The sequence below is a fragment of the Bombina bombina genome, chromosome 5, assembly GCF_027579735.1.
Source record: "Bombina bombina isolate aBomBom1 chromosome 5, aBomBom1.pri, whole genome shotgun sequence".
In the NCBI taxonomy this organism is placed as follows: Eukaryota; Metazoa; Chordata; class Amphibia; order Anura; family Bombinatoridae; genus Bombina; species Bombina bombina.
Genome location: NC_069503.1, coordinates 1,136,592,269 through 1,136,736,447, shown reverse-complemented (window position 1 = coordinate 1,136,736,447; position 144,179 = coordinate 1,136,592,269). Strand labels below are relative to the sequence as shown.

Here is a 144,179-nt window from a genome sequence, read left to right as displayed (position 1 = left end):
TATATGTATTGTACTTATATTTGCCATGAGTCAGGTTCATTTATTTCCTTTTGCAGATTGTCAGTTTCATATTTGGGGAAAGCTAATATTAAGAAATATTTTTCTTACCTGGGGTTTAGTCTTTTTTTCAATTGACTACTTTGTTTCAAATTGCGGGCTGATTTAGGCTCTCGGGTGCGCCAAATGCTACACTTTATTGCGTCATTCTTGGCGTGAGAATTATTTGGCGCGAAAGGCACGTCCGTTGACGCAAGTTAGTCATTTCCGGCGTCGTAATTAACGCAGAGGTTTCACACAGGGTTGCGTTGTTAGTGACGCGAGTGTGTCATTTCTGGACATGGTTGGCGCCAAAAAAAATTCAGTTACATTGTGCAGCATACTTGCCGCCAATTTTCTTTCAATATTTATTACCCCATTGCTTTTGCCTCTTGCCTTTTTTTTTTTTTATAATATTTTTTATTGAGGTTAAGACAAGTGTTACAGAAAATATTCATCCAGTGACCATGAAAATATGACAGTGAAACATATATTGTAGGCCCGAATATATATCTAAAAAGTGGAGGCAAAACCATTCTGGGCCAAGATCTTATGTGTCTCTGGAAGAACATCAAAACAATAACTATATAATATAGAACAACTTCTGGTGTCAGTATTGCCAGTATTGCAGATCATGAAATTTACAAACAGTGTCTGGCAAACAAACGTGCATTTGTAATACATGTGTAACCAGTATAGCAATACAGGAGAATGTAACCTCATTTTTACATTATATATATAGTAAGTATGGTCTCCACAATGCCATTGATGCAGTTATTTAATCTAAAAGAGAGAAAACATTGGGGGCAAGTGAAGATTAGAGTTTGTCTGGCCACTCTTGGACCAGGTTAGCGAGAGGGGTAAAGGGAGTGCAGCGGGCAAGAGCCGCTCGAAGTGGAGTGGGGGAGGAGATGGGGAGCGGAGCCTTATAAGATACTGAATTAGTAGAGTGCTAGAGTAAAGTAACAGTCTGATTATGTCATCATAGGTGTAGCCTACAACCTGAGGTATACGTGATTAATTAAATGATAAGGAGTACTATAGTCCACTCAGGCTATAACAATGGACGAATTCAAGGTGAGCCCTATGTATAGCGGTGTTTTATGGGCTATATAAGAGTAGAATGTGTTGCTCCTTTCAATGGGAAGTAGTTGATGTATTCTCTTGTTAAAACTATTTAGTATATGGGCATACATGTTAGGTCTATAAGTTATATAGGAGTTAGCTACAGCAGATCTCCCGACTACCATATGTACAATAATGGAGCAAGCAGAATGAAATAAGGAACTACCTAAGATTATGGAGGTTACAAAGGTGAATGGGTCCTCTAGGCTTAATGAATGAGGTTGGGAGAAGATTAGTGTAAGAAAAAGAAATAACAGTAGTGTACAATTAAAAAACGCTAAACTTAACCCTGATATAAGAGCCCCTTTATGTATATAAGCTACCAGTAATGAGAGAAGGGTGAGATCTAGGTATATGCTAGAAGCACTGTTTACAAATAACTGTACAGCAAGCATCTAAGTCACAACAAAAGTTAAGACAGTTCAAGTATTATGAACAAAACATATTTGTAAGATTATAATAGTATAGGAGACCAACTATAGTGTCTATATTGAACTCAGCTAATGATGAACTACTAATAATATACATTGTGTAAAAAGCTGACCTTCAGTATATTTAGCTATGGCTCAGTGTTGGTTCAGCTGTAGTATTAAGCAGATCATAGAGCCCTTTTCTCTCTAGATGGGTGTGTTGTGTTGCTTAGACATTAACCTTAGCAAATTTAGATTTTTACTGTACACATATATAATGGCACTACCCTATTTTATCTAGTATCAAGCAAAGGATAAGAAGAAAGAAGGAAGAATGAAACTCATATTCACATTACAGAATAATCCTCACTAAAGTAAATGTAAATAGGAAGGCAAGATAAACCTTAGTGGTATAAATGTGAAAAACCTTAGTGAGCTTGTAAATACCCCCTTATATACAGGCAGTTAATAATTAAACAGCTAAACAATATAGCGGTATACATTAATCTGTAAACACCAAACTAAAGTCCAAACAACATATGCAAATAGAGCTCAATTTTAAGCTTGTCTGGAGATAGGATCAGGTAAAACAACTTCACAACAAGCGGATGTGAACAGTCAGGGCTTGTGGTTTGTACGATAACTGAGCCCTTCAAAGTGTATAGACAAGTCCTAGTCTCTAGCCTACCCCAACGGGCAATAATGACCTCCATAGTAAGAGCCACTGTAATAAGCCTCTGCATTTAATTTTCGGGGCAGGATCAGAGCCGACTCCCAGCATACTTGTAGCGCTCCCAGGGTACAGACACAAGCTGGCGTCTCCAAGAATAATTCTGCAGTCCGGGAGGTCTGAGCGTGAGATACAAGGAGCGGAGGCTGTGTGCAATAGTGCGGAACTTAGAGGCTGCAATCCAAATTGGGCTTGACGCTTCTCAGCGACCGGCCGCATCGCTAGGAAGTAGAAAGTAAGTTCCTCCGTGACCCATGAGACAGGAGAAGAGACTCCGGGTGTATCTCCAGAAGCCGCAGTGCCGGGACCCAGCTGTCGCCTGGGGAGAGCAGTCGTAGTGACCGGAATGCAGGGTAAGCTATAGCACTTGACTCGGGGTAATGAAACTAGGGAGCCCCATCTAACAGGTGTCTGGCGTGAGTTCGCAGGAGATCTTTGCTGTCGGCGATGTATCCTGACTTTCAAGTTCTGAGCAGGAGACCATTCTGGCATATGTAGCGGTGGGGGTATTTTAGCTGTAAGGGTGGATTCAGAGCGACTTTCATGGAGCCTCAGTTGCATCAGATTAGTCTGTTCCATGATGGGGTCCGCTGTGGATTCAGACTGCGTGGGGTCCTGATGGTTCATGATAGTATTCCCAGTATGCTCTTCAGTCTCCCATTTCTCATAGCTGGCGCCAGAGCTTGTGAGCTCCTGATGTAAAGAATGTGACAGGTCATGAAAACACCAATCCATTTTCTGTTCAAATGCAGTTAACAGATCAATGGCCACTGAGTGTGAAAGGAGCCGGTCCATGTTAAAAAAAAAAGTTACACAGACCGCTACAGGACCATAATAAAGGAGCTATTCAAAGTATAAGAGTGCCAGCGTGGTTAGGAAAATGGCGCCTTCTTCGGTTTTGTTTTGCTGCAGCGGTCTCAGTGGTCCTAAATTACAGGATATGGCACTACCCCAAGCTCTTGTGCTGTCCAGACAGACATAGGTATTTTACCTCTTAATTAAATGTTTTTAAATGAAAGGTTGCCTGCCCTGAGCGGTCTTAAATGCAAAAATCTGATAATAACAGCTGGAGCTGAGGTGAAGTGCGACCGCTCAGATGCAGATCCAACTCCCGCCTCTTGCCTTTTTATATGTCAGAGGGCTACGCTATTTGCATTTTTCCCATTCCTGAAACTGTCATATAAGGAAATTGATAATTTTGCTTTATATGTTGTTTTTTCTTTTACATTTTGCAAGATGTCTCAATCTGATCCTGCCTCAGAAGTATCTGTTGGAACTTTGCTGCCTGACATTGGTTCTACCAAAGCTAAGTGCATTTGTTGTAAAATTGTGGAGATGATATCTCCTATTGATAAACTTTTACATGCAGATAGTGTGTCCATCAGTAATAGTACATTGCCGGTTGCAGTTCCATCAACTTCTAATGTACATGATATACCTATGAATTTTAAAGAATTTGTTACTAATTCTTTTCAGAAGGCTTTGTCTGCATTTCCACCATCTAATAAGCGTAAGAGGTCTTTTAAAACTTCTCATAAAGTTGATGAAATTTCAAATGACCGACAATATAATGAATTATCCACCTCTGATGAGGATCTATCTGATTCAGAAGATCCTACCTCAGATATTGACACTGACAAATCTACTTATTTATTTAAAATGGAGTATATGCGTTCTTTGTTAAAAGAAGTGTTAATTACTTTGGATATTGAAGAAGCTAGTCCTCTTGATATTAAAACCAGTAAACGTTTAAATTCTGTTTTTAAACCTCCTGTGGTTACTCCAGAGGTTTTTCCTATTCCTGATGCTATTTCTGATATTATTTCTAAGGAATGGAATAAGCCGGGTACTCCTTTTAATCCTTTTGCAAGGTTTAAAAAATTGTATCCTTTACCAGCAATTTCAATAGAGTTTTGGGAAAAGATGCCCAAAGTTGATGGGGCTATCTCTACTCTTGCTAAACGAACCACTATTCATATGGAAGATAGTACTTCCTTTAAAGATCCTTTAGATAGGAAGCTTGACTCTTATCTAAAGAAAGCCTATTTATATTCAGGTCATCTTCTTAGGCCTGCAATTTCTTTGGCTGATGTTGCAGCTGCTTCAACTTTTTGGTTGGAGAATTTAGCGCAACAAGAATTGGATTCTGACTTATATAGCATTGTTCGTTTACTGCAACATGCTAATCATTTTATTTGTGATTCTATTTTTGATATTATCAAAATTGATGTTAGATCCATGTCTTTAGCTATTTTAGCTAGAAGAACTTTGTGGCTTAAATCTTGGAATGCTGAAATGACATCTAAGTCTATATTACTATCTCTTTCTTTCCAAGGTAATAATTTATTTGTTTTTCAGTTGGATTCTATTATTTCAACTGTTACTGGGGGAAGGGAGTTTTTTTGCCTCAGGATAAAAAACCTAAGGGTAAATCTAAGGCTTCTAATAGTTTTCGTTCCTTTCGTCAAAATAAGGAACAAAAACCTAATCTTTCCCCCAAGGAATCTGTTTCCAATTGGAAGCCTTCCTCAAATTGGAATACATTCAAGCCTTTTAAAAAACCAAAGTCAGCCCCTAAGTCTGCATGAAGGTGCGGTAGGGGGCAGATTAAGGTTTTTCAAAGATGTTTGGGCAAATTCTGTCCAAAATCAATGAATTCAGAGCATTGTCTCTCAGGGGTACCGAATAGGATTCAGAGTAAGACCTCCTGTGAGAAGATTTTTTTCTCTCACGCATTCCAGTAAATTCAGTAAAAGCCCAGGCTTTCCTGAAGTGTGTTTCAGACCTGGAGGTTTCAGGGGTAATCATGCCGGTTCCTTTTCAGGAACAAGGTCTGGGGTTTTATTCAAATCTATTCATAGTCCCAAAGAAAGAATGTTCTGGATCTGAAAATTTTGAATCATTATGTAAGAGTACCAACTTTCAAGATGGTGACTATAAGGGCTATTCTGCCTTTTGTTCAGCAAGAACATTATATGTCTACAATAGACTTGCAGGATGCATACCTTCATATTCCGATTCATCCAGAACATTATCAGTTCCTGAGATTCTCTTTTCTAGACGAGCATTACCAATGTGTTGCTCTTCCATTTGGCCTAGCAACAGCTCGAAGAATCTTTTCAAAGGTTCTAGGTGCCCTACTCTCTGTAATCAGAGAACAGGGTATTGCAGTGTTTCCTTATTTGGATGATATCTTGGTACTAGCTCAGTCTTTACATTCTGCAGAATCTCACACAAATCAACTAGTGTTGTTTCTTCGAAAACATGGTTGGAGGATCAATTTACCAAAAAGTTTTTTGATTCCTCAGACAAGGGTCACCATTTTAGGTTTCCAGATAGATTCAGTGTCCATGACTCTGTCTCTAACAGACAAGAGACGTTTGAAATTGGTTGCAGCATGTCAGCACCTTCAGTCCCAGTCATTCCCTTCAGTGGCTATGTGCATGGAAGTTTTAGGCCTCATGACTGCAGCATTGGACGCAATTCCTTTTGCTCGTTTTCAGAGACATGAGACCTCTCCAGCTTTGCATGCTGAATCAACGGTGCCGGGATTATACAAAGATATCACAATTAATATCTTTAAATCCCAATGTTCGACACTCTCTGACGTGGTGGTTAAATCACCAGCGTTTAGTTCAAGGGGCCTCTTTTGTTCGGCCAACCTGGACTGTGATCACAACAGATGTGAGTCTTTCAGGTTGGGGAGCTGTCTGGGGATCTCTAACAGCACAAGGGGTGTGGAAATCTCAAGAGGAGAGATTACCAATCAATATTTTAGAACTCTGTGCAATTCTCAGAGCTCTTCAGTTTTGGCCTCTATTGAAGAGAGAACCGTTCATATGTTTTCAGACAGACAATATCACAACTTTGGCATATGTCAATCATCAGGGTGGGACTCACAGTCCCCAAGCTATGAAAGAAGTATCTTGGATACTTGTTTGGGCGGAATCCAGCTCCTGTCTAATTTCTGCGGTTCATATCCCAGGTGTAGACAATTGGGAGACGGATTATCTCAGCCGTCAGACTTTACATCCAGGGGAGTGGTCTCTCCATCCGGATGTGTTTTCTCAGATTGTTCAGATGTGGGGTCTTCCAGAAATAGATCTGATGGCTTCCCATATAAACAAGAAACTTCCCAGATACCTGTCCAGGGATTCTCAGGCGGAAGCAGTAGATGCACTGACACTTCCTTGGCGTTATCAACCTGCTTATATCTTCCCGCCTCTAGTTCTTCTTCCAAGAGTGATCTCCAAGATCATCTTTTGTGTTGCTGGTGGCTCCAGCATGGCCCCACAGGTTTTGGTATGTGGATCTTGTTCGAATGTCCAGTTGCCAACGTTGGCCACTTCCGTTAAGGATCTCAAATCATTAAATTTGAAGGTATGGAAATTGAACGCTTAGTACTAAGTCATAGAGGTTTCTCTGACTCAGTAATCAATACTATGTTAAAAGCTCATAAATCTGTCTCTAGGAAGATTTATTATCGAGTCTGGAAGACTTACATTTCATGGTGCTCTTCTCATAAATTCTCTTGGCATTCTTTTAGAATTCCTAGAATTTTACAGTTTCTCCAGGATGGTTTGGATAGAAGTTTGTCTGCAAGTTCCTTGAAGGGACAAATCTCTGCTCTTTCTGTTTTATTTCACAGAAAGATTGCTAATCTTCCTGATATTCACTGTTTTGTACAGGCTTTGGTTCGTATTAAGCCTGTCATTAAAACAATTTCTCCTCCTTGGAGTCTTAATTTGGTTTTGAAGGCGTTACAGGCTCCTCCTTTTGAGCCTATGCATTTTTTTTATATTAAACTACTTTCTTGGAAAGTATTGTTCCTTTTGGCGATCTCTTCTGCTAGAATAGTTTCTGAGCTATCTGCTCTTTCTTGTGAATCTCCTATTTTGATTTTTCATCAGGATAAGGCGGTTTTGCGGACTTCATTTGAATTTTTACCTAAGGTTGTGAATTCTAACAACATTAGTAGAGAAATTGTAGTTCCTTCCTTGTGTCCTAATCCTAAAAATTCTTTGGAAAGATCCTTACATTCTTTAAATGTGGTGAGAGCTTTGAAATATTATGTTGAAGCTACTAATTATTTCAGGAAGACTTCAAGTCTATTTGTTATATTTTCTGGTCCTAGGAAAGGTCAGAAGGCCTCTGCTATTTCCTTGGCCTCTTGGTTAAAGCTTTTGATTCATCAAGCTTATTTGGAGTTGAGTCAAGCCCAGATTCAGAGAATTACAGCTCATTCTACTAGATCAGTCTCCACTTCGTGGGCTTTTAAGAATGAAGCTTCAGTTGATCAGATTTGCAAAGCAGCGACTTGGTCCTTTTTGCATACATTTACAAAATTCTACCGTTTTTATGTATTTGCTTCTTCTGAAGCAGATTTTGGTAGAAAAGTGGGGTGATAAGAAAGGAGCGAAAGCATCAACAAGGAATTTGAATAATTGTGCTTTAGACAAAAAAAATCATAACCACCATAAAAAGGGTGGGTCTCATTGACTCTTGCCAATATGAAAGAAATTAATTTATCAGGTAAATTCTTACATAAATTATGTTTTCTTTCATGTAATTGGCAAGAGTCCATGAGCTAGTGAAGTATGGGATATCAATACCCAAGATGTGGCACTTCACGCAAGAGTCACTAGAGAGGGAGGGATAAAAATAAAGACAGCCAATTCCGCTGAAAAATTAATCCACAACCCAAATCAAAAGTTTTAATCTTATAATGAAAAAAACTGAAATTATAAGCAGAAGAATCAAATTGAAACAGCTGCCTGAAGAACTTTTCTACCAAAAACTGCTTCTGAAGAAGAAAAAACATCAAAATGGTAGAATTTAGTAAAAGTATGCAAAGAAGACCAAGTTGCTGCTTTGCAAATCTGATCAACAGAAGCTTCATTCTTAAAAGCCCAGGAAGTGGAAACTGACCTAGTAGAATGAGCCGTAATCCTCTGAGGCTGTGATTTACCCGACTCCAAATAAGCATGATGAATCAAAAGCTTTAACCAAGATGCCAAAGAAATGGTAGACGCCTTCTGACCTTTCCTAGAACCAGAAAAGATAACAAATAGACTAGAAGTCTTTCTGAAATCTTTAGTAGCTTCAAAATAATATTTCAAAGCTCTTACCACATCCAAAGAATGTAAAGATCTTTCCAGATAATTCTTAGGATTAGGACACAATGAAGGGACAACAATTTCTCTACTAATGTTGCTGGAATTCACAACCTTAGGTAAAAATTTAAATGAAGTCCGCAAGACCGTCTTATCCTGATGAAAAATCAGAAAAGGAGACACAAGAAAGAGCAGATAATTCAGAAATTCTTCTAGCAGAAGAGATGGCCAAAAGGAACAATACTTTCCAAGAAAGTAATTTAATATCCAGAGAAAGCATAGGCTCAAACGGAGGAGCCTGTAAAGCTTTCAAAACCAAATTAAGACTCCAAGGAGGAGAGATAGATTTAATGACAGGCTTGATACGAACCAAAGCCTGTACAAAACAATGAATATCAGGAAGATTAGCAACTTTTCTGTGAAACAGAACAGAAAGAGCAGAGATTTGTCCTCTCAAGGAACTTGCAGACAAACCCTTATTTAAACCATCCTGAAGAAACTGTAAAATTCTAAAAGAATGCCAAGAGAATTTATGAGAAGAACACCATGAAATGTAAGTCTTCCAAACTCTGTAATAAATCTTTCTAGACACAGATTTACGAGCCTGCAACATAGTATTAATCACTGAGTCAGAGAAGCCTCTATGACTAAGCACTAGGCGTTCAATCTCCATACCTTCAAATTTAACGATTTGAGATCCTGATGGAAAAATGGACCTTGAGACAGGCCAGGCCTTAACGGAAGTGGCCAAGGTTGGCAACTGGACATCCGAACAAGATCCGCATACCAAAACCTGTGTGGCCATGCTGGAGTACAAACGAACGCTCCATTATGATTTTGGAAATCACTCTTGGAAGAACTAGAGGCGGAAAGATATAAGCAAGTTGATAACTCCAAGGAAGTGTCAATGCATCCACTGCTTCCGCCTGAGGATCCCTGGACCTGGACAGATACCTGGGAAGTTTTCTGTTTAGATGAGAGGCCATCAGATCTATTTCTGGAAACCCCCACATCTGAACAATCTGAAAAAACACATCTGGGTGAAGAGACCACTATCTCGGATGTAAAGTCTGACGACTGAGATAATCCGCTTCCCAATTGTCTATACCTGGGATATGGACCACAGAAATTAGACAGGAGCTGGATTCCGCCCAAGCAAGTATACGAGATACTTCTTTCATAGCTTGAGGACTGTGAGTCCCACCTTGATGATTGACATACGCCACGGTTGTGACATTGTCCGTCTGAAAACAAATAAACGGTTCTCTCTTCAGATACGAAGCCTCAACTTGGAGTTCATGTCCGCAGACCAAGATTTTAGCCACATAGCCTTGCGCGCTAAAACAGAAAAACCTGACACCTTAGCATTCAGGCGAATAATTTGCATATTGGCATCACAGATGAAAGAATTAGCGACCTTCAGCGTCTTAATCTTCTCCTGTATATCGTCTATGGATGTCTCCCCTTCGACCATTTCACACATGGATTCACACCAATATGTCACTGCAAAGGCCGCTGCTGGCTGAAAAACAAACCCTGTGTGCTGAAACATCTTTCGCAACATATTTTCCAGCTTTTTATCCATGGGATCTTTAAACAACGAACTATGCTCTAAGGGAATAGTCGTCCGCTTCGCGAGCGTAGAGATAGCCCCATCCACCTTAGGAATGGTCCCCCACAGCTCAAACTGAGAGTCCGGAACGGGGAACAGTTTCTTAAAGGAAGGGAAAAAGGAAGAACCTAATCGCTCCCATTCGTTCTTAATAATATTAGCCATCTTAACGGGAACCAGGAAAGACTGAGGTACTACCCTGTCCTCGTATACCTTGTCAAGCTTAGGAATCGCAAGTTCCTCCGGTATCTTAGGTTCCGGAAACTCCAGAGTAGCAAGCACCTGCCGTATCAGAAAGTGCAAATTCTCCATCCTAAACCTATAAGTCTCCTCTGCCGCCAGACGTTTAGATGACACGGACTACGACCCAGAAGGGGCCTCCTCCGAAGAGTCAGAGTGGGTCTCGTCATCATATAGAGCCTCAATCTACCATCGGCAATGACAAACCCTGGGCAGGGCCGCTATGATAAACCCTACGCTTGCGCTTAGCAGAACATGGTAATGCATGGATCACTTTTTAAACCACTGATTTCAGTTGGTCCGCAAAGTCTGACGCCAACGAATCTCTCCCGAAGGAGTAACGGTTGAACCCCGGGGCGTTGCATGTGCAATCGGAGTTTAATGGAGGAAAGGCACCTCCTGGGACGAAGAATCCTCAAAGGTGGACAGCTCAGTAGTACCAGACATCCATTTACATTTAGATGTTGAAACTTTATCAAGGCATGTGGAACATAGCTGAGCAGGCTGATCTACCAGAACCCCCTCACAAACAAAGGAATGAGACTTCGTTAAGGAGGGAGAGTCCTCTAACGCGTCAGAGTCCTCCATCACTTGCGCTTATGGGTAGACTAACTTTATTTACAAAAAAGCACCTGTATACCACCAATGGCCGCGGGTACTCACCACCTCCTAGGACCTGGACTACAGAAACCGTTATGTCTCCTGCACCACAAATCAACAGAGAAGGAGACACACACACACAGACATGTGGAATGCCCGACAGGAATGCCCCTGCAATAGGGGAAAAAACACACGCCAAAAATGGAGCTATTAAACAGCTTAAAAGCAATAAGGCTCCAGGGCCGGATGGCTTTACTCCGGTTTTCTTCAAAGTCTTCCGCGACTTAATCTCCCCTCTCCTACTTAATGTATTCTCAGAGGCCAGACGACTAGGACAATTCCGTAAAGAACTTCTAGAGGCATCAATTTTAACTATTCCAAAACCAGATAAGAACCCGACCCAATGCAGCAGCTATCGCCGATTTCCCTTATTAATACAGATGTGAAGCTCTATGCCAAGCTATGGGCCAATAGACTTTGTTCTATACTGCCGTCAGTACTTCATACGGATCAGGTGGGATTCACCTACGCTAGAGAGGGACCAGACAACACACGGAGGGTGTTGAACATACTTACGGAGGCAGATAGACTTCAATGCCCCATGTTGGCCCTGTCACTAGATGCTGAGAAGGCGTTTGACAGGGTCAACTGGGCATATCTATGGGAAATCCTTAAAAAACAACCATGATATCGTAATAAATTCTGATAAGGGCGGCAGCATTGTAATCATGGACAAATGTGATTACTTACAAGAAGCCCATAGACAGTTATAGGACAACAGCACATATCAGAAGCTATCAGCCAATCCCACTAGTTCTTTTAAAAAAGAACTAACTTTGTTAGTACAAGAAGGCATTACTTTGGGCATTCTCACACCAAATGACCTGTACACACTGGTACCACAGAACCCTATCACACCAATTTTTTATCATGTACCGAAAGTACATAAAAATATTGAACATCCTCCAGGTAGACCCATGGTCTCCGGCATCGGCTCCTTGTTTGAACCTATGGGAGCTTGGATTGATTCCATCCTTCAACCTATTGCAAGGGGACAGTTGAGCTACCTGGAGGATAGTTCACATTTATTGACCAAATTGGAGCAGATTAAGTGGCAACAAAATTACACGTGGATAGCAGTGGATATTTCATCTTTATACACTTGTATACCCCAAGATTTAGGAGTATGTGTAGTGGAAACCTTTCTGGCTAAAGACCTGAGGTTAGATGATGTCACTAAACATTATGTGGGTGACGTTTTAAGATACTTACTGTCACATAATTTCTTCACGTTTAATCATGAATTCTTCAGGCAAACATGTGGCACAGTGATGGGGGCAAAATTTGCCCCCTCGCTGGCCAACCTCTATGTGGCTAGATGGGAACTTATGTATGTTTTTGATTCTTTGAACCCATGGTGTGAGGACACCGTTTTTTACTCACGGTACATAGACGATCTTATCTTTATAATTCAAAGACCGTGGACTGATTCCTCACATAGTGAGTTCTTGAATTACCTTAACAACCACATGGGACTAAAATTCACTGGCACTTTTAGCGATACTCAGATTTTTTGGACTTAACTTTACAAATAATCAATAACCAAATTTGTACTAAAACATATAGAAAACCGACCGCGGGAAACACCATTTTACACGCCAAATCCCAACACCCCAGGCATCTCATCCGTGCTATTCCAAAAGGGCAGTTTACCCGCCTTAGGAGGAATACTAAATCGGATGACATTTATGACTAATAAGCAAAAGATTTGGAAAATAGGCTAGTTAATAGAGGTTACAGCAGAAATTCCCTATCCAAGTGCCGTGAACAAATTAAGAATTCTGATGTAAACTTAACAAAGAGAATGCCAAAAGCACATAATGAGAATAGTTCCAATGAGGCAATAGTATTCACCACTGAGTTCACTTCACAATATGACCAAATTGTCAAAATACTGAAAAAAACACCTACATCTTTTATCCGGTGATGAGATACTCAAACCATTGATTAAAAATTGTAGGTTTGTGCCAAAGAAGCCAAGAACACTGGCCCAGACGCTGTCGCCTAGCATGATTAACCAGCACTCTTGTTCCAAAGCTCCTTCTTGGCTTAGACACACAGGAAATTACAGATGTGGCAGTAGAAATTGTAATACCTGTGTGTTGATACTTAGAGGTAACACATTCACGTCCAGCACCACTAATCAAACTTTTGACATACAATTTTATGCCAACTGTGGAACTCAGTGGGTGGTTTATTTGCTTACTTGCAATATTTGCAAAAGCCAATACATTGGACAAACCTCTAGGGAGCTCAGAAAGCGAATAGGGGAGCATTTTAGAGACACTAAGAATTATGTCAAAGAGTCAGCTGTAGCCAACCACTTCAACAGCATACATTTTTCTAACAAAGCTGATATCTCAGTTCAAGTAATTGATCTAGCCAGAATTCCTATAAGAGGTGGAAACCAAAATAAGGTTCTAGATAAAAAGGAATTATTCTGGATTTTAAAAGTAAGTACCAGAGTACCACTTGGCATGAACAAAGATTTCGATATCAGTTACTTTATTGATAATTAATGGATTTTCACACATATACATCTATGTTTACTTGCCACCATGTTTGTATTATGTTTACCTTATTTACTTATTTTTGTTTAACAATTTGGCCAGGGGCTAAACTGCTGTCATTTATAACTCAATGTGTTCAGTATGATGTCTTGCTCAGGTCATCAATGAGTTTTATTATCTATACTAAGCAGTTATAGTTAACAATCATACTAACTACAGAAGGTAAAACCAGTTGTATAGTGAAAAGTGCCTAACTAATTCCTCTTTCTGTGCATTATCATTACTAAATGTCTCCAGCGGGCTCTCTCTTTATATTTTCAGGAACAGCCATAGTGTAATTACTTTTTGCTGACAATTTTATTAAGGGTAGTTGTGGCAAACCTCACCACTTATGAACTATGCAGGAATTGTTATTTAGGCAAATGGTTAAAATGTATGTTAAACTGTATGTTGCTGTTTCAGTTGGGAAACCCCTTGTAGGGGAGACTGTTTTGTAATAAGTGTTTGTTATTTTTGTTCTGTTGAAGAAATAGTTGTTGTTGACTCCCAAGCTATGTGTCATCTAGTTCTTGGTGGAAAGGGGTTATTATTACAATTACCAAGAGTAGTTATTTGCTTGTCTCTGCTTACCAAAAAGATATTACAGATCCTACTGCCTCTCTGCTACAATTACCAAGAGTAGTTATTTGCTTGTCTCTGCTTACCAAAAATATATTACAGATCCTACTACCTCTCTGCTACAATTACCAAGAGTAGTTACTTGCTTGTCTCTGCCTACCCAAAATATATTACAGATCCTACTGCCTCTCTGCTACAATTGGTGGCAAGCGACGGGATTCAAACCGCACAGCAAGTCGTAGGACATGTGATGTATATGAACAGACGGTGAATGGGGACAGATTATACCAGACTAAAGAGAACTGCGTTGAAGGAATTACTGGGGGTGAGAGGAATTATTGCCAGCAATAAAACCAAAGCAAGGCTGATTGCTAAGCACATGGAGGGAGACCGGGTAACAGGTACGGCCGTACCCATGGGGAACAACGAAACTGAATTCCAAAAAGAGATGCGGACCCGGTTGGCTTTTTTTTCCGCTACCCCATTCGGAGGAGCTCCTGACACGGACATCAGCAGACGTACAGGAGTACTTGATGGTGACCCGACAAACCACCCCGAGACCCGGAGAGGGGCTACCAGTACACTCCAGTGCTGGTACAGGGAAAGCTAAGATTCCCTACCACGCATTCAAGGATCATACCGACACAGAGGATATCGATGGGTACCTACAGGACTTTGAGCGATTATGCCAACTGCATAATATTAGTACCGCTGACCAAGTTCCCCTACTGGCTGGCAAGTTATCCGGGCGGGCTGCTGAAGCCTACCGCACCATACCAGATGAGGACAGCAGGGACTACCAGAAGGTAAAACAGGCCATCCTGACTAGGTATGCTATTACCCCGGAGGCATACCGACAGCGGTTCTGAGACCTGAAGAAGCTGGAGAAAGATACCCACACTGAGTGGGCGCATCGTCTAACCAGGGCCGCTAAAGGCTGGTTGCAGGCAGCCCAAGTCACCCAGTTGGAAGACCTTTTACAACTCCTGTTGATGGAGCAATTCTTCCAAGGGGTGTCCACTGAATTGCAAAACTGGCTGAGAGATCGAAAACCGTGCACGGTACATACCGCAGCGACCTTGGCCGACGAATACCAAGACGCTCGGAGAGCTCAACAAACACAGCAACGCTCCAGTATTGGGGTCACCCCAACCCCCACTGCAGCTTCCACACCTCTGCTACCCCATCCTGGAGGGGGAATCTACCCACCCCCTCCCCGATACCAGACTCGATCAGCTATCTGTTGCCATCTTTGTAACCAACAAGGGCACATTCAGAGAGACTGTCCCAGGAACAAGAACCGATCCACCTGGAACAACCAGAACAACTTGTCAAACAACCGGGCAGCTGTACACTGCTACCAGAACGAGCCCCGACTACAGACCCAACCTGCAGTCTTCCACAAGGAACCCTTGGGCATCTTGCACGAGGTAAACCCAGTACAGGCCGCTTCGGACAACCTACAAAGCCACCGCCAGGTGGTCTATATAGAGGGCCGACGTGTCCAAGGGCTGTGTGACTCTGGGGCCACCATAACCTTGCTCTGGCAACATTTAGTTTCTACCAATCAACTCACCGGAGACTGTGTAGCTGTCCGGGTGGCCGGGGAGCCATTTACAAGATTCCCACGGCCAAAGTACACTTGGATTGGGGAGCAGGGTCGGGGAACGTAGAAGTGGGCCTTATGCAAAATTTGCCCGCAGAAGTTATTTTGGGCAACGACTTAGGGGAGCTGACTTCAGCGTTTGCACCCCGAACCTCCCCACAAGCAGCACTGCCCGTGGTTACCCGACAACAGGCCCGCACCAACGCACTGGCTGATCACTCTGAGGCTCAGGTAAGCAATCACCCCCCTAATGTCTCTTGGGCCCCTCCACTAGAGTTTGGTAGCAAAGTGGCCACTGACCCCTCGTTGCAAGTATATAGGGATAAGGTAGACCAGAATCAGGCGGGGTTGGAAGGAGAGAGGTATGGTTGGGAAATGGGGTTACTGTACAGGTATGCAGAGAAGATAGTGGCTGGATCTATTCCCCTGTCCGTTCAGCAGTTAATAGTACCTCAGAGGTATAGACGAGAACTGCTACGGGTTGCCCACGATATTCCGCTGTCAGGCCACCTAGGAGTTAGTCGGACGAAGCACCGCCTAACTCAGAATTTCTTTTGGCCAGGGATCACCAAAGATATTAGGCAGTATTGCCAGACATGCGACACCTGCCAACGAGTAGGGAAAAGACGAGACCGATATAAGGCGAAGCTACACTCCATCCCCATAATAGAGTAGCCTTTTAGTCGAATGGCGCTGGACCTAATTGGCCCCCTAGCCAAGCCTAGCCCCTCGGGGAAGAGGTATATACTCACGGTCGTGGATTATGCCACCTGATATCCTGAGGCAGTGGCTCTGGCTAATATTCATGCCGAGACCGTGGCGGATGCCCTCATCAGAATCTTCTCCCGCATGGGATTTCCCCGGGAGATTATTTCGGACCGGGGCACCCAGTTTACGGCTGAGTTGTGGAGAGCATGTGGGGTGAAACCCATTGTAAATTCCGCTTATCACCCCCAGTCTAATGGGCTCTGTGAACGGTTTAACCCCTTAATGACCACAGCACTTTTCCATTTTCTGTCCGTTTGGGACCAAGGCTATTTTTACATTTCTGCAGTGTTTGTGTTTAGCTGTAATTTTCCTCTTACTCATTTACTGTACCCACACATATTATATACCGTTTTTCTCGCCATTAAATGGACTTTCTAAAGATACCATTATTTTCATCATATCTTATAATTTACTATAAAAAAAATTATAAAATATGAGGAAAAATTAAAAAAAATAAACACTTTTTCTAACTTTGACCCCCAAAATCTGTTACATATCTACAACCACCAAAAAACACCTATGCTAAATAGTTTCTAAATTTTGTCCTGAGTTTTGAAATACCCAATGTTTACATGTTCTTTGCTTTTTTTGCAAGTTATAGGGCCATAAATACAAGTAGCACTTTGCTATTTCCAAACCATTTTTTTTTTCAAAATTAGCGCTAGTTACATTAGAACACTGATATTTTTTAGGAATCTCTGAATATTCATTGACATGTATATATATTTTTTTTAGTAGACAACCCAAAGTATTGATCTAGGCCCATTTTGGTATATTTCATGCCACCATTTCACCGCCAAATGCGATCAAATAAAAAAAAAAAGTTACATTTTTCACAATTTTAGGTTTCTCACTGAAATCATTTACAAACAGCTTGTGCAGTTATGGCACAAATGGTTGTAAATGCTTCTCTGGGATCCCCTTTGTTCAGAAATAGCAGACATATATGGCTTTGGCATTGCTTTTTGGTATTTAGAAGGCCGCTAAATGCCGCTGCGCATCACACGTGTATTATGGCTAGCAGTGAAGGGGTTAATTAGGTAGCTTGTAGGGAGCTTGCAGGGTTAATATTAGATTTACTGTAGAGCTCAGCCTCCCACCTGAAACATCAGACCCCCTGATCCCTCCCAAACAGCTCTCTTCCCTCCCCCACCCCACAATTGTCCCCGCCATCTTAAGTACTGGCAGAAACTCTGCCAGTACTAAAATAAAAGGTATTTGGCCCCTTTTTTTTTTAAAAAAAGAAGCATATTTACATATGCTGATGTGTACGATCCCCCCTTAGACCCCAACCTCACTGATCCCCCCTAAACAGCTCTATAACCCTCCCACTCTAACTTAATGGGCGCCATCTTGGGTACTGGCAGCTGTCTGCCAGTACCCAGTTTAGAAGAAAAAATTGTTTTTTTTTTACATTTATTAAAACGTTTCTGTAGTGTAGCTTCCCCCCACACAAAACCAACCCCCCACCCCTCCATGATCACTTTTTGTGCTTTTGCACAAACATGATTAGGCCACATTTATTACAACATTTTCCGTAGTGTAGCGGTTCCCACCCGCTCCCGCGCGCCATCCTCCGTGCACGTGCGCGCCCCCGACGATCCCGCCCCCGATCCCGCCCCCCTTGACGTCATGCGGCACACTGATGGCCGCCCACCCGCCTCCCAAGTCGGCTCCCACCCACCAACGAAACCGGCCATCGATGTCCGGTGCAGAGAGGGCCACAGAGTGGCTCTCTCTGCATCGGATGGCCATGTGAGGTTATTGCAGGATGCCTCCATATCGAGGCATCACTGCAATAACCGGAAAGCAGCTGGAAGCGAGCAGGATCGCTTCCAGCTGCTTTCCACACCGAGGACGTGCAGGGTACGTCCTCAGGCGTTAACTGCCTTTTTTTTGAGGACGTACCCTGCACGTCCTCGGTCATTAAGGGGTTAATGGAACACTAAAACAGATGCTCCGCACGTTCATGGATACCCAGAAGAACTGGGAGCGGTTTCTACCCCATTTGCTTTTCGCCTACCGGGAGGTACCTCAGGATTCCACGGGGTTCTCTCCCTTTGAATTATTATTCGGAAGGAGGGTACGGGGTCCCCTAGACTTAATCCGAGAGCATTGGGAGGGGGAAGTAACTAGTGACGGTACTCCTATCGTACCATACGTGCTGGAGTTTAGGGAGCGCCTGGAGGCCCTGACTCGGACCGTCCGATCCAACCTTCAGGCGGCTCAAACCCGTCAGCACCGTTGGTATGATAGGGGCGCCAGGGACCGCAGTTTTAAGACTGGGCAGAAGGTGCTAATCTTAAAACCGGTCAAAAATGATAAACTGCAGGCCTCCTGGCAGGGCCCATACAAGGTAGTGGAACAAATCTGTGACACCACCTATGTGATCGGCCCATGTACTGGAGTAGGCGGTAGACGCATGCTCCATGTAAATATGTTGAAGCCGTACCATGAACGCGCAGAGGAGGTGAATGCTATTTGCGCCCCTGCCGCGGACGACGCAGACAGTTTACCTCTTCCCGACCTCCTAGGAATGAAGAACCGGAACGAAGGTCTGGGAGAGGTACAATTGGGTGAGCGGTTAAGACCTCGGGAACGAGCTCAAATAGCAGAGCTACTGCAGGAAAAGAGACACGTTCTCCAACGTGCCTGGATATACCAGACTGGCCACCCATAGAGTAGAAAGCCCAGGTCACCTCCCCATGCGTATACCTCCTTACCGCATACCGGAATCGGTGAGAGAACATATGCGGAAGGAGATTGACGAGATGCTACAGTTAGGAGTGATTGAGCACTCGGACAGCCCCTGGGACTCGCCGGTAGTTCTAGTGCCGAAGCGGGACGGCATGACCCGCTTCTGCGTAGACTACCGGAAACTAAATGATAAAACCGTCTCTGACGCCTACCCTATGCCCCAGATAGATGAGCTCCTAGATAACATGGCTCAAGGCCAGTACCTCACCACCATAGATCTGTGTAAGGGGTACTGGCAGATCCCACTAGCCGAGGATGCCATCCCCAAATCAGCGTTCGCCACCCCGTTTGGCCTGTACCAATTCAAGGTCAAGCCATTCTGGATGAAGAACGCTCCGGCTACTTTCCAGCGAATGGTAGATCGGCTACTGGATGGGTCCCACGAGTAGGCATGCGCCCATTTAGACGACATAGCTATCTGGGACGAGCATTTGAACCATATAGGGACGATCCTAGATCGCATTAGGGAGGCAGGATTAACCCTTAAGCCTAGCAAATATCATATAGGGATGGCGGAGGTCCAGTACCTAGGGCACCGAGTAGGTAGCGGGCAGCAGAAGCCCGAACCGGCCAAGGTAGAGGCCATAGCCAAGTGGCCCACTCCCCGTACCAAGTGCTAGCCTTTCAAGGTACCGCAGGCTATTATAGGAAGTTTGTACCTAATTATAGTACCCTAGCCAAACCCCTCACCGACCTCACCCGTAAAAACCTTCCTAAGATTGTTACCTGGAGCCCAGAGTGTGAACAAGCATTCCAAGAACTGAAAAACGCTCTCATAAATGCCCCTATCCTTGCTGCCCCGGATCTAACTAAACGCTTTCTTGTCCATACAGACGCTTCTATGTTTGGATTGGGAGCCGTGCTGAGCCAAGTTGGGGCTGATGGCAGCGAGCATCCTGTGGCCTACCTAAGCAGGAAACTGTTACCCCGAGAAGTTAGCTACGCCGCCATCGAAAAGGAATGCCTGGCCGTGGTGTGGGCCCTCAAGAAACTTCAGCCATATCTATATGGACAACAATTTTCCCTGCTCACAGATCACAACCAGTTGGTGTGGCTGAACAGGGTATCCGGAGACAATGCCCGGCTGTTGCGCTGGAGTTTGGCGCTGCAGCCGTTTGACTTAACAATCCATTACCGACCTGGGAAGCAAAACGGCAACGCCGACGGGTTGTCCAGACAAACTGAACTTGAACCTTAATCTGTGAACACTCCTCCGGACCTCCCCAAGCCAGCCAATCCGTTGGGATAAGACTGGGTATGCCGGCTTGGTTCTGGGGGAGCATTGTGGCAAAACTCGCCACTTATGAACTATGCAGGAATTGTTATTTAGGCTAATGGTTAAAATGTATGTTAAACTGTATGTTACTGTTTAAACTCTTTGCTGTTTCAGTTGGGAAACCTCTTGTAGGGGAGACTGTTTTTTAATAAGTGTTTGTTATTTTTGTTCTGTTGAAGAAATAGTTGTTGTTGACTCCCAAGCTATGTGTCGTCTAGTTCTTGGTGGAAAGGGGTTATTATTACAATTACCAAGAGTAGTTATTTGCTTGCCTCTGCTTACCAAAAAGATATTACAGATCCTACTGCCTCTCTGCTACAATTACCAAGAGTAGTTACTTGCTTGTCTCTGCCTACCCAAAATATATTACAGATCCTACTGCCTCTCTGCTACAGTAGTCTGTTAATTAATCATTTATTTATTTTTAAACACCCACTTTTGACCACACATGCTAGTTTATTCCTTCCACTTTTTTCTTTGCTTTTAAATCTATTGTTTTTATCTATGGAATTTTCCTCCTGCTGCTGCTCTGTTTGGGGCTGTTAGGGTTAATTCCTTTACCATCAAGGGTATAAATGTCCTGTGTGCATCCTTATACTCTAGTCTATGAATAAGCGCCACTAGGGGGCGTGAGACGCATTAGACTTCATATACTATGCCTGCCTTTTGTTTGGGAACCTTTCACGTTTTAATTGTCTAATAAAAGTTATGTTTTATTTTAACTTTACCCGAGTGCCTGCATCCATATCTATGGGAAACCCTATCCTATTTAGGTTTTCCGAAAGATATTACAGCCATTAGGTCACTGTATTCGGGGCCGCATGCTAGAGTGATTGGACTAGGTTTCTGTTCAGAGGTGTTTCAGATCAGAAATGGCACGCGCCAGGGTTGCCCTCTCTCGCCCTTAATTTTTACACTTGCAATTGAGCCTTTAGCTGAGGCTATCAGAGCAATGGATGACATTAAAGGTCAGAGGATTGGCCATCAGACGCACAAGATTGCCTTGTTCGCAGATGATGTAACGCTGTTTCTTTCAGACCCAGTTAGTTCCCTTCCAGCTCTGTTTGACCTTATAAAACTTTTTGGCAGCATCAGCTTCTACAAGATCAACTTTAAAAAAAAAACTGAGGCCCTACCCATTCATATTCCCGATCAGGACCTAGCTTATTTGCAAGCTATATATCAATTCAATTGGTCAAAAGATACCTTAAAACACTTAGGAATCTACATAGGCCCTGACCTCCAGATAGTCAGAACCAAGAACGCCTGCTCGGGGAAATCCATCAACTTTTGAACTGATGCAACTTTCCTGAGGTCTCATGGTTTGGACGCATAGCTGCGGTTAAAATGACAATTTTACCCAAGATTATTTATTTCAGTGTCTTCCTTTGAACCTCCCTAGGGATCTGCTTGATAGATATAACGCACTGATCATGCAATACATCTGGCGTGACGAGAAACCTAGGATAGCCAAGAAGACGCTTCAAAATCCTTTTGAGGCTGGTGGTGTTCTTCTGCCAAATATATCCACATATTATGAAGCAACTCTGCTTTCACATTTCTACCTGGAGCTCAGCAGCTGACGAAACTGGCTGGCGGAGGGTTGAACAAGCTTCCCTACCAGCAGGGGTCCTCTTGATTGACCTCCCGTGGATACCGGATCATCAACTCAAAGCGCTGGGTATTTATAATAGAATAATTTTGTCAGACACTATACAGAGGTGGCCCCTCACCCTTCTCCAGCACATTCTAATCCAGGCTTGTTGAGGGGCCTCCTGGAGACACGTTTCAATATGGAGATCCTGGAAGTTGAATACAATACTGGATCTTTACAAGAATGGATTCCTACAGATATCCGACACGCTGCCTCCTCAGATTCTTACGCCACCAAACTGGTGGAGCTTTGAATGTCTCCGTTTTCATAGCTTTTTGACTTCTTGGGGCTTCCCGAAAGATGGGTTGAGGGCTTTAACCCGTTGGGAACAAAGATGGATTTCTGGCTTAAAGGTAGACAAACCACTCTCCATCCACTACCGCGTGATCTTTAAGGAGACCATGAAAGACAGAACCTGGCAGTTCAGGGCGAGGGAGGGAGGGGGATTTGAGAGAGGAGATATCAGACAATGAGTGGGTCAGCGCTATTTCATTAACAAAATCCACATTACACTGCGCTAATTCTCTAGAGCTCTATATGAAAGTGATACTGAGATGGCATTACACTCCCCTACGGCTTTCCCAGATGGTAAGCACCCATTCTCCGAGATGCTGGCAGGATTGTGGAGACAGGTTCTGACTTACACATCTGGTGGAGTTGCTAGAAGCTTTACTCACTCTGGGATGACGTTGGTATATTATTGACATCCTTACAGATAGGCCTAAGACCGAGTCCCAAACAAGCCCTATTTAATATGTATCCCTCAACGCTCCCCAGGCACCAAGAGAGGCTAACTATTTTTCTTTTGCTGCAACTAAACTTGTAATAGCTAGAGCCTGGACACAGAAAAAAAAACCCCACAGATACAACAGGTGATCAAAATTATGGACACATTTGCCAATATGGAAAGAAACTTTTACCTCCAGACAGAAAAGCCTTGATGCTTATTGGACTATTTGGACACCCTGGTTGAATCGTTAATTTAGCTTTCAGAAGTTCCGCTATTCTTTGCCACATATGCCCCATATACTCATGGCTCTTCTCCCTCCCCCCCCTTCACTCACCTCCTCTTATCTGGGAACAGATGTATATAAACGTCTGGATTGGATTTTAAATGGTGGCTATCTGAGATCTGTAAAGTAAATCTGGACCTTTCTAAAGTTCCAGTCTTAGGGCTCCATGTACTAAGCCGTCAATTCATCCATCATTGTAGACGCGGAAAAACTCGCCGTTACACGCCGCGGGCGAAATGGTGTCCGCTGTTGCTATGTACTAATAATCCCACAATAGACACGTCTAGCCCGCCGCGAGCAGTGGCGGAATATTGATAAATTTGATGCCTCGCTCGCCGCGACTAAGCTGATGTTCTTAACTTTCAGTTGAATTGACTTGCCAATTGTTAACACGTGACATGCAAGGTGTCACGAACGTCATAGTAGTCGCGGGAATAGAATTTTGCTCTTATAAAAGTACAACTTTGGCGTGAAAAAGCTGATTGACTCATGCCAATAATGACGCTAGAAACTGCCTGAAAGGAGCCTGTTGCCATAAAATGAAATGCAGCTAATAGTTTCAGAAGTCCCGGAATAGCTTGTGAACGAGCCGTCATCGGTTCCAAATGATCTTCAATCTCTAGATACAGGTGTAATATGGATTCACGATCAAGCCGGAATCTTTGTATGATCTCTAGGTCAGAAAGGCCATGCAAACCAACCCGTGGAAGGGGGACACGAACTCTAACCATTCGATTAGCGACATTTCCAGTATTCTGTCTTCTAGACCAGATTTGCATCACACTGAGAATAAACAAATACAGAAGTGTCTCCATAGCTTCCGAAATGAACAATGTAAGTACAATGCTGATATTACTGCCTTTTATATATGTCTAGACTGGCGTCGAGTGACTTTCTATTGTGTTGTACCTTGCCCGCCACCTAAAAGGTGGCGAGGCGGAAATTGTAGCGAGCGGACAAATAGATTTTTTTTTAGTACATTTGTTTTGGCAAGTTGGTGGTCAAATGTGTGTAATTAGAGTGAAAAATGGAGAGGTAGCGAGGTTTGGCGGATAAGAACGCTCGCAATTTTAAAGATGCGAGTTTGAACATAGTTGACGACTTTGTACATATCAGTTTGCGAGTTTTGACGCGAGATTTGTTGCGGGTAGCTCGCTGACTGCTTAGTACATGGAGCCCTTAAAGTATTCTTCGTTGTAAATTTGAATAATAGATATCCTACAGATGTGAGATTTGAGTACCCAGGAAGACTGATATTTTGAATTGATATATTTTCGATTTTTGTGTCTTCCTCTCTTCTTTCAGGTTCTTATTCCATATCTTTAACCCTTTAAATGCCATAGTAATTATAATCTGAATAAAGTTTATTGAAAGAGAAAAACTGGAGCACCGAAGTTTAACTTTATTAGACATAAGTACTTTAAGACTTGTTATAACTTTAGCTTGAAGAACTGGCAAGATTTACATATTTGCACACCAGATGTAAGGGATATGATTCCCTTTCAGAGATGTATCTTTCTTGATGTTTTGTTGTACACTTTAATTTATTCTTTCAATAAAGCTCTCTCTTATATTTGTCTAGAAAACCAAAGCTCAATACTTAGAGAGAACAATGGAAAGTTATCATTTTATTACTTAACTATCATGCCCTCCACTGAGAGTGTAATCTCTTCTGCTGGCTGTGTTTACTTAGGCTGTTCAATAGACTGAACAAAAGCGGAGACAGAACAAAAGCAAGAAAAACTTCTGTGTCTGTTCATTTTCAGTGCCACTCAAGGTGCATACTCTTAGCACACTATTCCCCTTCACAGAGAAAAAATATCCTGTAGCATATAAGTCTGACCCTACCCAATGACAGCCCAGCACTAAAATACCAGGCAATTCTTCTCTGAACAAGAGAAACAACCCCAGACGATCGTTTCGGCCTTCTGTGGGCCTCGTCAGTGAGGTGCAGTCGCATCTCTCTAAGGGCATGTGTGCAAGGAGTCCATGTCTGTTTTCCCACTTTTACTCTTAGGGATATTTTTTTCTGTGAAAAAGGCATAGTGTACAAAAAGAGACTGCACCCTGAGTGGCACTGGCCTTGTGAACAAGCACAGAAGTTCTTCTAGCTATTGTTCTGTCTCGGTGAGTGTGTCTCTATTTTCTTGATTTTATGTAAATTGCTCTTAGGCCTCCCTAAGAGTAAAAGGGTAAACCAGACGTGGACTCCTTGCACACATGAGAGATATGCAACTGCACCTCATTGACGAGGCCCAAAAGTACGTCTGGGGATTGTTTATCTTGTTCAGAGAAGAATTGCCTGGTATTTCGGTGCTGGACTGTCATTGGGCAGGATCAGACGGATATGCTACAGGATATTTTTTTCTCTGTGAAAAGGCATAGTGTGCAAAAAGACTGCACCCTGAGTGGCACTGGTCTTGTGGACAAGCACAGAAGTTCTTCTAGCTATTGTTCTGTCTCAGTGAGTGCACGTCTCTATTTTCTTGATTTTATGGACTTGAGTGTAGAGAGCAGGCAGCGAAACTCGTAACGCTAATTGCTTATGGAGCTGTTAATATGAGTCGGGATGGTTTCGCAGAAAGACTCTCCCTGCATCTCCAGACTAACTTTCGCCCAGGCTCTCACTGAGACTGACAGGACTACTTAAAACTCCAGTCCCCCTGGAAGAGTACTACCCCCCATAAAAGATTACTCCGAAACTCCGGTACTCCTCTGCCATCCCCCTGTGACGAAAGGCAAAGAATGACTGGGGGATGAGGGTAAGTGGGGGCCTTTAGCTGGGGTGTCTTTACCTTCTCCTGGTGGCCAGGTTCTTAATTCCCAATAGTAATGAATGAAGCCGTGGTCTCTCTCTCTCGCTCTGATATAGACAGACAGATATAATATATATATATATATATATATATATATATATATATATATATATAAACGTCCAGCACTTTTTAACTTTACCTCTCTTGGAATGAGAGTTTAAAGTAAATTTTCTCAGCTTTTCCACATTTGTGCAAGCACGCGGAGGAGCCCTGCCACCCTCCTATATACAACTCCACAGGAACAAACGATAGCGTCATCACAATACTTAAAATACTTTTATTATAACATCAGGATAAAATACATCAACGTTTCAAGTCGCTTGGACCCTTAGTCATACTACAGATTTAGGTAAGACACCTCCCTTATATACCACCTGCAATCAAAATGGCTTAATTGGTTTCACCTGAAACCTCAACCGACTTACAGCATGTCCTGCTGCTATAAAGTGTGATGAAACTGGTAGTGTCATATCTTTACATCTTATGGATGATTTATGTGCGCTTATCCTGTCCTTTATAGGGTTAATTGTCTTGCCTACATAGCCACGCCCACATCCGCATTTCAAAATATAAACTACATAACCTGTATCACAGGTGTAGAGGCCATTAATTTCTCTATCATTAATTTGGGCAACATATTTCCCCTTTATCATTGAATTGCACTGTGCACAATGCAGACAGGGGTATGACCACTTATTAGCAGTTAAATAGTTAATTGTTTCCTTTCTATTGCTACCTACATCTGCCTTTTCTACAAGATCTCTAATATTTTTCACTCTTATATGAATTAATGGGCAGTTTGCTAAATTCCATAATATGCGGATTATATTTACCCAATAGGTACCAATGTTTCCTAATTATTTTTGAAATATTCTCACTGTATTGATTATATTCTGATGAAAAGATAAGCTGTTTTTTAGTTGTTTTTTTTAAATTGCCATTTCATTAATCACTGTTTGTTCACAATTTTCAATTAAATTAAAAAAACATTAGAGATCTTGTAGTAAAGGCTGATGTAGGTAGCAATAGAAAGGAAACAATTAACTATTTAACAACTGCTAATAAGGGGTCATACCCCTGTCTGCATTGTGCGCAGTGCAATTCAATGATAAAGGGGAAATATGTTGCCCAAATTAATAAAAAAAAAAAAAGAGAAATTAATGGCCTCTACACCTGTTATACAGGTTATGTAGTTTATATTTTGAAATGCCCATGTGGGCGTGGCTATGAAGGCAAGACAATTAACCCTATAAAAGGATAGGATAAGTGCACATAAATCATCCATAAGATGTAAAGATATGACACTACCAGTTTCATCACACTTATAGCAGCAGGACATGCTGTAAGTCAATTGAGGTTTCAGGTGATTGACCACATCCCCAGACAGAGGAGAGGTGGCAATAGAGAGCTGTTGCTTAAAAAGAGGGAAGTATGGTGGATACAACACCTGAAAACTTTATATCCAAATGGGTTGAATAAGGATTATGATCTCCATTTGTTTTTATGAGCTTTATATTTATTATATTTATACATTATTATTGTATGCTGAATCTATGTTCCACACTGTATGACATTAAGTTCAAAATAGAATGTCAAGAAGGATTGTGTTATGTTAAAATAAATATTGCACAAAGAATTGCTGTGAAAGAAATGACATTACCTTAAACCTGACCGGTAGGGGGTATTAATTGGCTTTCTATGTTAGCCTACAGAAGTTATGTTAAGCCATTTTGATTGCAGGTGGTATATAAGGGAGGTCTTACCTTAATCTGTAGCATGACTAAGGGTCCAAGCGACTCAAAACATTGCTGTATTTTATCCTGATGTTGTTATAATAAAATAAGTATTCTTTTAAGTATTGTGCTGACGCTATTGTTTGTTCCTGTGGGGAGATATATATATATCTATATATCTCCAATACGAACCAATATTCTTAGACATATATAACATACTCTGGCTATAACTACCTATTACTGTGACAATTCAGTGGTTTTTAGATTAAGGACTATGGATTATTATCCACAACCTAGGTTACTTAATACTAGGATCACTGTGATATATAAGTTATGATGTTAGTTTAAGCCAGGAGCTTTACATAGACTGTACCTTTCCCAGCGTATCTCCACGTTTTCACGTCCAATCCACTTATGGTCTAGATATTATTTCTAGTGTTAAGTTTCCACCATTTATTTCAAATTTCCTAATAAGTTACATTTTATATTTTTGTTCCCGCTATATATCTGCCACTTGTTGCTCCCATTTTAAAGTACTTGTAGCAGGGAATTTGAGTGCTTTCAGTTGTACATCTGTCTGCAGTCTTGTACTGCTTTATGTAAATTATTTCACACACCCCATCCGCATTATAACTTTGACTTGTGTATCCCTTTAAGTTGAGTCATTGGTTCCCAGAAAGATAATGTTAGAAAATTATAAGAGCCCAGCCAATTACATCTTACTGCTGGTTTTTTCCCTCTTTTTTTAGATGCAAACATAAAGGAGCAATTACCCAAGAAGACAATGCCATTGCTCCACCACTACACACCTGTATATATTTTTGTCAGGGTGACTTGCCAGCTGCATTTTGTTTTCGAAAACATTTAATTCAAAACTGGAAACATTCATTTTAACAACCTCTTGGCTACTAAAGATGGCTGCTACAGTTGTGTAGTTAAACCATTCTGACTTGTGTATAAGGATTAGAGCTTTTACAGAAGAAGGCTACTTTTACTGACCATTTAAATTTAAAATAGTTAATTTATTAGCCTCCCCAAGTAGGGAATTAACGGACAGACATTTTTCTCAAATACTTTCTCCTTCTAGTCCTTTTTCCATCTCCACAAAGTTATTTATTGTGGACAACACAAAAAAAAAAAAAAAAAGACTCAAAATGGAGAAAAAAAAATAACTGGAAGAAAATAATCTACAGATGCCGAGCGTGTGCGAATGATACAGTAAGTGTTCTGTCTGTCTCTGCAGCTTCTTGTCCCAGGGAGGAAGGAAAAGGACTGATCAATATCCATCACTTTCTCTCAGATGAGGCCAGTAATGCACAAAGTAAAGAGGTCTGCGAGTGTGGAGGTGTTCAGTACATTCGTTACTTTGGTGGTCTGTAGGCAATCTTTCTGCTCTTTAGAACACTCCATCTGTGCCTCTTCATGTAGTACACCAGCGGGATTAGAAGAGAAGCAATCATGATTACCTAAACGGGGAAAAACAAATCCAATCATTTTCTGCACCAGGTTAATGGCAACCACGTTTTGTTGTAAACAGATAAAGTATCACACAGCACTAGTATTAAATTAAATCAGCACAAGTTTAGGAAATCTTTTCGTTAGACTTTGGGAGATTAAGATTATGGTATTTTGGAGCTGCAGAGCCAAGGGTCTGAGATTTTAGTTTTTTAAATTATAGAATAAAAAAAAAAGTCAGTCAAGTCCAGGATTAATGGATAATGGAAGTGTCAGGGACAGAAAGTGGGAGACAATGTAGAAGTAAAAAAAGCAGTGAGGGAACAGGATTAATAGGATCGGTATAAGGTGGGAGAATGCCGGTGTAAATGAGAAGAAGATTGTGTTGGTGAAAGTGGCTGATCATGGGGGCTGTTTATTTGGTGAGAGGTTGCTCTGTCTCTAACATATTTTATTGTGTGCTGTTTAAGGAAGGGGCAAGCAGACGGTTTAAAGGGCAGTGGAAGCACTGCATAAACTTGTAGTGGGGACATTTGCTGAGAACTATAATTGGAACCTAAAAGCTTCATTCGGGAATCCCAACACAATGATGTTCTGGTTATTCAGTTATGAGAGATGCACAGAGAAAAAAAAGTGTGAGATGGTAACTGTATAGATTACATATTAAAGGGTTGTGGTGAAAAACAGAATATGGCAAAATGTGAGATGAACCATCACTGACTAATGAACAGACCAAGCAAGTAGCTACACTAAGGAGTGACAGCATCAGATCACTATGATTAGTGATTGGACAAAGTTGGAAAAGCTTAAACAACTGGGCGGGGGGTGAACTGTCGACATTGAACCTAACAGTACCATGGATGAGAGTGTCCTGAGGAGGGCAGAGAAGAAAAACTGCACATTAGCAGTGTCAGAATAAGTTATTTAATGAATACCATGCAGAGCTTTTTACTGGAGGTTTTTAGAGGGGACAAACTGGTGCCTTATAGAAAACCACTACTTACCTGGGTAGATTCATTAGAGGCAACTCACCTTGAGACCCATAAGCTTGCGATGATCGTGTTCTGGCTCAGAAGCCCATCTCAGGAACGTGCAAACATCCTTAGCAACCTGAGACATGGTGGCTGGAGTGCCTGTGGGGAAATGCAAACACACACAATAAGAGGACTATGCTGTTGCAATCAAATAACCTGAAGCCATCTATAGGGAACATTTATTCCTTGTGGAAGACATAAGGGTGACAGACTGTCAAGGGGCAAACACTTTGCTAAGCAATGCGTTACAGACCCCTCTGGTAGACAAGAGGTATCTAAGCATAACTCCCATCTTGCCTTCAGTTTATTATGCATGGATAGTGTTACATGGCTGATAGACCTAATGACAGCTACTGGGAGGCCTATGTAATGCTATTACAATGTATCGGTGGCTCATTAATACGCAGTACACTTCCGACTGCTCCTAATATGGCTTTACAGAATGTGGTCAATTTATAACAAAAGTAACTTTAATATTTAACTAAAATATCAGGCATAAAAAGCAATGTTCATATAACAAATAATTATTCTAAAGGACTGATGGGTAAATAGTTTCTGATAATGCTCCATAATGTAATCATTTTATAAATATCTGGGCAGTCGTAAGGAAAAATAGGAAAAGATTTTAACAGTGAGAAACCAGAAGGCCCACCGAGTCAGAAAACTGCTATCCTATATATGCTAAAGGCCCACCGAGTCAGAAAACTGCTATCCTATATATGCTAAAGGCCCACCGAGTCAGAAAACTGCTATCCTATATATGCTAAAGGCCCACCGAGTCAGAAAACTGCTATCCTATATATGCTAAAGGCCCACCGAGTCAGAAAACTGCTATCCTATATCTGCTAAAGGCCCACCGAGTCAGAAAACTGCTATCCTATATATGCTAAAGGCCCACCGAGTCAGAAAACTGCTATCCTATATATGCTAAAGGCCCACCGAGTCAGAAAACTGCTATCCTATATATGCTAAAGGCCCACCAAGTCAGAAAACTGCTATCCTATATATGCTAAAGGCCCACTGAGTCAGAAAACTGCTATCCTATATATGCTACACATTCAGCTTTAAAAATATACTGATGAGTCGCACACTATATCAAGTCAGGGAAGTGTTTTTATTGACAATTTAAAGTGTTTATTTCACTTTAATGTTTTTGCTGTAAAGATGCTCTCACCATCATCATACTCAAGGATCTCGTTGTAAATGGGGGGTGCCATTCCAATAGCTTGCCCAGGGAAGTATGGGTTATAGTACAGTCCTTCCCTCAAGGTGACGCCAGGAGGGGGGTCGCAGTACCCTGTGAGCAATGAAAAGACATAATCCTCCCCACCATGCCTAGGAGAAATGGGAAAGAAAAAAGGTCAAAACTTAAAGTGACAGTCTAGTCCAAAACACTCATGATATTTCAACATTTTACAATTTACTTTGCTTTCTAATGACACGATGAGTCCACGGATCTAATTACTATTGGGAATATCACTCCTGCCCAGCAGGAGGCGGCAAAGAGCACCACAGCAAAGCTGTTAAATATCACCTCCCTTCCCCTCTAACCCCAGTCATTGTCTGCCTACGTTAGAGCAAGGAAGTGGTAAAGTTAGGTGTTGGAAAACAAGATTCTTAAAAAAAAAAAAAAAAAAAAAAAAAAATCTTTCTTGAAGTGGTGCAAGATTGTGCTGCTTTGTTCTAGGGTGTAGCCGTAGTCCATATCAGTCTCTTCAGTAGAGCAGTGGTGGCTTTAGAGTAATGGTAACTTGTGGGGTATAATCATCACTGTGCCTCCCATATACTAATGCTGCCCTATTTTCTAAAGCCTGCGTAAGTTAATTCAGTCTTTGCATTTTTTCCACAGGTCCATGTGAGGAATCATGCCTCTTAAACCTAGTGAGCTGCCTTGCTGCCGGGCAGATTTACAAAGGTAAGTGCTGATTTTTTTATTTTCTGGGAATCGTCATTCAAAATAAAAGATGGCACTTTCAAATAATTTATATAAATTTGGGACATAATAAAGTGATTCTCTTATGACAGTATTTATTATGGGCAGTAATAGGCACTTGGGACGAGGAGCAGGCTCAGAGGTGGTGTTTTTAGCTTAAGTAACGATAAAACGGCATTACTATGCTTTTGACCTGAGGCATTTCCTCCGTCAGGATTAGAGAAACAAAAAGGGACGTCAGTAATTTTTGTTCCTTTTGAAATTTCAAGGAAGTCTTTCCACTCCCTCCTCCAAGCAGGAACAGTCCTTCCTGGAGGCCCAATCAGTCTTGGAACAAGGGAAAACAATCCAAGAAGCCTGCTATTGAATCAAAAGCAGCATGAAGGGCCTGCCCCTGATCCGGGACCGGATCTTGTGGGGGGAAAACTTTCATTCTTCACTCAGGCTTAGATTCGAGATGTTCAGGATCCCTGGGCGGCAGACAGTGTCCCAGGGATACAAACTAGAGTTCAAGACCTTTCCTCCCAGGGGCAGGTTTCTGCTTTCAAGATTATCTGTAGGGACCAGACAAGAGAGGCGTTCTTACACGGTGTGCGGGAGCTCTCCGACCTGGGAGTGATAGTTTCTGTTCCAATGCATGAACAGGGTATGGGGGTTCTATTCCAATCTGTTCATGGTTCCCAAAAAGGAGGGAACCTTAAGACCAATATTAGATCTCAAGAGTCTAAAATTCCTCAGAGTGCTGTCCTTCAAGATGGAAACTATTAGTTCCATTCTTCCTTTGGTCCAAGAGGGTCAATTTATGACAACGGTGGATTTAAAGGATGCGTACCTGCATGTGCCCATCCACAGGGACCATCACAAGGTTTGCATTTCTAGATCAGGCGGTACTGATAGACGCTCTGTCTGTACCTTGGAATTTCAGTCTCGCATACCTATTTCCTCCGTTCGCTCTACCTCGGGTCATTGCTCGAATAAAGCAGGAGAGGGCGTTGGTGATCCTGATTGCACCGGCGTGGCCTTGCAGGATTTGGTATGCAGACCTGGTGGACATCTCTTCCACCTTGGAGACTTCCGTTGAGGAAGTACCTTCTATTTCAAGGGCCCTTCCCTCATTCAAATCTAGTTTCTGTGAAACAGACTGCTTGGAGATTGAACTCTTAATTTTATCCAAGCGTGGATTTTCGGAATCTGTCATGATTCAGGCTTGTAAACCTGTGACTAGAAAGATTTACCATAAGATATGGCATAAATATCTGTATTGGTGTGAATCAAAGGGCTGCTCTTGGAGTAGAGTTAGGATTTCTAGAATACTGTCCTTTCTCCAAGGTGGTTTGGAGAAGGGTTTATCGGCAAGTTCCCTAAAGGGGCAAATATCTGCCTTGTCTATTTTGTTACATAAACGTCTGGCGGACGTCCCAAACGTGCAATCGTTTTGTCAGGCCTTGGTCAGGATCATGCCTGTGTTCAAGCCAGTTACTCCTCCCTGGAGTCTTAATTTAGTTCTTAAGGTTCTTCAAGGGGCTCCGTTTGAGCCTATGCATTCCTTAGATATTAAGTTATCTTGGAAAGTTTTGTTTCTTGTTGCTATTTCATCTGCTTGTAGAGTGTCAGAGCTCTCGGCATTACAGTATGAGTCTCCTTACCTTATTTTTCATTAGCATAAGGTGGTTTTGCGTACTAAGTTAGGGTTTCTCCCTAAAGTGGTTTCAGACCGGAACATTAATCAGGAGATTGTTGTTCGTTCCTTGTGTCCTAATCCTCCTTCTCAAAAGGAACAGCTTTTGCACAATCTGGACGTGGGGTGTGCATTCAAATTTTATTTACAGGCGACTAAGGATTTTCGTCAGTCTTCTGCTCTGTTTGTGGTAGTCTCTGGGAAACGTAAGGATCAGAAAGCTACGGCTACTTCTCTTTCTTTGTGACTGAAGAGTATCATTCGCTTCGCCTATGAAACTGCTGGACAGCAGCCTCCTGAGTGTGTTACGGCTCATTCTGCAAGGGCTTTTTCCTCTTCCTGGGCATTCAAAAATGAAGCTTCTGCGGAACAGATTTGCAAGGCTGCAACTTGGTCCTCTCCACACTTAAAATTTTGAGGCCGCTTTTGGGAGAAAGGTTCTTCAAGCAGTGGTGCCTTCCGTTTAGATTCCCTGTCTTGTCCCTCCCTTATCTGTGTACTTTAGCTTGGGTATTGATTCCCAATAGTAATTAGATGATCCGTGAACTCATTGTGTCATAAGAAAACAAAATTTATGCTTACCTGATAAATTTATTTCTCTCTTGACACGAGTCCACGGCCCGCCCTGTTCTTTAGACAGGTTGTTGGTTTGTTATAAACCTCAGGCACCTCTGCACCTAGTTGCTTCCTTTCTCTCCTTTGCTTCGGTCGAATGACAGGGGTTGGAGGGAAGGGAGGTGATATTTAACAGCTTTTGCTGTGGTGCTCTTTGCCGCCTCCTGCTGGGCAGGAGTGATATTCCCAATAGTAATTAGATTATCCGTGGACTCATTGCGTCAAGAAAGAAATACAATTTATCAGGTAAGCATAATTTTTTTTTTTATCACCAATTTTCATTGTTCTCTTGGTATTCTTAGTTGAAAGCTAAAAATAGGAGGAGGTTCATATGCTAATTTCTTAGAACTTGAAGGCTGCCTCTTTTCTGAATGCATTTTGACAGTTTTTCACCACCAGAGGGTGTTAGTTCATGTGTGCCATATAGATAACACTGCTCAAGCACATGGAGTTACCTGGGAGCCAACACTGATGGACTAAAAATAAAGGGGCAGTCTGTAGAGGCATAGATACAAGCTAATCACAGAGGTAAAAAGTATATTAATAAAACTGAGATAAGGAGCACTCTGAAGATGCTTACATACAAGGTAATCATAGGGGTAAAAACAGAATTTATGTTTACCTGATAAATTACTTTCTCCAACGGTGTGTCCGGTCCACGGCATCATCCTTACTTGTGGGATATTCTCTTCCCCAACAGGAAATGGCAAAGAGCCCAGCAAAGCTGGTCACATGATCCCTCCTAGGCTCCGCCTACCCCAGTCATTCGACCGACGTTAAGGAGGAATATTTGCATAGGAGAAACCATATGATACCGTGGTGACTGTAGTTAAAGAAAATAAATTCAGACCTGATTAAAAAACCAGGGCGGGCCGTGGACCGGACACACCGTTGGAGAAAGTAATTTATCAGGTAAACATAAATTCTGTTTTCTCCAACATAGGTGTGTCCGGTCCACGGCGTCATCCTTACTTGTGGGAACCAATACCAAAGCTTTAGGACACGGATGAAGGGAGGGAGCAAATCAGGTCACCTAAATGGAAGGCACCACGGCTTGCAAAACCTTTCTCCCAAAAATAGCCTCAGAAGAAGCAAAAGTATCAAACTTGTAAAATTTGGTAAAAGTGTGCAGTGAAGACCAAGTCGCTGCCCTACATATCTGATCAACAGAAGCCTCGTTCTTGAAGGCCCATGTGGAAGCCACAGCCCTAGTGGAATGAGCTGTGATTCTTTCAGGAGGCTGCCGTCCGGCAGTCACATAAGCCAATCTGATGATGCTTTTAATCCAAAAAGAGAGAGAGGTAGAAGTTGCTTTTTGACCTCTCCTTTTACCAGAATAAACAAGGAAGATGTTTGTCTAAAATCCTTTGTAGCATCTAAATAGAATTTTAGAGCGCGAACAACATCCAAATTGTGCAACAAACGTTCCTTCTTCGAAACTGGTTTCGGACACAAAGAAGGCACGACTATCTCCTGGTTAATGTTTTTGTTAGAAACAACTTTTGGAAGAAAACCAGGTTTAGTACGTAAAACCACCTTATCTGCATGGAACACCAGATAAGGAGGAGAACACTGCAGAGCAGATAATTCTGAAACTCTTCTAGCAGAAGAAATTGCAACCAAAAACAAAACTTTCCAAGATAATAACTTAATATCAACGGAATGTAAGGGTTCAAACGGAACCCCCTGAAGAACTGAAAGAACTAAGTTGAGACTCCAAGGAGGAGTCAAAGGTTTGTAAACAGGCTTGATTCTAACCAGAGCCTGAACAAAGGCTTGAACATCTGGCACAGCTGCCAGCTTTTTGTGAAGTAACACAGACAAGGCAGAAATCTGTCCCTTCAAGGAACTTGCAGATAATCCTTTCTCCAATCCTTCTTGAAGAAAGGATAGAATCTTAGGAATCTTTACCTTGTCCCAAGGGAATCCTTTAGATTCACACCAACAGATATATTTTTTCCATATTTTGTGGTAAATTTTTCTAGTTACAGGCTTTCTGGCCTGAACAAGAGTATCAATAACAGAATCTGAGAACCCTCGTTTTGATAAGATCAAGCGTTCAATCTCCAAGCAGTCAGCTGGAGTGAGACCAGATTCGGATGTTCGAACGGACCTTGAACAAGAAGGTCTCGTCTCAAAGGTAGCTTCCATGGTGGAGCCGATGACATTCACCAGATCTGCATACCAAGTCCTGCGTGGCCACGCAGGAGCTATCAAGATCACCGACGCCCTCTCCTGATTGATCCTGGCTACCAGCCTGGGGATGAGAGGAAACGGCGGGAATACATAAGCTAGTTTGAAGGTCCAAGGTGCTACTAGTGCATCTACTAGAGTCGCCTTGGGATCCCTGGATCTGGACCCGTAGCAAGGAACCTTGAAGTTCTGACGAGAGGCCATCAGATCCATGTCTGGAATGCCCCACAGTTGAGTAATTTGGGCAAAGATTTCCGGATGGAGTTCCCACTCCCCCGGATGTAATGTCTGACGACTCAGAAAATCCGCTTCCCAATTTTCCACTCCTGGGATGTGGATTGCAGACAGGTGGCAGGAGTGAGTCTCCGCCCATTGAATGATTTTGGTCACTTCTTCCATCGCCAGGGAACTCCTTGTTCCCCCCTGATGGTTGATGTACGCAACAGTCGTCATGTTGTCTGATTGAAACCGTATGAACTTGGCCTTTGCTAGCTGAGGCCAAGCCTTGAGAGCATTGAATATCGCTCTCAGTTCCAGAATATTTATCGGTAGAAGAGATTCTTCCCGAGACCAAAGACCCTGAGCTTTCAGGGGTCCCCAGACCGCGCCCCAGCCCATCAGACTGGCGTCGGTCGTGACAATGACCCACTCTGGTCTGCGGAAGGTCATCCCTTGTGACAGGTTGTCCAGGGACAGCCACCAACGGAGTGAGTCTCTGGTCCTCTGATTTACTTGTATCTTCGGAGACAAGTCTGTATAGTCCCCATTCCACTGACTGAGCATGCACAGTTGTAATGGTCTTAGATGAATGCGCGCAAAAGGAACTATGTCCATTGCCGCTACCATCAAACCTATTACTTCCATGCACTGCGCTATGGAAGGAAGAGGAACGGAATGAAGTGTTTGACAAGAGTTTAGAAGTTTTGTTTTTCTGGCCTCTGTCAGAAAAATCCTCATTTCTAAGGAGTCTATTATTGTTCCCAAGAAGGGAACCCTTGTCGACGGAGATAGAGAACTCTTTTCCACGTTCACTTTCCATCCGTGAGATCTGAGAAAGGCCAGGACTATGTCCGTGTGAGCCTTTGCTTGAGGAAGGGACGACGCTTGATCAGAATGTCATCCAAGTAAGGAACTACTGCAATGCCCCTTGGTCTTAGTACCGCTAGAAGGGACCCTAGTACCTTTGTGAAAATCCTTGGAGCAGTGGCTAATCCGAAAGGAAGCGCCACGAACTGGTAATGCTTGTCCAGGAATGCGAACCTTAGGAACCGATGATGTTCCTTGTGGATAGGAATATGTAGATACGCATCCTTTAAATCCACCGTGGTCATGAATTGACCTTCCTGGATGGAAGGAAGAATTGTTCGAATGGTTTCCATTTTGAACGATGGAACCTTGAGAAACTTGTTTAAGATCTTGAGATCTAAGATTGGTCTGAACGTTCCCTCTTTTTTGGGAACTATGAACAGATTGGAGTAGAACCCCATCCCTTGTTCTCCTAATGGAACAGGATGAATCACTCCCATTTTTAACAGGTCTTCTACACAATGTAAGAATGCCTGTCTCTTTATGTTGAAGACAATTGAGACCTGTGGAACCTCCCCCTTGGGGGAAGCCCCTTGAATTCCAGAAGATAACCTTGGGAGACTATTCCTAGTGCCCAAGGATCCAGAACATCTCTTGCCCAAGCCTGAGCGAAGAGAGAGAGTCTGCCCCCCACCAGATCCGGTCCCGGATCGGGGGCCAACATTTCATGCTGTCTTGGTAGCAGTGGCAGGTTTCTTGGCCTGCTTTCCCTTGTTCCAGCCTTGCATTGGTCTCCAGGCTGGCTTGGCTTGAGAAGTATTACCCTCTTGCTTAGAGGACGTAGCACTTGGGGCTGGTCCGTTTCTACGAAAGGGACGAAAATTAGGTTTATTTTTGGCCTTGAAAGACCTATCCTGAGGAAGGGCGTGGCCCTTACCCCCAGTGATATCAGAGATAATCTCTTTCAAGTCAGGGCCAAACAGCGTTTTCCCCTTGAAAGGAATGTTAAGCAATTTGTTCTTGGAAGACGCATCCGCTGACCAAGATTTCAACCAAAGCGCTCTGCGCGCCACAATAGCAAACCCAGAATTTTTCGCCGCTAACCTAGCCAATTGCAAAGTGGCGTCTAGGGTGAAAGAATTAGCCAATTTGAGAGCACGGATTCTGTCCATAATCTCCTCATAAGGAGGAGAATCACTATCGATCGCCTTTACTAGCTCATCGAACCAGAAACACGCGGCTGTAGTGACAGGGACAATGCATGAAATTGGTTGTAGAAGGTAACCTTGCTGAACAAACATCTTTTTAAGCAAACCTAATTTTTTATCCATAGGATCTTTGAAAGCACAACTATCTTCTATGGGTATAGTGGTGCGTTTGTTTAAAGTAGAAACCGCTCCCTCGACCTTGGGGACTGTCTGCCATAAGTCCTTTCTGGGGTCGACCATAGGAAACAATTTTTTAAATATGGGGGGAGGGACGAAAGGTATACCGGGCCTTTCCCATTCTTTATTTACAATGTCCGCCACCCGCTTGGGTATAGGAAAAGCTTCTGGGAGCCCCGGGACCTCTAGGAACTTGTCCATTTTACATAGTTTCTCTGGGATGATCAAATTCTCACAATCATCCAGAGTGGATAATACCTCCTTAAGCAGAGCGCGGAGATGTTCCAACTTAAATTTAAATGTAATCACATCGGGTTCAGCTTGTTGAGAAATTTTCCCTGAATCTGAAATTTCTCCCTCAGACAAAACCTCCCTGGCCCCCTCAGACTGGTGTAGGGGCATTTCAGAACCATTATCATCAGCGTCCTCATGCTCTTCAGTATCTAAAACAGAGCAGTCGCGCTTACGCTGATAAGTGGGCATTTTGGCTAAAATGTTTGATAGAATTATCCATTACAGCCGTTAATTGTTGCATAGTAAGGAGTATTGGCGCGCTAGATGTACTAGGGGCCTCCTGAGTGGGCAAGACTGGTGTAGACGAAGGAGGGAATGATGCAGTACCATGCTTACTCCCCTCACTTGAGGAATCATCTTGGGCATCATTTTCAGTGTCACATAAATCACATCTATTTAAATGAGAAGGAACCTTGGCTTCCCCACATTCAGAACACAGTCTATCTGGTAGTTCAGACATGTTAAACAGGCATAAACTTGATAACAAAGTACAAAAAACGTTTTAAAATAAAACCGTTACTGTCACTTTAAATTTTAAACTGAACACACTTTATTACTGCAATTGCGAAAAAGTATGAAGGAATTGTTCAAAATTCACCAAAATTTCACCACAGTGTCTTAAAGCCTTAAAAGTATTGCACACCAAATTTTGAAGCTTTAACCCTTAAAATAACGGAACCGGAGCCGTTTTTATCTTTAACCCCTTTACAGTCCCTGGTATCTGCTTTGCTGAGACCCAACCAAGCCCAAAGGGGAATACGATACCAAATGACGCCTTCAGAAAGTCTTTTCTATGTATCAGAGCTCCTCACACATGCGACTGCATGTTATGCTTCTCAAAAACAAGTGCGCAATACCGGCGCGAAAATGAGGCTCTGCCTAAGATTAGGGAAAGCCCCTAGAGAATAAGGTGTCTAAAACAGTGCCTGCCGATATTATTTTACAAAAATACCCAGATTAAATGATTCCTCAAGGCTAAATATGTGTATATATGAATCGATTTAGCCCAGAAAATGTCTACAGTCTTAATAAGCCCTTGTGAAGCCCTTATTTACTGTCTGAATAAAAATGGCTTACCGGATCCCATAGGGAAAATGACAGCTTCCAGCATTACATCGTCTTGTTAGAATGTGTCATACCTCAAGCAGCAAAAGACTGCTCACTGTTCCCCCAACTGAAGTTAATTCCTCTCAACAGTCCTGTGTGGAACAGCCATGGATTTTAGTAACGGTTGCTAAAATCATTTTCCTCTTACAAACAGAAATCTTCATCTCTTTTCTGTTTCAGAGTAAATAGTACATACCAGCACTATTTTAAAATAACAAACTCTTGATTGAATAATAAAAACTACAGTTAAACACTAAAAAACTCTAAGCCATCTCCGTGGAGATGTTGCCTGTACAACGGCAAAGAGAATGACTGGGGTAGGCGGAGCCTAGGAGGGATCATGTGACCAGCTTTGCTGGGCTCTTTGCCATTTCCTGTTGGGGAAGAGAATATCCCACAAGTAAGGATGACGCCGTGGACCGGACACACCTATGTTGGAGAAATGTATATTAATATAACTGAGAGAAGGGGCAATCTGCAGAGGCTTAGATACAAGGTAATCAGAGGTAAAACGTATATTAATATAAAAGATAAATGGCAGTCTGCAGAGGGTTAGATACAAGCTAAGCACAGAGGTAAAACGTGTAGCCTGCAGAGGCTTAGATACAAGGTAATCAGAGGTAAAAAGTATAATATAATCGCGATAAGGGGCAGTCTGCAGAAGCTTAGATACAAGGTAATCAGAGGTAAAAAGTATAATATAACTGAGATAAGGAGCAGTCTGCAGAGGCTTAGATACAAGGTAATCAGAGGTAAAACATTAATATAACTGAGATAAGGGGCAGTCTGCAGAGGTTTAGATACAAGGTAATCAGAGGTAAACAGCGCTTCGGAATCTGTTGGCGCTCTACAAATACATAATAATGTAATCACAGAGGTAAAACGTATATTAATATAACTGAGGTAAGGGGCTGTCTGCAGAGGCTTAGACACAAGGTAATCACAGAGGTAAAACGTATATTAATATAACTGAGATAAGGGGCAGTCTACAGAGGCTTAGATACAACGTAATCAGAGATAAAACGTATATTAATACAACTGTTGGTTATGCAAAACTGGTGAATGGGTAATAAAGGGATTATCTAAAAAAAAAAAAATTCTGGTGTAGACTGTACCTTTAAGGAAAAAAAAAAATCAAGTTTTAAATTTCTATTTATGGCTCCCATTCACTATACACCAAGTTTGTTTCCAACAGAAGATTAACAGACTTCACATTCTGATGTGGACATCTGTCTAAGGGGATGCAGGGCCAGGTATCTGATCTACATATGCAATGCAGAGAGGAACTAGAGGGCTAGATCTCTGATCTAGATCTGCTATGCACTAGATATGTGCATTCAGATCCTTCGTGAGGATCTGAACATGGAAGTAGGTGGCCACTTGTGCTGTTTGGATCGATTCTAGTGCAAAATGGCATGCTATGCACAAAGAGGCTAAAGGGCTAGGCATCTGATCGAGGCATGCTATGCACAAAGAGGCTAAAGGGCTAGGCATCTGATCGAGGCATGAAGGAGCTAAAGGGCTAGGCATCTGATCGAGGCATGCTAAGGAGCTGAAGGGCTAGGCATCTGATCGAGGCATGCTAAGGAGCTGAAGGGCTAGGCATCTGATCGAGGCATGCTAAGGAGCTGAAGGGCTAGGCATCTGATCGAGGCATGCTAAGGAGCTGAAGGGCTAGGCATCTGATCGAGGCATGCTAAGGAGCTGAAGGGCTAGGCATCTGATCGAGGCATGCTAAGGAGCTGAAGGGCTAGGCATCTGATCGAGGCATGCTAAGGAGCTGAAGGGCTAGGCATCTGATCGAGGCATGCTAAGGAGCTGAAGGGCTAGGCATCTGATTGAGGCATGCTATGCACAAAGGAGCTGAAGGGCTAGGCAGCTGATCGAGGCATGCTATGCACAAAGAGGCTGAAGGGCTAGGCAGCTGATCGAGGCATGCTATGCACAAAGAGGCTGAAGGGCTAGGCATCTGATCGAGGCATGCTAAGAAGCTGAAGGGCTAGGCAGCTGATCGAGGCATGCTATGCACAAATGAGCTGAAGGGCTAGGCAGCTGATCGAGGCATGCTATGCACAAATGAGCTGAAGGGCTAGGCAGCTGATCGAGGCATGCTATGCACAAAGGAGCCGAAGGGCTAGGATCTGACCCAAGTATTATACAGAAGGATTAACAAAGTGGCGTTTCGATTTTGCTGTAAGTATGTCCTTAGTAACCTTAAAAGGTATATGAAACCCAAATTTTCTCTTTCATGATTCAGATAGAGCATGCAATTTTAAAGCAACTTTCTAATTTACTCCTATTAAATTTTTCTTTGTCCTCTTAAAAGGGACAGTCAACATCAGAATTTTTGTTTAAAAAGAAAGATAATCCCTTTATTAGCCATTCCCCAGTTTTGCATAACCAACAGTTATAGAAATACACTTTTTACCTCTGTGATTACCTTGTATCTAAAGCTTCTGCTGACTGTCCCCTTATTTCAGTTCTTGTGACAGACTTGCATTTTAGCCAATCAGTGCTTACTCCTAGGTCACTTCACGTGCATGAGCTCAATGTTATCTATATGAAACACATGAACTAATGCCCTCTAGTGGTCAAAATGCATTCAGATTAGAGGCAGTCTTCAAGGTCTAAGAAATTTGCATATGAACCTCCTAGGATTAGCTTTCAACTAAGAATACCAAGATAATAAAGCAAAATTGGTGATAAAAGTAAATTGGGAAGTTGTTTAAAATTACATGCCCTTTTTAAATCATGAAAGTTTTTTTGGGACTTGACTGTCCCTTTAAGAGCTTAGGAGCCAGCCCATTTTAGGTCCAGCACCCTGATTGGTGGCTCCCCTTCAGCTTTTACCACTTCTCTTGCTCAAGATTTTGCCAGCCACTTCAGCATCCATAAGACAATCAGAAATAATCTCACCCTGAATAGTTTATTTCCCACATTACTAAAAAAATATATATGTTCTCCCTCCCTCAACAACCACTATATTCCCCAACTCCCCCCTACCTCAAAACTTTTGCAAAGGCTAGTAAATAAAGGTCTCACATTTCCTTACATCAAACTCCCTCCTTGACCCATTGCAATCTGGATCATCCAACACTCTACAGAGACTGCAACCATTAAAGGACAACTCAATGCAGTAGAATTACATAGTTAACAAGTGCATAATAAAGAGACAAATTATTTAACACCTACAACTATATTTCAAAAATATTTTTTTCCCTGACAAATTTATTTTGTTCTCCCATTTTCCAGTCTCTTGTATCATGTGACAGACATCAGCCAATCACAGACTAGTATACGTATAGCATGTGAGCTTGTGCACATGCTCAGTAGGATCTTGTTCCACAGAAAACAGAATTTATGCTTACCTGATAAATTACTTTCTCCAACGGTGTGTCCTGTCCACGGCGTCATCCTTACTTGTGGGATATTCTCTTCCCCAACAGGAAATGGCAAAGAGTCCCAGCAAAGCTGGCCATATAGTCCCTCCTAGGCTCCGCCCACCCCAGTCATTCGACCGACGGACAGGAGGAAATATATATAGGAGAAACCATATGGTACCGTGGTGACTGTAGTTAGAGAAAATAATTCATCAGACCTGATTAAAAAACCAGGGCGGGCCGTGGACCGGACACACCGTTGGAGAAAGTAATTTATCAGGTAAGCATAAATTCTGTTTTCTCCAACATTGGTGTGTCCGGTCCACGGCATCATCCTTACTTGTGGGAACCAATACCAAAGCTTTAGGACACGGATGAAGGGAGGGAGCAAATCAGGTTACCTAAACGGAAGGCACCACAGCTTGCAAAACCTCTCTCCCAAAAATAGCCTCCGAAGAAGCAAAAGTATCAAATTTGTAAAATTTGGCAAAAGTGTGCAGTGAAGACCAAGTCGCTGCCTTACATGTCTGGTCAACAGAAGCCTCGTTCTTGAAGGCCCATGTGGAAGCCACAGCCCTAGTGGAGTGAGCTGTAATTTTTTCAGGAGGTTGCCGTCCGGCAGTCTCATAAGCCAATCGGATAATACTTTTAAGCCAAAAGGAAAGAGGTAGAAGTCTCTTTTTGACCTCTCCTTTTACCAGAATAAACAACAAACAAGGAAGATGTTTGTCTGAAATCTTTAGTAGCCTCTAAATAGAACTTTAGAGCACGGACAACGTCCAAATTGTGTAACAAACGTTCCTTCTTTGAAACTGGATTCGGACACAAAGAAGGTACAACTATCTCCTGGTTAATATTTTTGTTAGAAACAACCTTAGGAAGAAAACCAGGCTTAGAACGCAAAACCACCTTATCTGCATGGAACACCAGATAGGGCGGAGAACACTGCAGAGCAGATAACTCTGAAACTCTTCAAGCAGAAGAAATTGCAACTAAAAACAAAAAACTTTCCAAGATAGTAACTTAATATCTATGGAATGTAAAGGTTCAAACGGAACCCCTTGAAGAACTGAAAGAACTAGATTTAGACTCCAGGGAGGAGTCAAAGGTCTGTAAACAGGCTTGATCCTAACCAGAGCCTGAACAAAAGCTTGAACATCTGGCACAGCTGCCAGTCTTTTGTGTAGTAAGACAGATAAAGCAGAGATCTGTCCCTTTAGAGAACTTGCAGATAATCCTTTCTCCAAACCTTCTTGTAGAAAGGAGAGAATCTTAGGAATTTTTATCTTATTCCATGGGAATCCTTTGGATTCACACCAACAGATATATTTTTTCCATATTTTATGGTAAATTTTTCTAGTTACAGGTTTTCTGGCCTGAACCAGAGTATCTATAACAGAATCTGAAAACCCACGCTTTGATAGAATCAAGCGTTCAATCTCCAAGCCGTCAGTTGGAGGGAGACCAGATTTGGATGTTCGAATGGACCCTGAACAAGAAGGTCCTGTCTCAAAGGTAGCTTCAATGGTGGAGCCGATGACATTCACCAGGTCTGCATACCAAGTCCTGCGTGGCCACGCAGGAGCTATCAAGATCACCGAGGCCCTCTCCTGATTGATCCTGGCTACCAGCCTGGGAATTAGAGGAAACGGTGGGAATACATAAGCTAGGTTGAAGGTCCAAGGTGCTACTAGTGCATCTACTAGAGTCGCCTTGGGATCCCTGGACCTGGACCCGTAGCAAGGAACCTTGAAGTTCTGACGAGACGCCATCAGATCCATGTCTGGAATGCCCCATAATTGAGTTATTTGGGCAAAGATTTCCGGATGGAGTTCCTACTCCCCCGGATGGAATGTCTGACGACTCAGAAAATCCGCTTCCCAATTTTCCACTCCTGGGATGTGGATCGCAGACAAGTGGCAGGAGTGATCCTCCGCCCATTGAATTATCTTGGTCACTTCTTTCATCGCCAGGGAACTCTTTGTTCCCCCCTGATGATTGATATATGCAACGGTCGTCATGTTGTCTGATTGGAACCTTATGAATTTGGCCTTTGCTAGTTGAGGCCAAGCTCTGAGAGCATTGAATATCGCTCTCAGTTCCAGAATGTTTATCGGGAGAAGAGACTCTTCCCGAGACCATAGACCCTGAGCTTTCAGGGATTCCCAGACCGCGCCCCAGCCCACTAGACTGGCGTCGGTCGTGACAATGACCCACTCTGGCCTGCGGAAGCTCATTCCCTGGGACAGATTGTCCAGGGTCAGCCACCAACGGAGTGAATCTCTGGTCTTTTGATCTACTTGAATCATTGGAGACAAGTCTGTATAATCCCCATTCCACTGTTTGAGCATGCACAGTTGTAATGGTCTTAGATGAATTCGTGCAAAAGGAACTATGTCCATTGTTGCAACCATCAATCCTACTACTTCCATGCACTGCGCTATGGAAGGACGAGGAACAGAATGAAGCACTTGACAAGAGCTTAGAAGTTTTGATTTTCTGACCTCTGTCAGAAAAATCCTCATTTCTAAGGAATCTATTATTGTTCCCAAGAAGGGAACTCTTGTTGACGGGGACAGAACTTTTTTCTTTGTTCACCTTCCATCCGTGAGATCTGAGAAAGGCTAGAACGATGTCCGTATGAGCCTTTGCTTTTGACAGGGACGACGCTTGTATTAGAATGTCGTCCAAGTAAGGTACTACTGCAATGCCCCTTGGTCTTAGAACCGCTAGAAGGGACCCTAGCACCTTTGTGAAAATCCTTGGAGCAGTGGCTAATCCGAATGGGAGGGCCACAAACTGGTAATGTTTGTCCAGAAAAGCGAACCTTAGGAACTGATGATGTTCTTTGTGGATAGGAATATGTAGGTACGCATCCTTTAGATCCACGGTAGTCATAAATTGACTTTCCTGGATGGTGGGTAGAATCGTTCGAATTGTTTCCATTTTGAACGATGGTACCCTGAGAAATTTGTTTAGGATCTTCAAATCCAAAATTGGTCTGAACGTTCCCTCTTTTTTGGGAACTACGAACAGATTGGAATAAAATCCCATTCCTTGTTCCTTTATTGGAACTGGGTGTATCACTCCCATCTTTAACAGGTCTTCTACACAATGTAAGAATGCCTGTCTCTTTATTTGGTTTGAGGATAAGTGAGACTTGTGGAACCTTCCCCTTGGGGGTAGTTCCTTGAATTCCAGGAGATAACCTTGAGAAACTATTTCTAGCGCCCAAGGATCCTGAACATCTCTTGCCCAAGCCTGAGCAAAGAGAGAGAGAGTCTGCCCCCCACCAGATCCGGTCCCGGATCGGGGGCTACTCCTTCATGCTGTTTTGTTAGCAGTGGCAGGCTTCTTGGCCTGCTTACCCTTGTTCCAGCCTTGCATTGGTTTCCAGGCTGGTTTGGGTTGTGAGGCATTACCCTCTTGCTTAGAGGATGCAGAATTAGAGGCTGGTCCGTTTCTGCGAAAGGGACGAAAATTAGGCTTATTTTTAGCCTTAAAAGACCTATCCTGTGGAAGGGCGTGGCCCTTTCCCCCAGTGATGTCTGAAATAATCTCTTTCAATTCTGGTCCAAATAAAGTTTTACCTTTGAAAGGGATGTTAAGCAATTTTGTCTTGGATGACACATCCGCTGACCAAGACTTTAGCCAAAGCGCTCTACGCGCCACGATAGCAAACCCTGAATTTTTCGCCGCTAATCTGGCTAATTGCAAAGCGGCATCTAAAATAAAAGAGTTAGCCAATTTAAGTGCGTGAACTCTGTCCATAACCTCCTCATATGGAGTTTCTCTACTGAGCGAGTGGTTCCTCGAACCAGAACCACGCTGCCGTAGTGACAGGAACAATGCATGAAATTGGTTGTAGAAGGTAGCCTTGCTGTACAAAAATCTTTTTAAGCAAACCTTCCAATTTTTTATCCATAGGATCTTTGAAAGCACAACTATCTTCGATAGGAATAGTAGTGCGTTTGTTTAGAGTAGAAACTGCCCCCTCGACCTTGGGGACTGTCTGCCATAATTTCTTTCTGGGGTCGACCATAGGAAATAATTTCTTAAATATAGGGGGGAACAAAAGGTATGCCGGGCTTTTCCCACTCCTTATTTACTATGTCCGCCACCCGCTTGGGTATAGGAAAAGCGTCGGGGGGCACCGGAACCTCTAGGAACCTGTCCATCTTGCATAATTTCTCTGGAATGACCAAATTGTCACAATCATCCAGAGTAGATAACACCTCCTTAAGCAGTGCGCGGAGATGTTCTAATTTAAATTTAAATGTCACATCAGGTTCAGCTTGATGAGAAATTTTTCCTGAATCTGAAATTTCTCCATCAGACAAAACCTCCCTCATGGCCCCTTCAGATTGGTGTGAGGGTATGACAGAACAATTATCATCAGCGCCCTCTTGCTCTTCAGTGTTTAGAACAGAGCAATCGCGCTTTCTCTGATAAGTAGGCATTTTGGATAAAAGATTTGCTATGGAGTTATCCATTACAGCCGTTAATTGTTGCATGGTAATAAGTATTGGCGCACTAGATGTACTAGGGGCCTCCTGCATGGGCAAAACTGGTGTAGACACAGTAGGAGATGATGTAGTATCATGTTTACTCCCCTCATTTGAGGAATCATCTTGGGCAATATCATTATCTGTGGCAGTACTGTCCTTACTTTGTTTGGACGCTATGGCACAATTATCACATAAATTTAAATGGGGAGACACATTGGCTTTCATACATATAGAACATAGCTTATCTGAAGGTACAGACATATTAAACAGGCTTAAACTTGTCAACAAAGCACAAAAAACGTTTTAAAATAAAACCGTTACTGTCACTTTAAATTTCAAACTGAAAACACTTTATTACTGAATATGTGAAAAAGTATGAAGGAATCGTTCAAAAATTACCAAAATTTCACCAGTGTCTTAAAGCCTTAAAAGTATTGCACACCAAATTTCAGAGCTTTAACCCTTAAAATAACGGAACCGGAGCCGTTTTTAAATTTAACCCCTATACAGTCCCAGCTATAGTCTTTGCTAAGACCCAACCAAGCCCTGAGGGGAATACGATACCAAATGACACCTTCTAGAAGCTTTTTCAGAGATTTTTAGATCCTCACACATGCATCTGCATGCCCTGCTCTCAAAAAACAACTGCGCATTAATGGCGCGAAAATGAGGCTCAGTCTATAACTAGAAAGGCCCCCTGACTGAAAAAGGTGTCCAACACAGTGCCTGCCGTTTTATAAGCGTTCCCCAAGATTATAAATGCCAATTGTTAGCCTAAATCTGAATAATATGCCCAAATAAAGCAATCGATTTAGCCCATAAAAATGTCTACCAGTTTTTTAGCCCACATTAAGCCCTTTATTCTGTTTGTTTGACTAAGAAAATGGCTTACCGGTCCCCATGAGGGGAAATGACAGCCTTCCAGCATTACACAGTCTTGTTAGAAATATGGCTAGTCATACCTTAAGCAGAAAAGTCTGCTAACTGTTTCCCCCAACTGAAGTTACTTCATCTCAACAGTCCTATGTGGAAACAGCAATCGATTTTAGTTACTGTCTGCTAAAATCATCTTCCTCTTACAAACAGAAATCTTCATCCTTTTCTGTTTCAGAGTAAATAGTACATACCAGCACTATTTTAAAATAACAAACACTTGATAGAAGAATAAAAACTATATTTAAACACCAAAAAACTCTTAACCATCTCCGTGGAGATGTTGCCTGTGCAACGGCAAAGAGAATGACTGGGGTGGGCGGAGCCTAGGAGGGACTATATGGCCAGCTTTGCTGGGACTCTTTGCCATTTCCTGTTGGGGAAGAGAATATCCCACAAGTAAGGATGACGCCGTGGACCGGACACACCAATGTTGGAGAAAGTGAGTATATAAAAAGGCTGAGCAAAATGTAATAATGGAAGTAAATTGGAAAGTGTCTTAAAACTGCTGCTCTATCTGAATCAGTTTATTTTGACTTAGTGTCCCTTTAAGGTTATTTAAACCTACTTAAAGAAAAACTAAAGGCCATTTATTTCTCTGTTAATCCTTTTTGTTCTGTCTGTAGCCTTTGACCACCCTTGTTTGCTCCAAACCATCCAGCATTTGTGACGGCCCTTCTGTTATACTCTAATCAACCTTTAATGTATCTGGCACATTCCTCTGCCCTGTTACCACAAGGCCCTTTAAGTCCAACGGGTTTCAGTAGCAGTTGTATACTTGTTACCCAAAGCTACCTCTACACCATACTTTCCCGCTACTTGCTATTTCATTTTGGGTGTCTTCACTACCTCAAGCTAAAACTGAGCTCTTATTTTGCTTCCTTCAATCAAGGTTCCTATCCACCAACTCTCTAACTTATCACCCAATTCCTAAGCCTGATGCCTTGGAGTCACACTTGATCGCTCATTCACTATCCACATCTAGGCCTTGGCCAATTCCAGTCCTTTCCACCTTAAAAACCATCTCCGAAACTCACCGTTTCCTGACATAAAAAACAATAATAAAAAAAAATTCCTGGTCACCCTAGCTGCCGTCTACCTCAATTACAATCCATAATGAATACATCTGCCAGGCTGATCTTCCTTACACATTGCTCATTTGAAGTACCTCAGCCAGTCCCTTCATTGGTCTCCTCTTACCTTCAGAATAAAACAATCCTGACACTAACAGAGGCTCAATAACTCTGCACCTTCCAACTGCTCTCCAACCTGTCCCCTTCGCTCTACCCATGACCGCCTACAAGACTTCTCCAGATTAACCCCAATCTTGTGGAACTCTGCTTCTCTCCCGAAGACTGTCCCCTAGTTTTCAAAGTTTCAAGTGTTCCTACTGTTCAGGGATGCATACAATGTACACTAACCTTTCTTACCCCAGTCCCTGGCACCCCATTAGCATGTAGTCTAACAAGCCCATCTGTCCCAGTAAATCACATTTTTTAAAGAGCAGGGCCCACTCTACCTATTCTGCAGGTGCTTCACTTGACTCTTAAAAAGGAAAGTCTAGTAAAAATTAAAAAAAAATTCAGATAGGGCGTTCAATAAGCAATTTCCCAAATTACTTTTATCAAATTTGCTTTGTTTTTTTGGTATTTTGTTGAAAGCTAAACCTAGGTAGGCTTATATGCAAATTTGTAAGCCCTTGAAGGCCACCTCTTATCTCTGCATTTTGACAGGTTTTCACAGCTAGACAGTGTTAGTTCACATGTGCCATATAGATAACTGGGTTCACTCCCATGGAGTTACTAGTTGGTCAACACTGATTGGCTAAAATGCAAGTCTGTCAAAAGAACTGAAATAAAGGGGCAGCGTGCAGAGGCTTAGATACAGGGTAATTACAGATGTAAAAAGTGTATTAATATAACGTGTTTGTTATGCAAAACTGGGGAATGGGTAATAAAGTGATTATCTTTTTAAACAAAAAATTCTTGAGTAGACTGTCCCTTTAAATATTATCTTTGTATATTAAAACATAATTTATGCTTACCTGATAAATTCCTTTCTTCTGTTGTGTGATCAGTCCACGGGTCATCATTACTTCTGGGATATAACTCCTCCCCAACAGGAAATGCAAGAGGATTCACCCAGCAGAGCTGCATATAGCTCCTCCCCTCTACGTCAGTCCCAGTCATTCGACCAAGAATCAACGAGAAAGGAGTAACCAAGGGTGAAGTGGTGACTGGAGTATAATTTAAAAGATATTTACCTGCCTTAAAACAGGGCGGGCCGTGGACTGATCACACAACAGAAGAAAGGAATTTATCAGGTAAGCATAAATTATGTTTTCTTCTGTTATGTGTGATCAGTCCACGGGTCATCATTACTTCTGGGATACCAATACCAAAGCAAAAGTACACGGATGACGGGAGGGATAGGCAGGCTCATTATACAGAAGGAACCACTGCCTGAAGAACCTTTCTCCCAAAAATAGCCTCCGAAGAAGCAAAAGTGTCAAATTTGTAAAATTTGGAAAAAGTATGAAGCGAAGCCCAAGTTGCAGCCTTGCAAATCTGTTCAACAGAGGCCTCATTCTTAAAGGCCCAAGTGGAAGCCACAGCTCTAGTGGAGTGAGCTGTAATTCTTTCAGGAGGCTGCTGTCCAGCAGTCTCATAGGCTAAACGTATTATGCTACGAAGCCAAAAGGATAGAGAGGTAGCAGAAGCTTTTTGACCTCTCCTCTGTCCAGAGTAAACGACAAACAAGGAAGAAGTTTGGCGAAAATCTTTAGTTGCCTGCAAGTAGAACTTGAGGGCACGAACTACATCCAGATTGTGTAAAAGACGTTCCTTCTTTGAAGAAGGATTTGGACACAAGGATGGGACAACAATCTCTTGATTGATGTTCCTGTTAGTGACTACCTTAGGTAAGAACCCAGGTTTAGTACGCAGAACTACCTTGTCTGAGTGAAAAATCAGATAAGGGGAATCACAATGTAAGGCTGATAACTCAGACTCTTCGAGCCGAGGAAATAGCCATTAAAAACAGAACTTTCCAAGATAACATCTTTATATCAATGGAATGAAGGGGTTCAAACGGAACACCCTGTAAAACGTTAAGAACTAAGTTTAAACTCCATGGTGGAGCAACAGCTTTAAACACAGGCTTGATCCTAGCTAAAGCCTGACAAAAGGACTGGACGTCTGGATTTTCTGACAGACGTCTGTGTAACAAGATGGACAGAGCTGAAATCTGTCCCTTTAAGGAACTAGCTGATAAACCCTTTTCTAAACCTTCTTGTAGAAAAGACAATATCCTAGCGATCCTAACCTTACTCCAGGAGTAACCTTTGGATTCGCACCAGTATAGGTATTTCCGCCATATTTTATGGTAAATCCTTCTGGTAACAGGCTTCCTAGCCTGAATCAGGGTATCAATAACCGACTCAGAAAAACCACGTTTTGATAAAATCAAGCGTTCAATTTCCAAGCAGTCAGCTTCAGAGAAGTTAGATTTTGATGTTTGAATGGACCCTGTATCAGAAGGTCCTGTCTTAGAGGTAGAGACCAAGGCGGACAGGATGACATGTCCACTAGATCTGCATACCAAGTCCTGCGTGGCCAAGCAGGTGCTATTAGAATTACTGATGCTCTCTCCTGTTTGATTTTGGCAATCAATCGAGGAAGCAGCGGGAAGGGTGGAAACACATAAGCCATCCTGAAGTTCCAAGGTGCTGTCAAAGCATCTATCAGAACTGCTCCCGGATCCCTGGATCTGGACCCGTAGCGAGGAAGTTTGGCGTTCTGGCGAGACGCCATGAGATCTATCTCTGGTTTGCCCCAACGTCGAAGTATTTGGGCAAAGACCTCCGGATGAAGTTCCCACTCCCCCGGATGAAGAGTCTGGCGACTCAAGAAATCCGCCTCCCAGTTCTCCACTCCCGGGATGTGGATTGCTGACAGGTGGCAAGAGTGAGACTCTGCCCAGCGAATTATCTTTGATACTTCCATCATTGCTAGGGAGCTTCTTGTCCCTCCCTGATGGTTGATGTAAGCTACAGTCGTGATGTTGTCCGACTGAAACCTGATGAACCCCCGAGTTATTAACTGGGGCCAAGCCAGAAGGGCATTGAGAACTGCTCTCAATTCCAGAATGTTTATTGGGAGGAGACTCTCCTCCTGATTCCATAGTCCCTGAGCCTTCAGAGAATTCCAGACAGCGCCCCAACCTAGTAGGCTGGCGTCTGTTGTTACAATTGTCCAGTCTGGCCTGCTGAATGGCATCCCCCTGGACAGGTGTGGCCGATGAAGCCACCATAGAAGAGAATTTCTGGTCTCTTGATTCAGATTCAGAGTAGGGGACAAATCTGAGTAGTCCCCATTCCACTGACTTAGCATGCATAATTGCAGCGGTCTGAGGTGTAGGCGTGCAAAAGGTACTATGTCCATTGCCGCTACCATTAAGCCGATCACCTCCATGCATTGAGCTACTGACGGGTGTTGAATGGAATGAAGGACGCGGCATGCATTTTGAAGTTTTGTTAACCTGTCTTCTGTCAGGTAAATCTTCATTTCTACAGAATCTATAAGAGTCCCCAAGAATGGAACTCTTGTGAGAGGAAAGAGAGAACTCTTCTTTTCGTTCACTTTCCATCCATGCGACCTTAGAAATGCCAGAACTAACTCTGTATGAGACTTGGCAGTTTGAAAGCTTGAAGCTTGTATTAGAATGTCGTCTAGGTACGGAGCTACCGAAATCCCTCGCGGTCTTAGTACCGCTAGAAGGGCACCCAGAACCTTTGTGAAGATTCTTGGAGCCGTAGCCAATCCGAATGGAAGAGCTACAAACTGGTAGTGCCTGTCTAAGAAGGCAAACCTTAGATACCGGTGATGATCTTTGTGGATCGGTATGTGAAGGTAAGCATCCTTTAAATCCACTGTGGTCATGTACTGACCCTCTTGGATCATGGGTAAGATTGTCCGAATAGTTTCCATTTTGAACGATGGAACTCTTAGGAATTTGTTTAGAGTCTTTAAATCTAAGATTGGCCTGAACGTTCCCTCTTTTTTGGGAACCACAAACAGGTTTGAGTAGAACCCTTGTCCTTGTTCCGACCACGGAACCGGATGGATCACTCCCATTGTTAACAGATCTTGTACGCAGCGTAGAAACGCTTCTTTCTTTATCTGGTTTGTTGACAACCTTGACAGATGAAATCTCCCTCTTGGGGGAGATAATTTGAAGTCTAGAAGGTATCCCTGAGATATGATCTCTAGTGCCCAGGGATCCTGAACATCTCTTGCCCAGGCCTGGGCGAAGAGAGAGAGTCTGCCCCCTACTAGATCCGGTCCCGGATCGGGGGCTCTCGGTTCATGCTGTCTTTGGGGCAGCAGCAGGTTTCCTGGCCTGCTTGCTTTTGTTCCAGGACTGGTTAGGCTTCCAGCCTTGCCTGTAACGAGCAACAGCTCCTTCCTGTTTTGGTGCAGTGGAGGTTGATGCTGCTCCTGTTTTGAAATTCCGAAAGGGACGAAAATTAGACTGTCTAGCCTTAGCTTTGGCCTTGTCTTGAGGTAGGGCGTGGCCCTTACCTCCCGTAATGTCAGCGATAATTTCTTTCAAACCGGGCCCGAATAAGGACTGCCCCTTGAAAGGTATATTAAGTAATTTGGACTTAGAAGTAACATCAGCTGACCAGGATTTTAGCCACAGTGCCCTGCGTGCCTGTATGGCGAATCCTGAGTTCTTAGCCGTAAGTTTGGTTAAATGTACTACGGCCTCCGAAATGAAAGAATTAGCTAGTTTAAGGACTCTAAGCCTGTCCGTAATGTCGTCTAGCGTAGAGGAACTAAGGTTCTCTTCAAGCGACTCAATCCAAAATGCTGCCGCAGCCGTAATCGGCGCGATACATGCAAGGGGTTGTAATATAAAACCTTGTTGAACAAACATTTTCTTAAGGTAACCCTCTAATTTTTTATCCATTGGATCTGAGAAAGCACAGCTATCCTCCACCGGGATAGTGGTACGCTTAGCTAAAGTAGAAACTGCTCCCTCCACCTTGGGGACCGTTTGCCATAAGTCCCGAGTGGTGGCGTCTATTGGAAACATCTTTCTAAATATTGGAGGGGGTGAGAACGGCACACCGGGTCTATCCCACTCCTTAGTAACAATTTCAGTTAGTCTCTTAGGTATAGGAAAAACGTCAGTACTCGCCGGTACCGCAAAGTATTTATCCAACCTACACAGTTTCTCTGGTATTGCAACAGTGTTACAATCGTTGAGAGCTGCTAAGACCTCCCCTAGTAGTACACGGAGGTTCTCCAATTTAAATTTAAAATTTGAAATATCTGAGTCCAATCTGTTTGGATCAGAACCGTCACCCACAGAATGAAGCTCTCCGTCCTCATGCTCTGCGAGCTGTGACGCAGTATCAGACATGGCCCTAGCATTGTCAGCGCACTCTGTTCTCACCCCAGAGTGATCACGCTTGCCTCTTAGTTCAGGTAATTTAGACAAAACTTCAGTCATAACAGTAGCCATATCTTGTAATGTTATCTGTAATGGCCGCCCAGATGTACTAGGCGCCAAAATATCACGCACCTCCCGGGCGGGAGATGCAGGTACTGTCGCGTGAGGCGAGTTAGTCGGCATAACTCTCCCCTCGCTGTTTGGTGAAATTTGTTCACATTGTACAGATTGACTTTTATTTAAAGTAGCATCAATACAGTTAGTACATAAATTTCTATTGGGCTCCACCTTGGCATTGGAACAAATGACACAGATATCTTCCTCTGAGTCAGACATGTTTAACATACTAGCAAAAAAACTTACAACTTGGTTATAATCTTTTTTAGCAAACAAACGCACTGTGCCTCAAAGAGGTACTAACGATTAAATGACAGTTGAAATAATGAACTGAAAAACAGTTATTGCATCAAACTTTAAAACAACACAACTTTTAGCAAAGGTTTGTTCCCATTAGTAAAAAACAACACTAATTAAATTTGTACATAAGAAAACAAAACAACGTTTTTTATACACAGTCACTATAAGAATTCTCACAGCTCTGCTGAGAGAATTTACCTCCCTTCAAAGAAGTTTGAAGACCCCTGAGATCTGTCAGAGATGAACCGGATCATGCAGGAAATATAAAAGTAGCTGACTGGAATTTTTTGATGCGTAGCAAAGAGCGCCAAAAACGGCCCCTCCCTCTCCCACACCGCAGTGAAGAGAAACGAAACTGTCACAATTAAAGCAAAAAACTGCCAAGTGGAAAATAATGCCCAAATATTTATTCACACAGTACCTCAGCAATGTAAACGATTCTACATTCCAGCAAAAACGTTTAACATGAGAATAGTTATTAAAAGGATTAGTGACCTTTAACACAGTAGTTCCGGTGAAATACCATCCCCAGAATACTGAAGTGTATACATACATGTCATTTTAACGGTATGGCAGGCTTTTCTCATCAATTCCATTCAGAAAATAAAAACTGCCACATACCTCAATGCAGATTCATCTGCCCGCTGTCCCCTGATCTGAAGCCTTTACCTCCCTCAGATGGTCGAGAACAGCAATATGATCTTAACGACTCCGGTTAAAATCATAGTAAAAAATCTCTGTCAGATTCTTCCTCAAACTCTGCCAGAGAAGTAATAACACGCTCCGGTGCCATTTTAAAATAACAAACTTTTGATTGAAGTCATAAAAACTAAGTATAATCACCATAGTCCTCTCACACATCCTATCTAGTCGTTGGGTGCAAGAGAATGACTGGGACTGACGTAGAGGGGAGGAGCTATATGCAGCTCTGCTGGGTGAATCCTCTTGCATTTCCTGTTGGGGAGGAGTTATATCCCAGAAGTAATGATGACCCGTGGACTGATCACACATAACAGAAGAAATCTATGTTTATAGCACAGCAGAATCTGTTGGCACTAATAATCGTAATTCAGATTTATCAACTATCACTGACGAGAACTGGTTAACACAGAATCTCTCTTCCCCCAACATATACATTGAACTGTGGGAATTTTATGTAACGGATATGGTGGTGCTAGTACATTTGTTGTAAGCAATCACTTCTGTTTTTAGGTCAGCACATCCTATGAGTACCTGGCATTGGCAATGTAGCTAAGGTCAGGAGGCAATGCGCCATTATTTGCTGCTCTCCCAGCCTCGCTGTTGGGATACGGCTTGGGGAAATAATCAGACAGCTTCCCAGGACGGGTGAACATTTCTCCATTCTCATCTGGACCATCAAGAATTTCAAACTGAAAAAAAATGAAGAGCACAATAAGAGAACCAGAGTAAAAGCCCAACATCGAATAGTTCTTTGCTTGTTACCAGTAACACTACACTCACTGAGGCAAGATGATGCGTGTAGTCCTGCGCTTGCTACCAGTAACACTACACTCACTGAGGCAAGATGATGCGTGTAGTCCTGCGCTTGCTACCAGTAACACTACACTCACTGAGGCAAGATGATGCGTGTAGTCCTGCGCTTGCTACTTGTTACCAGTAACACTACACTCACTGGGGCAAGATGATGCGTGTAGTCCTGCGCTTGCTACTTGTTACCAGTAACACTACACTCACTGGGGCAAGATGATGCGTGTAGACCTGCGCTTGCTACCAGTAACACTACACTCACTGGGGCAAGATGATGCGTGTAGTCCTGCGCTTGCTACCAGTAACACTACACTCACTGAGGCAAGATGATGCGTGTAGTCCTGCGCTTGCTACCAGTAACACTACACTCACTGAGGCAAGATGATGCGTGTAGTCCTGCGCTTGCTACTTGTTACCAGTAACACTACACTCACTGGGTCAAGATGATGCGTGTAGTCCTGCGCTTGCTACTTGTTACCAGTAACACTACACTCACTGGGGCAAGATGATGCGTGTAGACCTGCGCTTGTTACCAGTAACACTACACTCACTGGGGCAAGATGATGCGTGTAGTCCTGCGCTTGCTACTTGTTACCAGTAACACTACACTCACTGGGGCAAGATGATGCGTGTAGTCCTGCGCTTGCTACTTGTTACCAGTAACACTACACTCACTGGGGCAAGATGATGCGTGTAGTCCTGCGCTTGCTACCAGTAACACTACACTCACTGGGGCAAGATGATGCGTGTAGTCCTGCGCTTGCTACTTGTTACCAGTAACACTACACTCACTGAGCAAGATGCGTGTAGTCCTGCGCTTGCTACTTGTTACCAGTAACACTACACTCACTGGGGCAAGATGATGCGTGTAGTCCTGCGCTTGCTACTTGTTACCAGTAACACTACACTCACTGGGGCAAGATGATGCGTGTAGTCCTGCGCTTGTTACCAGTAACACTACACTCACTGGGGCAAGATGATGCGTGTAGTCCTGCGCTTGCTACCAGTAACACTACACTCACTGGGGCAAGATGATGTGTGTAGTCCTGCGCTTGCTACTTGTTACCAGTAACACTACACTCACTGGGGCAAGATGATGCGTGTAGTCCTGCGCTTGCTACCAGTAACACTACACTCACTGAGGCAAGATGATGCGTGCAGTCCTGCGCTTGTTACCAGTAACACTACACTCACTGAGGCAAGATGATGCGTGTAGTCCTGTGCTTGCTACCAGTAACACTACACTCACTGAGGAAAGATGATGCGTGTAGTCCTGCGCTTGCTACCAGTAACACTACACTCACTGAGGAAAGATGATGCGTGTAGTCCTGCGCTTGTTACCAGTAACACTACACTCAGAGGCAAGATGATGCGTGTAGTCCTGTGCTTGCTACCAGTAACACTACACTCAGGCAAGATGCGTGTAGTCCTGCGCTTGTTACTTGTTACCAATAATACTACACTCACTGAGGCAAGATGATGCGTGTAGTCCTGTGCTTGCTACTTGTTACCAGCAACACTACACTCACTGAGGCAAGATGATGCGTGTAGTCCTGCGCTTGTTACCAGTAACACTACACTCACTGGGGCAAGATGCTGCCGTGTAGTCCTGCGCTTGCTACTTGTTACCAGTAACACTACACTCACTGAGGCAAGATGATGCTTGTAGTCCTGCGCTTGTTACTTGTTACCAGTAACACTACACTCACTGAGGCAAGATGATGCGTGTAGTCCTGCGCTTGCTACTTGTTACCAGTAAAACTACACTCACTGGTGCAAGATGATGCGTGTAGTCCTGCGCTTGCTACCAGTAACACTACACTCACTGGGGCAAGATGATGCGTGTAGTCCTGCGCTTGCTACTTGTTACCAGTAACACTACACTCACTGAGGCAAGATGATGCGTGTAGTCCTGCGCTTGCTACATGTAACACTACACTCACTGAGGCAAGATGATGCGTGTAGTCCTGCAATTGCTACCAGTAACACTACACTCACTGTGGCAAGATGATGCGTGTAGTCCTGTGCTTGCTACTTGTTACCAGTAACACTACACTCACTGAGGCAAGATGATGCGTGTAGTCCTGTGCTTGCTACCAGTAACACTACACTCACTGGGGCAAGATGATGCGTGTAGTCCTGCGCTTGCTACCAGTAACACTACACTCACTGGGGCAAGATGATGCGTGTAGTCCTGCGCTTGCTACCAGTAACACTACACTCACTGGGGCAAGATGATGCGTGTAGTCCTGCGCTTGCTACTTGTTACCAGTAACACTACACTCACTGAGGCAAGATGATGCGTGTAGTCCTGCTTTTGCTACTTGTTACCAGTAACACTACACTCACTGAGGCAAGATGATGCGTGTAGTCCTGCGCTTGCTACCAGTAAAACTACACTCACTGAGGCAAGATGATGCGTGTAGTCCTGCGCTTGCTACTTGTTACCAGTAACACTACACTCACTGGGGCAAGATGATGCGTGTAGTCCTGCGCTTGCTACCAGTAACACTACACTCACTGCGGTAAGATGATGCGTGTAGTCCTGCGCTTGCTACTTGTTACCAGTAACACTACACTCACTGAGGCAAGATGATGCGTGTAGTCCTGCACTTGCTACTTGTTACCAATAATACTACACTCACTGAGCAAAGATGATGCGTGTAGTCCTGCGCTTGCTACTTGTTACCAGTAACACTTCACTCACTGGGGCAAGATGATGCGTGTAGTCCTGCGCTTGCTACCAGTAACACTACACTCACTGCGGTAAGATGATGCGTGTAGTCCTGCGCTTGCTACTTGTTACCAATAATACTACACTCTCACTGAGGCAAGATGATGCGTGTAGTCCTGCGCTTGCTACTTGTTACCAATAATACTACACTCACTGAGGCAAGATGATGCGTGTAGTCCTGCACTTGCTACCAGTAACGCTACACTCAATGAGGCAAGATGATGCGTGTAGTCCTGCACTTGCTACCAGTAACGCTACACTCACTGAGGCAAGATGATGCGTGTAGTCCTGCGCTTGCTACCAGTAACACTACACTCACTGGGGCAAGATGATGCGTGTAGTCCTGCGCTTGCTACTTGTTACCAATAATACTACACTCACTGAGGCAAGATGATGCGTGTAGTCCTGCACTTGCTACCAGTAACGCTACACTCAATGAGGTAAGATGATGCGTGTAGTCCTGCACTTGCTACCAGTAACGCTACATTCACTGAGGCAAGATGATGCTTGAAGTCCTGCACTTGCTACCAGTAACACTACACTCACTGGGGCAAGATGCTGCGTGTAGTCCTGCGCTTGCTACCAGTAACACTACACTCACTGAGGCAAGATGATGCGTGTAGTCCTGCGCTTGCTACTTGTTACCAGTAACACTACACTCACTGGGGCAAGATGATGCGTGTAGTCCTGCGCTTGCTACCAGTAACACTACACTCACTGCGGTAAGATGATGCGTGTAGTCCTGCGCTTGCTACTTGTTACCAATAATACTACACTCTCACTGAGGCAAGATGATGCGTGTAGTCCTGCGCTTGCTACTTGTTACCAATAATACTACACTCACTGAGGCAAGATAATGCGTGTAGTCCTGCACTTGCTACTTGTTACCAGTAACACTTCACTCACTGGGGCAAGATGATGCGTGTAGTCCTGCGCTTGCTACCAGTAACACTACACTCACTGCGGTAAGATGATGCGTGTAGTCCTGCGCTTGCTACTTGTTACCAATAATACTACACTCTCACTGAGGCAAGATGATGCGTGTAGTCCTGCGCTTGCTACTTGTTACCAATAATACTACACTCACTGAGGCAAGATGATGCGTGTAGTCCTGCACTTGCTACCAGTAACGCTACACTCAATGAGGCAAGATGATGCGTGTAGTCCTGCACTTGCTACCAGTAACGCTACACTCACTGAGGCAAGATGATGCGTGTAGTCCTGCGCTTGCTACCAGTAACACTACACTCACTGGGGCAAGATGATGCGTGTAGTCCTGCGCTTGCTACTTGTTACCAATAATACTACACTCACTGAGGCAAGATGATGCGTGTAGTCCTGCACTTGCTACCAGTAACGCTACACTCAATGAGGTAAGATGATGCGTGTAGTCCTGCACTTGCTACCAGTAACGCTACATTCACTGAGGCAAGATGATGCTTGAAGTCCTGCACTTGCTACCAGTAACACTACACTCACTGGGGCAAGATGCTGCGTGTAGTCCTGCGCTTGCTACCAGTAACACTACACTCACTGGGGCAAGATGCTGCGTGTAGTCCTGCGCTTGCTACCAGTAACACTACACTCACTGAGGCAAGATGCGTGTAGTCCTGCGCTTGCTACTTGTTACCAGTAACACTACACTCACTGGGGCAAGATGATGCGTGTAGTCCTGCGCTTGCTACTTGTTACCAATAATACTACACTCACTGAGGCAAGATGATGCGTGTAGTTCTGCACTTGCTACTTGTTACCAGTAACACTACACTCACTGAGGCAAGATGATGCGTGTAGTCCTGCACTTGCTACCAGTAACACTACACTCACTGGGGCAAGATGCTGCGTGTAGTCCTGCGCTTGCTACTTGTTACCAGTAACACTACACTCACTGAGGCAAGATGATGCGTGTAGTCCTGCACTTGCTACCAGTAACGCTACACTCACTGAGGCAAAATGATGCGTGTAGTCCTGCACTTGCTACTTGTTACCAGTAACGCTACACTCACTGAGGCAAGATGATGCGTGTAGTCCTGCACTTGCTACCAGTAACGCTACACTCACTGAGGCAAGATGATGCGTGTAGTCCTGCACTTGCTACCAGTAACGCTACACTCACTGAGGCAAGATGATGCGTGTAGTCCTGCGCTTGCTACCAGTAACACTACACTCACTGGGGCAAGATGATGCGTGTAGTCCTGCGCTTGCTACCAGTAACACTACACTCACTGGGGCAAGATGATGCGTGTAGTCCTGCGCTTGCTACCAGTAACACTACACTCACTGGGGCAAGATGATGCGTGTAGTCCTGCGCTTGCTACTTGTTACCAATAATACTACACTCACTGAGGGAAGATGATGCGTGTAGTCCTGCACTTGCTACCAGTAACACTACACTCACTGAGGCAAGATGATGCGTGTAGTCCTGCGCTTGCTACCAGTAACACTACACTCACTGGGGCAAGATGATGCGTGTAGTCCTGCGCTTGCTACTTGTTACCAATAATACTACACTCACTGAGGGAAGATGATGCGTGTAGTCCTGCACTTGCTACCAGTAACACTACACTCACTGGGGCAAGATGATGCGTGTAGTCCTGCGCTTGCTACTTGTTACCAATAATACTACACTCACTGAGGCAAGATGATGCGTGTAGTCCTGCACTTGCTACTTGTTACCAGTAACGCTACATTCACTGAGGCAAGATGATGCGTGTAGTCCTGCACTTGCTACCAGTAACACTACACTCACTGGGGCAAGATGCTGCGTGTAGTCCTGCGCTTGCTACCAGTAACAGTACACTCACTGAGGCAAGATGATGCGTGTAGTCCTGCGCTTGCTACCAGTAACACTACACTCACTGAGGCAAGATGATGCGTGTAGTCCTGCACTTGCTACCAGTAACACTACACTCACTGAGGCAAGATGATGCGTGTAGTCCTGCGCTTGCTACTTGTTACCAGTAACACTACACTCACTGAGGCAAGATGCGTGTAGTCCTGCACTTGCTACTTGTTACCAGTAACGCTACACTCACTGAGGCAAGATGCTGCGTGTAGTCCTGCGCTTGCTACTTGTTACCAGTAACACTACACTCACTGGGGCAAGATGATGCGTGTAGTCCTGCGCTTGCTACTTGTTACCAATAATACTACACTCACTGAGGCAAGATGATGCGTGTAGTCCTGCACTTGCTACTTGTTACCAGTAACACTACACTCACTGAGGCAAGATGATGCGTGTAGTCCTGCACTTGCTACTTGTTACCAGTAACGCTACACTCACTGAGGCAAGATGCGTGTAGTCCTGCACTTGCTACTTGTTACCAGTAACGCTACACTCACTGAGGCAAGATGATGCGTGTAGTCCTGCGCTTGCTACTTGTTACCAATAATACTACACTCACTGAGACAAGATGCGTGTAGTCCTGCGCTTGCTACCAGTAACACTACACTCACTGGGGCAAGATGATGCATGTAGTCCTGCGCTTGCTACTTGTTACCAATAATACTACACTCACTGAGGGAAGATGATGCGTGTAGTCCTGCACTTGCTACCAGTAACACTACACTCACTGAGGCAAGATGATGCGTGTAGTCCTGCACTTGCTACTTGTTACCAATAATACTACTACACTCACTGAGGCAAGATGATGCGTGTAGTCCTGCACTTGCTACTTGTTACCATTAACGCTACACTCACTGAGGCAAGATGATGCGTGTAGTCCTGCACTTGCTACTTGTTACCAGTAACGCTACACTCACTGAGGCAAGATGATACTGGTAGCAAGTGCAGGACTACACGCAACACTACACTCACTGAGGCAAGATGATGCGTGTAGTCCTGCACTTGCTACTTGTTACCAATAATACTACACTCACTGAGGGAAGATGATGCGTGTAGTCCTGCACTTGCTACCAGTAACACTACACTCACTGGGGCAAGATGATGCGTGTAGTCCTGCGCTTGCTACCAGTAACACTACACTCACTGGGGCAAGATGATGCGTGTAGTCCTGCGCTTGCTACCAGTAGCACTACACTCACTGAGGCAAGATGATGCGTGTAGTCCTGCGCTTGCTACTTGTTACCAATAATACTACACTCACTGAGCAAAGATGATGCGTGTAGTCCTGCGCTTGCTACCAGTAACACTACACTCACTGGGGCAAGATGATGTGTGTAGTCCTGCGCTTGCTACTTGTTACCAGTAACACTACACTCACTGAGGCAAGATGATGCGTGTAGTCCTGCGCTTGCTACTTGTTACCAGTAACACTACACTCACTGAGGCAAGATGATGCGTGTAGTCCTGCACTTGCTACCAATAATACTACACTCACTGCGGCAAGATGATGCGTGTAGTCCTGCGCTTGCTACTTGTTACCAATAATACTACACTCACTGAGGCAAGATGATGCGTGTAGTCCTGCGCTTGCTACTTGTTACCAGTAACACTACACTCACTGGGGCAAGATGATGCGTGTAGTCCTGCGCTTGCTACCAGTAGCACAACACTCACTGAGGCAAGATGATGCGTGTAGTCCTGCGCTTGCTACCAGTAACACTACACTCACTGAGGCAAGATGATGCGTGTAGTCCTGCACTTGCTACTTGTTACCAATAATACTACACTCACTGAGGCAAGATGATGCGTGTAGTCCTGCACTTGCTACTTGTTACCAATAATACTACACTCACTGAGGCAAGATGATGCGTGTAGTCCTGCACTTGCTACTTGTTACCAATAATACTACACTCACTGAGCAAAGATGATGCGTGTAGTCCTGCGCTTGCTACCAGTAACACTACACTCACTGGGGCAAGATGATGCGTGTAGTCCTGCGCTTGCTACCAGTAACACTACACTCACTGGGGCAAGATGATGCGTGTAGTCCTGCACTTGCTACCAGTAACACTACACTCACTGGGGCAAGATGATGCGTGTAGTCCTGCGCTTGCTACCAGTAACACTACACTCACTGGGGCAAGATGATGCGTGTAGTCCTGCGCTTGCTACTTGTTACCAGTAACACTACACTCACTGAGGCAAGATGATGCGTGTAGTCCTGCGCTTGCTACTTGTTACCAGTAACACTACACTCACTGAGGCAAGATGATGCGTGTAGTCCTGCGCTTGCTACCAGTAACACTACACTCACTGAGGCAAGCAGGGCCGGATTTACATCTCAGGTGCCTGTAGGCACAAAAACCTGAAGCGCCCCCCTACCCCCCCCCCAAAAAAAAAGTGGAAAAAAAAGAGGACTTTTTTTATTATTATTTAGGACAACTAAAAATAAATATTAGATGTAAAATTACATTTTCCCTTTTATGGAGATACACAAATACACACACCCATTGCAATATTTGTTGTAATGGAAGCTACACCAAAAATCAATATTCACTTGACTCAAATGGCCATACAATTTCTATTATGTATAACAAAAACAAATCATGTTAAACTTTTAATGCAAAATATTCTAAAGAAAACCCTATTTAAAGGGACATAAAATGTGACAGTTTGCTAGAGCATTTTAATATTGCACTAGTGCTTGCACAGAAGTGTGTTAGCCTCTTGCAAAAGAGTTAAACACATAGTCAATGTCAGTTCTGAGACAGCAATACACATCTGTGCAGACCCAGATGGGCTCATAGGACATGTTTATTGACAAGCCATTAGAGTATTGCTTTTCTGGAGATGACTTTGACTATGTGCTTAACATTTTGTTGGAGTTAAACACAGTTTTGTGTAAACAATAGCAATATTAAAACTAGCAGCATGCAAGCTCATCAACAACCTGTGCAGCTAGTGGAAGAAAACATAAAATGTAGGTATTTTTTCCACTACATGAAAAAAATCTTGTGAACTCTGATATTTTTGGTACAAATACACACAGATGTTACATTTATTTTGTTCTGAAATATAAATATAATGTTGCTCTCAAAGGAAAACATGGAATGTTGTAGATTATATGTAATCCAGGGGTCAACAAATGTGTTTAAAATAAGAAATTAGAAATTCAATTTACCACAATACAAAAATACCACACTTACTTGATAAAAGAACAGATTAACAATTTTTTATGTAATGTGTGTGTATGTGTATATATATATATATATATATGTGTGTGTGTGTGTGTGATGTGTGTGTATGTGTATATGTGTGTGTGATGTGTGTGTATGTGTGTGTGTGTATATATATATATCAGTGACGTCAGAGGCTGGTGAGGCAGTGGCTTGGATACGCCTTCATTCTTTAGATATCCTTTGTTGAAGAAATAGCAATGCACATGGGTGAGCCAATCACATGAGGTATCTATGTGCAGCCACCAATCAGCAGCTACTGAGCATATTTAGATATGATTTTCAACAAAGGATATCAAAAGAATCAAGACAATTAGATATTAGATGTAAATTGGAAAGTTATTTAAATTGCATGTTCTTTCTAAATCATGAAAGAAAACATGGGTTTCATGTCCCTTTAAATGGTGTCTTGGAAAACTGGTCAACTTAGTAAACATCTGATTTTAGTCTAAAGGATTGTAACAGAAACACTTGCCAGATAACAAAATGCTTGCTCTGATTATGAGATCTAGAAATCCATGCCCATTAAAATATGTTTAAAACATACTTTTTACTTTAATGCTGCAAATTATGATTATAGATTCTTTCATTATTCAGTAAATATAAAAATGTCTTGATCCAGTGGCGGCTGGTGAAATTTAAAGATGGTGGGGCGCTTGACCCCACCCCTTTAAATAAAGCCACACCATCAGATGGCACTACCAATTCATTAATTAAATAAATAAAAGGTAGACAGAAACACATACACAGAGGGTTAGAGAGAGAAAGAGAGAGAAAGACACACACAGAGGGTTAGAGAGAGAGAGAGAGAGACACACAGAGGGTTAGAGAGAGAGAGAAAGAGAGAGACACACACAGAGGGTTAGAGAGAGAGAGAAAGAGAGAGACACACACAGAGGGTTAGAGAGAGAGAGAGAGAGAGAGAGAAAGAGAGAGACACACACAGAGGGTTAGAGAGAGAGAGAGAGAGAGAGAGAGAAAGAGAGAGACACACACAGAGGGTTAGAGAGAGAGAGAGAGAGAGAGAGAGAGAGAGAGAGAAAGAGAGAGACACACACAGAGGGTTAGAGAGAGAGAGAGAGAGAGAGAGAGAAAGAGAGAGAGACACACACAGAGGGTTAGAGAGAGAGAGAGAGAGAGAAAGAGAGAGAGACACACAGAGGGTTAGAGAGAGAGAGAAAGAGAGAGACATACACAGAGGGTTAGAGAGAGAGAAAGAGAGACACACACAGAGGGTTAGAGAGAGAGAGAGAGAGAGAGAGAGACAATCAAACACAGAGGGTTAGAGAGACACATAAGGGATGAGAGAGTCAGAGGGGGAGGAAGAGAGACAGAGACCATGGGGAGAACAACACATAAGGAGAGAGATGGATAGATAGATATAGAGAGAGAGAGAGAGAGAAAGAGAGAGAGAGAGACACACACAAGGGGGGAGGGAGAGAGACCACTGCATTTTTATGTAATAAAACAGCAGAGCTACAGAGAGTTAAGAAAGTGAAGGCAAGCTGTTAAGTTAGTGGGTGTAAAGGTTGAGGAAACAAAATACAAAAACGATCATTCAACTGCTGTTAAAGAGTAAAAAAAAACAACAAATACTACACCACATTCATTAAATTATAATTTTCACTAACAGAATCCCTTTCAGTGAAATCTAAGCTTGCAGAACTTACTAAGATGTGGATTAAACACTGCTTATTGACTGAATCTCTTCCTGCTCTGCCTCTGTCTGAATTAAGGAAGTGACAGTGGCACATTCCACTGCACTTAGAGGGGAAGAACAGAACTCTCTTTCACTTTAGCAAAAGCTGGCAGCTTCACAGCACAGCAACAAAATAAATGAAAGTAGTTTTTTTCCGTTTTTGTTTTGTTTTATATGATTTAACATCCAGCCCCAACCCTAAGTTCCACTGACTAATGCCTCTCACTAGATTAGTTCAGCCAAAATAGGACTGCCTCAAATAAGCAATTATGGGACATGCAATAAGCTTAACCACTTTAATCCAGTAGGTGGCGCAGCATGTTGTGTAATGGTGGGCAGACCTGCTTGTGCCTCTCCATTGCACAACATGTACCTGCGGAAAAAAAATGCAATTTTTTTATTTTATTTTTTTAAAGCCCATAAAAAAATATATATTTTTGCCCATATGAGAGGTGAAACACTGCCTCACCTGCCTCTAGTGACTGCACATCACTATATATATATATATATATATATATATATATATATATATATATATATATATATATATATATATATATATATATATATATATATATATATATATATATATATATATATATATATATATATATATATATATATATATATATATATATATATACACATATATATATATACATATATATATATACATATATATATATATATATACATACATATACATACACACACACACATACAAACAAATATGCCATGTGAGTGGTTTACACACATACACATTTTACAGCCTTACAGTCTACAAACTTTGTTGTCAAAGTGCCCTAAAGGCTGTAAAATTTGTAAATCACAATTGGCAGCTTGTAATAAAGAGCAGAGCAGCTAGTCCCACATAACCTCCACACCTCCAAGGCCTTTATAGAACAAAAACATTCATCCTGAAGCAGAATTTAACCCCCTGGCTATAAAAATGCCCTACAGCACATAAGTGAATACACTGCAACCCTCTCTGGTAGCCAAGGGGTTAAAGTGCTCTGCTTGTTATGTTGTCATTCTAGGCAGCATTAGAAGCCTTGTACAGTCCTAACCTGTTTTGAAGCTTTCATTCCTCAACAAAAAGTGTCTGCTACACATCAGCATGGAGCTTGGCTGTGTGAGGCAACAGAAGTACATAAAATAAAAGTGAAACTAAACATGCCTGGCGAAAATGGGAGGGGTTTAGTTTAAATATTTGCCCCTCTCTCCTTCATGGCTCCCTCAACTGCTGTAACATATTCCCAATAAACACTCGACTCTAAGCACCTGGCAGCAAAATTCTTACTAAAATTAATGCCCTCAATGCCCTTTTTTTTTTTATTACTGACAGGCAGGCGCCCCTCACTGCAAGGCGCCTGTAGGCACATGCCTACTGTGCCTAATGGGAAATCCGGCCCTGGAGGCAAGATGATGCGTGTAGTCCTGCGCTTGCTACCAGTAACACTACACTCACTGAGGCAAGATGATGCGTGTAGTCCTGCACTTGCTACCAGTAACACTACACTCACTGAGGCAAGATGATGCGTGTAGTCCTGTGCTTGCTACTTGTTACCAATAATACTACACTCACTGAGGAAAGATGATGCGTGTAGTCCTGCGCTTGCTACTTGTTACCAGTAACACTACACTCACTGGGGCAAGATGATGCGTGTAGTCCTGCGCTTGCTACTTGTTACCAGTAACACTACACTCACTGAGGCAAGATGATGCGTGTAGTCCTGCGCTTGCTACTTGTTACCAGTAACACTACACTCACTGGGGCAAGATGCTTCGTGTAGTCCTGCGCTTGCTACATGTTACCAATAATACTACACTCACTGAGGCAAGATGATGCGTGTAGTCCTGCACTTGCTACCAGTAACACTACACTCACTGAGGCAAGATGATGCGTGTAGTCCTGCGCTTGCTACATGTTACCAATAATACTACACTCACTGAGGCAAGATGATGCGTGTAGTCCTGCACTTGCTACCAGTAACACTACACTCAGTGGGGCAAGATGCTGCGTGTAGTCCTGCGCTTGCTACTTGTTACCAGTAACACTACACTCACTGAGGCAAGATGATGCGTGTAGTCCTGCGCTTGCTACTTGTTACCAATAATACTACACTCACTGAGGCAAGATGATGCGTGTAGTCCTGCACTTGCTACCAGTAACACTACACTCACTGAGGCAAGATGATGCGTGTAGTCCTGCACTTGCTACTTGTTACCAGTAACACTACACTCACTGGGGCAAGATGATGCGTGTAGTCCTGCGCTTGCTACCAGTAAAACTACACTCACTGAGGCAAGATGATGCGTGTAGTCCTGCGCTTGCTACCAGTAACACTACACTCACTGGGGCAAGATGATGCGTGTAGTCCTGCGCTTGCTACCAGTAACACTACACTCACTGCGGCAAGATGATGCGTGTAGTCCTGCACTTGCTACCAGTATCACTTCACTCACTGCGGCAAGATGATGCGTGTAGTTCTGCACTTGCTACCAGTAACACTACACTCACTGAGGCAAGATGATGCGTGTAGTCCTGCACTTGCTACCAGTAACACTACACTCACTGAGGCAAGATGATGCGTGTAGTTCTGCACTTACTACTTGTTACCAGTAACACTACACTCACTGAGGCAAGATGATGCGTGTAGTCCTGCACTTGCTACCCGTATCACTACACTCACTGCGGCAAGATGATGCGTGTAGTCCTGCACTTGCTAACAGTAACACTACACTCACTGAGGCAAGATGATGCGTGTAGTCCTGCACTTGCTACCAGTAACACTACACTCACTGAGGCAAGATGATGCGTGTAGTTCTGCACTTACTACTTGTTACCAGTAACACTACACTCACTGAGGCAAGATGATGCGTGTAGTCCTGCACTTGCTACCCGTATCACTACACTCACTGCGGCAAGATGATGCGTGTAGTCCTGCACTTGCTAACAGTAACACTACACTCACTGAGGCAAGATGATGCGTGTAGTCCTGCACTTGCTACCAGTAACACTAAACTCACTGGGGCAAGAAGGGGGAGAAAAAAAAAAAAAAAAAAAAAAAAAAAAAAAAAAAAAAAGACTCCTGGCCATTTATACTCTGGGACACTTGGTTCAATTAACACCTCCAAAACAATGGCACCTGAACTGGTTCATTTATTTCTATTATTTAATATGGACTACAGTTGCATTCAAACATAAAAAAGAAAAAAAAAAATATATATATATATATATATATATATATATATATATATATATATATATATATATATATATATATATATATATATATATATATATATATATATATATATATATATTAAAGGGATACTAAACCCATTTTTTTTTTCTTTGATTCAGAGAGCAGAAATTTTAAGCAACTTTCTAGTGGACTCCCATTAATCTTTCTTTGTTCTTTTGCTATCTTTATTTGAAAAGCATGAATGTAACTTTTAGAGACCGGCCTATTTTAAGTTAAGCACCCTGGATAGCGCTTGCTTATTGGTGTCTACATTTTTCCACCAATCAGCAAGCGCTACCCAGGTGCTGAACCAAAAATAGGCCCGGCTCAAATGCTTAATATTCCAGCTTTTCAAATAAAGATAGCAAGAAGAAAAATTAATAGGTGTAAATTTGAAATTTTCTGCTCTATCTAAAATCATTAAAGAATTTGGGTTTAGTGCGTTTAAGAATCCCTATTAAGAACTTTAGGGAGCAGAATTGAATTTGCAGATGAATACCGTTCACCCTTAAAGGGACACAACCCAATTTTTTTCTCTTTCGTGATTCAGATAGAGCAACTTTCTAATTTACTTTTATTTTTTCTTCGTTCTCTTACTATCTTTATTTGAAAAAGGTATCTAAGCTTTTTACTTGGTTCAGAACTCTGGACAGAACTTTTTATTGGTGGATGAATTTATCCACCAATCGGCAAGGACAACCGAGGTTGTTCACCAAAAATGGGCCGGCATCTAAACTTACATTCTCTCATTTCAAATAAAGATACCAAGAGAATGAAGAACATTTGATAATAGGAGTAAATAAAGAAGTTGCTTAAAATGTCATGCTCTGAATTGTGAAAGGAAAAATGTGTGTTCAGTGTCCTTTTAAGAAACAGAGGGTCGCGGCACGATGATGCAGCTGTGTGTGCTCAGTGTGTCCTGCCTTTTCCTCTCTGCGCGCTCAGTTGCGTCAGGTCGTGTAGCTGAGCGCTCAGAGCTGAAATATTTGAACTTCAGAAGCGATGTGAAGCCACATCGCTTGCAGTGTCACAGCCTTTATCCCACGGACTGAAAAGGAAAAAAAGCAGTAAGGGGAGATTACTTGCTTTTTTTAAAAAAAAAAAAAGCCCTTATAGGTTCACAAAACACCACATTTTTCTATCATGATTCAGACAGATTTGTTGAAAAACAGGGGAACAAGCTCAGGAGTGTGCAAATGTCTGCAGCACTATATGACAGCATTATGTAAAAATGTTATACACTAACAAGAGCACTAGATGGCAGCATTTTATGTAAAAATGTTATACACTAACAAGAGCACTAGATGGCGGCACTTTATGTAAAAATGTTATACACTAACAAGAACACTAGATGGCGGCACTTTATGTAAAAATGTTATACACTAACAAGAGCACTAGATGGCGGCACTTTATGTAAAAATGTTATACACTAACAAGAGCACTAGATGGCGGCACTTTATGTAAAAATGTTATACACTAACAAGAACACTAGATGGCGGCACTTTATGTAAAAATGTTATACACTAACAAGAGCACTAGATGGCAGCACTTTATGTAAAAATGTAATACACTAACAAGAGCATTAGATGGCAGCACTTTATGTAAAAATGTTATACACTAACAAGAGCATTAGATGGCAGCATTTTATGTAAAAATGTTATACACTAACAAGAGCATTAGATGGCAGCACTATTTCCCATCATGTAGTGCTCTAGACATGTACACATTACCTATCTAGTTGGCTCTTCAAGAAATGTGAGAATAGAAGTAAATTGGAAACAAAAAAAACTCAAAAAGCTTACCTGATAAATTTCTTTCTTTCCGGATATGGTGAGTCCATGACATCATCAATTACGGTTGGGAATATCAATCCTGGCCAGCAGGAGGCAGCAAAGAGCACCACAGCAAAGCTGTTAAGTGTCACTCCCCTACCCATGATCCCCAGTCATTCGACCAAAGGGAAATGAAAAAGGAATAACACAAAGGTGTAGTTGTGCCTGAGGTTTAGTCAAAATCAACCATCTTAGATTTAAGGGTGGGGTCGTGGACTCACCATATCCAGAAAGAAAGAAATTTATCAGGTAAGCATAAATTTTGTTTTCTTTCCTATTATATGGTAAGTCCACGACGTCATCAATTACTGTTGGGAACCAATACCCAAGCTAGAGGACACAGATGACTAGGGAGGGAGAACAAGACTAGCAGACCTAAACAAGGCACCACTGCTTGAAGAAGCTTTCTCCCAAAAGAAGCCTCAGCCAAGGCAAAAGTATCAAATTTGGATAAAGTATGCTTTCCAGAGAAAGAAACCGGGCAGAGGACTGACAAAAATCCACCTGTAGCTAGAATTTTAGAGCACGCACAACATCCAGGTTGTGCAACAAACGTTCCTTATGAGAAGGATTAGGACAAAGGAACAACGATTTACTGGTTAATATTTCTACCAGATACCACTTTACAAAAAAAAAAACAAAAAAACAACTTGGTACGAAGAACCACCTTATCAGCATGAAAGGTAAGGCAAATCACACTGCAAAGCCAAGAGTTCCGAGACTCTCTGAGCAGAAGAAATAGCAACAAGAAACAAAACCTTCCAAGATAACAATGGCTATGGAATGTAAAGGCTCAAACGGAGCCTGTAGCAAAACCTTAAGCAACTTTCTAATTTACTCCTATTAATTTTTCTTCATTCACTTGCTATCTTTATATGAAAATGAAGGCATTTTTTTTTTTATTTATAATTCAACAGTATAACAAGATCAAAACAATAACACAAGTTATTAATATAGAAATGGCTTACAAAGGATCAAGTTTTTTGTTCCATTAACATAATAAAATTGTTTGTAGAAATACATTGATTTTTCTCTTAACATTTCGAGTACTAATCTAAGACCAGACAACCTCCTCTTGTTGTATTCTTATACTGTTGACTTTTTTATTGAATTTTATGACACCACACAGACACACACACAAAAGGTAAAGAAAGGTAAAGGGAGAGAAAAAAAAATATATAAAAATTAATACAAAATAAAATGACCCCTCCCTCAATTTCTAGTGTTATTACCACTTTATCTCGGAAATACATTGTTTGTGATTGCTGTTTCAAGAAAGATGGTCCCCCTAAATGGCGCATTAAAGGGACATTAAACACCAAATACACGCTAGATAGAATGATGCATTCAAAGAAAAGATTAGTCCATGAGTAACATGTAGATGTATTTTTTAAAGTTTCCTTAGTTGTTTAAAAAGTGACAAAATAAGTGTAAAGTTTTAGTGTCTATAAAACGCTGGGAGCTGCCATGTTGTAACTTGTGTTACCTTCTCTGCTGTGGCCAATTAGAGATAGTTATACATAGGTCACTAGAGTGTGCAGCCAATGGTTGTGCTGGATTTAACAGTGTTCCTCACTTCCATTTCTAACAGGAACTGAAAAGCTCACAATTTCAGAATGGAATTACAGGCAAAGAGGACAAAATAAATAATGAAAGTATATTGCAGAGTTGTTTTATATATACAATTTATCATTTTATATTACCATCTCAAAGTGTTTAATGTCCCTTTAAGCTGCCTCTGACTTTCTTCTGGAAGGTCTAAAATTATATTTTTCCATTTTTTTTAAAAACCTATTTATAAGAGCTTCAGAGCTAACCGAGATCTGTTCCAAGATAATTTGATTATATAATTTTTGTTTAAGTTCTCTCAAACTGGGAGCTTTGTTAGACTTTTAATATTAATTTTAATATAAGCAATCTACTTGTAATAATTATACTATTTAACCGACGTACATTCTCAAGCAAGAATCCTTCCTTAGCAAAGAAGAAAATGATTTCTTCTGATAATTATATATTAGTCATATTAATTCTATTAAACCAGGCATTAACCTTGAGCCAGAATCTTTTCTTGGTACAGTCCCAGAAAAGATGGTGCAGGTTTGTTCTTAGCCTCTTACATTTAGGGCAGTATATTCCAGTATATTCCTATTGCTGACCATCTAGCCTTTACGGCCGGGGTGATGTAGGCTTTATTAATAAGTTTTGTACGAGTTTCTCTCCCGGAGGTAGAAATTGTTGCTAGATCTAATGCCTTAAAGCTTTCCTTAATTCTTTCCGGATAAGTTTGCAAGCTATTCGCTAAAAGGTGTAAGTTTCTTATACCCAATAAAGATATCACTAACTTGTAAAATAGGGAAATTGCGTACTTCCCGGTATTAAATAATTTTAGGACCGGCTCTTGAGTATCCACCGTTCCTTCTAACAGGTTATTAGATATTATTTTTCTTCATTCACTTGCTATCTTTATATGAAAATGAAGGCATCAAAACTCAAGGAGCCAGACAATTTTTGGTTCACTACCCTGGACAGCACGTGTTTATTGGTGGGTGAATTTATCCATCAGCAAGAACAACCCAGGTCGTTCACCATCTATGGGATGGCTTATAAACTTACATTCTTGCTTTTTAAATAAAAATACAAAGAATTTAGAAAATTTAATAGGAGTAAATTAGAAAGTTGCATGTGCTATCTGAATCCCGAAAGAAAAAATTTGGGTTCAGTGTCCCTTTAAGTCTCCAAGGAGGAGTAGCAGACTTAAAGGGACAGTAAACCTTAAAAATAATGTTATATAATTCTGCACATAGTGCAGAATTATATAACATTATTTAAGTGCTATAGTTCTAAAAGCCTTTTTTACCTTTTAATATGTAAAAAATATGGCGCTTTTACAGACCCGCTCTCTGCTGAGCGGGTCTGTTATATTTAGTCAGCGCATCGGGCCAGCTGTATAGTCACAGCCCGGCCCGACCGCGCCATAAGACTAAGTGCAGCTCGCTCCTGTCACAGGAGCGAGCTGCACTTAGTGCTATGGCGCGGTCGGGCCGGGCTGTGACTATACAGCTGGCCCGATGCGCTGACTAAATATAACAGACCCGCTCAGCAGAGAGCGGGTCTGTAAAAGCGCCATATTTTTTACATATTAAAAGGTAAAAAAGGCTTTTAGAACTATAGCACTTAAATAATGTTATATAATTCTGCACTATGTGCAGAATTATATAACATTTTTAAGGTTTACTGTCCCTTTAAAGACATGCCTAATTCTGACCAGGGCCTGACAAAATAATTGAACATCTGGCACATCCGCCAGACTTATGTAACAAAACCTATAATGCAGAAATCTGAACCTTCAGAGAACTGGAGAAAAGAAAATCCTAGGAATCCTGACCCTATTTACGCCATATCTTATGGTAAATCTTTCTAGTAACAGGCATGCAAGCCTGAATCATTGTCTCAATGACCGACTCAGAGAAACTAGATTTGGATGAAAGCATGGACCCCAAGTTAGCAGGTCCTACCTCAGAGGCAGCCTCCAAGGTGGAAGAGACATCTTCACTAGGTCTGCATACCAGGTCCTGTGAGGCCATGCAGGAGCTATTAGAATGACTGATGCTTTCTCATGTTTGATACGAGCTTCCGCTCATTGAATAATCCGCCCACTGAATAATCCAAGCCACCTCCTTCATGGCTAAGGAACTCAGAGTTCCTCCATGGTGGTTGATGTAAACCACTGATGTGATTGTCAGATTGGAACCTGATAAACCGGGCTAAGGACAACTGAGGCTACGCTATCGGATCACTGTAAATTGCTCTCAACTCCGAGATTTATGGGAAGAGCAGACTCCTCCCGAATCCATAGACACACTTAATGAATCCCAGACAGCTCCCCAGCCCGGCATCTGGTGTTGAATTATTCTCCATCCCCATCTGTGTGTGTGTATATATGTATGTGTGTGTGTGTGTGCGTGCATGTATATATATGTGTGTGTGCGCATGTATGTATGTATGTGTGTGTGTGTGTGCATGCATGTATGTGTGCGTGCATGCATGCGTGTGTGTATGCATGCATGTGCGTGCGTATATATATATATATATATATATATATATATATATATATATATATATATATATATATATATATATATATATATATATATATATATATATATATATATATATATATATATATACACATACATATACACACACATACATACACACACAGAATTTATGCCTACCTGATAAATTACTTTCTCTTACGGTGTATTCAGTCCACGGATTCATCCTTACTAGTGGGATATTCTCAATCCCTACAGGAAGTGGCAAAGAGCACACAGCAAAGCTGTCCATATAGCTCCGTGGGTTAATTTAAGATAAGCGCCAAGTTATTATCCTTAAGCTCCCTCACAGGTAATCTTCCCTATGATTACCAATTTTTAGTATAAACCAAACAAGTGTCAATTATTGAAGTTTGGGAGCGCTAAAAAAGCTTTAAAGACAATATGGAGATTTAAAATTTGCACAATATTTATTGCTGGTGGACAATCTAAAAACATATATAAATAAATCAAAAAATCATAAAAAACAATATAAACAGTATAATCAGTCTAGGGTAGGATGAAGTGTACATGTGTCTGTATCTTATATCTGTAGGTATAATCAGATCTCATTACTGTATCACATTGTGTACATATACATGTCTATCTTATATCTGTAGGTCTAATCAGATCTCATTACTGTGTACATATATATGCGTCTATCTTATATCTGTAGGTATAATCTGATCTCATTACTGTATCACAATGTGTACATATACATGTCTATCTTATATCTGTAGGTATAATCTGATCTCATTACTGTATCACAATGTGTACATATACATGTCTATCTTATATCTGTAGGTATAATCTGATCTCATTACTGTATCACATTGTGTACATATACATGTCTATCTTATATCTGTAGGTCTAATCAGATCTCATTACTGTGTACATATATATGCGTCTATCTTATATCTGTAGGTATAATCTGATCTCATTACTGTATCACAATGTGTACATATACATGTCTATCTTATATCTGTAGGTATAATCTGATCTCATTACTGTATCACAATGTGTACATATATATGTCTATCTTATATCTGTAGGTATAATCTGATCTCATTACTGTATCACATTGTGTACATATACATGTCTATCTTATATCTGTAGGTCTAATCAGATCTCATTACTGTGTACATATATATGCGTCTATCTTATATCTGTAGGTATAATCTGATCTCATTACTGTATCACAATGTGTACATATACATGTCTATCTTATATCTGTAGGTATAATCTGATCTCATTACTGTATCACATTGTGTACATATACATGTCTATCTTATATCTGTAGGTCTAATCAGATCTCATTACTGTGTACATATATATGTGTCTATCTTATATCTGTAGGTATAATCTGATCTCATTACTGTATCACAATGTGTACATATACATGTCTATCTTATATCTGTAGGTATAATCTGATCTCATTACTGTATCACATTGTGTACATATACATGTGTCAATGTGATACAGTAATGAGATCTGATTATACCTACAGATATAAGATAGACATGTATATGTACACATTGTGATACAGTAATTAGATCTGATTATACCTACAGATATAAGATAGACCGCATATATATGTACACAGTGTGACACAGTAATGAGATCTGATTATACCTACTGATATAAGATACAGACACATGTATATGTACACAATGTGATACAGTAATGAGAACTGATTATACCTACAGATATAAGATAGACACATGTATATGTACACATTGTGATACAGTAATGAGATCAGATTATACCTACAGATATAACAGACACATGTATATGTACACAATGTGATACAGTAATGAGATCAGATTATACCTACAGATATAAGATACAGACACATGTATATGTACACAATGTGATACAGTAATGAGATCTGATTATACCTACAGATATAAGATAGACATATATATGTACACATTGTGATACAGTAATGAGATCTGATTATACCTACAGATATAAGATAAAGACACATGTATATGTACACAATGTGATACAGTAATGAGATCTGATTATACCTACAGATATAAGAGTGTACATATACATGTGTCTGTTATATCTGTAGGTATAATCTGATCTCATTACTGTATCACATTGTGTACATATACATGTGTCTGTATCTTATATCTGTAGGTATAATCAGATCGCATTACTGTATCACATTGTGTACATATACATGTGTCTTTATCTTATATCTGTAGGTATAATCAGATCTCATTACTGTATCACAATGTGTACATATATATGTCTGTATCTTATATCTGTAGGTATAATCAGATCTCATTACTGTATCACAATGTGTACATATGTCTATCTTATATCTGTAGGTATAATCAGATCTCATTACTTTATCACATTGTGTACATATACATGTGTCTATGTTATATCTGTAGGTATAATCAGATCTCATTACTGTATCACAATGTGTACATATACATGTGTCTGTTATATCTGTAGGTATAATCAGATCTCATTACTGTATCACAATGTGTACATATACATGTGTCTTTATCTTATATCTGTAGGTATAATCAGATCTCATTACTTTATCACATTGTGTACATACACGTGTCTTTATCTTATATCTGTAGGTATAATCAGATCTCATTACTGTATCACATTGTGTACATATACATGTGTCTATCTTATATCTGTAGGTATAATCAGATCTCATTACTGTATAACACTGTGTACATATACATGTGTCTGTATCTTATATCTGTAGGTATAATCAGATCTCATTACTGTATCACATTGTGTACATATACATGTGTCTATCTTATATCTGTAGGTCTAATCAGATCTCATTACTGTGTCACACTGTGTACATATATATGCGTCTATCTTATATCTGTAGGTATAATCTGATCTCATTACTGTATCACAATGTGTACATATACATGTCTATCTTATATCTGTAGGTCTAATCAGATCTCATTACTGTGTCACACTGTGTACCTATACATGTGTCTATGTTATATCTGTAGGTATAATCTGATCTCATTACTGTATCACAATGTGTACATATACATGTGTCTGTATCTTATATCTGTAGGTCTAATCAGATCTCATTACTGTGTCACACTGTGTACATATACATGTGTCTATGTTATATCTGTAGGTCTAATCAGATCTCATTACTGTGTCACACTGTGTACATATATATGCGGTCTATCTTATATCTGTAGGTATAATCAGATCTCATTACTGTGTCACACTGTGTACATATATATGCGTCTATCTTATATCTGTAGGTATAATCTGATCTCATTACTGTAGGAAGAGTAAAGAGAAGAGGTGTTAAACTGTTAGTTTTATTTTATCTTCAATCAAGTGTTTGTTATTTTTAAATGGTACCGGTGTTTGACTATTTACTCTCAGGCAGCACATAGATGAAGATTTCTGCCTGGAGGAGGATGATCTTAGCATTTGTAACTAAGGTCTACTGCTGTTCCCACAGAAGCTGAGGGGTTCAGGAAAACTTCAGTGTGAGGAACAGTTTCTTGCTATACAGCAATGAGGTATGTTCAGTCATATTTTCTGCAGAGACTGTGTTAACTCAGAAAGGCTGACAGTGTCCCCATTAGGGGAAGGGTAAGCAGTAATCCTAGTGTTATCAGAGGTTTTTACTAGCTTGCATAAAGGGTTAATTTTTTGTGGGCACTCAGTTTGTTATGTGAATTTGGGACAAACATTTTTGTGTCTGGGAGTAACGTTTTCTGTTTTATGGGACATTTGCGTGAGAGTTCTTTGGGGTTGTTTATAACCCACATGGCTTTCAGGCAGGCTTTGTTAGTTTTGTGTAGGCCCCAGCAACATCGAATGAGGTGGGCGGGGCCTACATTTACAAGCAGCAAGCAACTTCTCCTGGGGTCCTGAGAGTCTTCTGAGGGACTAATTGAAGCTTTAAACCCCATATTATCGTTCCTAACGGCAGGTAGGGGCACAGCAGAGCTGTGGCAAAGTGCTTTAGGGGGTTTTAACCGGTTTTAGACATATTTCAATCCATTTTTTTCATTATTGCTTATTAACTTGTGGTGCAATCCTTCTAAAGCTTAGTGGGTACACTTAAAATTTCAGAAAAATTGAAGCAATTTTAACCTGTTTTGCAGTTTGTGTATGCCTTTTTTTCTCTTAAAGGCACAGTACCGTTTTTGCAAATTGTGTTTTTTTCATTAAAGTGTTTTCCAAGCTTGCTTTGCTTTATTACTAGTCTGTTAAACATGTCTGACACTGAGGAAACTCATTGTCCAATTTGTTTAGAAGCCATTGTGGAACCCCCTCTTAGAATGTGTCCCACTTGTACTAATATGTCTATAAATTGCAAACAGCATATTATGTTTGGCATTAGATGATTCTCAGACAGAAGGAAATCAGGTTTTGCCATCTAGTTCTCCCCAAGTGTCACAACCAGTAACGCCCGCCCAAGCGACGCCAAGTACTTCTAGTGCGTCTAATTTTTTCACCTTGCAAGATATGGCTTCAGTTATAAATACTACCCTCACAGAGGATTTATCTAAGCTGCCTGGGTTGCAAGGGAAGCACAGTAGCTCTGGGTTAAGAACAAATGCTGAGCCTTCTGACACTTTAGTAGCCGTATCCGATATTCCCTCACAATGTTCTGAGGTAGGGATGAGGGATTTGCTGTCTGAGGGAGAGATTTCTGATTCAGGAAAGATGTTCTCTCAGACAGATTCAGATATGACGGCATTTAAATTTAAGCTAGAGCACCTCCTCTTATTACTCAGGGAGGTTTTAGCTACTCTGGATGATTGTGACCCTATTGTAGTTCCATAGAAAAATTGTGTAAAATGGACAAATATTTAGAGGTTCCCGTTTACACTGATGTGTTTCCGGTCCCTAAGAGGATTTCGGACATTGTTACTAAGGAGTGGGATAGACCAGGTATTCCGTTCGCTCCCCCTCCTGTTTTTAAGAAAATGTTTTCCCATTTCTGACACCATAAAGGACTCATGGCAGACGGTCCCTAAGGTGGAGGGAGCTATTTCTACCCTGGCTAAGCGTACAACTATACCTATTGAAGAGAGTTGTGCTTTCATTGATCCTATGGATAAAAAATTAGAGGGTCTCCTAAAGAAAATTTTTGTTCATCAAGGTTTTCTTCTTCAACCTATAGCATGCATTGTTCCTATAACCACTGCAGCTGCCTTTTGGTTTGAGGCTCTTCAGATGGAGACCCCACTAGATGATATTTTGGATAGAATTAAGGCTCTTAAGTTGGCTAATTCTTTTATTACAGATGCCGCTTTTCATCTTGCTAAATTAGCGGCTAAGAATTCAGGTTTTGCCATTGTAGCGCGTAGAGCGTTATGGCTTAAGACCTGGTCAGCTGATGTGTCATCTAAATCTAAGCTGTTGTCCATCCCTTTCAAAGGCAAGACCCTATTCGGGCCTGCATTGAAAGAGATCATTTCAGACATTACTGGAGGGAAGGGTCATAACCTCCCTCAGGATAAGTCAAATAAGACAAGGACCAAACAAAATAATTTTCGTTCCTTTTGAAACTTCAAGAGTGGTCCCTCTACCTCTTCTCCTGCTGCAAAGCAAGAGGGGAACTTTGCTCAATCCAAGCCAACCTGGAGACCTAATCAGGCTTGGAACAAGCGTAAACAGGCCAAAAAGCCTGCTGCTGCCACTAAGTCAGCATGAAGGGGTAGCCCCCGATCCGGGACCGGATCTAGTAGGGGGCAGACTCTCTTTGCTCAGGCCTGGGGAAGAGGCGTTCAGGATTCCTGGGCAGTAGAAATTGTAACCAAGGGATACCTTCTAGATTTCAAGGATTCCCCTCCAAGGGGGAGGTTCCATCTTTCTCAATTGTCTGTAAACCTGACAAAAAGAGAGGCGTTCTTACACTGTGTAGAAGACCTTTTTACCATGGGAGTGATCTGCCCAGTTCCAAAAGCAGAACAGGGGCAGGGGTTCTACTCCAATCTGTTTATAGTTCCCAAAAAGGAGGGAACCTTCAGACCAATTCTGGATCTCAAGATCCTAAACCAATTCCTAAGAGTTCCATCTTTCAAGATGGAGACCATTCGGACTATCTTACCATTGATCCAGGAGGGTCAATATATGACCACCGTGGACTTAAAGGATGCGTATCTGCACATTCCTATCCACAAAGATCATCACCAGTTCCTCAGGTTCGCCTTTCTGGGCAAGCATTATCAGTTTGTGGCTCTTCCTCTCGGGTTGGCCACGGCGCCGCAAATCTTCACGAAGGTGCTAGGGTCCCTTCTGGCGGTTCTAAGGCCACAGGGCATAGCAGTGGCGCCTTATCTAGACGACATTCTAATTCAAGCGTCGTCCTTCCAACTAGCCAAGTCTCACACGGACTTAGTGTTGGCCTTTCTAAGGTCTCACGGTTGGAAAGTGAACGTAAAAAAGAGTTGTCTTGCCCCCCTCACAAGAGTCATTTCTAGGGACTCTGATCGGTGGACATGAAAATATTTCTGACGGAGGTCAGGAAATCAAAGATTTTGTCCACCTGCCGAGCTCTTCATTCCATTCTTCGGCCGTCAGTGGCTCAGTGTATGGAGGTAATCGGACTAATGGTAGCGGCAATGGACATAGCTCCGTTTGTTCGCTTGCATCTCAGACCACTGCAACTATGCATGCTCAATCAGTGGAATGGGGATTATGTGGATTTATCTCCTCAGATAAATCTGGATCAAGAGACCAGAGACTATCTTCTTTGGTGGTTGTCACAGGATCATCTGTCCCAGGGAATGCGTTTACGCAGGCCAGAATGGGTTATAGTGACGACAGACGCCAGCCTTCTTGGCTGGGGTGCAGTCTGGAATTCCCTGAAAGCTCCGGGTTTGTAGACTCGGGAGGAGGCTCTCCTACCGATAAATATTCTGGAATTAAGAGCGATATTCAATGCTCTCCAGGCATGGCCTCAGCTGGCTTCGGCCAGATTCATCAGGTTTCAGTCGGACATCATCACGACTGTGGCTTATATCAATCATCAGGGAGGAACAAAGTTCCTTAGCGATGATAGAGATCTCAAGGATAATCCAATGGGCAGAGGCAGAGAACTGGGAGGCAGATTTTCTAACTCGTCAGACTTTTCATCCGGGGGAGTGGGAACTCCATCCGGAGGTGTTTGCTCAGCTGGTTCAGCTATGGGGCACACCAGAGTTGGATCTGATGGCGTCTCGTCAGAACCCCAAACTTCCTCGTTACGGCTCCAGGTTGGTCAAGGGATCCTCAGGCTGTACTGAGATGCTCTAGCAGTACCCTGGTCGTTCAACCTGGCTTATGTGTTTCCACCTTTCCCTCTCCTTCCATGTCTGATTGCCAGAATCAAACAGGAGAGAGCATCAGTGATTTCGATAGCGCCTGCGTGGCCACGCAGGACTTGGTATGCAGACCTGGTGGACATGTCATCCCTTCCACCATGGTCTCTGCCATTGAGACAGGACCTTCTGATTCAAGGTCCATTCAAGCATCCAAATCTAATTTCTCTGCAACTGACTGCTTGGAGATTGAACGCTTGATTCTATCAAAGCGGGGTTTCTCTGAATCAGTCATAAATACCTTGATTCAGGCTCGAAAGCCTGTTACCAGGAAAATTTATCATAAGATATGGCGTAAATATCTTTTTTGGTGCAAATCTAAAGGCTTCTCCTGGAGTAAAATCAGGATTCCTAGGATTTTGTCTTTTCTCCAAGAGGTATTGGAGAAAGGATTATCAGCTAGTTCCCTAAAGGGACAGATATCTGCTCGGTCTATTTTGTTGCACAAGCGTCTGGCAGATGTTCCAGACGCTCAGGCTTTTTGTCAGGCTTTAGTTAGAATTAAGCCTGTGTTTAAACCTATTGCTCTGCCATGGAGTCTAAATTTAGTTCTTAGAGTTCTTCAGGGGGTTCCGTTTGAACCCATGCATTCCATAGATATTAAGCTTTTATCTTGGAAAGTTTTTTTCCTAGTTGCCATCTCTTCAGCTCAAAGAGTTTCTGAACTATCTGCATTACAATGTGACTCTCCTTATCTTGTGTTCCATGCTGATAAGGTGGTTTTGCGTACCAAGCCTGGGTTCCTACCTAATGTTGTTACTAACAGGAATATCAATCAAGAAATTGTTCCTTCTCTGTGTCCTAATCCTTCTTGTAAGAAGGAACGTCTGTTGCACAACTTGGACGTGGTTCGTGCTTTGAAATTTTATTTGCAGGCAACCAAAGCTTTTCATCAAACATCTTCTTTGTTTGTTGTCTATTCTGGAAAGCGTAGGGGTCAAAAGGCTACGTCGACTTCTCTTTCCTTTTGGCTGAAAAGCATCATCAGCTTGGCTTATGAGACTGCTGGACAGCAGCCTCCTGAAAGGATTACAGCTCATTCTACTAGAGCGGTAGCTTCCACATGGGCTTTTAAAAATGATGCTTCTGTTGAACAGATTTGTAAGGCTGCGACTTGGTCGTCGCTTCATACCTTTTCAAAATTTTATAAATTTTACACTTTTGCTTCTTCGGAGGCTATTTTTGGGAGAAAGGTTTTGCAAGCAGTGGGTGCCTTCCGTTTAGGTTCCTGTCTTGTCCCTCCCTTCATCCGTGTTCTAAAGCTTTGGTATTGGTATCCCACACGTTAGGATGAATCCGTGGACTCTGTACATCATGCAAAAGAAAACAAAATTTATGCTTACCTGATAAATTTCTTTCTTTTGTGATGTACCGAGTCCACGGCCCACCCTGTCTATTCAAGACAGATAGTATTTTTTTAAGTAAACTTCAGTCACCTCTGCACCTTATAGTTTCTCCTTTTCTTCCTTGGCCTTCGGTCGAATGACTGGGGGGTGGAGTTAAGGGGGGCGCTATATATATACAGCTCTGTTGTGGTGCTCTCTTTGCTACTTCCTGTCAGGAAGGAGAATATCCCACAAGGATGAATCCGTGGACTCGGTACATCACAAAAGAAAGAAATGTATCAGGTAAGCATAAATTTTGTTTTTATCTTATATCTGTAGGTATAATCAGATCTCATTACTGTATCACATCGTGTACATATAAATGCTTCTATCTTATATTTGTCCATAAACCAATCACCAATACTTGGAGATAATGGGAAATTAACATTTTATTACCTTATCTCTTCTATAACCCACAGAGTGTAATTTCTTCTACTGGCTGTGTTAATACAGCTTGGCCTCAAGGCCAAAAACTTTCAGGATGTGTGGGGATACCACAGGCTAAATCAACTATTTCAAATGCCAATATAATGGTAATGGAAATACTTGTAAACAATTGTATACACTCCAGCAGGTAAAGTGGATCATTGGGAATAAATTAAAAAGTAGAAACATTGAGTAAACTGCCCCTTTAACTTGAGACAAAAACCAAACGGGAACAAACAGAATGGTTTAATTATTTGATGCATTAAATTGTAGGTCTTAAGATCCCTTATGATTTAGTGCAAAGCATTTAATAGAACCAGTAGATAAATGGCTGATGAAGTCTAATATGTCGACTAGGAGAGCTTGGGAACATTTTACTGCAAAAATAAAAGGCTCAATATCATAACAAAACTTGGTATAAAATAAAAAATATCTATAAACGAATAAACATTGTAATGAAAGTTGCTCTCCCAGAACACCCTAATTCCACTGCAAACGAAGATACAGCAAGTGACTGGAGCACATACATGCAACTATGTTTAAAGAGACAGTAAAGTACAAATCAAACTGAAAATTTGCATAAACAACTTCTCAATTTCTATTAAACTTACTTTGTTCTCTTGATATCCTTTGCTGAAGAGCATACTAAGGTAGACTCAGGAGCACCAATGCACTATTGAGAGCTAGGTGATGACTGGTGGCTGCATATATGCCTCTTGTCATTGGCTCACTACATGTGTTCAGCTAGCTCCCAGTAGTGCATTGCTGCCTCTGAGGCTCTTTACTCTTCAACAAACAATGCCAAGAGAATTAGGCAAATATGGTAATAGAAGTAAATTGTAAAATTCTTTAAAATTCCCTGCTCTATTTTAATCACGACAGTTTGACTTTACTGTCCCATTAAAAACAAATGCTATAAATGTCAGTTTTCTGTTGAAACCAGCTGCAGAACAAACCTATAATACAGCATATTCAGACAGGGGACTTACTTCTTCAGCCAGAGCCTTGGCCTCCGCTTCTGTGTGGGTGACACCAATCAGGTTTCTGAAAGCTAAGTACTCCATGCTATGGCAGGCAGCGCACACTTGCTTGTATACCTGGTACCCTCGCCGTAGGCTGTATAAACAACACAGTGAATCACGCACACAGACTAATACAAATGAAGACAGATTGTAAAATCTTTATAGCACACGTCTATGGTTGTATTAAAAAGGGACATTTCCTTCATGATTCAGATAAAGCATACAATCCTAAAAACTGTCTATTTTACTACTGCATTGACTGATTGGTATAACAGTCACTGATTATTGCAGGATCTTTTCCATTAGAGCTGCTAATTTTTTTGTAATAGCAGTTGGTTTAAATATTCAGTTTGGCTTAACTTGAGTTTCAGTTGGTTAAGGTCAGCATTCGCCAGCAGCAACTGGCTATTTTTGGAGCCGGATTTCTTCTTGTGAAAGTGCAACACATTAAGATCCGGATTTGCACAGATTTTAGCGTGTTTCACTTTCACAAGAAGAATTCCGTGTCTGAAAATAAACTATAGGAAGAGAGCAGGTTAAAGGGACATAAAACAATATGTGTTATTTACATAACTATGGCACATTGAAAGATTACCTTCAGAACAGTTTCCTTGCAAAGTGCCATTAACCCCTTCAATTATTTTTTTTGTTTATTCTGATCCTAACTCCCCCTGAGTTTTGCCATTTATGGAAGGTGCAGTCCAGCCGTTTACTTCAGCCAAACACCCCTGTGACACGCACATATGAACAGTACGCTGTGGTGACGTCATGCATGACAACCAAGCGAAGCAGTGCACGGTATAATGTGCACTGCTTTATAGCTCACAAAGTAGCAATAAAACAGCTCAAGTAAAGTCGACACCTTAGACACATTTTACATATTTCTTTTAGCGTCTGGCTTCTCTCACGCTCCAGTCTTTCTACAGTAAAGTATAAATCTGCACACCGCTTCTACCCGACTGTATTCCACTCTTACCCTCTTTACTTTTGTGGGTCTTACACTGTCTGGAGGGTAGAGAGAGGGTGATTTAAAACCCCTTCGGAAAGGTCCTGTGTCAGTGCAACTATGCTGGGGAGAGACATTAGTGGAACCTCTGATATTCCTATATATTATGCAGCGCTGTTTGTGGATTTGTAAATGTGCCGTTATCCATCAGAAGTGACAAATCGCCCCCATCTCTACCCTCCAGACAGTGTCAGATCAAAGCAAAGAGGGAGGTGTGGGAAAAAAATATATATTTTACTCTAGAGAAGCAGGAGTGTGAGAGAAGCCAGCTGAACTGAAGCTGTCGGCTAAAGTGTCAGTTTCGCTTGAGCCGCTTTACTACTTGAATCTGCAGGAGGAGACATAATATATACATTCTGTTTGTGCACCCGCAACCAGCACAAGAAATGTGCGGCCTGCTCATCTGCTCCATCACATCCAATAGCAGTGGATGACCCAGGATACTGATAAAAGGGACGGGTCATGCAACTACCAATACAAGTAAAAAGCTATATAAGCAATTATTTTAACCATTAAAAATATTTATAAACTCATCTTTACAAACAATTTAAAATGATTAGTAACTCCTATAAAATAGCCATAACTAAATGTTTTATGGTACTTTAGCATCCTTATTCGAAAGGACAGCTAAAATTAGAAACTAGAATAAAATTCTTAAAGCACTGCTGGGTTAACCGGAAGAGCAGTGATGTGGGCAACCCCTTTACTGTAAGGGTAAGCTAAGGTAAGTAGAACTGCCTAATAAACAAGAGCATAATAAGACCTACTCAGAATTTCAAATAAGCAGTAGATTTTTGACATTTTTTCCCTCCCATTTTGCTGACCCCCCCCCCCGTATCATGTGACAGTCAATCACATGCCAGTATACATATATCTGTGAGCTTGTGCACATGCTCAGTAGGAGCTTGTTTCTCAGAAAGTGTGAATACAAACATTTGATAATGTAATAAGTAAATGGGAAAGTGTCTTAAAACTGCTGCTCCTTCTGAATCATAAGTTGTGTGTCCCTTTTACCAAGGCTTATTTGCATTACAAATGGCTTCCTTACCTGGCATGATCCAATGAGGACAGGAAGCCACTGTGACTCCAGGGGTAGCTTGGCGCGTGCAGCTCTAGCTCGCTGGCTTTCACAGATCTGTGGAGTGCAAGTGCTAAGCCAGAACCACCAGCAATAAGGACTCCTAATGTGGACAGAGCCACCTTCCTGCCACGGGACATGGCGGCAAACGACATATTAGCCTAGAAGAGAAAAGTAAAACATTATCCTCAATTATACGGGAGAACAGAGTATGAAGCACTTCCCTTTTTACATAGAGATGCTCAGGTGATATTTTCCTGTCAGCTTTTTACATAGAGATGCTCAGGTGATATTTTCCTGTCAGCTTTTTACATAGAGATGCTCAGGTGATATTTTCCTGTCAGCTTTTTACATAGATGCGCTCAGGTGATATTTTCCTGTCAGCTTTTTACATAGATGCGCTCAGGTGATATTTTCCTGTCAGCTTTTTACATAGATGCGCTCAGGTGATATTTTCCTGTCAGCTTTTTACATAGAGATGCTCAGGTGATATTTTCCTGTCAGCTTTTTACATAGAGATGCTCAGGTGATATTTTCCTGTCAGCTTTTTACATAGAGATGCTCAGGTGATATTTTCCTGTCAGCTTTTTACATAGAGATGCTCAGGTGATATTTTCCTGTCAGCTTTTTACATAGAGATGCTCAGGTGATATTTTCCTGTCAGCTTTTTACATAGAGATGCTCAGGTGATATTTTCCTGTCAGCTTTTTACAGTTATGCTGCATCACTTTCAAGTGATTTAGCATAGGAGTATTATGTCCCTTTAAGTTAAACATCAATTTTCAAACAGGAAGTGCAAAATGCGTCCTTAGGGATAGACCCCAAGGCAGAACATAGTAAGAATTAAGATGTGCAATGTCATCGCAGAAAAAGCAGCCTGTCTGCAGAAAGATTGGGTCCTACAGATACAGAGCTGAAGCGTTCCTCTATAAAATTCCTTTACAACTGCAAGTCAGTTCCTCCTCACCTCTGCGTGCATATCTGATTATAGTGGCTTCACTGCTTGCCTTTAAACCCCCATCCTATGGCTAAAAAAAAAAAAGATTGCTGCAATGTATTTCTGTGCAATACACTGCAGTTATTTTGGAATCCATGGGGTTAACATCGGCATTTGTTTATTTGCTGTGGAGGAGGGCTGCCCCACACACGGGACTACTGAGCCTTTCCAGCCTGGGAGGGAATGTCAGAGTGGCTACTGCAAGCCTGCGGAGGCTGGATTTATAGCAGTTTAGTACAACAGCCCAGTGGAACGGTGAAGCTCTTATCAAATAGTTATACTGAGCTTATAGGAGATGTTGATATTACCCTGTGGAGAGTTTTTTTGTTTGCTTTTATAGCAGTCTGATTTAAGAGAGGCTACAAATGTTTAAAATTAGCATTTTGAAAATGTGATGTTGCTTGTACTTTTTAGTGACTAGTATAGTTAACACAGGTCCTTTTGCTTAGGAACATTTCTAAAATTTAGTGAAATATTTATATATGTCTGATACCCCAATAACTGACATTAACAAAAGATACCAGTGCTCACAAGTGTTTCTGTATCTAACATTTACCACAAACGTTTGTTCATTTAGGAGCTTCTTATAAAGCACACAATTTATTAGAAACATCAGCCCTAATTTACTGTATTACTTTATATTACCCTAGCAAATGAAACTAGGTTATAATTGTTTTCCCTTTATTTGTAAACAAACAAAAAGCCTATTCCTGCAGACACATAACATGGCAATTTTAGTAATACGATTATAAAATCTGCCAAGTCCCTGCATTAATTACCAATAAATATATTTATTTAACCTTGCCTCCTAGCCTTTGCAAAGCTCTTACTCTTTAATTTGAGTGCTAATGACGGCTCAGAGCCGTCATTAGCACTCAACTACCTTTTTTGCAATCTGGGGGCCCCCACCCGCTCCTACCCCGGCGATCGGGCCTGCATAGTGACAGGCATCTCCGGGGCTTCCCGTTACGTGTGGTGACGTCACGCGCAATGACGTCACCACGCATAACCTTTCCAATGGTATAAGTCTTGGGGATCGGGGGGGGGGGGGGGGGGGAGGAGATTAAATTCAGCTTAGCACTCAAAGGGTTAAGGAGTTAAAGGAACATGAAACCCAATTTTTCTCTCTTGTGATTTAGAAACATGCAATTTTAAACAACTTTCTAATTTGCTTCATTCACTTTATATGCTTTGCTGAAAAGCATATCTAGATAGGCTCAGTAGCTGCTGATTAGTGGCTGCACATAAATGCCTTGTATGATTGGCATACCCATATGCATTGCTATTTCTTCAACCAGGGATATCTAAAGTATTAAGCAAATGAGATCATTGAAGTTAATTGGAATGTTTAAAATTGTATTCTCTATCTGAACTATGAAAGAAAACTTTAGGGTTTAGTGTCCCTTTAATGTGAGCAATGCACCTTTTTATACTTTATTTTGTCCCTTTTCCTGTAATTCCATTAGGAAATTGTGGGTTTATCAGTTCCAGTTGGAAACGGAAGTGCAGAACACATATTCCACACAGCCATTGGCTGCACACTAGTGACCTATTTATAACTGTCCCTAATTGGCCACAGCAGAAAAGGTAACCTAAGTTACAACATGGCAGCTCCCAGTGTTTTATAGACACTAAAACTTTACACTTATTTTGTCACTAAACAGCTAATGAAACTTTAAAAAATACATCTACATGTTATTCTCAGACTAATCATTTCTTGAATGCATCATTCTATCTAGCATTTATTTAGTGTTTAATGTCCCTTTAAGGAAAGGTTTTTTTTAAAAAACAAAACAAAACAGGGACCAGCAAATTCCTTTCAGTAGGCACTAGACAGGCAAGAGATATTCCATATAGAGATGCATAACATCTGAGAAGTTAAGTCTTAAAGGGACAGTGTACACTAGATTTTTCTTTGCTTAAATGTTTTGTAGATGATCCATTTAAATAGCCTATACATCACCTATACTATAACTATACCAAAATACTAAGCCATTGCGGATGCATCATTAATATAATTAGCCAGTGCTACACACTAACAAAAATAAAACTTCCTAACTGGGTGATGTGACTTCAAAGTCAGCAACTTCTATTCATACTATCAACGAGTTTCGCCGTTTTACACGGCTTTCTCAAGATCTTGAGAAAGCCGTGTAAAACAGCGAAACGCGTCGATGGTATGAATAGAAGTTGCTGACTTTGAAGTCACATCACCCAGTTGAAGTATTGCAACGGATTTAAAAAGGGACTTGATTTCTCTTATAAAAGATCCTACTAAAACACTGCGCAGAGTAGGGATATCAAAAAACGTCACGGAACTACTTCCCTTAGTAGCGTATGCAGACAGTGATGTCATCAACCCGGAAAACCAACTAAACTGAGCTGCATAGACACCTGTGCCCAGCTGAACGCCCAGAAAGTTTTCAAACTGAATCAAGGTAGCCACACAGAGGTGTAGCAGTCCGTTTAGTGTGGTACTCTTTTGAGGATAATATAACCTGTTATAAAGCCTTTCATAACGCCATTTTATACAACTGGACTCTCTTATCTAAATATTTGGGCTACAATCTGTTAGGATAAATTTGCCTACGAAATGTATCTATATATGACATAGTATCTGTTTGCTACACCTACGATAAGGACACAAATATCAAGGACTTTACATATACCTTTAAAGGACCAGTCAACACATTAGATTTGCATAATCAACAAATGAAAGATAACAAGACAATGCAATAGCACTTAGTCTGAACTTCAAATGAGTAGTAGATTTTTTTATAACAAATTTCAAAGTTATGTATATTTCCACTCCCCTTGTACCATGTGATAGCAATCAGCCAATCACAAATGCATATACGTATAGTCTGAATTCTTGCACATGCTAAGTAGGATCTGGTGATTCAAAAAGTGTAAATATTAAAGACTGTGCACATTTTTTTAATGGAAGTAAATTGGAAAGTTGTTTAAAATTACATGCTATATCTGAATCATGAAAATTTAATTTAACCTGAGTGTCCCTTTAAGTAAAATGACATTTGTATTATCCAAGCGCTATAAAATCGCCAAATTCTCAATGTGCAAGAAATCTACAAATATAAGGTGGATACTGATATCTATGTGCATAACTGGTTATATATATACTACCTATTTATATACGTCTGAATTTTTTATATACTTCTCAATTTGTTTTTATTTTCATTTTTCGATATTACTATCAATTCAGTTGGATTCAATATAGACACTAGTCTGATAATCTTTAATCCCTTAGCTGTCTAGCGCACATACACATCTTGTTGTATTCTTTGTATCTGTTTTTGGGGAACAGATTAGTATATGTGCAGGGGTTTACATTCTTATCTTAACTATAAACAAACCATCCAGGACTCAATGCTGAGACAAGGCATCTCCTATATTCTTTTGCTAGTGTCCAACAGGATTGGTAAGGAGAGGAGTAATGGTACATAGGTCAGCTACATCATATTTTGCAGCACACTCCTGCATGGGAGCATAATAAAAAGGAGCAGCTACTCAAATGGGGGAAGTTAAAAACAAGTAGCATTTTTGACAGGCAATATGAAAGCTTCAGCGAATCTGTGGGACAATGTTTTACAGTCAGACTCTACAGACGCAATGGCAGCAGCATCCTGTACAGGAACTGGGCCTTTTGGTAAAATCGAAGAATAGATTAGGCAAATATACTAAATGCAGCAAGAGAACCTGCTCATGGCCATTAATTCATGAAGCTCAAGAGGAATCTTCTTCCAGCAGAATAATCACAAGCACCAAACATTCAAGTGGCTCAAGAACCAAGAAGGCAAAAATAATTTACAATCCTGAACTCAGACCCATTAATATGAGGCAAACAGCAAAAGAACTGCTGTACCATCCAGATGCTGTATGTTGGGTAGAAGATCTTGTGTGTAGCAACATCTGAATCACAGCAGCAGGAATCTCTAATCGCTGGAACCTTCATCACTCAGCAAATCTGGCCAACAGCTTCAAGGGACATAAAACCCCAAATTTCTTTAATGATTCAGATAAATCTTACAATTTTAAACAACTTTCGAACGTCTATTATCTAATTAGTTTCCTTCTCTTTGTATTCTTTGTTGAAAATCAAACCTATGTAGGCTTAGGAGAAAATGCACTACTGGGAGCTAGCTGCTGAATGGTGGCTTCACATGTATGACTTTTCATTGGCTTACCTGTGTTCAGCTAGCTCCCAGTACAACACTGTTACACCCTCAAAGGATAACAAGACGAAGTCAATGTGAAAGAAGTAAATTAAAAAGTTGTCCAAAATGGTATGTTCTAAATCATGAAAGAAAATCGTGGGTTTCAAGTTTGGGATACAGGACCCTGAAAACACTGGAATCAAAAGGTGGCTCGGCTGCCGGCTGTTTAACCACTTTACATTTTGTATTCAGATTTCCAATCCCGCATCGCAGACCGTAACTAGACCAGGCCTCTGAAATAAAGAATTTTGATACATTTCAAATGAGTCACTTAAAGGGACACGAAACCCAAATTTTTCTTTCTAATTTACTCCTATTATCTAATGTGCGTCATTCTCTAGATATACTTTGCTGAAAAGCATATCTAGATAGCCTCAGTAGCTGCTAATTGGTTGCTGCACATAGATGCCTTGTGTGATTGGTTCACACATGTGCATTGTTATTTCTTTAACAAAGGATATCTAAAGAATGAAGCAAATTAGAGAATAGACGTAAATTGGAATGTTGTCTGTATTCTCTACTTAAATCATGAAAAATAAATTTTGGGTTTAGTGTCCCTTTAAGGTGTTAGAGAAGTGGTTGAATTCTGTCCATTTCCATATTTAGGGAGAGGGATCTCACCTGTGTTAGATAAGACCAAGAAAGCTGAATGTAAGATTTTCAACCGTGCATTCATATTTTAGTACAAAATACCTGCGTCTGCAGCAACTTGTGAATGCAGCTAGTTTCTAGTCTCTGTTGAAGCGCATGCAACACATGCGCGAAACATGTCAGAATGTTGGGAAGGTACCTGTAACCTGCATCCCTACCACAGAATAAATTGTTGATTTGTAAAGAGGACCTGGCTTCTCTTTTCTTCGTGTATGAAGTTTCTGATAAGGCGGTAGGTCATGCAACTGTGGATAGACTGCATTTCAAATCTACTAATATGCTGTTATTTTAGCCTTGCTATGAAATATTTACACCATATAACAACTAGTTACGAGTGGGTTTTATATTTAAAATCTAACATGAATAGCTACATACTTTAATGTATCAGACATCTAATTTGGGGTTCATGAATTAAGAGGTGGTTGTGATGTTACCCATCCCCGATATCCCCTATTAGTCTTTTGACCTGTCTGTCCGCATATTTGTTCAAAAAAGTGTTATAACTTTTTAATACTATTTTGAATTAATTTAGTGTTCAATTCAACACTTGTCTTAAATGCCATAAATCCCCTAATCCTTTACTTATAATTACAGTGATTTAATTCACACCTATGAATTTGGGCTGTTGGTATAGAGCATAGGTAGAAATGGCGGGCTACCTATCCTCTACAATAGACTGATAAATGTAAAAACAGGAAGCTTAAAGGGTATTTACTCTTAAAGGGACAGTCTACACCAGAATTTGTATTTTAAAAGATAGATAATCCCTTTATTACCCATTCCCCAGTTTTGCATAACCAACAGTTATAATAATATACTTTTAACCTCTGTGATTATCTTGTATCTAAGCCTCTGCAAACTGCCCCTTTTTTCAGTTCTTTTGACAGACTTGCAGTCTAGCCAATCAGTGCCTGCTCCCAGATAACTTCTCGTGCACAAGCACAGTGTTATCTATATGAAATACGTCAACTAACACCCTCTAGTGGTGAAAAATTGTTAAAATGCAATCTGAAAGAGGTGGGCTTCAAGGTCTAAGAAATTAGCATATTAACCTCCTAGGTTAAGCTTTCAACTAAGAATACCAAGAGAACAAAGCCAAATTGGTGATAAAAGTAAATTGGAAAATTGTTTAAAATGACATGCTCTATCTTAATCATGAAAGTTTATTTTGGCCTAGACTGTCCCTTTAATATGGGGAATGTCTGTCCACAAGCCACAAACATTGAGGAAGCTTTTAAGAGCATTGCTAAAATAATGAAGAAAGTCAAATCTTTTTGGGATGTTTTTAGCCTAGAAAGCTATGTTAAAAATAAATTCTCACGCAATGCTCCTTATATTAAATGAAACTCACATTAGAATACGAGAGGAAACAGTATGAACAACTAAGTTAATAGATGACTAAAATTCCAACAAATAAATTTACCAATTAATAAAGGATATGAGAAGCGCTCTAACCATAGGCTGAAGACACTAGGATTATTCAACATTAATATGTATAAATTATATTTTGAGAGGGGAGAAATATCTATAAGTGGATCAGAATATAATATAGATAAATTGATAAAGTACTATAAATATTATAGCCAATATATCATATCTCTTAGGTATAAAAGTATTAGTTGCATGCCTTTCCTTTTGTATAACTCATTATTGCACCTACAACTGTAATGTACCCCAATACTGTACTTGTTTGTTTGTGTTTGTAATGCACCCTTGTAATCTTTTACTATTACTTGTATAGCGCTGCGTAATCTGTTGGCGTATTATTATTATTACTATTACTATTTCTAAAACATAAATGGAAAACAACCAGAATAGATTATGCCAACAGTCCACTACTTAATTGTAGCGGATACATGTCACAAAAAACACTAGGAAATACTAATAAAAACTATTTTATTCTAAACTCAATTTCAATCTATAAAAACAATGTGTAAAAAATGTAGGTAATATCCAACAAATTACATATAGTAAAGAGTGCGCGCTCTGCAATATCAGATATAAAAACAAAAACCTTTTAGATCGGTTCTAGTGAATGACCGTCTACGTGTGGGTATATCCCTGATAGTCACGTGTTCTCTACTGGCCAGTAGTATCCTTAGATTCCCGTTGTATACAATTCAAACTTAGCAACGGTTATTATATTAGTTGAATTCTACTTATAGCAAACTTATTTGTATCCAGTATGTGTAACAAATTGTAGCAGATGTAATATATCAGTTTAATGTTCCCAATAGGTCTGAAAACTCTATACTTTGTGTATAATTTGTTAGTCCAAATATAATACTGGTAACAGAAAGTCCTTATTTTCCACAACCAAGTGCTATTGCAGACAATGACTTCTCAAAAAGTGCCTTATTCTTTCATCCACCACTTATTCACGCCCCTATATGGCCAAATAGATCTTTTATTACCTTGCCTTCCGATGGCACGCTTGATGATTCTGGCGTGTCTCCAGGTTGTCAGATCTTTCTTACGGCCAAATGGGTTAACACGGATTCCATAGTGGTTATTTCAGGCTGTGGTCTGCACCTTGTTTCAAGTTATACACTTATACACCTTAGTTGTCAACTGAGATGTTCCTTGCAACAATATTGTTAAACATGTCAAGTTTGCAATCAGTACTTTGTTCTTAACTCATAGTTCAACAAAACAAATCTACGCGTTTCAGCTCTTGTTGAGTCTTTTTCAAGATGCCTTCTATGAGTATAATGGACACATACTCAGATTTGTTTTGGTGAACTATGAGTTAAGAACAAAGTACTGATTGCAAACTTGACATGTTTAACAATATTGTTGCAAGGAACATCTCAGTTGACAACTATCCCTGAAAGGTGTATAAGTGTATAACTTGAAACAAGGTGCAGACCACAGCCTGAAATAACCACTATGGAATCCGTGTTAACCCATTTGGCCGTAAGAAAGATCCGACAACCTGGAGACACGCCAGAATCAAGCGTGCCATCGGAAGGCAAGGTAATAAATGATCTATTTGGCCATATAGGGGCATGAATAAGTGGTGGATGAAAGAATAAGGCACTTTTTTGAGAAGTCATTGTCTGCAATAGCACTTGGTTATGGAAAATAAGGATTTTCTGTTACCAGTATTATATTTGGACTAACAAATTATACACAAAGTATCGAGTTTTCAGACCTATTAGGAACATTAAACTGATATATTACATCTGCTACAATTTGTTACACATACTGGATACAAATAAGTTTGCTATAAGAAGAATTCAACTAATATAATAGATAACCGTTGCTAAGTTTGAATTGTATACAACGGGAATCTAAGGATACTACTGGCCAGTAGAGAACACGTGACTATCAGGGACATACCCACACGTAGACGGTCATTCACTAGAATCGATCTAAAAGGTTTTTGTTTTTATATCCGATATTGCAGAGCGCACACTCTTTACTATATGTAATCTGTTGAACAATATTACCTACATTTTTACTGTTTTTATTGATTGAAATTGAGTTTAGAATAAAATAGTTTTTATTAGTATTTTCTAGTGTTTTTTGTGACATATGTATCCGCTACAATTAAGTAGTGGACTGTTGGCATAATCTATGCTGGTTGTTTTCCATTTATGTTTTAGAACTAATACTTTTATACCTAACAGATATATGATATATTGGCTATAATATTTATAGTACTTTATCAATTTATCTATATATATTCTGATCCACTTAGATATATTTCGAGAGGGGAGAAATAATTTATACATATTAATATTGAATAATCCTAGTGTCTTCAGCCTATGGTTAGAGCGCTTCTCATATCCTTTATTAATTCTTACATACTATTTACTGTAACACAGATACAGTTTTGAGAAGTTTGACACGAATTTCCTATTGTGTGTATATTTTTCTGTATATTAAATAAATTTACCACACACAAAGACTTTGAAACTCTTGATCAAAAACTTAAGTTCCATATTGACAAGTTGAAAGAAGAACTGAGGCAAAAAAATAGAAAATTGCAAAGAGACTGGTCTGACCACCAAAGGCGCAATATATATACAAAGTAGGGTTGCACCGATACCGATACTAGTATCGGTATCGATACCAAGTATTTGCATCAGTACTTGTACTCGTAAATGCACCGATACTTAAACCGATACCTCCACTTCCTACCCATATGCTATTTTGTGACGTTTTTTCAAACTGCATGTTCTCATTTCATTTTAAGCTGGAGTGGAGACTAAACTAAAAATTATTAACTATTGTTCTGCCAATACAAATTGCTGTTATTTGTATTATTGTAGGAGAGATCACTGTACCTTGTTCAGACAAACCCCTGAAGTACTGGGCAGTTGAGAAACAGATTTCCAGCACTGGGTAAAATGGTCCAAAAATATCTTTCTGCCCCATGCAGTAGTGTGGAAAGTGAAAGACTGTTCAACTTAGGAGTCGAACCTCCTTACTGATAGCAAAAACAGACTAATAGCTGAACATGCAGAGATGCTTCGGTTCTGATCCTTAAAAAGAACTTGCCACTAACTTTTGAAAAATTATTCTTATTGCTTGATTGCGTTTTTTACTGCTAGTTCTCATCTTGCACAATTATGTTCAAAACATACTATACTCTGAGGAACATCCATACCCTTAGATTATATAATTGCAGGAAGAGTACTCCGTTGGACAAATTAAGTTAATTCCAATGAACACTCATCCTGCAATTATAGGACTAGATTTAGATTAAATTTGACTGGTAAGCTTTACCAATGCTCTGTTCACATTTCCAATTCCATAGACTTTAATGGAGGAGGACATGTAATGAGATAATTGGTAAAGCTTGCCAGTCAAATGTAATCTAGCCCATAGTGTTGTTCCCCATGATTAAACAGTGCACTGTTCTATTTTTTTACTGTATTGCACTTTTGGTTGGTTGTAATTTTATATTTGTTATTAATATATTTTATTGTAATATTTTTAATTTATAAACATGTTCTGTGAACTTTGTGACAAATAAAACGGTTTTATTATTTCATGTCTCTTGAGTTACAGTCCTTCATAATTATAAAGAAGGAATCTTAAATAGTTAGTCTGTATTGTGCTTGGTAAACTGTCACATGACACTAAAAAAAAGTATTGGTAATTGGTATCGGCGAGTATTTGAAAACAAGTATCGGTACTTGTACTCAGTCTTAAAAAAAAATGGTATCAGTGCAACCCTAATACAAAGTAAATTATAAACGTAGAAACTTTAGATATACACAGGACCCCAAGGGTCTGAACCTTCAGACAAGGAACACGTGCAGCAAACACCATCAGTAAATACAATTACTGCGTCCACAGAAGCCTCAATTCCGAGGATTTTTTTTAGATAGAGTTAAATGTCTAGCTGAATTATTGACGTAGAGAGTTTATATTCCACAATTCTATACAATTCTACCAGAAAAGTGGACAATCTTTGAAGTAGTAGTGTGAAAGAAAGAAAATAGCAAAAAACACACATTCAAACATATTTAAATGTTGTGTAAAATATATATATATATATATATATATATATATATATATACACGTTGATTGCAGTAGCCATGTTAGTCCAGAGATTTAGATATCAAAATAACAAGAAGTATTGCATTGAGCAATACTCATGATTTTTACGACACCTCCTCCTCTCCCTGCACTTTCTGTCTCCTTAGCTATTCTGTGTTTTAAGATATAATCTGTAAATTCCATTGAATTGGTCAGTATTGCTTCAGACTTGATAAAGGAAGGAACTCTTCCGAAAGCTTGTCAACTTATAAATGTATAGTTAGTCCAATAAAAAAGTATCATTGCTCAATGCAATACTCTTGTTATTTTGATAGATATATATATACACACATACATACATACATAATGTAGCCGGTGGCCTAGCACTCCTTCCACACGTGTGTTGCCTGTGCCTGGGTGCAATCCTCAGTTTAGAATGTAGAGTAGCTCTGTAGATGGAGGGCACTCACAGGACTTTATATAATCTAATCTTTATTCATAATATCAGTTTCACATTTTAAAGAATGTCGACGTTTCGGCCTATCCAGAGGCCTTCAAGACAACGCAATCTAAAAAGCATTGGAAGTTCGTTAAACAGTGCTGCACGCACTATTGCAGGTAAGATAGGTTATGGATAGTACTGCGGCTCTTGATTATATGGCATGAACCCTGATTGGCACGTAGTCGCCATTATGGAGGTTGGTTTAAGCTGTGATACTAGTTTGTAGAAATTAAAGGGACACTGAACCCAAATGTCTTCTTTCAGGATTCATATAGAGCATGACATTTTAAGCAACTTTCTAATTTACTCCTATTATCAATTGTTCTTTGTTCTCTTGCTATCTTTATTTTAAAAGCAGGAATGTTAATCTTAGCAGCCAGCCCACTTTAGGTTCAGCACCATGGATAGCGCTTGCTTATTGGAGGATAACATTTACCCACCAATAAGCAAGCATAACCCAGGTTCTCAACCAAAAATGGGCCGGCTCCTATGCATCACATTCCTGCTTTATAGCAAGAGAACAAAGAAAATATGATAATAGGAGTAAATTAGAAAATTGCTTAAAATTGCATGCTGCATCTGAATCACGAAAGAAAAAAAATTGGGTTTAGTGTCCCTTTAACTGTTTGGTGAGTAGAGCATATGGAGTTTTAAATTACCATTATCAGGATTGTCGCATTTTCTTTATATGAAAGGCTATAAATGTGATTAGTGTGTTGCCGGGTTTTAAGTGCCTAATTTGACTATGCGGTTCCCCTCTGATATATACGTATATTAGGTCTCTGACCTCCTTGCTCATCGCTTCTGTTCTTTAATTATGTGCACATGTATAATGTTGAGGTCACTGGTGTCACTTCATCTTGGTTACCTTTAATGATAGGTTATATGAATGGCCGGTACAATTGCATGGTTGCATATATTACCTAGGTTAACTATTATGAGGGTTCTTAGCTGTCCCGATTGGCAGATTGTTGCTGGCTCTCTCTTATGTTTGACATATCTTGGTCTCCTTTGATTATTTTGCTGATGGTAGCATTGATAAAATTACCTGAATATTCAGGCTATGCCCATTTGGTGTCTGGGCCATTGTGTCTCATTTTTTTAACTCTCTTTTTCTTGCTTTTGCTAATTTCTCTATTTGTTTTATTTTTGCCCTGGCTTTTAATTATGTGAGTCCTTATATTGGGCTCTGTCCATAATCAAATTTTTTGGTGGTGGTAGGTAGCAATTTTTCTCTGGTGGAGGGTTGTCACTGGTGTACATTTGTATTTAGTTTTTTGCGATTGTGATTTTATGTTTATGCTTTTTAGATTATGAGTTGTCTTGAAGAAGGCCTCTGGATAGGCCGAAACATCGACATTCTTTAAAATGTGAAACTGATATTATGAATAAAGATTACAGATTATATATATATTTTTGTAATCTCCCTTGGTTCTTGCACCCATTCCGGACTGGGGTTAACTGCCTGTGGCTCTGGTGACATAACAGCTTTTTTGGAGTGCTATTTAGCACCCAGGGCTGGATGTTACTGAGTCACAGGATGTGTACCTGATCCGGTCTTGGAGTGCAGTTCTCTTCCATGTTATATATATATATATATATATATATATATATATATATATATATATATATATATATATATATATATATTTTCACACCTATAACATGTCTGCCTCATGTATGCTGACTACACATCTGGAGACAACATTCACAAACCCCACAAAAACCTCAAGGATACATATGTTCAACCAATACATTCTCTTTAATCACACATGCAAAAGTATCACCAGATACTTGAGATATGGCATACAGCATGGTTACAAGCAGAATAAAATTATAGAACATGCAGGCTACCAAAAGGAGTCAATGACAACTGTATATCCCTCATATACATGAGTATACAACCAGTAAATATGCACATATAATAAAAGAGTGCATACAATATGCATACAATCTAAAAAAATAAACAGGATGCCCAAGTGTCAATGTCAAGCACCTTCTTCTGACATGTTTAATAAGTGAGCATGTTGATAACTAAATTACCCCTACCCAGCATTACCGATGTCTTTGGGGTCACACTTGACTAAGATCTTTCTTTCACTCCTCACATTTAGAGTTTGGCCAATTCCTGCAGCTTCCACCTTAAAACCATCTCTAAAGTTAGACATTTCCTTACTCAAGATACAACTAAGATTTTAAACCACTCATCCTTTCCCTCCTTGACTACTGCAACTCCATAGTCTCCCTAGCTGCCGTCTAGCTCCTTTACAATCCATAAATGAATGCCTCTACCAGGCTCATCTTCCTTACACATCGCTGTTCGTCTGCAGCACCTCTCTGCCAATCCCTTCACTGGCTTCCTCTTGCCTCCAGGATTAAACACAAAATTCTGACTGACATACAAGGCCTTGTCTCCAGATACTCTCCATCCCGTCCCCTTCACTCTGCTCACAACCTCCTTTCGTTACCACCTCATACTCCAGTCTAGAGGACGTCTCCAGACTGGCCCTTATCTTGATGAACTTTTCTGCCTTGCTCCACAAGACTCACCTAGTTTTGAAAGCTTCAACAGCTCCCTAAAGACTCTACTGTTGAGGGATGCATACAACCTACACTAACTTTTCCTAACCTCAGTTCCTCCCCTCCTTTGTTATCCCTTTGAAGTCCCTTAGCATGTAAGCCTATGACCACAGCTGTTTGTAGATCATCTTCATGAGAGCCGACTACAACAGTGTAACTCTTGAAAGGGCCCTCTACCCACTTCATTACTATACATGTTACCTTGCATAAGTTTATAGCGATGCGGAATCTGTTAGCGCTCTACAAATAATAAATCAATTTGCACAAAAAGATATTTATACCCTATGGGGTCGATTTATCAAAGGCTTCACAAGCCTTTTCGACCCCCTACGACTGCAGGTTCTCACAAGAGATCCTGCAGTCCGTATTTAACAAGCAGCGGTCATCAGACAACCGTTTTCCTAACCTTTCACCACCTCTAAGGTGGCGAATTTCAAACTCCCCGGTCTCGTCCAACCAGGGAGATTGACAGCTCATGCCCGCACGTGATTGGCTATGCGCGGGCAAGATGGCACGCAAGCGCAAAATATCACTATAGTGCAATGCTAAATTACGCCAGCAGAATGCAGCCAGCCAGAAGCTAACTGCTGCAGACAGGGGCGCATATATGTGCCGCAGCTTGATAAATCGACCCCATGTATACACACCATTTCCTCACACAGGCAGATTGCTATAGCACTCATGACTACCAGAACACAGATATGTCATATATAAGTGTAAAGCATTAAACAGCATATTCCTCACATCACACATGGATTGGAGGCTATAAGCAGTATCAGACAATTACATAGACAAGTTATAGGTGAGCATACGTGCGTATGAGCTGATTATATATATATATATATATATATATATATATATATATATATATAGGGGGGGGGCAGACCTTAGATATACGCCTCTAAACACACAAGCAACTATAACAAGTTACTGACACTCTCATGGCTCCCTGACATGAAGGCCAGCATTACCACACATGCCATATACACAGAATGGCACTGGGCACACCACAGCGGCAGATGCTCCCCACTATACTGCACTCCCCCCAGGCTGTAGTACCAATGCCACCCTTGTAAGCCCCGCGCCTATTGAGGCACTTTTGACCGGTCTCCTCTAACCGTGACCTTCATGTCACCCTTGTACCAAGCGGAGCAGCTCCCCATCCGGTGCTTGAGCCTCACTCATACATCACTCTCCACCAGACCTCTCACCTGAGGTGCAACAGGCCAGGCCACCCGGGGTCCAAGCAATAGCCCTCCCTGCAGCGACCTCCGAAGCACCAAACACGCCGCCGCCATCTTGTCACGCTAGACAGTGGAAACGCCGCGCGCACAGCTCCTCCTACAGTCAAAGCCGGTTGCTCACTTCCGGAAACGTCAGCGGCCATCTTGCTATTCTAGATCATGGAGAGCAGTGTGATTGGCTTCGCCATCTTGGTACACCCAATCAGTATTTGATAAAGCTGCCATTGTGGTGCGCTTCCTTTAACCCATTGTCCGACACAGACGTTTGAAAGGTCATCTTATCTTCTTGCCGCATCTAGCAAGCTAATAGATATTGTGTACGTGTAGCTCTTAATATTTACGTGTGACATAATCTAGTGTCTTTAAAAGGGTTTAGCTATAATTGAACCGATACAGAAAATAACGGCGGGTGTACCAACATGGCAGCGTCAAGCTTGACATTGACCGTGTATTTCTACTGCGCATCACAAAGTACCACAGGGTCACCAGTAGGATATGTAACAGCTTGTCATTTTTTATTGTTTTAAATAATATTTTTATTGAGGTCATAAAAGAAACTACATGACATTTCTCAAAGTAGTAACATAATCATGCCATAATATATATATATGTCCATCGACATAGAGTACAAACATATAAGCATACATTATCACTAACAAAATCTATTAACTCAGGATGTCATTGCACTCTTGTCCTGTTTTCAGACATCCCAACTCTCCCTGAAGTTCAGGGAGTCTCCCTGATTCTAATAGTGCCTCCCTGATGCCAGCAAATGTAATGCAATCTCCCTGAAATTCCAAGTACCCTGATCCAATGTGGCCCAAATCCGGAAAAGTGTTTCTTTAAGGAATGGCTTTAGTTGCTGGGACGGTATAGAACCTTCAAAGCATCAGTAACCAAAAAGCCCCCACTGATTTTAATAAAATAAAACACAAATACTACCTTATTTACTGCACGTAATTAAACTTCGTATTCTAAAATATTTAAAGGGACAGTAAACCTTAAAAATAATGTTATATAATTCTGCACATAGTGCAGAATTATATAACATTATTTAAGTGCTATAGTTCTAAACGGCTTTTTTCTCTTCAAATAAGTAAAAATTACGTCGCTTTTACAGACCCGCTCTCTGCTGAGCGGGTCTGTAATATTCAGTCAGCGCATCGGGCCAGCTGTATAGTCACAGCCCGGCCCGATCGCGCCATAAGACTAAGTGCAGCTCGCTCACAGGAGCGAGCTGCACTTAGTCTTATGGCGCGATCGGGCCGGGCTGTGACTATACAGCTGGCCCGATGCGCTGACTGAATATTACAGACCCGCTCAGCAGAGAGCAGAGAGGGGGTCTGTAAAAGCGCCATAATTTTTACTTATTTGAAGAGAAAAAAGCCGTTTAGAACTATAGCAGTTAAATAATGTTATATAATTCTGCACTATGTGCAGAATTATATAACATTATTTTTAAGGTTTACTGTCCCTTTAAGCATTCAACAAGCGTACGATCACTGGAAAATAGGTTTGTTGTATGTGGTTATGCAATAAAGCTACTTTTTTAAATGTGACTTTAGTGGGAAGCTACTTTAATGATAAATCTCTATAAAATTTAGGGTTTCAAGGTATCCCATATATAACGGGGGAGGGGGGGGGGTGGCGGCGCAGTAGCAGGTGAAGCCATCTCCCTGAAATGAGTTTTTGCAGGTTGGGATGTCTGTGTTCTAAAAACATAATTCATTTTTTTCTCTCTCTATCTCTCTCTCTCTTCTCTTCTCTCTCTCTCTTCTCTCTCCTCTCTCTCTCCCTCTCTCTCTCCCTCTCTCTCCATATAACCTCCACTCTGATAGCTTCTCATGGACCTTCACATGGATTAATACTGTCATCCAGTGTAGGAAATTATATACTGTATATTGTGTGTGTGTGTGTATATATATATATATTAACATAATATCAAGGCATTTCACTTTGGAGCCTCAATTCAAGTAAGGTGTATATATAACAGTAACAGATCAATTACATAGGCTCTAGAATATAAATATGTAGAAAACATCAAATATTATGTATAACTACAGAGAATTATATTTGAATATAAAATATAATTTTTACCCATGGTACCAAGACAATGGAGCAAGATACAAAATAATATTTGGCTTGTAGCTCAATGTATTTACAGAGCAGACAACCAAGTATTGACTAGGAGCTCTATTTAAAGTTAATGTAAAGTTGAATGAATGAATGAGTGCCCGGTTTTTAAAAAATACTATTAAACAGGGGCGCTTTAATTCATTAAACTTTACATTGCAGCGTTGTTTTTAAATAGTTACCTTTTTTGTTAGGAAACCCAGACCGGCAAACCGCTGCCCACAACTCCTCTGTACTTACCTCAGCAATGACAAAATCGGCTTCCTCCAATGGTGGCGTGCACCCCGGAGCGCCCATCTCATGAGACCACGCAACGGTTGGAGGAAGCCGGTTTTGTCATTGCTGTGGTAAATACAGAGGAGCTGCGGGCAGAGTATTTTATATATTTATATATAATATTGCCTTCATTTTATTATGGCCACATACATTTTGCAGTTAACAAAAGCAGCAATATGAATATTATTGTAAAAATTATTTTTGAAACTGCCTAGGAAGCAAAATAATGTTTTGCTATAAAAATCACTATGTATATGTAGGAAGGCTGGCTATTGGCTAGCCTGAATTTGTAGGAGGAGACTAACCCTATATATGCTTGCTCATGTCTCCTTCACCTTGTCTGCATTTCCTTTACGTTTCTCCCACCCACCCCTTTATTACATCTTTTCTCTTTATCATGTACCTCTTTGGGTTTGTCTCCTTTTAGGCACACTGACCATGTTATCACGCACACCTCATGTCCTTATTGTTGTTCCTTGTTACATTACAGTACGACTCAGAGTAAATCTTTAACATTCATTATGTAAATGATTGTCACTTACTGCAATATTTGAATTGTATTGGTTGCAGGTACATATATGTTCCTGCAGCCAGTTCAGTACCAGCTGTATAGTAAGTGGTATGTAAATAACAGGAGAGAGGAACATACAGCTGCAATTTCACTTTAAAAAAACCAAGACAGAACAACATTTTAGTTTAGTGCAATTTAGTGATATGTTTATAAATGTTACCTATTTTAAGATTTCTATAGGACACTTTTATGCCTCTAAATGTAAAGTATAAACTGGGAAAAGGTTGCACCTGCATGCTCAATACATTTTTAGCAGCCAACAACAGATTATAATATTCCTAAAACTTAAAGGGCCACTAAACCCAAAATCTTTCTTTCATGATTCAGATAGAGAATAGAAATTTAAACAACATTACAATTTACTTCCATTATTTATTTTGCTTCATGTTTTAGATATCCTTAGTTGAAGAAAAAGCAATGCACATGGTGAGCCAATCACACGAGGCTTCTATGTGCAGCAACCATTCAGCAGCTAGTGAGCATATCTAGATATGCTTTTCATCAAAGAATATCAAGAGAATAAAACAAATTAGATAATATAAGTAAATTAGAAAGATGTTTAAAATTGCATTCTCTTTCTAAATCATAAAAGAAAAAATGTGGGTGGCATGTCCCTTTAACTACAAATAAGTCTGCTCACAAGCTATTAGCTAGGGGAATGAGTTCTAAACTGCTGCTGGCGATAAAAAATCAGTCATCCTGCTGGTCAGCAGCTTCAGCTACCGGACCCCTAGAATCACTCTAGATCGGTCTCACAGGACTTAACCGCTAGCGTACCCACCTCAGTGTAAACGTAGAGCCATTGTTCTGTTGAGCAGACTGGGACACTCAGACAGTCACTTTGTTCCAGAGCCCACCCCAGCTATATGCTAATCAATGTGTGCACCGCCCAACGCAGTGAATAGAGAGTTTTGCAGACTGCATTCACATGTGCCCTTGTGACTCAAGCCAATGGACTTCAGGGTCCGGTATTGTACATTATTATAAATGTTAGGTGACCATGCAGTGATGACAATTAGAAATAAAAAATAAAAAAATAAACAGAAAAAATAACTCCAGCCAGTGCAGGGGACAATGCAGGACAGACGGCACACACAGTGGGACAGAGGTCTCAATTCGAAAATGTTCCGCGTAAATCGGGACAGTTGGGATGTATGTATGTATGTCTATATATATATATATATATATATATATATATATATATACAGGGAGTGCAGAATTATTAGGCAAATGAGTATTTTGACCACATCATCCTCTTTATGCATGTTGTCTTACTCAAAGCTGTATAGGCTCGAAAGCCTACTACCAATTAAGCATATTAGGTGATGTGCATCTCTGTAATGAGAAGGGGTGTGGTCTAATGACATCAACACCCTATATCAGGTGTGCATAATTATTAGGCAACTTCCTTTCCTTTGGCAAAATGGGTCAAAAGAAGGACTTGACAGGCTCAGAAAAGTCAAAAATAGTGAGATATCTTGCAGAGGGATGCAGCACTCTTAAAATTGCAAAGCTTCTGAAGCGTGATCATCAAACCATCAAGCGTTTCATTCAAAATAGTCAACAGGGTAGCAAGAAGCGTGTGGAAAAACCAAGGCGCAAAATAACTGCCCATGAACTGAGAAAAGTCAAGCGTGCAGCTGCCAAGATGCCACTTGCCACCAGTTTGGCCATATTTCAGAGCTGCAACATCACTGGAGTGCCCAAAAGCACAAGGTGTGCAATACTCAGAGACATGGCCAAGGTAAGAAAGGCTGAAAGACGACCACCACTGAACAAGACACACAAGCTGAAACGTCAAGACTGGGCCAAGAAGTATCTCAAGACTGATTTTTCTAAGGTTTTATGGACTGATGAAATGAGAGTGAGTCTTGATGGGCCAGATGGATGGGCCCGTGGCTGGATTGGTAAAGGGCAGAGAGCTCCAGTCCGACTCAGACGCCAGCAAGGTGGAGGTGGAGTACTGGTTTGGGCTGGTATCATCAAAGATGAGCTTGTGGGGCCTTTTTGGGTTGAGGATGGAGTCAAGCTCAACTCCCAGTCCTACTGCCAGTTTCTGGAAGACACCTTCTTCAAGCAGTGGTACAGGAAGAAGTCTGCATCCTTCAAGAAAAACATGATTTTCATGCAGGACAATGCTCCATCACACGCGTCCAAGTACTCCACAGCGTGGCTGGCAAGAAAGGGTATAAAAGAAGAAAATCTAATGACTTGGACTCCTTGTTCACCTGATCTGAACCCCATTGAGAACCTGTGGTCCATCATCAAATGTGAGATTTACAAGGAGGGAAAACAGTACACCTCTCTGAACAGTGTGTGGGAGGCTGTGGTTGCTGCTGCACGCAATGTTGATGGTGAACAGATCAAAACACTAACAGAATCCATGGATGGCAGGCTTTTGAGTGTCCTTGCAAAAAAAGGTGGCTATATTGGTCACTGATTTGTTTTTGTTTTGTTTTTGAATGTCAGAAATGTATATTTGTGAATGTTGAGATGTTATATTGGTTTCACTGGTAAAAATAAATAATTAAAATGGGTATATATTTGTTTTTTGTTAAGTTGCCTAATAATTATGCACAGTAATAGTCACCTGCACACACAGATATCCCCCTAAAATAGCTATAACTAAAAACAAACTAAAAACTACTTCCAAAACTATTCAGCTTTGATATTAATGAGTTTTTTGGGTTCATTGAGAACATGGTTGTTGTTCAATAATAAAATTAATCCTCAAAAATACAACTTGCCTAATAATTCTGCACTCCCTGTATATATGTCCAGATCTTCACTTAGCCTGTATAAATGGACTGAGTAATAGTACCCATTTATATATATATATATATATATATATACACATACACACACACAAACATAAACATATATATACACGCATACACTATAGGGCCCTGGACACATCCGGTTAAAGTTACCGGGCTTAGAGTTCATTTGGGTTGAGAACCACTCCTGTAGAGCACTAAAGGGAGGGTATCTCAATGGTCTCAGTATAAATTAATGGGTACTATTACTCAGTCCATTTATACAGGCTAAGTGAAGATCTGGACATAAGAGTATAGTATCCCAGATCTAAAATACATGTGAACAGCAAAAGCAAATTCCTTATCTGATACATCAAAATACATAATATAGGGATGCAGTACTATCTAGCTTGTAATATAGGTTTAGCAAATACTTAGAGCTGTGCACAAATATATTGTACCCGAAGTTTAATATACATAATAAAAGCATAAACGATCCCCTGAAGTGATATATCAGAAGGCAGGAAATAGCGGGATATTAGATTCTAAATATATATTTACTAGATAAAGGATATATACTTGCAGCAAAAAATCATTAACTATCTGTTCATATTATGTGTTGAGAGCATGAACTATGAGTAGTAAATAAAATCTCAAACCTATAGTTTTCATATAGTACAACACTTAACATTACAACTTACAGAGCGTCTCATCATACAAGTATATAAATGAAGCACAAAAGAAAAAAAAAAACAATATCAAATAAAAGATCAGCATTATCACTACTGTACTTTCACAGAGATTTACCAAAAGTCAGTCAACCTACTCCCGATGTTCGCATCAATAACTCAAATTATACAGCGGTCACAAGCGGCAGTAAAACTAGACTCTTCTTGTAAAATAATCCTGTAAGAACAGGACAGGAGTAGTTTTGCAAAGCTTAGTTTTCCAAGATAGGCATTGTAAAAAGACGTCTCCAATCATATGGTGTTGCTGCTAATGCACTTTTTACCTTCCGCTCCCATAACACCTATCTAAGATCCCATTCTTGCATAGCTGCATTTCTAGGTTGCACATGATCTAGCAACAACTGTTGCTCTCCTTGATCTGCCATGCTGTTTGCGCTTTCCTATTCAAGATTAAGGTGATGCATTAAGTGCAGAAAATTATCATCTATCAAGTCTGCTAGAGCGGTAACCAGGTCAGCACTACTGAGCGCCATCATACCTCAATTCTCCTTTTTTGGTCCTAAAGCCTTCTTTTATACTTGCTTGCTCCGATTAACATATGTGTTTGGGTCATCTGTATGGATAGAGTAGTACAGCTCAATTCTGCCTTTTTACCTGGATAACAAGGGAGGTTAGGTGGAGGCTGTTCACCCTGTCAGGAGCCTCACCATTCCAGTTGCCAGTACTGGAGATTAGCACAATACAAATTTTAATCTGTGCAGGACACAAAATCAGCACCCTGTAGTATTAACTCTCTCATCTTTCACTAGTAGTGCACGTGGTTACTGTTATGCCCAAACCAGTAAAGTATTCAAAAAGTCCACAGCACCTAAGATAATCTTCAGAAAATGATACCTTTATTTTCATATCAAATGACAAATGCAACGTTTCGGCCCCTCTGGCCTTAATCATGCATATGAAGTGACTTAGCCCATGTTCACACTATATAGGCTTATTGATTAACACTTAATTACAGACAGATTTGTTAAAAACATTTAATGTAAAACAGATACTCCACCTAGTGGTTCATTTACTTTATTACATCAACCATTTTAACCCTTACCACCTATAAAAACAAAACTTATTGTGTGAACTATATACAGCAATTAATTATATGTTCTAGAACCTTAATGCTTTTCATTAAAAATTATTATATGACTTCCGATGTGTGCGCTCTGGATAAACTGCTCAGCTTTGGAGCACCGTGAGCCCTTTATAATTTGCACTAAAATTATAAGCTTAACTTGACTCGTGCAGATCTGTCCTTGACAGGAACCAACATAGGAGCCATGTCTGGATGCTAAGTATGCAGGAGAACAACATCTCTCCCCCATTGGAACCCACCTAGCACAGAAAGGTGCGGAGCAAAGTGTCTCAACCAGCGGCCATATTGGCCCTCATCGCAAGCGGCAGCTCACTGAACCCTGCTTAAGTGATCTAGAGGCACTACAAGAAGGAGAAGATACCTGGCGGTTGTCCGCAGTCGCTCTGCCTACACACCACTTGCCTCAAGTGTTCTACCAGGTGCCTGCTAAGTACCGGGTACCTTTTCGGACGGCCAGTCTTGGAGTGGAGACACGCAGGGCTGACTCTGTGGAGACGACTCGCAGGAGAAGACTGGATTGTATCCTGGGCTTAAACACTTATTTGTGAACACAGTGCCGGGGCAGGGGTGCTTTACACAAGAGGCCAGCGAACCTTACCCCTCAATATTAACTATTTGGCAATATCATAGCCACAGAGCAAGGAACTTTTGGAAACAGCCTCTTTTATTTTATAATTGGCTCTGGTGGCCTTGGGGGCTTTATCAGGATCTTAACTTCGGGTGAAGTGCTTACATGGGCATACTGTAACACCTTTTATCGACTTCCAGCTTGGGATCTGTATAACACTCACAGCAAACAGACCTGGATGTGCTGTGCTTGACTGCATTTGTGCATAGTGTTTGGGAGATTTTCAGGACACAGAGCCTACAAAAACTTCATTGTGATTGCTTATTCCTCAAATATAATAAATGCCTCTGTTTAAATGAACATGTAATACACATCAGGAAGGTTTTTAGCCTTTGAAGCATATAACATTTGTTTCAAATAAATGTGAATGTTGAATGTTACCTTTTCTCTGTATGTATTCTGCATGGGAGAAATCTATCTGTAGGAGACTAATGTGTGTCATATGTTGTATGCCCTATGCAACAACAATTTGGACAGAGATTATTTTGTAATAGAGCAGGTGAATTGAGTTTAGGCTAGGATTGCATGGTATCCTGTTCTTTTTCTAACTTTGATGGATACATTCTTAGAACCCACTAAAATGTCTGGTAAAGGCAAGGCTAGTGATAGGAAGCAGAAGGCCAGCTTAGACACTTCAGCTTCCTCCTCAAATAAAAATGAATCCCAAAGAATCCCATACTATAGTACAACAACTAACATCTCTTTTTATGCCCAAAATGGATAATATTCAAAGAGGTGTAGACACTTTAGCAGGAGAAGTCAAGCAAATCACAACTCGCTTTAATAAAGTGGAAGAAAGGGTCTCAGAATTGGAAGACTTTAATGTCGCACACACAAAAAAGGTAGAAGATCTGACACACCAGAATCAGCTTTTACACCAGTGCCTAGAGGACCTGGAAAACAGGTCTAGGCGAAATAATGTCCCCTTAGTGGGCCTACCTGAATCTGTTAAACCCTCAGAAATAATACACTTCATTGAACAAACCCTCCCATCCCTGTTAGGTATAGCGGCAGCTACTCTTATTATTATTAATATTATTATTATTATTCTTTATTTATAAAGCGCCAACAGATTCCGCAGCGCTGGCCATGGATACAGGGATAACAGTACAATGGAGAAACAATACGATAAGACAAAATTTTACAGACAAAATATATGGGGAATTGAGGGCCCTATTCCCGTGGGAACTTACAATCTAGATGGGTAGGAAGATGGGAAACAGGAGGTGGGGACTGCAAAGGTGAGAATGATATTAGTGAGGAGATAGAGGGCAACTGTTAGTTAAGTGAAGTTAGTTTGTTAATAAATCGGTGATAAGCTTCCCTGAACAGAAAGGTCTTTAGGGAACGTTTAAAGGAGGAGAGGTTAGGGGCAAGTCTGACAGCATGAGGAAGTGCATTCCAGAGGGTTGGTGCCGCACGAGAGAAGTCCTGTAGTCTAGCATGAGAGGAGGTGATGGTAGAGGACACAAGAAGCAGGTCATTGTTGGATCTTAGGGGGCGGGCAGGAGTATATTTGTTGATAAGTGAGGACAGGTAGGGTGGGGCAGCATTGGTGAGGGCTTTGTAGGTCAGGGTGAGAATTTTGAATTTAACTCTGTTGTGAATGGGGAGCCAGTGAAGGGATTCTAAGAGAGGTGCAGCAGAAACAGAGCGTCGAGAGAGTTGGATTAGCCTGGCAGATGCATTTAGGATGGATTGGAGGGGAGAGAGGGAGGCCATTTAGTAAGTTGTTACAGTAGTCAAGTCGGGAAATTACCAGGGAGTGGATTAGCTGTTTAGTAGTTTCAGCACTTAGAAATGGACGAATTATGGAGATATTGCGTAGGTGGTTGCGGCAGGATGAAGAGAACAATTGGATGTGGGGAATGAAAGACAGATTTGAGTCAAGCGTGACTCCGAGGCAGCGGACTTGAGGTGATGGGGAGATAATGGTGCCGCCAACAGTGATAGAAAAATTAGAAACTGGAGTAGAGTTAGAGGGGGGAATTAGAAGTAGTTTGGTCTTGGACATGTTTATTCTTAGGTGGTGAGAGGCCATCCAGGAGGAAATGCCAGATAAGCAGTCGCTGATGTGAGAATTGACAGAAGGAGAGAGTGCAGGGGTGGAAAGGTAGATCTGAGTATTATCAGTATAGAGATGATGGCTAAAGCCATAGCTGTTAAGTTTACCCAGTGAAGAAGTGTAAATAGAGAAGAGTAGAGGACCCAGGACAGAGCCTTGAGGTACTCCAACAGTTCGAGGCAAAGGCAAAAGAGAGGAGGAGTCACCAGCAAAAGAAACAGAGAAGGACCTGTTAGAGAGATAGGAGTGGATCCAGGAGAGGGCAGTGTCACAGACCCCAAGAGAGCTGAGAGTCCGTAGAAGAACGGGATGGTCAATAGTGTCAAAGGCAGCAGATAGGTCAAGTAAGATGAGTATAGAGTAGTAGCCTTTGTTTTTAGCAGAAAGGAGATTGTTAGTAACCTTGGTGAGGGCAGTCTCAGTTGAGTGTTGGGGACGGAAACCAGATTGCAGGGGGTCGAGCAATGAGTTGGAGGACAGAAATTGGGTTAGGCAATCAAAAACTAGTTTTTCAAGGAATTTTGAAGCTAGCGGGAGCAGTGATATGGGGCGGTAGTTTGCAGGGGAGTTAGGTTCAAGGGAGGGTTTTTTGAGAATGGGGGTGACCTTTGCATGTTTGAAGGAGGCAGGGAATGAGCCGGTAGAAAGGGATAGGTTGAATATGTGAGTAAGAGCCGGAGTGAGGGTGGGAGACAGAGGAGGAATTAGATGTGAAGGAATAGGGTCAAGTGGGCAGGTAGTGAGGTGTGAGGAAGACAAAAGGGAAGCCACTTCACTCTCAGTGGTTGGGAGGAGGGTGCAGAGAATGGCAGAGGGGGTGACTGGAAGCGAAGTTGGGAAAATGCAGGTTTGTATTGGGATGTTTCTTCGGATGGCAAGTGTTTTATTGAAAAAATAGTCAGCAAGGTCTTGAACACTGAATGCAGATGATGGGGGTGGTGCAGGTGGGTAGAGGAGAGAGTTGAAAATGGAGAAGAGTCTTTTAGGGTTTGAAGAGTGAGTGGATATAAGAGAAGAGAAGTATGTTTGCTTAGCTAAGCGAAGGGCAGAGGTGTAAGAGTAAAGAATGAACTTATAGTGCAGGAAATCAGGTTTAGAGTGGGATTTCCTCCAGGCACGTTCAGCAGTGCGTGAGCATTTTTGTAGGTGGCGTGTTTGTTGGGAGTGCCAGGGCTGGAGCTGGCGACGTGGGGCTTTGCGAAGTTGGGGCGGAGCGAGAATGTCAAGTGCAGTGGAGAGAGTATTGTTATAGTGGGTTATAGTAAGGTCAGGGCAGGATATCGTGGAAGTGTGGGAGACAGTGTTAATTTCGTCGACTAAAACTAGACTAAAATGAATATAAAACTAAAGAAATTCTGATGACTAAAATACGACTAAAACTAAAATGACATTTTAGTCAAAAGACTATGACTAAAACTAAATCAAAATTTGCTGATAAAAACATTTTATGCAAGTTGTTATAATCAATCCATATGCAATTACTGCTCTTTTGTAAAATTTACGAAACTTAATTTTATTAAATTTTAAGATAAATAAACATGTTATATACCACAACATTTAATTCTGTTAAATCTGTATTGCATGTTCAAACCTTAATACCATAAATAAAAACAGGTTAATAAACCTTTACTCCAGGAGTATATAATGAGTTTGGAAGTTCTAGAGCAGTGCTAATATTGTTGCCAAAACGTTTTCGAATCTGTGAACAATCAATTGATTCTTCCTATTGAAATAAGCATAACCCACGAGTATGGGTTTAAGTTATGCTGTGTCTGTGCTAGCTGCAGAAACTTTTTGTTGTGTTAAGTTACTTGATACTTGTTTTAATTATTAACAGAGAACTGTTAAAGTTTTTATATTGGGTAATATGTTCAATACAGCCAATACAGTTTACAGTTTTGTTTTTTTATATTTTAAAGTTGCACTTCTGTTTGTTTATGAAACTTTATTTAATTTTAAGTTTAATAAAGATGTTACATATCACAACGGCTAAATCTGTGTCTTTATTGCATGTTTAAACCTTAATACCATAAATATTAACAGGTGTTATGTTTACTCCTGGAGTATGTAATCAGTTTGCAAATGATAGAGAAATGCTTAAATAATGCATTACACTTTAACTAAACCCCTTAGATTTTAGTTGACTAAAATCTACTGGAGATTTAGTCGACTAAAATCTACTTGAGATTCAGTCGACTAAAACTAGACTAAAACTAAAACAATTCAGATGACTAAAATACGACTAAAACTAAAATGGCATTTTAGTCAAAAGACTAAAACTAAGACTAAATTGAAATTTGCCGTCAAAATTAACACTGGTGGGAGAGGCATATATGAATAAGATTAGAGATTTGGGGAGGGTCCACAGTGTGCAGATTTCTACTGGTGCGGGGGCGAGAGGGGGAAGTAGGTTTAGCATCTATATGGGGATTAAAGGTGAGCAGATGGTGGTCTGAGATGGGAAATGGTCGACAGGCAACATCAGAGAGAGAGCAGAGATAGGAGAATACCAGATCAATCGAGTGTCCATCACGGTGGGTGGAAAATAGGATGGATTGTGAGAGGCCAAAGGAGTTAGTGCAGGGGCAGATGGGTTGTCAATAGGGATGTTGAAGTCCCCCAGAATTAGGGTAGGTGTATTTGTAGAGAGGAAGTGAGGAAGCCAGGCAGCAAAGTTGTCAAGGAATTGGGAGGTTGGTCTGGGGGGGAGGGGGTTGATAGATAACTGAAAAAACAGAAGGTGGAGGATATCCAAATATGCCAAAATGTCTTAATCATGATTAAGGGGCATGGGCCCCGAAACGTTGTGGCTGTTTTTGACCTTGTTATGATTTAATATATCATATCATTAAAGACATTTTGGCATATTTGGATATCCTCCACCTTCTGTTTTTTTTTTCAGTTTGTTTGACTGGGAGTTTGGTGGTAACTCCAGGAGGATTTGACCAGTTGGACTGTGTGCTGGGTTTAATCTTGTTTGTAGAGCAATAGATAACTGCCGCTTTGAGAGATAGGGGGGAGAACAGGCGGATGCAGTGGACTTCAAAGGAAGAAAAGGAGAGAGAGGAAGAAACCTCTTAGAGGTAGTGTAGAGAGTGCTCAAAGAGTGGGGTCAGATAGACAGAATGCCAGGGAGGGCTTGCCCCTTAGGCAGGTGATGATTAAGTTCCTATACTTTCAGGTAAAGGTACAGGTGCTCCGGGCTTATCGCAGATTCCCCTCGTTAATGTTTGAAAATACCAAACTCCTACTCTTTCAGGATTATTACGCGGAGTTGATGAGGAAGCGGAGGGATTTTTCTGCGATTTGCTCTTCTCTGAATAGGGAAGGCCAAAAAGTTTACTTGCTCTATCCTGCCAGGTTGAAATTACTAACTCCTAATGGCCTTAAATTCTTTGACTCCCCGTGGAGGTCCAAGACTTCTTAAGGGAGACCAGGGCTCGAGCAGGTAATCCTCCTGATGGAGCAATGCACATTGATCCAGACTGAAAGGTAGCAGAGCCACCTATGGGTTTGGCTATTAATTTTAAGTCGTAACATCAGTTTCCCTTATGCATATAATCTTTTATATGGTAGTTTTCAATAGCTGGGTACGAAACAAGGCTGTCAATAGCGGTAAAACCCTTAGTCATGGTGGATATACAGTGTTGAAATCAAGACAATATCATACATTGAAAGAAAAATTTGGTATCTTTCTCACTGTTATGCTATGGTTAAATGTTATGTTTGAGTTACTGTTTATTTTGCTCTTTAACGCCTAGATTTAGAGTTTTGTCGGTAACGACCCGCGTAGCTAACGCTGGCTTTTTTCTGGCCGCACCTTTTAAATACCTCTGGTATTGAGAGTTCACAGAATGGCTGCGTTAGGCTCCCAAAAGGGAGCGTACAGGCATATTTACCGCCACTGCAACTCTCGATACCAGAGTTGCTTACGGACGCGGCCAGCTTCAAAAACGTGCTCGTGCACGATTCCCCCATAGAAAACAATGGGGCTGTTTGAGCTGAAAAAAAACCTAACACCTGCAAAAAAGCCGCGTTCAGCTCCTAACGCAGCCCCATTGTTTCCTATGGGGAAACACTTCCTACGTCTGCACCTAACACTCTAACATGTACCCCAAGTCTAAACACCCCTAACCTTACACTTATTAACCCCTAATCTGCCGCCCCCGCTATCGCTGACCCCTGCATATTATTTTTAACCCCTAATCTGCCGCTCCGTACACCCCCGCCACCTACATTATCCCTATGTACCCCTAATCTGCTGCCCTAACATCGCCGACCCCTATATTATATTTATTAACCCTTAATCTGCCGCCCCCAACGTCGCCTCCACCTAACTACACTTATTAACCCCTAATCTACCGACCGGACCTGAGCGCTACTATAATAAATGTATTAACCCCTAATCCGCCTCACTCCCGCCTCAATAACCCTATAATAAATAGTATTAAGCCCTAATCTGCCTTCCCTAACATTGCCGACACCTAACTTCAAGTATTAACCCCTAATCTGCCGACAGGAGCTCACCGCTACTCTAATAAATTTTGTAACCCCTAAAGCTAAGTCTAACTTTAACCCTAACACCCCCCTAAATTAAATATAATTTAAATCTAACGAAATAAATTAACTCTTATTAAATAAATTATTCCTATTTAAAGCTAAATACTTACCTGTAAAATAAACCCTAATATAGCTACAATATAAATTATAATTATATTATAGCTATTTTAGGATTTATATTTATTTTACAGGTAACTTTGTATTTATTTTAACCAGGTACAATAGCTATTAAATAGTTAAGAACTATTTAATAGCTAAAATAGTTAAAATAATTACAAAATTACCTGTAAAATAAATCCTAACCTAAGTTACAATTAAACCTAACACTACACTATCAATAAATTAATTAAATAAAATACCTACAATTATCTACAATTAAACCTAACACTACACTATCAATAAATTAATTAAATACAATTCCTACAAATAAATACAATTAAATAAACTAACTAAAGTACAAAAAATAAAAAAGAACTAAGTTACAAAAAATAAAAAAATATTTACAAACATTAGAAAAAAATTACAAAAATTTTAAACTAATTACACCTACTCTAAGCCCCCTAATAAAATAACAAAGACCCCCAAAATAAAAAAATGCCCTACCCTATTCTAAATTACAAAAGTTCAAAGCTCTTTTACCTTACCAGCCCTGAACAGGGCCCTTTGCGGGGCATGCCCCAAAGAATTCAGCTCTTTTGCCTGTAAAAAAACATACAATACCCCCCCCCAACATTACAACCCACCACCCACATACCCCTAATCTAACCCAAACCCCCCTTAAATAAACCTAACACTAAGCCCCTGAAGATCTTCCTACCTTATCTTCACCTTGCCGGGTATCACACCGATCGGTCCTGGCTCCAAAATCTTCATCCAACCCAAGCGGGGGCTAGACATCCATCATCCGGCGGAAGAGGCCCAGAAGAGGCTCCAAAATCTTCATCCTATCCGTGAAGAAGAGGCGATCCAGACCGGCAACCATCTTGATCCAAGCGGCATCTTCTATCTTCATCCGATGAGGACCGGCTCCATCGTGAAGACCTCCAGCGCGGATCAATCTTCTTCCGACGACGTCCAACTGAAGAATGACGGTTCCTTTAAGGGACGTCATCCAAGATGGCGTCCCTCGAATTCCGATTGGCTGATAGTATTCTATCAGCCAATCGGAATTAAGGTAGGAAAAATCTTCGATCAGCCAATCAGATTGAGCTCGCATTCTATTGGCTGTTCCGATCAGCCAATAGAATGCAAGCTCAATCTGATTGGCTGATCGGATCAGCCAATCAGATTGAACTTGATTCTGATTGGCTGATTCCATCAGCCAATCAGAATTTTCCTACCTTAATTCCGATTGGCTGATAGAATCCTATCAGCCAATCGGAATTCGAGGGACGCCATCTTGGATGACGTCCCTTAAAGGAACCGTCATTCTTCAGTTGGACGTCGTTGGAAGAAGATTGATCTGCGCTGGAGGTCTTCACGATGGAGCCGGTCCTCATCGGATGAAGATAGAAGATGCCGCTTGGATCAAGATGGTTGCCGGTAGATTAATTTATTTATTACTGTAAGATTAATTTATTGATAGTGTAGTGTTAGGTTTAATTGTAACTTAGGTTAGGATTTATTTTACAGATAATTTTGTAATTATTTTAACTAGGTAGCTATTAAATAGTAAATAACTATTTAATAGCTATTGTACCTAGTTAAAATAAATACAAAGTTGCCTGTAAAATAAATATAAATCCTAAAATAGCTACAATATAATTATTCGTTATATTGTAGCTAGTTTACGGTTTATTTTACAGGTAAGTATTTAGTTTTAAATAGGAATACTTTAGTTAATAAGATTTAATTTATTTCGTTAGATTAAAATTATATTTAACTTAGGGGGGTGTTAGGGTTAGGGTTAGACTTAGCTTTAGGGGTTAATACATTTATCATAGTAGCGGCGAGGTCCGGTCGGCAGATTAGGGGTTAATAAGTGTAGTTAGGTGGCGGCAACGTTGGGGGGGGGCAGATTAGGAGTTAATAAATATTATGTAGGTGTCGGCGATGTTAGGGGCAGCAAATTAGGGGTACATAGGTATATTGTTTGTGGCGGCGATGTGCGGTCGGCAGATTAGGGGTTAAAAATATTTATTATAGTGGCGGCGATGTGGGGGACCTCGGTTTAGGGGTACATAGGTAGTTTATGGGTGTTAGTGTACTTTAGAGCACTGTAGTTAAGAGCTTTATATACCGGCGTTAGCCCATAAAGCTCTTAACTACTGACTTTTTTTGGCGGTAGGAGTCTTGTCGGTAGAGGGTCTACCGCTCACTTCAGCCAAGACTCTAAATACCAGTGTTTGGAAGATCCCATTGAAAATATAGGATACGCAATTGGCGTAAGGGAATCTGCGGTATGGAAAAGTCGGGGCTTGAAAGTGAGCGTTAGACCCTTTCCTGCCTGACTCTAAATACCAGCGGGTGGCCAAAAGCAGCGTTAGGACCCCTTGACGCTGCTTTTGACGGCTAACGCCAAACTCTAAATCTAGCCGTATATGTCTACAATAGACTTGCAGGATGTATACCTTCAGATTCCAATTCATCCAGAACATTATCAGTTCCTGAGATTCTCTTTTCTAGACAAGCATTACCAATTTGTTGTTCTTCCATTTGGCCTAGCAACAGCTACAATAATCTTTTCAAAGGTTCTAGGTGCCCTACTATCTGTAATCGGAGAGCAGGGTATTGTGGTGTTTCCTTATTTGGACGATATCTTGGTACTATCTCAGTCTTTACGTTCTGCAGAATCTCACACGAATCAACTAGTGTTGTTTCTTCAAAGACATGGTTGGAGGATCAATTTACCAAAACGTTTCTTGATTCCTCAAACAAGGGTCACCTTTTTAGGTTTCCAGATAGATTCAGTGTCCATGACTCTGTCTCTAACAGACAAGAGACGTTTGAAATTGGTTGCAGCCTGTCAGCACCTTCAGTCTCAGTCATTCCCTTCAGTGGCTATGTGCATGGAAGTTTTAGGCCTCATGACTGCAGCATCGGACGCAATTCCTTTTGCTCGTTTTCACATGAGATTTCTCCAGCTTTGTATGCTGAATCAATGGTGCAGGGCTTATACAAAGATATTTTCACCATATGTTGAAATAAAAGTCTTATAAGAGACAGAGCATTAAATCATTGCAGTAGATTTATTCGAATGAACAAACAGGTGAACACCACTCCACACACACCTCACAGCCACATCCGACGCGTTTCCTGCCGCTAAACGGCACTTCGTCAGGGATATTGACAGCTGCTGTGAACCTCCCTTAAAAAGGCTAAGCCCTCATATTCAGATTTAAAGGTATAGTACTTTTTCTATAGCCATTCATACAAGGGAGTTGAACAAAAACATTGTTACAAAATAAAACTATATAAAATGTTCAATACAATGTTGCAACTTGAGCACACTAAAGTTTAACATAGTTTCACATAAATAGGAACATTTAGTCTCATGCACTATAAATGTATGACTCTCTATATATATATACCGTTATATTTTTATTTTTACAATTCATGGCTAATCTATGATTAAATTTATAGGTATGAAAATTAATTACAATTAATACACTCGGCTTTGTCTTGATTCATAATGATGTCAATATAATGAATATTCGAATAATATAGTACAGAAAAGTTAGAAATTAAAAATTGATCCGTTCTAATCTTCAAATATAACATCATTTTATGACTGAACCCACAATGTTATTATTTTAGGCATTAGTTAGAATTTCATGTTAGTTGCCTATATATAATTTTACATCTGAAATCATATTTATACCAAAAGGACTTCCGGTTTTCAATGTATATATCCAATAGACTTCCCTCCTATTCAGGGCTTGAGTTCTATTTCCCCCAACATTATATTTTGGTATTAAATCAATACCCTGAACGGAGAAAAGTGTATTGATATATTCTAATTCTTGTTTATCAAAATTGTCATTTCTTCTGTGTAGTGCAAAGTGCTTTGATACAGTTGTTTTTGGAATATCATTTTCTAAGGAAAGTAAGTGCTCCCTCACTCTATCCTTGAGCATTCTTGTAGTTCTTCCTGTATATTGACTATTACACAGTTTGCATGTGATCAAATATATAACAAATCTTGAGTTACAATCTATATGGTGGTTTATCTTATATGTGTTGCCAGTGACAGTTGAGGTAAAAGTATCACTTTTCTTCATGTAGCTGCAAGATTTACAAGGTATTCCTCCACATTTAAAGCTACCATTACATTTTCCTAGCCACATTTTATTTACTGTTTTGGCTTTATCTGCAAAATTCCGTTTTAGACTATTCTCTATAGTTTCTGATCTTCTAGAAACACATCTAACACCTTTTTCTATGGTTGTTCTTAATTTAGGATCATTTTTTAACAGTGGAATAAATCTTTGTACAATTCTGCATATATCCTGATACTGTCTGCTATATTTTGTTGAAAACGTCAGCCTATCTAAGTCTCCATTTGCTCTCTTCGGCTTATCCTTTAGCAAAACCTGTCTATCCATCTCATTGACTGCCTTCATAGTTTTAAATAAATCCTTCTTGTTATACCCTCTGTCACTCAGTCTTTCTACTAAATTATTAGCTTGATCCAAATACGTCTCATTATCACTACAATTACGCCTAAGGCGCATAAATTGCCCCTTTGGAATCCCTTTCTTTACACAATAGGGGTGGCCTGAGTCAGCCCTCAAAATCGTATTACCAGAAGTTTTTTTCCTAAAGGTCCTAGTATTTATGCAACCTTTCTTACTATCTCCTACTAATGTTAGATCTAAATAGTCTACACTTTCATCAGAGTTATAATGTGTAAATTGTAAATTATTTTTATTGTCATTCAGGTATTTTATAAATTCTTCTATGCTAGTTGTGTCTTTATTCCAGACGATCAAAAGATCGTCTATAAATCTGGTATAGAAACAAATCTTAGATAGAAAGGGATTATTGCTAGTAAACACTTTATTAAGTTCAAAATATCCCAAATATGTTAGCATACGAGGGGGCGAATTTCGCCCCCATAGCTGTGCCCTGATTTTGGACATAATAAGTCCCTTCAAAAAGAAAGTAATTATGGCTCAGAAGGAACCTCACAATATCAACAATATAATCTATAAAGCCTGATTCAAAATTAGTATGAATATGTAACATTTCCCTGAGGGCCACAAGACCCTCTCTGTGAGGTATACAGGAGTATAGAGATACCACATCTACAGTTAAAAAAGTAAGGTTATCTGACCAATCTAGATGTTCCAGTTTTCTAAGTAAATGTTTGGTATCTCTCAGATATCCTGGCAAATTTTTAACAATTGGCTGTAAAAAATCATCAACCCATTTGCCTAAATTTTCCCCTATAGTACCTATAGTGGAAATAATGGGCCTTCCTGGCGGATTAAGCCTAGACTTATGGATTTTCGGAAGATGTTTAAAAACTGATATTGTTGGACTTTCATTAATAAAACATTCTGCCTGTGTACGTGTAAGATAATTTAGGTGAATACCTTCATCTAAGAGCATTTTAAGTATTATGTGATACCAATAGCTTGAGATTGCTAAATAGCGAAAGTTTAAGATACAATCAGAGCAACTTAAGTATACCTAGCTCTCAATGCAAGATAGGCCACACTAGTCACTTCTACCCGGTCCATGCAAGAGGGGACCTTATAGAAGTATTCCACACAGTAGTAGAAGATGAATTAACACAACTTTATAATATTAAAGTAAATTGTGAAAATAAAAAGAAAAAAAGTTGGGATAACTTGTCATACAGAGAAAGAGCTGCACTTAAGCAAATTAAAGATAATAAAAATGTGGTGATATCAAAATCTGACAAAGGGGGCACTATTGTTGTGCAAGATAGAGCAGCTTATGTTCAAGAAGCTGAAAGACAGTTGTCTGACAGGGAAACATATCGTAAACTTACATTTAACCCCACTGAGAAGTTTAATAGGGAACTTAAAATGCTCTTAGATAAAGGTATTCACCTAAATTATCTTACACGTACACAGGCAGAATGTTTTATTAATGAAAGTCCAACAATATCAGTTTTTAAACATCTTCCGAAAATCCATAAGTCTAGGCTTAATCCGCCAGGAAGGCCCATTATTTCCACTATAGGTACTATAGGGGAAAATTTAGGCAAATGGGTTGATGATTTTTTACAGCCAATTGTTAAAAATTTGCCAGGATATCTGAGAGATACCAAACATTTACTTAGAAAACTGGAACATCTAGATTGGTCAGATAACCTTACTTTTTTAACTGTAGATGTGGTATCTCTATACTCCTGTATACCTCACAGAGAGGGTCTTGTGGCCCTCAGGGAAATGTTACATATTCATACTAATTTTGAATCAGGCTTTATAGATTATATTGTTGATATTGTGAGGTTCCTTCTGAGCCATAATTACTTTCTTTTTGAAGGGACTTATTATGTCCAAAATCAGGGCACAGCGATGGGGGCGAAATTCGCCACCCTCGTATGCTAACTTATATTTGGGATATTTTGAACTTAATAAAGTGTTTACTAGCAATAATCCCTTTCTATCTAAGATTTGTTTCTATACCAGATTTATAGACGATCTTTTGATCGTCTGGAATAAAGACACAACTAGCATAGAAGAATTTATAAAATACCTGAATGACAATAAAAATAATTTACAATTTACACATTATAACTCTGATGAAAGTGTAGACTATTTAGATCTAACATTAGTAGGAGATAGTAAGAAAGGTTGCATAAATACTAGGACCTTTAGGAAAAAAACTTCTGGTAATACGATTTTGAGGGCTGACTCAGGCCACCCCTATTGTGTAAAGAAAGGGATTCCAAAGGGGCAATTTATGCGCCTTAGGCGTAATTGTAGTGATAATGAGACGTATTTGGATCAAGCTAATAATTTAGTAGAAAGACTGAGTGACAGAGGGTATAACAAGAAGGATTTATTTAAAACTATGAAGGCAGTCAATGAGATGGATAGACAGGTTTTGCTAAAGGATAAGCCGAAGAGAGCAAATGGAGACTTAGATAGGCTGACTTTTTCAACAAAATATAGCAGACAGTATCAGGATATATGCAGAATTGTACAAAGATTTATTCCACTGTTAAAAAATGATCCTAAATTAAGAACAACCATAGAAAAAGGTGTTAGATGTGTTTCTAGAAGATCAGAAACTATAGAGAATAGTCTAAAACGGAATTTTGCAGATAAAGCCAAAACAGTAAATAAAATGTGGCTAGGAAAATGTAATGGTAGCTTTAAATGTGGAGGAATACCTTGTAAATCTTGCAGCTACATGAAGAAAAGTGATACTTTTACCTCAACTGTCACTGGCAACACATATAAGATAAACCACCATATAGATTGTAACTCAAGATTTGTTATATATTTGATCACATGCAAACTGTGTAATAGTCAATATACAGGAAGAACTACAAGAATGCTCAAGGATAGAGTGAGGGAGCACTTACTTTCCTTAGAAAATGATATTCCAAAAACACCTGTATCAAAGCACTTTGCACTACACAGAAGAAATGACAATTTTGATAAACAAGAATTAGAATATATCAATACACTTTTCTCCGTTCAGGGTATTGATTTAATACCAAAATATAATGTTGGGGGAAATAGAACTCAAGCCCTGAATAGGAGGGAAGTCTATTGGATATATACATTGAAAACCGGAAGTCCTTTTGGTATAAATATGATTTCAGATGTAAAATTATATATAGGCAACTAACATGAAATTCTAACTAATGCCTAAAATAATAACATTGTGGGTTCAGTCATAAAATGATGTTATATTTGAAGATTAGAACGGATCAATTTTTAATTTCTAACTTTTCTGTACTATATTATTCGAATATTCATTATATTGACATCATTATGAATCAAGACAAAGCCGAGTGTATTAACTGTAATTAATTTTCATACCTATAAATTTAATCATAGATTAGCCATGAATTGTAAAAATAAAAATATAACGGTATATATATATAGAGAGTCATACATTTATAGTGCATGAGACTAAATGTTCCTATTTATGTGAAACTATGTTAAACTTTAGTGTGCTCAAGTTGCAACATTGTATTGAACATTTTATATAGTTTTATTTTGTAACAATGTTTTTGTTCAACTCCCTTGTATGAATGGCTATAGAAAAAGTACTATACCTTTAAATCTGAATATGAGGGCTTAGCCTTTTTAAGGGAGGTTCACAGCAGCTGTCAATATCCCTGACGAAGTGCCGTTTAGCGGCAGGAAACGCGTCGGATGTGGCTGTGAGTTGTGTGTGGAGTGGTGTTCACCTGTTTGTTCATTCGAATAAATCTACTGCAATGATTTAATGCTCTGTCTCTTATAAGACTTTTATTTCAACATATGGTGAAAATTGGTTAAAAATTGCAGCATTTGGAGGTTGCTGCCAAAGGAAATACAAGTCACAGGCTTTCCACAGGTAATGCTGTCCGGTGAAACGGTTTACTACAGTAACTCCGCCATCTTGCATGAGTGAGGCCGGATAACAGTGAGTAACCAAGCTTGTCCAGTGTTTACTTATTGAGAAAGTTGATTCCAAATATTATCATTACTTCTGTATATCAAGAGTGATACAAGATCCTATACCTGTAATAAGAAGTATGAATATACACCTATAACGAGAAATGTGACAAACCTTGTGTTTTACTTTTACCTAATGCATTTGCTCAAACACCTGAAAATAACCGAAGTGGAGTACCCTGTGCAGTGGTTTCTAGTCCTGACAATATACCGGCTATATTTACACTGTTAGAGAGTGACAGTGTTATATTTTATTACGGATCACACAATAGCTGAAGGCATTGTATTATATTTTTCCGTGGTTTGCAACACAGGGTGCATGAGTTTGTATGCTTATACAAAGATATCCCAATTAATATCCTTAAATCCCAATGTTCGACACTCTCTGACGTGGTAGTTAAATCACCAGCGTTTAGGGGCTTCCTTTGTTCGGCTAACCTGGGGCTTCCTTTGTTCGGCCAACCTGGACTGTGATCACTACAGATGCAAGTCTTTCAGGTTGGGGAGCTGTTTGGGGATCTCTGACAGCGCAAGGGGTTTGGAAATCTCAAGAGGCGAGATTACCAATCAATATTTTAGAACTCCGTGCAATTCTCAGAGCTCTTCAGTTTTTGCCTCTGTTGAAGGGAGAACCGTTCATTTGCTTTCAGACAGACAATATCACAACTGTGGCATATGTCAATCATTAGGGTGGGACTCACAGTCCTCAAGCTATGAAACAAGTATCTCAGATACTTGCTTGGGCGGAATCCAGCTCCTGTCTAATCAATGCGGTGCATATTCCAGGTGTAGACAATTGGGAGGCGGATTATCTCAGCCGTCAGACTTTACATCCAGGGGAGTGGTCCCTCCATCCAGATGTGTTTTCTTAGATTGTTCAGATGTGGGGTCTTCCAGAGATAGATCTGATGGCCTCTCATCTAAACAAGAAACTTCCCAGATACCTGTCCAGGTCCAGTGATGTTCAGGCTGAAGCAGTGGATGCACTGACACTTCCTTGGTGTTACCCTCCTGCTTACATTTTTCCGCCTCTAGTTCTTCTTCCAAGAGTGATCCTCAAAATCATCATGGAACAATCGTTTGTGTTTCTGGTGGCTCCAGCATGGCCTCACAGGTTTTGGTATGCAGATCTTGTTTGGATGTCCAGTTGCCAACCTTGGCCACTTCTGTTAAGGCCGGACCTACCGTCTCAAGGTCCGTTTTTCCATCAGGATCTCAAATCATTAAATTTGAAGGTATGGAAATTGAACCCTTAGTGCTAAGTCAGAGAATTACAGCTCATTCTACTAGATCAGTCTCCACTTCGTGGGCTTTTAAGAATGAAGATTCAGTTGATCAGATTTGCAAAGCTGTAACATGGTCCTCTCTGCATACATTTACTAAATTCTACCGTTTTGATGTATTTGCTTCTTCAGAAGCAGTTTTTGGTAGAAAAGTTCTTCAGGCAGCTGTTTCAGTTTGATTCTTCTACTGATGTTTTAAGTTTTTCTTGTCATTAAAGAATAAACTTATAATTTGCTTTGTGGATTATTTTTTCAGCGGAAATGGCTGTTTTTTTATTTTATCCCTCCCTCTCTAGTGACTCTTGTGTTGAGTTCCACATCTTGGGTATTGATATCCCATGCGTCACTAGCTCATGGACTCTTGCCAATTACATGAAAGAAAACATAATTTATGTAAGAATTTACCTGATAAATTAATTTCTTTCATGTTGGCAAGAGTCCATGAGGCCCACCCTTTTTTATGGTGGTTATGATTTTTGTGTATAAAGCACAATTATTTCCAAATTCCTTTGTTAATGCTTTTTACTCCTTTCTTTATCACCCCACTACTTGTCTATTCGTTAAACTGAATTGTGGGTGTGGTGAGGGGTGTATTTATAGGCATTTTGAGGTTTGGGAAACTTTGCCCCTCCTGGTAGGATTATATATCCCATATGTCACTAGCTCATGGACTCTTGCCAATATGAAATTAATTTATCAGGTAAATTCTTACAAAAAATTATGTTTGTTTTTTTTTTTGTTTTTTCAGCCCTCTGTGGGGTCTTTTATTTCTGCCAGCTTTTTCTTCCATATTTAGGCTTTTGCTGTACCTGAGGCTTGGTTAAGCGGAGCAAAGCGACGAGGAGCTTCCCCCTCTTGCTGAAATCAAACATAAACAGTGCTCCCTCTGTAGCATCAGCAGCACGGCTCAGCTATGCACACAGAGTTTCTTGTTTTTCATTTCCCTCTGCCGCACGCCGACTTTTCCCTTTGTCTATCGCTCTGTCGCTATCCTTGCCTCTCTTGGCCTGCCAGTGCTTTTTTCGCAGCCTGTCCTCCCAGCCCCATTTTCTGCCGCTCTCTTCTTTTGGCCAGTCGCTATTAACAGGTGAGGCAGCCGGGGGAAGCCATTTTCTCAGCTTGTCCCTTTCCTTTCCTAGACAAAAAAAGCGTTTGGGCGTGTCAGGCTTTCTGCTGCTCTCAGGCTGTCTCGTCAGAATGAACAGCTCGCACCTGGACCGGAGGAAGGGAGCTGAGGGCACTGCAAGATGGCCACAAGATTCCAAAACGTTTGCTCAGGTTCAAAGAAAAGCAATTCTTCCTTTTTTTGAGAGGTGAAAAAGAGAGTATCGTGCCGCCCCTACCCCCACCGTATCCAAAAGCGTGCTGTCGCGAAAAAGGCCTACAAGTGAGTAAAAGAGAAAGTGAAGGTGATAAAAGAGCGTGTCTTAGAGAAAGAATGCATGTTTTTGAAATTGGCAGAGTCCTGCAGACCATGGAAATAGGTTTAAATTGATTTCCTGTAGTTGAGCAGAGAAGCATTTCCCCAGAAAAGCAGGCACGTTAGAACAAGAGGTGATGAACTGAAGGTGCAGGGTGAAAGATCCAGAAGAAAAAAATAGAGCGGTGGAGTGTAAGAATGCCTGGGGTTTGCACGAACAAGGCCATTGTCAGAAGAAATTGTGCCCAGTGGCTTTTCCTTTGGTGAGACAGGCCAAGGGCTGAGACTAGATGAGCCTCTTGCTATCGGAGAGGTCAGAACTACAAGAGGAGTAAATGCAGTCCCTGTCTCTGCCTACGGCCACACCACCCTGAATGCGCCCGATCTCATCTGATCTCAGAAGCTAAGCAGGGTCGGGCCTGGTTAGCACTTGGATGGGACACCACCTGGGAATACCAGGTGCTGTAGGCTTTTGCTTTTTCAAACATTCACCAGCAGGAGGCGCTAGCTCCAATGCACTTTTATACACTCTTAACACACCATTCTCCTCACAGCCTTTCTCTTACAAAGCACTTACGCAACGCTGCACATTGTTAGCACACTACAACCCTAGGCAGCTACAAAATGGAATCAGCAAGTCGCACGCTGACTCTCAAACATTAACAGAGCTACATTTTAAAACACAGGCAACAGCAGCAGTAGCAGCTATTACTCTCCCACCTCAGCAACGGAGCAAGATGCAGATAGACCAGAAAGTCTGCGCATTTGTCTGTTTAACGCTTTCAGTCTTCTGCCACTAGCGCAGCCGTTTTCCCCAAATGAAAGGGAAAATATTGTTTTAGAAATCAATACATACGTAAATAAAGTGAAAGTGGAATGGGTTTTCTCCAAGTATTCTTTTATGTTTAAAGAAAGGAGGCTTTCAGAATATTTTGTACATATCTATTTGTGTACGTATACTCTAATAGGGATCTTAGCTATATCAATAATTTTAATAGTCATATCCACGAGTGATAGCCATTAAAATGATTTGCCACCGCAGAATCCTTAAAATGACTTTACCAATATCGCGGATATGGCTATTAAAATTATTGATATAGCTAAGATCCCTATTAGAGGGGGCGATAAGTTGACACTAAGCATAATGACAAATGCCTTTAACCAATTGGTAAATGTTTTTAGAAGCTTCCGTTAGCGTTTTTTGTGCTCTTCTTCCTTTTTTGCTGACTCCTGTTTTTAATTTTTAAGGCACCTTGAAGGATTGTTTGAGGGGTAACAAAGAAAAGAGCTCCATCATGTACTCCCTCTTCCAAATATTTTCTATCTTTTTCTTAGTCAAGTGGAGACCAAGGGGACCAATTGAGCACCGACATTGGCTGGACATGGCTGTATCTTCCACCCTGATGTCAGAGTCAACCACAGCACCAACTTAAGTGCCCGTCTGATTGACACTTTGATTCTCTCCACCGGTGCCAACCCCAACCACCACTTACTCAGCCCCACTCTGCGACCAGGTAGTAACCGTTAATGCACTCTCAGACGCAGCACCCTGGACTGAAGAAACCCATGCCCTCCCTGCTGGAGGAATTGCTTTTGCAGCCAACGTCAACTCTAGTCTGGACACCAATTCACGTAAACCTGTTAATAGGTTGGAAGACATCATATCCATCCCTTTCTCATATACAGTGCTCTCAATCATCGCTTGTAAGCCCCCCAAACCCTGCTTACCGGTTATCACTGCTGCATATGCCCCGTCCGACTGAAGCACCTGGTCACTTGATGCTGCCACGCCACTGGTACACAATATAACATTCTGCAATCATCTTGTCGGGGCTGCCAAAAGTATTTCTTCACTCTGCCATCCCAATGGCATCCCAGACTGGATGGAGCCTTGTCAATCTTGCCGTGGCCTCTGCTGTTCCCGCTGAGCCATCAACAGAGAGAACATTGGAATCCCACGAACCGGGGAACTAATAGTTCCCCCACTGGCAAACCTGACTGAGGGGCCTTAGCCCTTTTCCCTTGCAAAACTCCAACCTCCTGCACCCTGTTTCTCTTACACCTGCCTCTTGCCTGATGACTGCCCAAAACATGCAGGCCAGCCTCACTCCTGATAGCACTTTCTGCCCCAACACTCTTCACATTACTTGTTTGCAGCCATAAACTGCCTACCAGCTTCCTTTGTAGTGAGCTTAGCACCCACCAGGCCTGCTCGTGGCCTATTAGCAGGAATACCACCAGCCGTAGAAGATTCCTCTAATACTGTGATACTTTATGGGTCCAGGGCAATGCTATCAGTCCAAGGTTTAAGCAAGCGAAAAGAGTCCTCCTTAACGTCACAAGCAGCGGCAGGGAATAAAAAAGATGGTTGAGCATAACTATCGAAACCCCTTTCTAACGGCAGGTCTGCAGGTTTTTCTGTTCTTTTTATTTAATGGCGCAAAGTTGCGCCATCCCAGGCCGCTCTTATATCTAACCCCCTACAGGTACCCACCCCCAACAACGGCCTGTCTCCTCCTTGGGGTCAAAGGTCCCTTCCTCTATGCTCTGCTCTGCCTCCAGAGTTGTCTCAGATTATGGTATTTTATAGCAGCACATAAGATAACATTAAATTACTCTATATGTGGGGGGCGTATCCGACCTGACAGGACGCATGTACTGCAGGCTCTAACTGAATCCTCTTTAATCCTCCGGTTTTAGAGCCCATAACAACTAAAGTACATACATAATCAAATTATTATTAGTTACCATGCAAGTGGTGGCTATATTACAATCCTTGATAGCTGTTTGTATGATAAAAGAGCCACAGTTCAGAAGATTAAGACGGAGGCCTACACATAGGTAGCGACCCCCCCTTCGGATCCTCCGGGTTTCTGCCTTACTGACCTTTCAAGCAACATTAGGCAGTGCAAGCAATCTGCAACTAATAACATCTTAGCGGTACAAAGATTAGACTCGGGGTACATGTTAGAGTGTTAGGTGCAGACGTAGGAAGTGTTTCCCCATAGAAAACAATGGGGCTGCGTTAAGAGCTGAACGCTGCTTTTTTGCAGGTGTTAGGTTTTTTTTCAGCTCAAATGGCCCCATTGTTTTCTATGGGGATATCGTGCACGAGCACGTTTTTTAAGCTGGCCGCGTCCGTAAGCACCGCTGGTATCTAGAGTTGCAGTGGCGTTAACTTATGCTCTACGCTCCCTTTTTGGAGCCTAACACACTGAAAACCCAGCCATTCTGTGAACTCTAAATACCAGCGGTATTTAAAAGGTGCGGGAGAAAAAAAGCACGCGTAGCTAACGCACCCCTTTGGCCGCCAAACTCTAAATCTAGGCGTATGTTAGTAAATATAGGCTGTGAACACACACTCTGTGGACCCTTTTAATTTTACGTTGTATGTATATGATAGGACGATGGGGGGTAGTTATCAAGCCGTCTACTTTTCTGGCTTCGCCGGCCCAATACGCCCGCCTAAGCTCGCCTACCTTCGCCGCCGCGGACCTGAAAAAATACGCCTAAGTTATCAAATAAAGCTATCAAAAAGCCGCGGGGCGATGAGCAGCGGACTGTGACAGTTATCACTCATCCGATCTCGCTGCCCTTCGGCTTTTTCCCAGCTTTATTGCTAGCCTGTCACTAAGCACTCACACTAAACTACACTGTTCTACCCCCTATACCGGCGCCCCTGGAGCCTCCCGCAACTCAATAAAGTTACTAACCCCTAAACCGCCGCTCCTAGACCCCGCCGCAACTCTTATAAATGTATTAACCCCTAAACCGCCGCTCCTAGACCCTGCCGCAACTCTTATAAACGTATTAACCCCTAAACCGCCGCTCCCGGACACCGCTGCCACCTACAGTATACCTAGTAACCCCTATCCTGCCCCCCCTACACCGTCGCCCTCTATTATAAAATTATTAACCCCTATCCTGCTGATCCCGCACCTCTCCGCAACTAAATAAATAGTTTAACCCCTAAACCGCCGCTCCATGAACCCGCCGCAACCTATATTAAACCTATTAACCCCTATCCTGCCCCCCCTACACCGTCGCCACCTATAATAAATTTATTAACCCCTATCCTGCCCCCCACTACGCCGCCGCCACTGTAATAAAATTATTAACCCCTAAACCTAAGTCTAACCCTAACGCCCCCCTAACTTAAATATTAATTAAATAAATCTAAATAAATTAACTCTTATTAACTAAATGAATCCTATTTAAAACTAAATACTTACCTTTAAAATAAACCCTAATATAGCTACAATATAAATAATAATTATATTCTAGCTATTTTAGGATTTATATTTATTTTACAGGTAACTTTGTATTTATTTTAGCTAGTTAGAATAGTTATTAAATAGTTATTAACTATTTAATAACTACCTAGCTAAAAGAAATACAAAATTACCTGTAAAATAAATCCTAACTTAAGTTACAATTAAACCTAATACTACACTATCATTAAATTAATTAAATAAACTACCTACAAATAACTACAATTAAATACAATTACATAAACTAACTAAAGTACAAAAAATAAAAAAAGCTAAGTTACAAAAAATAAAAAAATAAGTTACAAACATGTTAAAAATATTACAACAATTTTAAGCTACTTACACCTAATCTAAGCCCCCTAATAAAATAACAAACCCCCCCAAAATAAAAAAATGCCCTACCCTATTCTAAATTAAATAAATTTCAAAGCTCTTTTACCTTACCAGCCCTTAAAAGGGCCATTTGTGGGGGCATGCCCCAAAGAAAACAGCTCTTTTGCCTGTAAAAGAAAAATACAACCCCCCCCCAACATTAAAACCCACCACCCACATACCCCTAATCTAACCCAAACCCCCCTTACAAAAACCTAACACTAATCCCCTGAAGATCATCCTACCTTGAGTCGTCTTCACTCAGCCGAGCCACCGATGGAACTGAAGAGGACATCCGGAGCGGAAGAAGTTAATCCTCCAAGCGGCGCTGAAGAAATCTTCCATCCGATGAAGTCATCATCCAGGCGGCGCTGAAGAAAAGTCTTCGATCCGGCCGATGTCATCTTCAAAGAGGCGCTGAAGAGGTCTTCTATCCGGGCGAAGTCATCTTCCAAGCCGGGTCTTGAATCTTCCTTCCGCCGACGCGGAACCACCTTCTTCACCGACGGACTACGACGAATGACGGCTCCTTTAAGGGACATCATCCAAGATGGCGTCCCCTCAATTCCGATTGGCTGATAGGATTCTATCAGCCAATCGGAATTAAGGTAGGAAAATCTGATTGGCTGATGGAATCAGCCAATCAGATTCAAGTTCAATCCGATTGGCTGATCCAATCAGCCAATCAGATTGAGCTCGCATTCTATTGGCTGATCGGAACAGCCAATAGAATGCGAGCTCAATCTGATTGGCTGATTCCATCAGCCAATCAGATTTTTCCTACCTTAATTCCGATTGGCTGATAGAATCCTATCAGCCAATCGGAATTGAGGGGACGCCATCTTGGATGACGTCCCTTAAAGGAGCCGTCATTCGTCGTAGTCCGTCGGTGAAGAAGGTGGTTCCGCGTCGGCGGAAGGAAGATTCAAGACCCGGCTTGGAAGATGACTTCGCCCGGATAGAAGACCTCTTCAGCGCCTCTTTGAAGATGACATCGGCCGGATCGAAGACTTCTTCAGCGCCGCCTGGATGATGACTTCATCGGATGGAAGATTTCTTCAGCGCCGCTTGGAGGATTAACTTCTTCCGCTCCGGATGTCCTCTTCAGTTCCATCTGTGGCTCGGCTGAGTGAAGACAACTAAAGGTAGGATGATCTTCAGGGGATTAGTGTTAGGTTTTTGTAAGGGGGGTTTGTGTTAGATTAGGGGTATGTGGGTGGTGGGTTTTAATGTTGGGGGGGGTTGTATTTTTCTTTTACAGGCAAAAGAGCTGTTTTCTTTGGGGCATGCCCCCACAAATGGCCCTTTTAAGGGCTGGTAAGGTAAAAGAGCTTTGAAATTTATTTAATTTAGAATAGGGTAGGGATTTTTTTTATTTTGGGGGGGTTTGTTATTTTATTAGGGGGCTTAGATTAGGTGTAAGTAGCTTAAAATTGTTGTAATATTTTTAACATGTTTGTAACTTATTTTTTTTATTTTTTTTAACTTAGCTTTATTTATTTTTTGTACTTTAGTTAGTTTATGTAATTGTATTTAATTGTAGTTATTTGTAGGTAGTTTATTTAGTTAATTTAATGATAGTGTAGTATTAGGTTTAATTGTAACTTAGGTTAGGATTTATTTTACAGGTAATTTTGTATTTCTTTTAGCTAGGTAGTTATTAAATAGTTAATAACTATTTAATAACTATTCTAACTAGCTAAAATAAATATAAATCCTAAGATAGCTATAATATAATTATTAATTATATTGTAGTTATCTTAGGGTTTATTTTACAGGTAAGTATTTATTTTTAAATAGGAATAATTTATTAAAGTATAGTGTAGTGTTAGGTGTAATTGTAACTTAGGTTAGGATTTATTTCACAGGTACATTTCTCTTTATTTTAGCTAGGTAAGCTATTAAATAGTTAATAACTATTTAATAGTTATTGTACATGGTTAAAATAAATTGAAAGTTACCTGTAAAATAAATATAAATCCTAAGATAGCTAGAATATAATTATTATTTATATTGTAGCTATATTAGGGTTTATTTTAAAGGTAAGTATTTAGTTTTAAATAGGATTCATTTAGTTAATAAGAGTTAATTTATTTAGATTTATTTAATTAATATTTAAGTTAGGGGGGCGTTAGGGTTAGGGTTAGACTTAGGTTTAGGGGTTAATAATTTTATTACAGTGGCGGCGGCGTAGTGGGGGGCAGGATAGGGGTTAATAAATTTATTATAGGTGGCGACGGTGTAGGGGGGCAGATTAGGGGTTAATACATTTATTATAGGTGGCGACGGTGTAGGGGGGGCAGGATAGGGGTTAATACATTTAATATAGGTTGCGGCGGGTTCAGGGAGCGGCGGTTTAGGGGTTAATATATTTATTATAGTTGCGGTGGGCTCCGGGAGTGGCGGTTTAGGGGTTAATATGTATAGAGTAGCTTGCGGTGGGCTCCGGGAGCGGCGGTTTAGGGGGTAATAACTTTATTTAGTTGCGGCAGTGTAGGGGGGACAGATTAGTGGTGTTTAGACTCGGGGTACATGTTAGGGTGTTAGGTGTAGACAGCTCCCATAGAAATCAATGGGATGTCTGTCAGCAGCGAACTTGTACTTTCGCTATGGTCAGACTCCCATTGATTCCTATGGGATCCGCCGCCTCCAGGGGTGGCGGATTGAAAACCAGGTACGCTGGGCCGTAAAAGTGCCGAGCGTACCTGCTAGTTTTTTGATAACTAGCAAAAGTAGTGAGAATGTGCCGCACTTGTGTGCGGAACATCTGGAGTGACGTAAGAATCGATCTGTGTCGGACTGAGTCCGGCGGATCGATGCTTACGTCACAAAATTCTACTTTTGCCGGTCTCGAGCCTTTGATAACTAAGGCGTATCAGCCTCGCCACAAATACGCTGCGGAATTCCAGCGTATTTGAGGTTGACGGCTTGATAACTAGGCCCCGATGTGTCAATCCATAAAGGGTTAAGTCTTTAAGTGTAGAGGATTTTTACAACTCAACTTGCGATATCAACAATTCAAAGTCACTTGGATATTCACAGGTGTATTACAGAAAGTTCATCCCAGATGATAAGCAATGTATCTCGCTGTTTGCTTTCTTATACTTTAACCAATGTGAGTTCTGTTTCACAATTGCACAACAGGTGCAAAGTTTGCTTGCTGGTTAGCACTTACCCGGGGTTCCGGTAACTGTGGCGGTCTCTTTGTCAATCCGCTTACCTGGATCCCACCGGGTGCAAGTTCCATTGTTAGATATTCGTCTTAGCGAAGAAAATTCCTTAGTTTCTTTAAAATGTGCACACTCTTCCTTTGTTGATGCTCCTACCGTCTTACAAAATTAAAGTGCATTCACTGGTGTGGCGGTCCTGGGAGCACGGTTGTCTGTATCTCTCTGAACAAGCTGGATCAGGTCTGGTCTACGCATTTCAGCTCTCCAGAGAGCCTTTGTCAAAGTTGTTTAAAATTGTATTCTCTATCTGAATCATAAAATAAAAAAATGTGTGTTTCATGTCCCTTTAAAGACCACAGAAGGTTGATTTACAGTTTTTGAGAGTGTTCTGCTCTGAGCTGTGTCTCTAGCCTCAGTGCGGGAAGAGTTGCTCCGTTAGAGACCACAGAAAAGTGAAACGAAAATATGCTCGCTTGACTTACTTTCACCATCAATTAGGGTTGTCAACTTTTTTAACCCCTTAAGGACCGGGCACTTTAGACAAAAACTTTCCTTAAAGACCAGAGCATTTTTAGCATTTTTTCCATCACTACATTTAAACAGAAATAGAGCCTTTTTTCTATTTACCTATCAAAAATATATATATATTTTTTAGTAGACAACCCAAAGTATTGATCTAGGCCCATTTTGGTATATTTCATGGCACCATTTCACCGCTAAATGCGATCAAATAAAAAAAATTGTTAACTTTTTCACAATTTTAGGTTTCTCTCTGAAATTATTTACAAACATCTTGTGCAATCATGGCATAAATGGTTGTAAATTCTTCTCTGGCATCCCCTTTGTTCAGAAATAGCAGACATATATGGCTTTGGCATTGCTTTTTGGTAATTAGAAGGCCACTTGTATTATGCCCAGCAGTGAAGGGGTTAATTAGGTAGCTTGTAGGGTTAATTCCCTCCCCCACCCCACAATTGTCACACCCATCTTAAGTACTGGCAGAAAGTCTGCCAGTACTAATATAAAAGGCTGCTTTTTATTTATATATATATATATATATATATATATATATATATATATATATAATTATATTTTTTGCAGTGTAGGATCCCCTTTTACCCCAAAACTTCCTTGATCCCCCCCAAACAGCTCTCTAACCCCTCCCCCTTTACCTATTTGCCACCATCTTAGGTACTGGCAGCTGTCTGCCAGTACCCAGTTTGCCTCAATTTATGCATATTTAAAAAAAAAAAAAACAACCCCCTCCCAGATCCCTTTCCTACAATGGATCACACATAGGATCCCCCTTATTGCCCCTCCTCCCTCCTTCCCCCTCACTTTCCGTCTTTTTTTTTTATGTTTCCTATCTGTGTAGCGTAGCGTAGCAGTCCCTCCCTCCTCCCGCCCCCTCCAGCGATGGGCCACCCACTCGTCTCCCTCCTTACGCTCCCACCAACCAATGATCGGCACCACCGCTGTCCGATGCAGAGTGGCTCTCTCTGCATCAGTAACTCTGTAAATCTATTTCTGCAGTGCCTCACTCATGGGGCATGCTGAAATAGCGTGATCTAGCTATTTTGAGCGAGATTGTGGCAGAGGTCAAGGGGTTAAAGAAAATAAGGAAACTAAAGAATTGACAAATTTCAAGTAGGAAATCAACAAATTATACAGTAGTTACTGTAAAAAACACTTTATTTTGGGGGCGGAGCCGCGCTGGAAAATGGCCGCACATTAGGAGAGCTCCGTAGTTTTTGCCGATCCTCCTCTCACCATTTCCGGGGTCGAAATGGAGCCTTTTTTGCATTTAAGTGAGAGCCAAGAACTGCTATCAGCTAACGGATCACCCCTCACTTCCCCAACCGCTGTTAGAGAGAAGATAGAGACTGGCTGAACACTACATAGGCCGCTTCGTCGCCATCTTAACATAGGGCCTGGATCCCCAATGGAGCTAGACAGACCGCTCAAGGAGAGCAAGGCTATTACCTTACTGGGATCATCACCTACCCAGCCCCACCACACTGGCATACACTCCACAAACCTCAGTTCAAGTTTGCATTATGTTATTTGTTGTGTTTTACACGTCTCGTTTGATCTTTTTAGGTTTATATGTCTCTACAACTTCCACAAACATCCACCAATCCACCCAATCACGTGAGCCTCCACCGCTTCCCCATGGTTACAATGGCCCACACACCTAGGCACATTAACATACTTTCCCACAACGTTAAGGGTCTCAATATTCCACAAAAAAAGAACCACAGCCATCAGAGATTACATTAGACAAAAAGTTAACATAGTCCTATTGCAGGAGACACATTTCAAGAGGGGACGTGAGCTTAAATTATCCTTCAAGAAATTCGGTCCAGTTTACCTGGCCTCACACTCCTCGAAACACAATGGGGTAGGAATACTCATAAACAAATCACTACCATTTAGGGAAACAGCATTTTTTAAAGACAAAGAAGGGAGATTCATCATTCTAATAGGGGTCCTATATCACAGCCTAGTAACGATCGTAAATACATATGCCCCCAATACTGACTCTCATACTTTCTACCACCACTTAAGCAACAAAATCGTAGAAGTAGCCAAGTGTAACTTAATCATTAGAGGAGACTTCAACCTTGCCTTATACCTAACTATTGACTGTTCCTCAGGACACTCCTCGGTACCAGCAAAATCAATCAAAATGATACAATCTGCTCTATCCAAACCTATGGTACATGACGCCGGGAGAATACATCACCCCAATACAAGAGACTACACTTTCTACTCACACCCACACCAGACATACTCACAAATTAATTACTTACTAACAGACGTCACAACTCTAGCAACAGTACAACATACATGGGCATCCGGAGGGGGGGGGGGGGAAGGAGGCATGGAGGGGCAATTGCCCCTTCCCATGAATTTTTAGTAGAGCTGTACCTCTCCCTCTATCCTGCAAGAAAAAAATCCTGCAATTTTAGAGGCAAGCACTGCTGCTTTTTAGCAAGCACTGTAGGAGTATTACTGCATCCAAGCATCAATTTATCAATGTAACCAGCAGGGATCATGCAGTTTATTTTTGTGTGTGTTTGAGGATGTTGTAAGCACAGCCTGTGTGATAGAATGAAGCACCTCGCTTTTGTTTTTAGGCTCACTTAATATTGTAGTTTTTGCTATATATGTATTTGTTAAATGCATTTTGTTACTCATCTAACCTACATGCTGGACAATCTAATATTAGCTCTTATGGAGAGTGTAAAAAAATTGGAAAGCGCACCTCACTAGCTAGAATTCTTGATGTCAAAGCAATCCCTGTCTTCTCCAAGATCATGAACAGAATATGTGTTCTACGTGTGAGAGACGCTTGCCATATATAGCAGCAGAGGTTGCATACATTATAGTCCACTAGACTCTGAGAGAGAATAATTGTTCTGGTTTAAACAGGTCTATGTAAGATATGTAATTAGTAGCCATGAGAATAAGCTTTTTTGTACGTTTATTTTTTGACCGTCCAAGCGTTGTTATTTCTCTTGTATTTCAAATAAATAAATAAAATGTTTAAAAAAAAAAAAAGAATGAAGCACCTCCCTATCAGCCTTCCAGTGATCACGTGCTACATAGGGGTCGATTTATCAAAGGCTTTGCAAGCCTTTTGACCCACTTTAGCTGCAGCTCAAAAGAGAACCTGTAAGCCGTATTTAACAAGCAGCGGTCATCAGACCGCTGCTTCCCTAATCTTTCACCACCTCTAAAGTGACGAAATTCAATCTCCGCGATCTATGCCGACTGGGGCGATTGACAGTTCCTGCCCTGCGTGATTGGCTGTGCACAGGCAGGGTTGCGGGATTGCACATGAATGCAAAATAGCGCTCGTGCACAATGCTGAATTTCACCAGGGGAATTCAGCCCACCAGAGGCCAGCTGCAGCGGACAGGGGCGCGTATGTGCGTACCTGTCCGCCTCAGCTTGATAATTTGCCCCCTTAGATCATATGAATGTTGTGCTGCAGCTCTTACACTGAGAAAACTTCCAGTTTAGCTGAGCTTCCTGTTATGTGCGCGGGAAGGTGTGCAGGAGGTTAGTGGAATGAAGACTTATTTATTGTTTTCTGGCTGCAGTAGATACTGTACATAATAACAAATGCTAGTCACACACAGGGCATATCGTTCTTCAGGAAGCTGTGCTTAATGTGCAACCTGAAGAAAAAGGCCGGAAAGCAGCATGTGCACTTTTTGTTCTGCAGACTTTCCACCTAAATGTTATCTGTCCAGCAGCTTAACTCTACCTGTAGAATGTAAATAATGGTAGAATTTGTTTTATGACCAGCTGTGACTGCACTTTTTATCTTCTCTTCTAAGCAACTAGCTCAGTTTGTTGCTTATTAGAATATGAGATTATACTCTGGTGGAGGGGGGATCCCTGATTATTTACTGTCTACTAGCAAGCAGATCTTAGTACACACCAGTGAAAGTGTTATGGCACTGATTTAGTTTTTTCTTATCTGTGCATTAAAATGTAAATATAAAAACCCACTTCTATACTATAGTCGTGTTTGTAAAGCGTCCGTCGGTGTCGCCAGTTGCGCACGCATCCTCAAAAGAATGTTGGCTGCGCGCGCAGCCAAAATAATCCACCTGGATTCAGCGAAGCTGCATCCCGGTGGATTCCGAAAATGGCAGGGTGGTGAAAGAATCTCACCACCCAGCCATTTTTGGAATCCACCTGGATGCAGCGTAGGCAAAACTCGAAGCCTTAAAAAAAATCGCCTAGTAACATAATTAATGTAATGGGGGGAAAAACAGACCATGGCAATCTTCTTGTGTTTTTCTAATTTTATTTTACTGTAATTAGAAAGGTCCCAAGTTGCAAGGGGTGAAGGGGATTAATGTGTTTAACATAGGGCATAGTGCAGTCTAGAGCCTGGTTTCTCAACAGCCGGGCCGTGGCCCAGTACCGGGCCGTGATAGCCCTGCTGGTGGGCCCTGACCTGTCATGCCCCCACTGCACACCAGGGT

The 144,179-nt window shown here is 41.1% G+C and overlaps 1 protein-coding gene and 1 non-coding gene across 2 annotated transcripts; one reads left to right on the top strand and one right to left on the bottom strand.

Annotated features, from left to right (window-relative positions):
- Nucleotides 1-28,678: 28,678 nt before the first annotated feature.
- Nucleotides 28,679-105,360, bottom strand: LOC128661188 (cytochrome c1, heme protein, mitochondrial). The gene is made up of 7 exons (XM_053715431.1): nt 105,209-105,360; nt 89,510-89,700; nt 87,423-87,549; nt 57,328-57,485; nt 31,341-31,501; nt 30,165-30,265; nt 28,679-29,143 (listed from the first exon to the last, which is right to left on the bottom strand). The coding sequence occupies exons 1-7, from the start codon at nt 105,293-105,295 to the stop codon at nt 29,039-29,041; spliced, it is 930 nt and encodes a 309-aa protein (XP_053571406.1). The 5' UTR covers nt 105,296-105,360; the 3' UTR covers nt 28,679-29,038.
- Nucleotides 105,361-131,712: 26,352 nt separating this feature from the next.
- Nucleotides 131,713-131,831, top strand: LOC128661806 (5S ribosomal RNA). Its single transcript, XR_008402621.1, has one exon. It is a non-coding gene; the product is annotated as a 5S ribosomal RNA (ribosomal RNA).
- Nucleotides 131,832-144,179: the final 12,348 nt, after the last annotated feature.

Bases quoted from the DNA above. Each gene is read 5' to 3' on its own strand.
- LOC128661188 (XM_053715431.1), bottom strand. From the start codon at position 105,295: ATGGCGGCGGCGTGTTTGGTGCTTCGGAGGTCGCTGCAGGGAGGGCTA. The intron at 89,701-105,208 runs GTGAGAGGTCTG...TTTCTCTTCTAG, and splicing joins CCTGGCCTGTTGCACCTCAG to GCTAATATGTCGTTTGCCGC. The intron at 57,486-87,422 runs GTAAGTCCCCTG...ATTTTTTTTCAG, and splicing joins CCAAGGCTCTGGCTGAAGAA to TTTGAAATTCTTGATGGTCC.